The sequence below is a fragment of the Mytilus trossulus genome, chromosome 4, assembly GCF_036588685.1.
Source record: "Mytilus trossulus isolate FHL-02 chromosome 4, PNRI_Mtr1.1.1.hap1, whole genome shotgun sequence".
Taxonomy (NCBI): Eukaryota; Metazoa; Mollusca; class Bivalvia; order Mytilida; family Mytilidae; genus Mytilus; species Mytilus trossulus.
This window is the reverse complement of record NC_086376.1, coordinates 27,337,936-27,441,984: the sequence shown is the minus strand read 5'-3', so window position 1 is coordinate 27,441,984 and position 104,049 is coordinate 27,337,936. Positions and strand designations below refer to the sequence as shown.

Below are 104,049 nucleotides of genomic sequence, written 5' to 3'. Positions count from 1 at the left end.
CACAAAACCAGGTTCAACAAACCGTTTATTCTTAAAATGTCAAGACTTTGGCATTTATTTCTAATATCTAAAAGTTTGTTTCTATGTGTGTTGCATGGTCGTTTGTTTTGTTGTATTTCAGTGTTTTTGTTGTTTCGTTGTTTTCCTCTGATAGTTGAGGTGTTTCCCTCCGTTTTAGTTTGTAACCCAGATTTGGTTTCTCTCAATTATTTTATGACTTTTGAACAGTGGTATACTTGTACTTCTGTTGCCTTTGTTTGAATTGATGTTTTCTCTTATGCTATATATTTGTATTACATAACATACTTACACCGAACAATGAGTTTGAATAACATACAAACTAATATCAAATAAATATCAAATAGTACCGATATATTCAATCCAAGAATCAATGAACCATGGAAAAGGCAGTCGAAAGATCCCGAAGAGATATTTAAACTTATCGCAAACAAACTGACATTGCCATGGTAAAAAACGATGACTGTCGAAAAGACAAACAACAGTTAACATAACATAGAAAATTAAATACGGAGCAACAAAAAAAAAACACAAAAAAGCCGGGTGTGTGTGATAACATGTTTAACTGAATGGTCAGCAGATCCAACTCCACAGGTTGTACCCAGATACTTCAGTAGGTCACATTCGAGGAAAAGATTACCGAATTACGATTGCGACAATAGGAACACATGTGCTGTGTTACATACAACCAACTTAAAACGGCGTTAGTGAATGATGCTTTCAACTTCACTTGTTGCAACTCTTGGTTCAATATCTTTCTTGTATGTAGCAACCCTTTATCAAGGGGCCAGCTCTGGAATATCGTATCAACTGGCAGATAATACTCCAGATGCAGGCGCTAATGGAATATAGCTACATCGAAAGGGAAACCTCACAAATGGAAAGCTGAAATCATCTCATGTGTCGTAAAGTTTTGCTCTTAACCGACTCTCATTGTCAATTTCAAAGTCAAGATATAAGGGAGACTTAACTGTACCTTTTGTATCCGTTATTTCAAGTTCGATGGGATATACGTGTTCAACAAACTTTGAATTATTTAGTGAGAGGCCAACATCAGTATAGCAAATCGTGGAGTTAAAACACAATGATAGCTTCTTTTCATTCTACTGAAGTTGGAACAACTTACAATTTCAGGATCATACCTGATGTTATTGGATGTGTGAATAATTAGTGCAAGTGTGTACAATTCTTTGATTATATTTCTGTACAAGTGTTTGAACGTGTGTGCAATTCTTAGATGCACATCTATGCAAGTGGATTAAACTGTGTAAATTTTTTTGATTATGATTCTATAATATATTCTGTACTTTGTACATGTTTCGCTTTATAAATATTTTGATATGAGCGTCACTGATGAGTCTTATGTAGACGAAACGCGCGTCTGGCGTACTAAATTATAATCCTGGTACCTTTGATAACTATACAACTAGATTAACGTTTGTACAATTCATTGATGAAATTTCTATATAAGTGGTTGAACATGTGTACAATTTTTTATTCACTTTTATACCAGCGGTTTAACGTTTGTGCAATTCTTAGATTCACATCTGTATAAGTGGTTTAAGTGTGTACACTTCGTTGATATCATTTCTATACAAGTGGTTGAACGTGTGTACAATTCTTTGATACAAGTGGTTTAATGTGTGTGCAATTCTTGGATTCCACTTTTATACAAGTGGATTAACGTTTGTACAATTCTTTGATAAAAAATCTATACAAGCGGTTTAATGTTTGTACAATTCTTTGTGACATTTTATACAAGTGGATTAACGTTTGTACAATTCTTGGTTTTTCACTTCTATACTAGTGGTATTACTTTGTACAATTCTTTGATTATATTTCTTTACAAGTGGTTTACATTTGTACAATTAAGGAGATAACTGTATTGCATTTTAAGCTTCGACGGCATCAATTGGTGATTTGATGGTTGCCAATTAAGTTAACTGGCGACCCGAAAACGAATGGATAACAACTGTCATATTGTCATATTACTGACTTGGTACAGGACAAACAATTGTCATATACCTGAATTGGTACAGGACAAACTATTGTCATATTCCTGACTTGGTACAGGATAAACACTTGTCATATTCCTTTGAATAATTTTCAAACCATTCCATACACTAAATATAGTTGACCTATGCTTATGGTATCTGCAATACGGACTTGACCACAAAAACTCAACATTCATTACTGATCCATGAAATGAGGTCAAGGTCAGGTGAGCCGTGTCTGACAGACCTGTAGAAGTTTCTAGGATCCCCATATACCAAATATACTTTAACTTATCAATGAGTGTTCCACATAATAAAATAAATATAAAATTTTCAAGCAGTCGCTCAACAATAAAAAAAAAAGCATGGACAATGGACATATGGTCACGACTGCCGTATTGGTTGGTCAGCAGAGATGGAAGTTTTATCATGAACTACCTACACATCATTAACATCTGTTTTGTTTGAGTTTGATTAAGCAGTTTCAGAGAATATCTTCGGAAAAGTTTACTACAACAAACGGATGTTAACAAATGCCAACTCAAGTAATGGCAAAAGGTCACATGTCCCGTAGTTCAAGTGAACTAAAATACTTAAGAATTGAATGCTTCTTTTTGTAAATTCATAGGGTTGTAAAAGCATTAACCAAAGTGCATTTTGTATGAAGGGTCGAAGTGATAAAAATATATGCACGGTTAACACTTTTACAACCCTATGAAATTAATAAATGAAGCATTCAATACTTAAAATTACATTTTTTGCGATTGACAGAAGATTATCACAAATTCAAGTAACACATTTTTTTTTAATTGTTTATTGTTTTATATCTTAGGCACTCAACAGTTTCAGTAACATGTGTATTAACATCAGAATATTCTGTCTTATTCGTTTGTACAACCTAAACAGTTAACACAGCAATATCATTTAACTTTGCAAACAACATAAATGCAAAAACTTCTGACTATGGCAAGTAAAATCTGGTTGGAAATTGCAAATATGTCAGATCCACAGATGATAAAAACTAATTATGGCTTCATTTCAAAGTTTTAAAATCGATACTGTCTCATAGCCTAGGGGCTAACATTTCTAATAAATGATCAAATATGTGTGTTTTTATTTTTGATCTACATTTTGTATTTATAAATATTTGATTTGATGATGCCATTCTTTTAAGTAAAAGGATTAAAAAAAATCATAAATGTCAGAAGGGCAAGTTTTGAGCAATTCTTTCTTTTAAAAAAATCAACTGTCACCAACAATTCCAGTTGACAATTTAATGATGGGGTATAAAAACCATTGAATGATGTTAGAACTATGAAAACTATTCTAAAATAGAGTACTTCTTCAAAAAGTAAAATAACAAAAATAACAATCTCCAAGGAAAATTCAACACAGAAAGTACATATAAATCAAATGGTAAAATCAAAAGCTCAAATACTTCAAACGAATGGATAATAACTGTCATATTCCTGGCTTGAAGTAACAAGTTTTCATATAATTGCAGATAACAAAATGTAAGGTTTAACAACAACTTCAGAAATGAACCTTGTACAGCAATCTATTCTAATGATATCATAACTGGAAAGTAGTATATAACCAGAGCGCAAACATATTTAGTATTTTTACCATTATTTTCAGTTTGTTGCTCTTTAATATTTAATGATCAAATTTCCTAGATGATAGTCATATATTGCTAACTTAATTGACAAGAAACTAAATTTTCCAAATGCACATTTTTATGAATCATTTATCTGTGCATCAACTTAGTTTCATTTTTTTTAAATTGTGTAATAGTCTTTTCGTATAAAAAGTTTCAAATTAAAATCTAAAACATTTCGCTTTTAGTAAAATTACATCATAATAATGTTTAGTTGGAGACATCATAAATGTCTCTTTTTGTTATATAAAAAGAGGGTAGCAATTATTAGCAGTTTGAAGCAATAATATCAAGACTACTGTGTGTACAAATATTTATGTAATAAAAGTATTCAATTAACAGGAAGTTGATGAGTGGTGAATACGAAAATGAATCACCCTGTTTACCATGCTTTCATGAAGCTTTCTTCACAATTTCAGGAAGCTCTTCTGACACTTTTTGAGGGGAAAAAAAGAAATTCATGGTACTTCAGATAAACTCAACATTGAAGCCAGGGGTTACAGCAATACAGATAGACAGCCGAAAACCAGTATATGCCCCACTTCATGGCAGGCCAGAATGATCTATAAGACAATAACATGTTTAACTAAGAAATTGATTTACAATTATGTTTCAACTCAATATTTTAACAACTGGTCAACCTTTCAATAACTTCAAACTTAACAATACTTAATTTAACATCTGTTTCTAATTGTGTTCTTATAAAAACAAAATATTCACCAAATGTCTAAAAATAGCAGCAGCCACATTTTCTATACTAAAGGTTGTTACTAAAAACAGATTCAAACTAAACAAATATATAATTCATCTTATGCAGATAGGTAATCTTAAAACAAGTTTATGATAAACTGGTATCTGTAAACAGACTGAGGTCTACCTATAAAACAGATCTCTGTATCCGTTGTGTTGTCCAATCATAGAAAACAGTACTCTTCAGTCTTAGAAGACTCTAACTAATTGACAACAATAGAATTAAAATGTCATGATAAAATACAAATTAAAATATATATACATGTGTTCAAATCTATCACAGAATTGTACTTTGTAGAACTTTATATTTGGGTAGGAAGGCAATTTTTTTTTTATTTGAATAATTTAGACACTCAATGTTATTGCAATATTTCTCATTTTGAATAAAATATTGATACTTCTTGTTAAGAAACTTGTGAAACAGTTAATTGCTTTTTATTGAGAAATTCACGAAAAATTAACTGAATTCAAAATATTGTGTATTTAGATATTGAGCAATATTTATAGACATTAGTAATCAACAGTTTTACACCTTTTCCATATATTCAGAAGGCGCCCAACCTTCCATTCTACCATTCCTAACTAACCACCACCCAGTGTCCGTTTCTTCTAAAACGTCCAAAATGTCACCATAATTCAAATCTATTTCACCATCAGCATCAGCAAAAAATTCTACAACTGCTCGATACTGTTGATGAAAGACCTCATCAAATTTTGTTGTTTCACAGTTTTCTATATATGATGCTGGAGCCCAACCCTCTTCTTCATGTACCTTTATAAACCACCATTCGTCTGTTTGTTGCAATACTTCAACATTCTCTCCCGACTTGAATCCAAATTCTCCTTCACTTTCCCCAATGTAATCAAATAATGTTTTATATTGAGAAGATGTACACTTAGATAGAACTTCATAATCTTTTTGTGGTGGCGTTGGTGGCTCACTTTCTTCCTGGCTTGTAGTAGACTGTTTTCCATTTGCTATTATCTTTGACACTTCAGTTATTCCCCTTTGTTTATCTCCCATTTCATTATGATTTTTATCCACATTAGATGGTTTTTGGGGTATGGCTAATTTAGGTCTTACTTTTTCTGTATTACTACTTGATGATTTTGCTGGTAAAGGTGGAGGGATTGATGTTTTGGGTTTTAATGGTTTATGAGGGATAACTGGCATAGGTTTAGATTGATCCACTTTTGATTTTGACCACAATGGAAGTTGGTTTGAAGAAAAATTGTTTGATCTTTGCACAGGTGGCTTTAATAATGGTTTATCACTTTCAAACTTTGAACTTCTGGCAGCAATTCCTGATGCTTTACTGCTACCAGAACTTGTCTTAGCAACAAGTTTCTGCTTAGAAACTGGCTCTGAATTAGAATGTTCAAACATTGCTTTTAACGCACTAGTTTTAACACTTGGTTTGTCATCAACTGTCGAAGATGAACTTTCAGAACTAATACTAGAGTTACTTTTATGCGTATTTGTCACAGTTTTTGGTTTTAATGGTCGTTTCTTGGATACCTCTGGTTGTTGTTTTTCAAATCTCGCTTTCAATTCACCCATAGATTTATTGACACTAGTTTCTTCCTCATGTTGTCTTGTTAAATCTTTTCCTGGAGTATGATTCAGTCTTTTTGGTGACATTGGAGACACATTTTTAGGGGGTGTTGCTGGTTTATGAAATGTCTTTTGGGGTAAAACAAAGGCCTTTGTTCCAGTGTCAGATTTAGGACTTGTTACAGGCGATATACTGTCATCAGAAGAGTCATGCCTTTTTCCAAATTTAGATTTTAATACTCCAACAAGAGATTCTTGTTGAGAAGCAGATTGTCTTTGATCCTTGGGAACAACATCCGTATATTTGTAACGTTGCTGTCCTGGAGATAATAAGTTATCTGCCTTTCTTTCATCTCTCGGTTTTGTAAGTTTACTCTTCAGTTCAGCAAGAGGACTTTTATTCTGATCAGAAACATCTGAAGAATTATTTTTAAAACCTGAGCCCAGAGAAGCCGGTTTACTGTTCTTTGGAGGTGGTTGTGGTGGTTTGTCAGATGTATTTTTCGCTTTCAATACAGATTGAAAATTAGCACTTCCTGTATTATCTTTTTTCGGTGGCAAACTCGGTTTGTCTTTACCCTTTTTAGGAGGTGGTAAAGGTGGTTCATTTGAAATCGGAGATTTTAAAGTTTTTTGAGACGATATTTGATCATCCACATCAATTTCAACAGGTTTCATGGCCATTGGTGGAGGCGGGGGTTTAGAATTTGGTCTTTTTACAGCCCCTTTATCTGATGTTCCATGTTTTGTATTACTAAGATCCGATGGTTTAATCCTCATCTGTAATGCTGTGTTTATATCATTAAGTTTATTATTTACAGATTCCTCATGTTTAATGTCATCTTTCACAGGGTCAGGGATTTCATAATCATCACTATCAGTATCATCATCATTAAAACTATTATCAGCATCGTCTGCTACTTCTCCTATGTCATGATACACATTTTCTTCCTGAAATAAATAAAGTAATCTTTAAATAGATTCAACCTTTATATGAAGGACAAAATTAGAAGAGTACTCTGTTACAAGGGGACAATATAGTGTGGGTTTTGATCATTGCTGAAAAGCCTTGTGTTGACCTGTAGTTTTTATTCTTTTTGTCTATTTTTTTATGATTTTTTCTAGACAACTAGTAGAAAGCTTTCAAATAAGCAATCATACAACTTCTTCTTTTTTTATATATGCAAAACAAATTATTAGACTAAATGAGAAATTTAACATCTATTCTCTTAAATTAGGGTTTCAAATCCTTTCAAATGACATCTTTTCATATTAAGATAATAAGAATTAACAAAATAGAATTAAAATCCAAAGACGTATCATTGTTTTGGAATTGGTCCATTCAAATTAAATCAAGAGTATAAATTTGGAATTATTTATACCTATTTTTTATACCTATTCTGCAATCACTCTTTTCTTATATATCACAATAGCAAGGATTCTGTTTGAACATATAAGGTAAAAAAATAATTATGTAATAATAAGACAGATCTTTTTTTTTAACATGTATGAAAAAAGTAAAATCACAAAAATACTGAACTCAGAGGAAAATCAAATGGGAGAGTCCCTAATCATGGCAAAATTCAAATGACAAAACACATAAAAAATGAATGGACAACAACTGTAATACTTCTGACTTGGTACAGGTATTTTCCAATGTAGATAATGGTGGTTTAAACCTGGTTTTATAGCACTAAACCTCTCACTTTGTATGACAGTCTCATCAAATTCAGTTATATTTACAGTGAATTTATTACTGGAGAGATTCTGTCACTGTCATTTAGATTATTTATATTCTGGCTTTGAGCATACCTTATAGTTTGTCAAATTTTGGCTTTGAGTGTACCTTATTATTTAAAATTTTGCTTTTAGCAGATCTAAAGGTTTACTATAGAAACATAACCTTTAAACAGATCATAATTATTACCTCCTCAATTCCATTCATATGTGTCTTTCCTATGTAAGAAGCAGGAGCCCATCCTTCTTTACCATCTATTTTAACAAACCACCAGCCACTGTCTGACTTCTCCAAGACCTAAAACAGAACAAGCTATAGATGTACTTCAATCTACTGTGGATTCATTATTATTCATTGGATAGTAATTTTCTTGGATGTTGTGTGTATAGGTGAACCACAAATTTAAATAATCAACGAATGACATATTTTCTACGGGATTGTACACAGAGCTTGGCAAAATCATGAAATTGGAAGTTTTCCTTAATCCATGAAAATTAGTACCCACTAAAATAAATGAATCCACAGTACTAGGAAATATGTAAAGCTACTTCTAATTTCAATTTTATCTAGTTCTGACAAATTTCAATAACAGATCAAAAGCATTCTCTTTGAAGGACCTCAATATACTTTGTTGTGTCAGTAACAGATCAAAAACATTCTCTTTGAAGGACCTCAATATACTTTGTTGTGTCAGTAACAGATCAAAAGCATTCTCTTTGAAGGACCTCAATATACTTTGTTGTGTCAGTAACAGATCAAAAGCATTCTCTTTGAAGGACCTCAATATACTTTGTTGTGTCAGTAACAGATCAAAAGCATTCTCTTTGAAGGACCTCAATATACTTTGTTGTGTCAGTAACAGATCAAAAGCATTCTCTTTGATGGACCTCAATATACTTTGTTGTGTCAGTAACAGTTGGCGTTTGCTTTTGTTTCACTTCAGTGTTGTGTTGCTCCCTTGTTATCCTTTCATAGTTGATTTGTTTCCTTTGGTTTTAGTTTGTAACCTAAATTTGTTTTCTCTCAACTATTTATGACTTTTGAAGAGTTGTAAACTTCTGTTGCCTTTATGTGTCTCAGTATTAACTGGACAAAAGTATTCTTGTAACAGAACCTCAATTTCTACTTTAACTGACATACTGGACAATATCTAGAAGTCAAAGTATTTTTGTATGTTTTTGTTGGTTTGCTGGTTTGGGATTAATATTTTTCTAATACACTTTATCATATTATGTCATATCTTAAGAAAAAATACTGCTGCCAAATTCCAAATTTAAAGGATTTTTTTTTCTTAATATATTACAACAAACCTGGACAATTTCTCCTGTGCAAAATGATATTCCATCTCCCACATTGTCTTTAAACTCTGTGATTGTAACATAGTGATCATCTGTCCTTTTCAGTGCTCTCATCACCTCGTCTGATGCCTAAATAGAAGTACTTTTATAGTTTGTTATTGTTTTTACACTCAAGCATAAAATTATACCAATATTTACAAATGGTTAACTATATCATGTATATGTTTAACTGTCTTTCTGATGACTGATTTACATTTTGTTCAAATTAAAAATGTGAAAGTTTTCAGGCATTTAAATATGCAAAATTTAACCGTAGAGTGAAACAAATATGAAATTTCACAGGATATGGTGGGAAAATCTATTTTTTAATGACTTTAACGACTATATGTAGGCAGCCGTTTTTTTTTTTTTATATTTTCTGCAAAGAGAAAGTGTTTCTTTCTATGTGACGTCATTAGACATGATCTCCTTTTTTTTGATAAGAAACCCCAAATATTCAAGACTTTGAATTAAACCACATTGAAATTCATCAAGAAATGAACAAATGTGAAAACAGTATTATAAAAGTAATGTTTTTGGGCTCTTTTTCTTAAGCAGTTAGAGCCATAACCCCCAAAATCAATCACAACCTTCCTTTCGTTGCATGGAACATTGGAACCTTGTGGTATATTTTATAGAGACCATAAAGACTTAAAATCAAGTTAATGTTTAACAAGAATGTGTCCCCAGTACACGAATGCCCCACTCGCACTATCATTTTCTATGTTCAATGGACCGTTAAATTGGGTTAAACACTCTAATTTGGCATTAAAATTTGAAAGATCATATCATAGGGAACATGTGTACAAAGTTTGAAGTCGATTGGACTTCAACTTCATCAAAAACTACCTTGACCAAAAACTTTAACCTGAAGCGGGACAGACGGACGAACTAACAGACGGACGAACCAACAGATGGACGAATGAACGGACGCACAGACCAGAAAACATAATGCCCCTCTACTATTGTAGGTGGGGCATAAAAAAAGAAAAATCCTATCCCCCCCAACTCACCCCCCTCCTTTTTGGTCCATAATTCCTTAACATTTTGGCAATAACCCTCGAACCTATTGTTTAATGTATGGAACCTTGTCGCACAATTTCCTAACATTATACAACTGCAAAAATTTTGCTGTCATAAAACAATATCCTTTTAGTCATTTTTAAAGTACCTTTGTTCTAAATATGGAGTAGTTTGAATCTCACAAATGAGAAATATACTTTATCTTAAACCTTACTTTAGAAATAGATTTGAGCCATAAGTATAGATTATCGGGTTTTCTACACATTGATATCGTAAAATATCAGCAGCGAGCCACAATGTGAACCATTTTGGCGAGTGAGCGTAATGAACGAGCTAAAAAGTTTCACATTGTGTCAAGCGGCTGATATTTTACGATATCTCTACTTAGAAAACCTGATTATCTATTTACTGTTTCATTAATGGTCTTTTTTCCTCTCCCTAAGACAGTTTTACGCTTGACGAAAGCAAGCTTGATAATGTCTCCTCTCGCATTGTGACATCGCTGATAACTTCTCCCCTCACATTGTGACGTCTCTGATAATGTCTGGTCTCGTTTTGAAGTCTTGATACAAGAATTACTGAGCGACAAAGCAGGGTGATATAGGCGTAGGGAAGGACGATAACAGAGGTTACTAACATATTTCCAGAACTAACCTTATTTACAGAGTTTAGTCTAGGTGGAGGTCGTAATGATCCCCCTCTTTCTAAAGATCTCTGTTTCTTTAGGATATGTTGGACACTGCCTCTTTTGTCAGTCACAGATTCTGAATGGGCAGAGTGTTGAAGCAGATCACTGACATCACTCATACGACCAATGATTTGTACTCCAGAAGCACGGGCTACACGTTCTATATGAGCTTTCTCAGTTTTCATTAGGTAAGTACTTGGAGCTATACCTTCATTACCATTGGATCTGTAAGACAATAAATATGATGTATATTCACTTATTTTCATCTGGAATGTGCATGAAATACAGACAGCTTAATGAACAGATGAAGTCAATGATCCTTGTGCATCAGTAGTTTCATTTAAAATGGATAGCATACAGGGGCATATCCAGCCATGAAAAAAGGGGGGTCCCAACCAAGGACAAAGGGAGGGGGGGCTTCCAACTATATGTCCTTATTCAAATGCATTGATCATCCAAAAAAAAAGGGGGGTTCCAATTCCCAGAACGCATTATTATTGAACCCTCCCCCTGGATCCGCCAATGGCATACAATTTTTTATGGAATGATGATTTGATCACGAATACCATCTGATTGTTATATTACTTTTTTAAATTTTCTATTGAGTTTTCTTTAATTTTCTCTTTCAAATTTGGTAAAAAGAAATTTTGCAAGTACAAATCTAAGTTGAGGTTATCCATTTGGGGAAATATAATAATGGGCTTTATTAAACAATCATTTATCAACTTTGGCTTTGATGTCTATATCAAACAAGGGACTGGTATTACTAATGACTCTAGAGAATGTTGTAAAACAAGCACTGATGGCCATGGTACATACTCCCATTGAACTAATTACCATAAAAAAGTTAGAATCTATAAGACCATAAGGTACATTTCTTTTTTATCATAGAAGTGGATTTTTTTTCAATTAAAATACTCACTTTTATGATTATATTACACTTAAAACACATATTATGTCACAACTATTAAAAAATGTTAAAAGTTCATAAGCCTTTGGCAATGCACATATTTAAAAGTATGTAAGAACGTTTGCTTGTTTTTTTCCTTTCAGGGAACATGACTTAATGTTTAACCACACAAACAATGATCATCAAACTGCCACATTGTTGACATATTTATAACATGTGGTATAAAAAATTACACTATTATGTTATGCTATCTGTCTAACACATTGTCTACTGCACTTAAAAACATTGGCCAAGTGGTTACTATCTCGGTTTCACTTGTAAACACTGGAAAATAATTCCAAAATATCTAAAATATTTGGTAAAAAATTGGACCAATGTGTACTCCTAAAAAATAGTGTTAAGGTCAAGCTTTCACTGCCATTGGTGTCAGATCATTAGAATTTGGGATATAATGGGATATAAAACAATCAGGTTTTTTGTAAAAATTAACATTTGAATTTATCGTTTTAAAAATTATCATCCTTGGTTCTTTAAAATAAATTTTTACAATTTCTGTGAGTTCAAAAACATAACAATATTTGAATTTCCAGAAAAACTGAAGTGTATTTATCATTTGCTAATAAATTCATCATCATTTATCTAAATCATAACCTTTGAAACAAAAGTTTTTTCGCAAAAAATTTTCAAACAGCAAATTAAAATTTAATTTCACTGTTTAAATGTTAAAACTAATATTTCAATTTCACATAGATACAAAAATTGCAGCTTTTTAAAGAAATAAGTGATCTCTCCTACCTGACAAACCACCATCCATCCAAGTTTTTCTCCAAAACCTCTACAACAGCTCCTTTCTCTAGAGCTATCTCATCACAGTTCTGGGGGGTGTAGTTTTCTGTACTTATGTAACGTTCATCTGGAATAATGAAATTTACCATAAACAACATATAGAAGTAATTTGTAAACTAATATTTAGAACCAAAACAGAATGACACTAATGGTCCAATTCTCAAAAATCAAAATTTGAAGCCTTTTTTAGGAGTGGAAATTGTCAAAGTCCAAAGCCTGTAATTTTTGCAAAAATCAGCGGAGGTATTTTCAACGTAAACTTGATCTGTCACTCATCATTGTAGACACACTTACTAAAACTCAGCTCAATTTATTTATTTATGTAAAAAAGTCTGTTAGAACTGTTTATTGTGTATTGGCAGAACAATAAAATGACGGATAAGGGTAACACTGTATAGCCCCATCCTAAGTTGTCAGGGACAAGTTGTTGAAATGTTCTTTTTAATGTCAAGTACATCAAATTTCTCAGACATGTTTAAAGTAACAATTTCTTTTCTTCATTTTTTTTCTTCTGAAAGACATTTACTTTCACCAATATGTGTACAATTAAACTTATTTCCTTAAAAAAAATGTATGTGTATAATAATTAGACACTTGATAAATCCCACTTTCTTAAAAATTGCCCGTCTTTTTAAATTCAATTCAGAAACTTATTAATGGTACAACATTTCAGCCAAATCTGAACATCTCTGTACCTTCTCCTAAATTAGTCCTAATTGCTGTATTTTCCTTGAGTCCATCTTTCCTTTCCACATAAGAACTTGGTACCCATCCTTGTTTGTCATCAACATTAACAAACCACCAACCTGTAAAAAAAATCAAATCTTTCACTTCTCTGATATCATATTTTTTTATTTGTATATATTATTTTTCACTGGCCATTGATGAAATACTAGTTTCTAACATCAAATCTTTTTTGTGCAGACTATATAATTCATTGAGGAGTATGGTCTTGAGAAACAATGATAGTCCATCCGAAGTGGTCGATAAATGGCTGACTCCTGTTAAGAGAGAGCCATATCTCTTGCACATAAAAGACACCCTTGTACATTTCTAAAAGAGCAGACTAATGTTGCTACAAGGCAGCACTCACATCCACAATGTGGAAAGGGATTAATATAAGTTGCAATAACTTGTTTCCAAATCCACTAAATATAAATATGTTTAAACTAATTGCTTTAAACATAAAGCTGAGACATATCATTTTATATCAATTATCATAATACACCACTGATGAAATGACTTCCTTGCTTTACTTATTATAACTGAAGTTATGTTGAAAGTCTGCTATATGAAAGTTTAGTTCAAAAATATCACATAAAATAAGCATTATCAATGATCCATGCAAATGAGGTCAAGGACAGAGGAACCCAGTGTCAGACAGACATGTACACCTTACTATCATTGTAATTATAAAACATAGATATAGGAAGATGTGGTATGAGTTCTAATGAGACAACTCTCCATCCAATTCACAATTTATAAGAGTAAACCATTATAGGTCAAGGAACAGTTTTCAAGACGGAGCCTAGGCTCACACCAAATAGCAAGCTATGAAGGGCCCCAAAAATTACTAGTGTAAAACCATTCAAATGGGAAACTTTTACTAACAGTCTAATTGATATAAAAAACGAGAAACCCTTATGAACCACATAAAGAGACGACAACCACTATATATCAGATTTCTGACTTGGGATAGGTGCAAACAATTGCAGTCCCTGAGATTAAATGTTTTAATGTATGTAATTATTCACTAATGCTAAGTGTGGCTCATGACATGTAATCATCAAATGATTTGTCACATTAGTGGCGAGTCATGAACAAGATTGTGTCTATGGTCATCTGGTCATCTGTCACACAAATATTCTTCAATGGCAAACCAGATCATGATGAACAAAATATTTCAATGGTGTTAGTTCAAAATAAATAAACATCTTGAAGTTAGCCACCTAAAAAATAAGGTTGGTATAGGAAGATGAAACACATGTATTTATTAAGGCCTAAATAAAATGCCCCTGGTAGAATATCTTATGCAATCACAATTTTTGACAACTTGATAATCTGCTAGGTAGAATATTCACCAATAACAATTCCATAAGCTGTGTCCAAATAATTTACAATGCAAAATATTAGTTCTCTGATCAGGCAAATATAAAAGCATGGGATTGAAAACTTCTAAATACAATGTACACAAAAACTACATTCAAAAAGTATTTAAAAGGTATCTAAATTTGATTAATGCAGTATTTTGTCCTAAATTCTTTGAAAGATAAACTAAATATTTCCTTAATATCAAATATTTACTTGCCATCTGATTCGTATTCCATAATCCCACTACTGACCCAGTCAGCCATATACAAACAGCTCAAACATAATAAGGAAGCAAGGAAATTAACGATGGTTTGTATTTTAAGAATACAAAATTTCGCATCTCATGATATTTGTTCCTCGTGTTTTACATGATGACAAATAAATTTGACAATATCAAGTATCGTACTTGACAAAAATAGATAAAAATTGTTATCATCTTTATCTTGTAAATATGGTGCGACATTATATTAGTATGTATACTATTATAAATACATTTCTCTTTAAAAGGATATGAAATTGTAAAAAGTTAGTGCATATCTGTAAGTGTTCCTGTTTCATATTTCACTGTATATTGGAAATTCTAATTTTAATGTCATAGAATCACTCCTACTGCAGTATAAGGAGTATAAAATATATCTACTTGGTGAACTTATTTAGTCGTCCAAGCAATATTAAATTAAATCCACTAAAATTAATTATATTTAATGAGGTACAGAACACCTAAGGGAGTTAACTCTTTAAAATCAGCTAAAAGTTTTAATAAAAATTATAGAGAAAGCGTAATCAAGCTTCTAATGACCAAAACTGTTTGTCATTGCTATACTTTATAATCAAATGAAAGTATTCCTGTAAATGGTTGGTTCAAATTTCGAGATTTTTTAATATTTTGTCAACAGGTCAAAGTAAATATTTTGTCAAAAATTTATAAAAACTTAATAAATGAAATCTATTTTAGGGAAATTGTTAATTACCCCTAAAGTACAAATTTCTAAAAGAAAAAAATCTGACAAGATACAAAAATCAGGCAAAGATAATTTTACCCCCCATCCCTCCATCCGTACAAATCAATACAAGGATTTAAAAATCTATCTACTTGAACAACTAGTTTAGTCAAATCAGGAGCGTCAAATTACTTACTTTATCACTAGACACTAGTACCTTAAAAGAAAGAGCCCATACAGATAATAACATCTCCTTTAATTTTCCAATTCATATAACCCTCCCTCTTGACTTGTGATATATTAGTCTTATACAACTCACCACTGTCACTTTTCTCTATAACTTCTAACACCATTCCAGCCTTTAGATTTAAGTCCCATTTATCTGCTTTCTTGTAGTCTGCTATCACGATATATTGTTCGGCCAAAGTTGGACCAGAAATAGTCTCTGCTTTCTGCTTCTGTTTTCTGAAAGAAAGGCAAAAGTTATTAAGCAATATTACTCTGTATGGAAATGGAAATATTCTAAAATAATGCTTAACATCCAGTGGCAAATATTTCATCTTTATTCAAGAAAAAGATTGAAAGTATATACCAAAGATCAAAGATGTAGCATAATAACTTCTTCAAAAATCATATAAATAAGACAATTTAGGTTTAGCCTGGGTTTGACCCTAACAAGTTGGCTAATCGGTGCAAGGCAAACAGAAAACTGACATGTTTGAATGATAATTGAACGAATAGGGAAAAGTAAAATTTATGTGTTTTGGGATTTCTGTGCCATTTTACAAGGCTGTCGAATTCATAGATAAAATGTTTTTATAATATGTTCTCCATTGATTGTTAACTTATATTTAATTAAATCTAAATCATGTAGTGAAATAAATTTAAAGATGCATCAAACTTATTTATAGATTTTGGAATCTGAAATACAAATATGCTAAATGATATGTTGAGTGCTCATTAAATCATTTCCATATTTTGTGAAAACATTTCTCATCAGAAATTAAGGGAGACTGGACTGTTCTCTACTATGATGTATTTCTTAAATCAACATGAAAGTTGTTATCATTTTTTTACTAAATTATACATGAAAATGATTTTTTTTAATTTCCAAACCTATCATTCATTATCATTTTAAGAAATACTTGTTTTTGTTGGTTATTATCATTGCATAATTGAGCCAGTCAACACTGAGGTTGAAAAATTGAACTCTGCTGGTGTGGGTGCACTTGACTTTTATATTAACCGACTAGGATTGTCAGTTTTCCTATCGAAGGTTGTGATTTTCTTTGGGCACTCAGGCTTCCTCCACAATTAAAAGCTGGCTGCCAGAAAAGATCCCCAAAAACGTTGTTTAAAAGTGGCCATTAAACACCAAAAATCAAAATAAAATCATTGCATTATCTGTAAGCCAATGTTGGAGTTCTTCAACATTTTGGTTCGTCCATGGTGAACAGAGGAATTGTAATATACACAACCAGATTAACATTGGTTTACTGTTGATGTTATATAGATAAATTACTTTGTTTTAGTCTTCTTAGGACCTTTTGTGATACATTCTTGAATTACGTATCACAGATTCAAGAGAAATCCAAAACTAAACATTCTAAATACTGTATTTATCAAACATTTATCTGACAAATAATGATTAAATTCTTACCGTGAACATAAAGAGCTACACAGAACAAATGATAACATTTGAAAAATAGAAGAATCCTCACTCATTTTCATACTTCATCTCTGAAATGTGTATCTCTTCACTCTTACTATCCCTTTATTTAATAATGATTTCTTATTTTAAATTCAATTATTGGGTGGTTGTGATGTATTCCCTTTATCCACAGGGCACGAGTATCCTACACAACATTTTTAGTGGTAAAAATGCACTTAATGATAACAAACTTCTGTAAAAGCTGTTTTCCCAGCGGTTTCAACCTGATCCAGGTATAGAGAAGGGTATATGTTCCTGGTGTTAATAAGTTATCCATCAGTCTGTCACAATACCACCCTCCAGACATCTCAAGTGACATAAACCATCATGTATTTAATAAATAAACCAGTTGATTACAGATAATCTGCAGATTATTAACACTGCTAATTTTGTAATTTTCATTATTTGAAATCTATGTGTTTTATGATAAAATAAGTTTAGTTGTTTTTTTTAGAGATTTTTAATATTTTTGGATGTTTAGCAAGATCAATCGATCAACAGTTCTGTCATTACAAGGAATGGTATATACTTTGGTCAACATTTTAATATTTGGGTGACAGATACTAATGAAGGAGTTTTTAAAACAATTTTAAAATACTGTTAGTTTATCTTCTTATTTTAATAATTTTCCTAATCCTAATTAAACATTATCTTTGCTATTTATATTATTGTTGTTGTATTTATTATAACCCTTTGATCATCTTTGACATTGATATAGATTTGTAGATAAATTTATTTAGATAATTTCACATCAATATAAAGTTATTTAAAGACCACAGAAATTTAGATGTTCTTTAAGACAATTTAACCTGAATTTTAATTATTCTTAAAATGTTTTACTTAAAATAAGTCAGTAAGAAAAGATTAATTAATAATTCATATATCATCTCAGATTTGTAGGAGTGAATCAAGGCAAAACAAGAACACACAAATCTGTATTTGATCTTTTTTTGTTTCATTGTACAAGTACATGATGATGTTAAACAAATGCCAGTTAGAAATCAAGTTATGAAAAAAGAGACAAAAATTAACATTTGTACTCATTTACAACTATTCAACATGCACCCAAAGCACTATTTTTCTTAAAATTCATGTTGTATTCAAAAAGAAACTTTGATACATTTCACCTGCACATGAAAACAAATCAAAGTCAAATTTGGTCTTTTTATCAACTAAACTTTCAAAAGGCTTCAAAGAGGAAAGGATAATAAGCGCATTGTCTGGTTTGTGTAAAAATAAAAATAAAAAAACAGATTGACAAATTGTATACATATTGTCATTTCTAACAAACTATAAAATCTCCATTACACACTAAATCTTATGTAAATAAATATCTATTTATCTGTTCTACCTTGTCACAGGTAAAAATCACTTCCTTATGTAGATGACAAATTAAGATAAAAATATACTGCAATTTCTGTGTATCCTTAACTTGGCCTAAAAATGATTTTACAAGGAGTAGATTATAATATTATAATCCTAAATAGCCTAGACAAGCCTTATAATATTAGCTAACCAATGACAAATACATTGGACATGTATACATGTAATGCTGAATCATTCTAGTTTCTTCTCAATACATAATTAAAACATCAATGACCATGTTTTTGATCAATGATGATATTAATCTGTTTCAAAATGGCCTCAAGACAACATTTGTTTTTTCTGTCTCACACATTTAGTCTAATATAAGAGGAAAATAATGAATGCATACTGATAATCATGTGGAAATATTAAAATTAAAAAATTCGTGAGAAATATATTAAATAGAAATGATAAGGATAACCTAATATGGTATTGAGGAATGAATATTTTCATTATTGTTGAAATATCCTTAGGCCTAAATGAATTATATGTCAAATCAGAGTTCTAAAAGAAAGAAATCTCATCATATTCTAATATAAAGCCAAGATTAATTTTATATATACCCTTTACAAACTCACAAACCATTTTTCCAGTTCAGAATAAGCCCGTCCTTATATATGCTGTATGCTGAATGCCTAGTTGGCAAATAAGATAAACATCTATATATTTTATCTAGTCATGCCAAGGACGCAGACATCACTTAAAACTAGTAGTCAGATAATGAAACACATTTGTCACTTTCTAATTCCACTGTGTTGTTAGATTGCTGTATCATTGAAGTATGTCTACATTTAGTCTTGCCATGTTACCCGACAACTTATATTTGTACATATATAAGAAAAATAAAAGTTCACAGTCTTCATAAATAATTATTAATAACTTACATATCATTTTGATGAAGGAGACCATTTCCTCCCTCTTGAGGATGTTTGCCAGAAATTTTACACATAAATGCTTTTACTCCCTTCATACTTTCATCATGTTTACCTATACTTCCTCACACATTTGTTTTTTTCATATTTACGATATATGAAGGCATGAAATATTGTAAAAACCACAATGTACAATGTATAATACACTGTTTACAAAGGAGATTTCATAAACACTTCCTATTTACGCTACTTATCAGACTAAGACAGTATAATACTATACTGTAAGTGTTTCCTGACTGTTCCAACATTTTTTCATGTACAATCTTCCCATTTTTATATATATATTTTGGGGTAATATCTTTTAAACCTTTCAAGTTAATTGATTTATGTAACTTTTCCTACTCAGAAGGAGGATATAAATTACACTTTTATTACATCACTGTACGTTAACTTATCTGTCGTTACATCACGAAAAACATTGTTTTTAAAAGCATGACCGTATCAGATGTTTATTTTCAAGATTAATAATCCCCTATCAGTGATAACAATGTTCACCTTTTAAAAACTATCCCATTGCCTCAATTGACCGAATTTAGGGAAATCATTTTTATTTATTAAATATTTTTTTGTTTACAGCCAAAAGATTGAGACTTTTAATGTTGCAACTAAAAATATATATATATATATATCTTCATTGTGATCATTTCATTTCATATCAACTTGAAACCCCCTTCATTCATTTGTGTCATTTATAGAAATCCTTCACATACGCAATATTATTTACATCAAAATAATTGACCTCTTGCTTATAATTTTAGTCATGCAAACTTATACAGTAAACATAACTAAAATATCAAAGCATGTATTGTTAGTAACAGAAAATTTTATTTAAGTTTACTTTATACCCTTAATATGTATTTGGTGTTTTATTCCCATAACTCATATTCATACTGTGGTTTAGGCAATACAAACATTTACAGGCTATAGACTAATACGTGATCAATATTCACAAAAATATATCTTTTACCATTTGTATGTATGTTTAAAATCATCAAAGATAACACATGCAGTATAATGCAGGCCTATGGAACGCCATGACTGTCTTCTGATGTTGATTGTTTAATATGTTCGGTGCTTTATCCATTATATTCAGTAGTATGTATATTATGTTCAGTAGTATGTATATTATGTTCAGTAGATATCCCATAATGTTCAGTAGTTATTACATTATGTTCAGTAGTTATTACATTATGTTCAGTAGTTTTGACATTATATTCGGTGCTTTGGTTATTATGTTCAGTAGTTTCATTATTATATGCAGTGGTATCTAAATTATGTTCGGTACTTCTGACGTTATATTCAGTACATTTTTCATTATGTTCAGTACTTTCGACATTATGTTCAGTAGATTCAATATTATTTGCAGTACATTAAGTAATACCTTCAGTAGTCCCGGTTTCTTTATATTCAGTAGATTATTCATTATGTTCAGTAAAAGCATCAGTATTATGTTCGGTTCGTTCAACTTTATGTTCAGTGGTTGTATCATTATGATGATGTAGTAAAAGTCGGGAAGTCAATTACGGAAATTGTCAGAAAAAAACGAACGCGGATATTTTTGACGGACGTTTTATTCATGCATAAATACCTTTACGTGATTGAATGAAAATGGAAGAAATGGAAGCAGTTTTAAATCGGTGTGGTTAACGTTCCCAAGTTGGCATTTTCCACCAGGAAAAAATAACTCCTGACTTAATTTGTAAGTTGTCGCTACAATATTTCGCATATTTAAGTATGAACGACAGGAGAAAAATAATGGAATGAAGAAAAGCTTGTGTACATTTCAGCAGCATTATTAGGACTAAGAATTATAACAAGTTTTTCATTCCCTAAAGAAGCACTCGTATTAAGCTTTTCCATTCCAACTAAAATTTAAAAAAAATGCTTTTTAACCGATCTATTTATGTACCGGATCGGTAACTTTATCATTTATTTAATCAGAAAATCTACAATGCCATTATAAACATGTTGTTTGCTAGGAGTCTCTCCCCCCCCCCCCCCCCCCCCCAACCCCAAAAAGAAGGAAATAGCCTTGCTCCAAGATACTATTTTCCTGTATCACATGGAGCTTGAATTAGGATAAATACGTAGTATGGAAAAAGTAACTACAATTCGAAACACAAAGTCCGAAGGCACATATCAGAAAAAAAGAAGGTTTGTTTTGGCAAAGCTGCCGAGGTAAGGCTCTCTATGTTTAAAATATACATGAAATATTTGACACTTTCCTTGTCTGTTCTATGAATTAACACCCTATCTCTAACATGCCAAGAAAATTCCGGTAAACCACCTACACTACCAATAATTTACCTACACTTTTTTGGTACATTTCTACCCTCGTGCATATCAGTACTGTAAGGAAAGACTGAAAACTTATAATGTTATATTTTCAATGAAATCAGTACTGATTTTGTTAGTACTGTTTTAGTAATGATTTTGACAGTACTGTTTCAGTACTGATTTTGACAGTACTGTTTTAGTACTGATTTTGACAGTACTGTTTCAGTACTGATTTTGTCAGTACTGATTTTGACAGTACTGTTTTAGTACTGATTTTGACAGTACTGTTTTAGTACTGATTTTGACAGTACTGTTTCAGTACTGATTTTGTCAGTAATGATTCGGTACTGATTTCGTAAGTAGTGTTTCGTTACTAATTTCTTCAGTACTGTTTCATTATAACACTGTATCTGTATAGTGATGCCTAGTTGTTTTGTATATTTGGGGTGGGTTAATTGTTCTCTTTGACACTTACCCCATTTCCATTCATTTTCTATATCGTGACATGTTAATGATTTCGTTATTTTTTTTTTTTATTTCTCTGATTTTTGTTGTCCTGCAGTGGTTCAGCTTTAGATCCAGTTCTTCGACAGTTACTTTATCTTTTTTTTTTTTTTAAATATTCTGGCTTTATGTCATATTTATTGTCAGAATTGCATCTTGTGTGGTCTACAAGGTTTATGTTTTTAATACTTTTATTTGACAATACCATATTACATGTATTTATATATTGCTTGAGTCAAATCAGAACATATTGAACATTGGAACTCGATATATTACTTTTGAGAAGATGGGTGGATGGATTGATGTTATGTGATCCAGTGGCAAGTTAAGTACAGGAAGAGGACATGATACTCAGATATAAATACAATGTAATTAACATATTTTGTACAGAACTAGACCAATAATGCACTGAGCTCCTTTTTAACATCCTAGTTCACCACAAGGAGAAAATCTGCTATAAGACATGTCCCCCTACATGACAGGTACCTTCAGACTGAACAGTGTATGTTTTTCTCCTTTTACTGTGAGCTGAGGGAATATTCAGAATACGACCACTTTTTTTAGTCTAACTTCTCATAAATAAATTTCCAATCATATGCTCATTGTAAGATTTTTAATGGTTAAATACATTTATTGACAGATTTCTTTTTTTTTGTATACCTTAATCATGCTGCAATTTCATTCACTTGTAATGAGTTTATTGTGAATAGTAACTTAGATACTTGTATGCATAACTCTTGTACTCTTTCTTATAAAACTGCAGAGCGTATTTTACGAAAAGAATATATGAAGTTTGGTGTTACAATATTCAGGCATCCCGTTAACGGGGAGTTGAAAGGGTAAGAACTACATTACTCAGTAGAGCATGTTCACATGCGGACTGATGACTTTCAGAAACTCTTGGTTCGTAGTTCCTCAGAAATCTCTGATTGATTTGAATTACAGACATACAAACAAAGGTACATTTTGTAAAATAAGCATAAAAATTTAAAGAAACTTAAGATTTCCAACAGACTGATTAATGTCTGACGGAGGTCATTTGGTACATAATTAACCTTTTTGATTTTTGAACATATATGGTTTGCTTTTCAAAATTAATGTTTATTGACAGAATAAAACAAGCTGAAGAACTCAAATTTTTGTTCTATCTTCTTATCAACTGCAATAACTTCCATCGAAATACAATAAACAGTAATCTTAAGAATGAACAGCATTAAAAAGTAAAAAAATGTGTTTTTCTCTCCCTCAATTTAATGTTTTTTTAAAATAACTGTTTCATAATTCTGCTTCAATGTTATTTTCCATTGCTCTTCCTATGCATGTGATATATATCTTTGCCAACTTGTTTCTGGAAAGGAAAAAGTGGATTACAACATTTATCATTTTGTTAAAGTCCAATAATAAGATTAAACATAGGTCAACCATGACATAATGTGAATCAGTGTACATGCATTGCTAAAGGTGGTATAACGTTAATTATAGAAGGTTTATATTATACAGGGAGAAAAATGAAAGAAAAAAAATGGAACAATGTTTGATTTACCTACTTGAAAACTGGCCTTGAAGTCATTAAACGTTCGAGTCAGTTATTTATTCAAACTCCAAAATCAACAAATCAACCAATCAAAATGCTGGATTTCAATTTTCGACCACGATTTTTTTTCTCCGGGCACTGGGAAAATTTTGTAAGACTTCAGGGCCTGATCTTATACGATTTGGAGAAGAATTTTAGTGTCCCAAGTCTGGGTTCATGACAAATGTCCATGTTTTCAATACGGGCTGCACTTTTAACATTTTTAATTCGTTTTGTTATAAATTAGGTCGTTAATTTTTCTGAATTAAATTGTTTCATATATTGTTTATTTCATGGTCTTTTGTAGCCGACAATACGGTATGGGTTTTCTCATTGTTGAAGTCTGCACAGTTGTATATTATTGTTCACATTTACATCGTCTCAAATTTGGTGGATAGTTGTCTCAGTTACAATCCTACATATGCAATAGTTTAAAAATTAAATAAAAGTATTCTTTTTGTGAAGTTTTTCATTATTAGTACCAGTGGAAATTCTCATTATGATAAATTACTATCTTTTAAATCTGTTATTCGGTTACAGAGAAGGAGATCTTTGTTTATATTTCCTTTAGGTTCCTAAGTTCAACTATGTCCTGCTGTAACACTCTGACATCTTTGGATCGGCAACAAATAAAATTATAGGAATAACTGCAAATACTTTCTTTAAAAAAATCATAATTGAGTGTAAAACTATATATATATACCTACCTTTCAAATTATTTCAATGTTCTACTGTCACCTTTCATACCAGTTCTATCTCTATCTCATATTTTATCTGTTCATGACAATTTTAAGTCGTTGATCTAAAACTTTATTTTCCTCATAGACTTAGTCTTTATGTTCTGGTGGGATCCATTTTTAGATACCTATAACAATATATCATACTGCATCAAATACTTTGCATGCATTTATAAAAAGTTGTTTTTCCCAACATGCATGTTATGGTATTAATTATGGACGTAACATTTTGTAAATTGTCCTTTGCAAAAATACACCATGAGATAAAGATTGCATCGATGATTTACAAAATTCTGTAAAGTGGTTCAGGAGTTATTAATGACACTTACGTGGGACATAAGGACAAGATATGTTCCATATGTGAACACATTCTCACTAAGAAAGTGTCACCAGAAGTGCAAGTCAGTCATCACAACGGATAATGTTTATGTGATACAGTAAAAACAGTAAAACCATTGGTAGTAAAATTGTGCGGGATGTTTAATTTTCAACAAATGTAAGATTGGTCACCTTTAATCGGATGCCTCATATAGCATGTATAGAAAGAGAGTGCCATGATCTCTGCAGGTTAATAACTATTGCAACAACTCTTCGAGAGGCCGTCGGTGGCCTTTTGTCTGAATATGCAGCAGGGCAAATTCCTGTCCACCTTCAATATGCTTTCGTTGTCCAGTGGCAGTCCAAGTTTTATTGACCTTCTTTCACCCCAGATGACAATTTTTTACAGGACTTACCTATTGTACTTATTTAACAATTGTTTTGAACATGCATGTAATATTTGCTACTGGACATTAAGCAAATTTTTAATACTTGTACTCTAATATGTTATTATTTTGAGGAATCTCAGTAGGATCATTTTAAACTACTAGAACACACCCGTGAACAAACAAAAGGTCCTGAAATGGAGTATTTTGTTTAATCAACTGCATTGTCCTTTATTAGTTTTAAATAAAGTTGAATTCTTTGATTCGCTGTTTTTCGTCATGCCCGCTAACAAATTGAAAACTGTACCTATACGCCTTATTTTTAGTCCAGATTTTTAGTATTCGTATTGTTATCTTAGAAAGTCTTACTGATTAAAATACTACAATAGGTAACAATATGACAATTTAGTAGTGTCAACAATGGGAATAATATGAAAGCCAGCCAAATAGGACATTGGAAAATTGTCTGTTTTCTGTTTCTTGGTTTATTCTTGCTTGTCGTTTGAGGCAAACTTTGTCGTTCTGTCTCTTTAGTTTGTGTGTATTATTATAAATTAAACGAATGTAACACCAATTTTCCATCTTTAAACAAATTTGTTGAACATTGCGTCTGTTATTTAATCTCTTTTTAACAGAAGGAAAACACTAAGATTAAATATAATCAACAGAAGTATAAAAAACTATGAACTAAGTCTTTGAAGTTAGATGCATGATTTTTGTTATTAGTTGTTAGTGGCTTTGAACTAGCTGTCAGTATCTGCAAGTACTCTCAGATCTGTATTTAGTGTCTTTTTGTTGAGTAACGGTAACGTCCATTATGTTTTTGTTACTGAGATGTATTTCTATTTGCATTCATCTGTTATTTAAAGTTAAATAAGCCTTTTTCAACTGAATTTTATAGTTTGTTGTTATGTAGTACTGTTACAACTCTGTTCCAGGTTTAGGGGGGAAGACCCTAGCATGTTTAACCTCACCACATTCTGTATATATGTTCCTGTCCGAAGTCAGGAGCCTGTAATTCAGTGGTTGTTGTTTGTTGGTGTGTTACATATTCATTGTTCGTTCATTTTTGTACATGAAGAAGAACCGCGTTAGTTTTTTTGTTTGAATTCGTTGACATTTGTCATTTGGTGCCTTTTTTAGCTGACTATGCGATATGGCTTTGCTCATTATTGATGGCCGAATGGTGACCTATATTTGTTAATTTCTGGTCATCTGATCTGTTGTGGAGAGTTGTGATTATTCCGCTCATTTTGGGTGCCACGATTGGCAAATAAAATATATGTTGTTGCTGTTGTTGTTGTGTCGTTGGCAATAATACGGCATTTTTTTTATAAACAAATATATATATATATGTAAATCGAATGTTCTGTTCCCTTATGAACAACATAAATTTGAACTAAATTCTTGAAGGGAAAGACATTGTTTTTGTATAAATGTCAACAGAATACAGAATGTTGTGTCAACAGAATACAGAATCAACATTGTGTATTCTGTTGACACAGTATACAGAATGTTGATTCCGGCAAAATATATGATCTGACAGGATGCTCACGGAATAAAACATGTGATGGAGTAAGACATACATTTGACTTGTAAAACATACATGAACAATAGCAATCCGTAGATGATTCGAAAAGGATCCGCCATCTCTGACTTGTCGTAACAATCGTCTCTTTCTGTAAATTTAAGAATTTCTACAAGTGGCTGGTAAACCGATATTTTCTCTGCTGTATTTCTGTATCCTATCCTTCCCGGCTGATCAACTGTTGTCTCAAATTTTGCCGTTGATGTTATTATCGTAATCACAAAAGCGCGTCAATATGGAACATACAATTGCCTATTGTAAAACGTTGATGTGATTGGATTTACACATGACGTCATTCATTGTTTACAAACGTTATTTTTGCACTCGCACTGACATTTCAACGGTGATCAACAGTTCAACAGTTCAAACTTCTTCTGGATTGAATACCACAATGGGATTGAAGGTAGATCAAGGTATAGTAGTACATTGAATATATTAAAACTGAGAAAAGTGTAGCATAGCTAATTCAAAACATATTACGTTAGTTAAAAAAGCAGAATACGCGTTACACAGTGGCGGACCCCTGCCCCTGGGGTTCCGGGGGTGGGAACACCAAAATATTTTGGACGTTCAAGCATTATTCTATATATAATACTACTTAAAATATTTTATTTCCCCCATTTTTTCGCTATAATTTATTAATTATGAAATCTTTAGGCGACTGAGTTGGAACCCCCCTTTTTCCTTTTATCCCGAGTGTTTGGAACCACAGGCACTTGTTGACCTTCGTATGGATAGAAACAAGTGCCTGTGTTTGGAACCCTCTTTTAAAACAATGGGTGGATCCGCCTCTGGTTACAGAACTTTCTGTAAATGTCAAAATAGGTATAAAATCGCGGGTTGTTTTGGATATACATATTATTACTTCTTTGCCAAACCTTATTAAATAGATTATAGTATTAATATTTGTCAAATTGATGTTTGTTAAATGATCAGCCTAAACATATGATTGGATAAAGGGAGGTGCGGTACACCCCTCGGCGTAAGAAGGGAGAGGGATCCGAAGGTTGGACCCCTTTTTAACGATAAATGCATAAATTTGAAAAGGGAAATCTATTTGGAAACCCTATCTCCAGATTTGGAACCCCCTTTTAAAAATGTGTTTCCTATTTTGACAGGATTTTTTTTATAGGGCCCAATGCTTCATTTAATTTCGGAAACATTTTAATATATAAGTCCTAGGTGCCTACAAAATTATTTCATCTCGCCACATTGACTGCTGTGTTTGTTGCTGTTCAGTTGTTGCTGCATATATGTATATTTTTATATATAAGTGATCTCGTTTGAAATGATTTAACAACAACATTTCTGTTACTTCTGTTTTTTTTAAATATTTTTTTAGCATACAATGTGATCTGGGAAATGCGATATATGGGTTTGCTCATTGTGCATTTGATGTGGTAAAAATCAGGGGCGGATCTCGGATTTTTGAAAGGGGGGCGAAGATATTAAATTTTGCCGAGCGGAGCGAGTCGGAATTTTTTTGGGACCTTTTTTGGGCTAAAAAAAATAAAATAAGTGTTATATGCAGCATTTAAACGGTTCCTGCCATGGCTTGGGGCATGCATATCTTATAGTTGCTGTAAAGTGTAAGGGTTGGACATTTTTTATGCTGTATTCTCCCTATTAATTGTCTATCATAAAATGATAGTATTGATCCACAGCTATGTACTGATATATTTGATGTAGGACTTGTCAGTAAAAAATAGACATGGAAATTAGATGAAATTTACAATACGACCGACACGAGTTAAAAAAGACAAACAAGCAGTTTTTATCAAAATGTTTGATTGATATGTTTCACCCAACATAACTTAGGGAACCGAAGTCAGGGGTTCCAAATCCACCAAAGACTACGAACGTGTCTGAAATGACAACGAAGTTATGAATGACGGTCAACAAATGGAGACATAAAAGTCACATCCAGTAGGCAGGTTGCATGCAGTCTGGTCTTGAAAAAAGTATTCAATATATATAAGTCCGGCAAAACAGACATTCCAGTCAGACATGCAAACCCCGGCCACAAAAAATACGCCCGTTTTTATTCATCATGTTCATTTCATGCTAAATATTTTTGTTGGAAATTTTAGTTTTTAATAGCAAAAAAGTGGACAAGACTATTGTTTTCAATCCAGATACGGCCAACATTTTTGTTTAAGGTGGTATGGGAGTCTAAAATAAAAATGATAGAATTTGTTCATACTTTGCCAAAATGTAGTATCTATTGATATATGTTGAAATAGATAATGAAAATGATAGGTCACCGCGCATTTTCTCAAGCTACAGGACACGACAAATTGGATTATACAGGAAAAAACACCATTTTGTGGTTAGAAACTAAACAAAATGATAGAATTGTTAAATACTTAAGGAGAAGATAGCTTTCAGACAATGCTTTGAGAATTTCTAAAGAAAAGATAAGGTCACCGTGAGTTTTTTCTAGCTAAAATACAAAATATGAAAATTCCATGTAGAATCCAACAGAAAATGCACTATTTAAGAGTTACCTCCCCTTAAAATGGCAATTTAAAATAAAATAAAAAACAAACAAAAATTATCCTCATTTGCAAAAATATTTAAATGTATAAGTTATATTCTTATAAATTGGTTCTTTTAAAAGAAAATTCATATTGAATATCTGCATTCCTGCATCAAATTTTGCTAACATGATAGAAAATCTGGACCTTTGGTTCACTGTTTTTTACAATCCAAGATGGAGGAAGACACCCATACCACCTTAAGGCAAGAATCAGAGTCATTTTTTTTTCTCTCAAATATCTCAGACTGCCTCCTCAAATCAAATGGTTCGTACCTGAGACTTGAAATCTTTCTAGAGCTTTTACTGACTGGGGATCATTCAATTTGTTAAACATGTTTTCGTACATGTAGGTAAATAATATTGTGGAACTTTTTTTTTCATGACAGTGTAATAGTCTATAGAGTTTTTACCATTATTTTCTGTTTAGTGGAAAAGTGAAATAGAAGTCAATACGTTCTTGTTCAATCCTGTGTCGCTTTGAAGGTTTCCTGATTGTCATGACAACCTCAGCCTAAGCAATGTGTATTACTGTAATTTGAATTTCAAAATGACCGAGTGCCGTTTTTTCAACGCACTGGTCAACTCCACCATAGCAAATCACATGACTTTGACAATCAGTAAATACCGGCCAGCGAAAAATGTCTTTATAAGTAAAGAATTGTCGTATAAAAATTAAATACTCGGGAAATGGAAAAGTTCACGAAGTCTAGTCTGATTAATCATTTTACAAAAAACAAAAAAACAGAAAAGTCCGAGCAAAGGGGGGGGGGGGGGGGGGGGGGTCGGGGCGTACGCCCTCTTCGCCCCTCTCTGAATCTGCCACTGAAAATCATTCAACAGTCTTCCTATTTTTATATTGTAAATAAAGATGTCTGTGAAATATTTAAATTTCTATTTTATTTTGGTACCGGCTATGGTTACATTCAATTTGAAATGTAACAGTCGTAAAAAAGTTATTGTTACAATGAAGTTTAGGCTATATCGCCGGAATGCAGACCTAGGGTTGACTAAGGAACTACATAGAATACTTACGAGTGTAACAATGATATTTATGTCTACGGTTACATTGTGTTATTGTTACGTAAATGCACTCAAATGAAAAATTATTTTTTACAATATTTTATGCATTTTTTTAATTTTAATTTGATTGTCAGTGTACACACAACCAGTATGTTGTTTCAGTCCGATGCATTTTTGGCCCGGTGTAACCACTCTCAGTGGCGGATCCAGAAATTTACATAAGTGGGGGCCCACTGACTGACCTATATGACCCCCCCCCCCCTAAATCCACCTCTGACTCTAAGCAACCCTCACAAACGAGTAATTGGGTGGATGGGTTGGGTGGCTCAGTGTTGTATTAATATATAAGAAGATGTGGTATAACTGCCAATGAGAAAAGTCTCCTGTTCATATAAGTCGTAATATGTAGAAGTAAACCATTATAGGTCAAAGTACGGTCTTCAACACCGTGTCTGCATGAGCTCTCACCGAACAGCAAGGTGTAAAGGGCCCCAAAAGTGACTAATGTAAAACCATTCAAACTTGAAAACCAACTTCTGAATACCAAACTCATGACTTAAGACAATAACCTTTTTTGTATTGTTACAATCTCAAAAACGTGTCCGATAATTTAAGAATGTGTCCGGTTAAAAACGCCAGAATATTTCAAAACTCATATACCCCCAATGATACTCTGTAAAGTAAAAACGCAATTCAATATTAATGGTGTGGGATACGATAGAACCCGTATTGTTCGGTTGGATTGTAAATGATTAGAAAAAAAAGTCAAAGCAGGTGCCAAAAAAAAATCTGGAGGAAAGGTTTAGTAATCCGTACAGACAAATGTCCAAGGTATGCTACACTGTGCACGATTTCTTCTGCTTGCAGACACAGACTATAGGTCTGGTTAAAAAAAAATGCACAATAAAAAGTTATTTTTATTTGAAGCGCTTTAATTTATGATTTTCTTTATCAATATGATTATCATTATTATAAAGTTCAGACAGAGGTACTTCACAATTTAGAAAACTAATACATCATGTACATTTTATATTGTATTTTCTTCCCGGTGCTTGACCACTCAACTGTATGTCATTGATAAATATTAGTTTGTTCAGCATAGGTAATTCATAACAAGCATAACTGCAGGCTAAGTTTACAACACATAATTAACTATTGATTACTTAATGTCCAGTGGCAAATATGTCATGCGTATTTAGAAAAAAAACCATTAACATTGCATTTAATAAGTTTTGTAAAGTTTAAATCATCGTTTATAAATAGTAAGTAAATTCTATTGTTTTAATATTATCCGATGATGCCTATAAATGTCTTTTTACAAAATGTATGTCTATGAGGGTACTGCTCGACCGGCGTCCCGCAGAAGTGGTTTCCCCAGTGCAATTTGACATGTTTATCAAATCATTGACGTCACATTGACGCGTTTTTGAGGAATCGGACACGTTTCTGTGTGCTACCATAGATAGATGTATAACATCTCTGGCTAGGTGCTACATATATGACTATGTACGATAAATTTTCAATTAAATTAAATTTCCACTTCAATCTATTAAACATTAATGTACTTTTGTATAAAGTAGTTAGTATATATTTTTAAAATGTCTTTCGTCGTTGTTTCACTCTTATTATAAAGAGCACATAACTAGACCGATGGTTAAAGCTACACGTGTATGAAATACTTGCCACTGGCAAACACCAATACTTTGATGATGATGAATTAAATTATCATATTTTCCTCTTTTTTTATTTAGAAACAAATTTCAACTTTGATTGATTATAATATTATATATACATGTAGTATCAGAAGTCCAGTTCATTAGTGATTACTGGACTTATGGTAGTATATAAAGTAATAAGTACATTTTGATGTCATACCATTCCCTTCCATAATTGTGCATTCTTTTTATTTTTACTTATTAATAACACAGAAATGAGGAAAGTTTTAACATAAGATAATTTATTGTAGCCTTGACCTGTTGGTGACCTTCTGCTGTTGTTTTTTATTTGGTCGGGTTGTTGTCTCTTTGACACATTCCCCATATCCATTCTCAATTTTATTATTTATAAATTCATTACATTTTCTTTCCTCAGAATGATTAACAGCAATGGAGACAGGAGCAGACATGGGAATGTTCGATGTGAAAATTGAAGACCTATAAACAAAATGATGTATCTAGACAACATGGCACTCATCAGAAAAAAACCCACCAACATTTAATCATGAACCATTGAATCCTGAGTTTCGTACAAGTACCAAAACATTAAAGGTGGATGCTCATAATGAGCTCATTTTAGAACTAAAGTGTCCTCTTGAATTACCACTGTACATGTAAAAAGACACATCATATCCGGGACTGAATTGAGGAAAAAAGCCAGGAAACTGACATTCAACAAAGCATTCCAAAGAAAAGATGGCATAGGGGGAGAGCAATGAAACATGAAACATGCAAAATTAATTGTTTCTTTGATTGTTTTATTTATGGGCTTTAAAGGGTCATAAAATAACCAAGGGGCATGAAAATGACAGAGATTTTTGCCACAAACTTTACATGTTGGTATGACATTGAATGTTTTATTATATATTAAAAAATGGTTATGATAAATAAAAGAAATTCCAGTTATGATTAAAAATAAGGTAATCGAGACATTGTTTTGTGTTGATTATAATGCATTGTCTAACATAGTATTACATATAACTGCATTAATTACAACATATTTTAAGCAATAGCAAAATACCAAAAAATGAACAGTATTGAAGATTCTAATCTAAGACTTGTTTGATATATATATAAATTATGCGCTATTATACAATTGATACTGTAAAATATCAGCCTCGAACCACAGTGTGAATCTTCCTGATGTCGAGTGCGTATTATTTTTATAAACACTGAAAGACAGTCACAATCAAAATCAAGAAGTAAGCAAAGAATCACAAAACGAAAGGGCATTTACAACAACACATTGAAAAATACATATATAAAAACAACACGAACTCCATTAAAAACCGGGAGTGAATTCAGGTGCTCCTAATGCGTAATATTTTTATAAACACTGAAAGACAGTCACAACCAAAGTCAAGAAGTAAGCAAAGAATCACAAAACAAAAGGGCATTTACAACAACACTTTGAAAAATACATAAAAGACAACACGAACTCCATTAAAAACCAGGGGCCGTGTCAATGAAAGTATCCTAGGATATGTCCTAAGATAGGTCTTAGGACATTATTTAGGATGGTCTTAGGACGTGTCTGAGACATGTCTTAGGATGTAAAACAAAGCTGTCTTAGGACTGTCCTAACTACGATGGTCCTAGGACCATCCTAACACATTTATTTAATTGAAAATATATGTAGAGATTTGTATGACATAGATTAAATTGTATTTTAGAACCTATATGTAAAGAGAGGGAGGATGACTCTTATATAGAAAACAATTAACCCAAAATAAAAGTTAAAAAAAATTTCGGGTAACTAATGAATACGTTATTAAATATGATAAAAGATATAAATGAATTTAATACGAAAACAAAAGTAAATGGTCACAAAACTTTGTGATATTCGTGCTGCAATTTTAGGACATAAACTAGTTTTGTCCTTAGGTCCACTCGATTTCATTACATGTATCGAATCAGGATTAGGTAAAAAAAGAAGTAAACTTTTTCCCATATTTGAATTATTTAAAATATGTTGCTTATGATGATAGTATTGTTGTAGGCTTCAAAAAAGGCAGCACGAAATAATTTAATATAATACAATTAAATCTTTAACAAACATTAAACAATATTTTTTTTTAATTAATTTTATTTATGATAGTTTAATATTGTATTAGTATTTTTAGTATTGAGTTTATGCATATTTGTTGTTTTTTATTACGTTTTAGGACGATGTAACCTTTAGGACTATCCTAAGACACCTAATTGTATATCCTAACTTTAGGACCAAGTTTAGGACATATCTTATTTTAGGAGACTTTCGTTAACCCGACTTAGGACTAAGACGTGTCCTAAGACCATCCTAAGACATGTCTTAGTCCTAGGACAGCTTCGTTGACACGGCCCCGGGAGTGAATTCAGGTGCTCCTAATGGGTAAAATCCGATAAACTGCTTATCTTGCTTCATTTCTGTTGTTTTCTCCTTCGCTTCAATAGTATTTCGATAGACGAGAGTAAGCTTAATAATTTTCCTTGGTCATGTTCACGTCGCTAAAAAAAATCTGCGCAGCAGGGTGATATAGTCTAAGAGAAAAACGTAACCCGCTAAAAAAAGGATAATAATAATATTGTCACAAAATTATCAAACCTATATTTGGATACCAATTGTACTGAAATGCACATTGTAAAAACTTCTCTAATGATAAACACTTAATCAGAGATATCTACAAAAGATACAAAATATGCCACAAATTATTATATAGCATACTATACTTACCGAGTTTAAAAGTTTTCAGTTCCAAATATTTTTTGAAACAATACACATTCAAGTTAAAAAGATTAACAACACCAATTCTACTGAAACAGTACTGAAAATAACAGTACCGAAATAGTACTGTCAACATCAGTACTGAAACAGTACTGACAAAATCAGAACTGAAACAGTACTGTAAAATCAGTACTGAAACAGTACTGACAAAATCAGCACTGAAACAGTACTGTCAAAATCAGTACTGAAAAAGTACTGATAAAATCAGTACTGAAACAGTACTGTCAAAATCAGTACTAAAACAGTACTGTCAAAATCAGTACTGAAACAGTACTGTCAAAATCAGTACTAAAACAGTACTGTCAAAATCAGTACTGAAACAGTACTGACAAAATCAGTACTTATTTCATTGAAAGTATAACATTATAAGTTTTCAGTCTTTCCTAACAGTACTGATATGCACGAGGGTAGAAATGTACCAAAAAAGTATGGGTAAATTATTGGTAGTGTACGGCACCCATTAGTAGTTAACGATTTGATTTCTTTCAAATAGTTAATGTATGCATGACCTGTATGTACGTGTCGCCTAAAACACGGCCATATACCAAATGGTCAATGTAAAAACAAAGATTTCGTATGATTGCCAATGAGACAACTCTCCACACTGAGTGATCAAAATGACACAGAAATTAACAACTATAGGTCACCTTACGGCCTTCAACAATGAGCACAGCCCATACTGCAATTCAGCTATAAAACAATTAAAACTAATTAACTTATGCCGTATTAGTAATGAAAAACAAATATGTAACACACCAACAAACGACACATTATCATATATACAGAATATACGACGCGGATAGACATGTTAGCGGGATCTCAACCCTCCCCTAACATGAGATTGTGATGTAAAAGTACAACACAAGTAAGAACGTAATAACGAACTTTAATCACATTACTGAAGTACTGAACATCGGCGGGATGGGTGACCCCATCGTCAAGCCATGAAATGGATCAGGAACATACTAGTGTTTAAAAATATTCAATTTAGGACTGGGGTTTTGGAACAAACCTTAATGTTTTGTTGGGCTAATATCTGCTTTAGAAGAATCACTCCACAGCAAGGAAATTCCACTACCTGTTTTGCAATACCAGCATCTAAATCCTCGTCAGAAATGTTAGAAAATTCAAGTTTACTCAAATTATACATTTTCATATTCCGATAAATTGTACTCTCCGATACACTAAACATCTCACTAATTTCCATAACAGTAAAATGATCTTAAAGCGATTTCAAGCAAGGATTCCAGTGCTTCTTTGGGAATGAAAAACTTGTTATAATTCTTAGTCAAAATATTGCTGCTGAAATGTACACAAGCTATTCTTCATTCCATTATTTTTCTCCTGTCGTTCATACCTAAATATGCGAAATATTGTAGCGACAACTTACAAATTAAGTCAGGAGTTATTTTTTCCTGGTGGAAAATGCCAACTTGGGAACGTAAACCACACCGATTTAAAACTGCTTTTATTTCTTCCATTTTCATTCAATCACGTAAAGGTATTCATGAATAAAACGTCCGCCAAAAATATCCGCGTTCGTTGTTTTCCGACAATTTCCGTTATTGACTTCCCGACTTTTACTACATCATCATAATGATACAACCACTGAACATAAAGTTGAACGAACCGAATATAATACCGATGCTTTTACTGAACATAATGAATAATCTACTGAATATAAAGAAACCGGGACTACTGAAGGTATTACATAATGTACTGCAAATAATATTGAATCTACTGAACATAATGTCAAAAGTACTGAACATAATGAAAAATGTACTGAATATAAAGTCAGAAGTACCGAACATAATTTAGATACCACTGCATATAATAATGAAACTACTGAACATAATAACCAAAGCACCGAATATAATATCAAAACTACTGAACATAATGTAATAACTACTGAACATAATGTAATAACTACTGAACATAATGGGATATCTACTGAACATAATATACATACTACTGAATATAATGGATAAAGCACCGAACATATTAAACAATCAACATCAGAAGACAGTCATGGCGTTCCATACAGGCCTATCATATCTTTCATGTCAGAACCTTTTATAGGAGATTATACAGCATGGTGTTTTTTTCATTCTTGAAGGGTATAGAATTGCCTATAATGGCTAACATCCACTTCAATTGAACTTTGGTAGATAGTTGTCTCATTGGCAATTAAAGAACCTTAGTGAGAGCGCTCACATACCCCACGTCCCCACATTGTCATTGGAGATATGAAATAAGTGTAGGAAAAGAAAATTGTGTAAGAAAAAAACAAGAGGCTCTCAAGAGCCTGAATAGCTCACCTTAAGTTTTTTGGTTAAATCTCTCATCAATGATTATATTGGCTTTTCAATTTACTTAAATGTTCTTTGAATCGTCCTATTTTCTTCAAAAGCAAAAAAAAAATCATTTTCTCCTATGTTCTATTTTAGCCATAGGAGCTATGTTTCTTGACATACAAGGAAATAAAATATAAAATTTATACTAAATACTCTGAAACTCATTTAGCCTAAGTTTGGCTGAAATTGATACAGCAGTTTCAAAGGAGAAGATTTTTTAAAGTAAGTCAACATGATGAACAAATTGTGAAAAAAGGGCAATAACTCCTTAAGGGGTCAATTGACAATTTTGGTCAAATGACTTATTTGTAGATCTTACTTTGCTTAACATTTTTGCTATTAACAGTTTATCTGTTTCTATAATAATATTCAAGATAATAACCAAAAACTGCAAAATTCCTTTAAAATCATCAACTCAGGGGCATTATACCTGAAAAACCAGTTACCCAATTTGGCTGAAAATTTCAGGACAGGTAGACTTGACCTTATAAATACTCTAACTTCTTGTCTTATTTGCTCTAAATGCTGGAGTTTTTTTTTTTTTTTTTTTTTTTTTTTAGATATATAAGCCAAAAACTGCTTTTTAACCTGTGTTCTATTTTTAGCCATGACGTCCATGTTTTTTTGACGAAATAGAAAATAAAACACAAACTTTTTTTTATACACCCTACTGATCATTCAGTTGAAGTTTGGTTGAATTTGGATGAGTAGTTTTAGAGGAGAAGATTTTTTAAAGTAAGCAAATATGATGAACAAATTGTGAAAAATTGTCATTAAAGGACAATAACCCCTTAAAGGGTCAATTGACAATTTTGGTCATATTGTCTTATTTGTAGATCTTACTTTGCTGATCATTTTTGCTGTTTACAGTTTATCTTTATCTATAATAATATTCAAGATAATGACCAAAAACTGCAAAATTTCCTTAAAATTACCAATTAAGTGGCAGCAACCCAACAATGGGTTGTTTTATTCATCTGAAAATTACAGGGCTGATAGATCTTACCCTAATGAACATTTTTACCCCCATGTCAGATTAGCTCTAAATGCTTTCCTTTTTGAGATATAAGCCAACCAGATGCTCCGCAGGGCGTAGCTTTATACGACCGCAGAGGTTGAACCCTGAACGGTTGGGGCAAGTAAGGACACAACATTCAAGCTGGATTCAGCTCTAAATTTGGATTATGATTAAATAGTTGACACAGCATAGGTTTCTGACACAGAATGAATGTGTTCTAATGAACTTAATTTTTTTGTTTTCTCTTAGAGCAATTCACTATGCTGTTGAATAGTAATCCTCTCAAAAAAATGTTTGAAGAAATTTTCTTTTTATTTAAGAAATTTCAAATGAGAAAAATTGAACCCAATTTTTTTAATCACATCCCCCTTTCCATTATTCCAAAACTAATCTCAATTAAAATATTCTAATGGAGTTTGCAACAATAACTACTCATTTAAATACATCATAAAATATTGAGATGTAAAAAAACTGCTTGTTTTCACTGAATGGTAAAGATTATTTTAATTTATCAGTTGGTAGTAAAAAGTGAATATACATTGTATATTGTATATAACAAAGATTTAAGTTGATTCTGGACAAAGAAAGATAACTCCAATTATATAAAAAAAAATCTTGCTATTGAACAATATTTTGCACTAAGATATTTCTTGCTTACTATTCTGGACAAAGAAAGATAACTCTAATTAAAAAAAAAATTGCTATTTCACAATATTGTGCAATTAGATATTTCTTGCCATTGCGCAATACTGTGCAATTGAAAAGACTTGCTATTGCACAATACTTAATATAATAATTTTAGATCCTGATTTGGACCAACTTGAAAACTGGGCCCATAATCAAAAATCTAAGTACATGTTTAGATTCAGCATATCAAAGAGGCCCAAGAATTCAATTTTTGTTAAAATCAAACTTAGTTTAATATTGGACCCTTTGGACTTAAATGTAGACCAATTTGAAAACAGGACCAAAAATGAAGAATCTACATACACAGTTAGATTTGGCATATCAAAGAACCCCATTTATTCAATTTTTGATGAAATCAAACAAAGTTTAATTTTGGACCCCGATTTGGACCAACTTGAAAACTGGGCCAATAATCAAGAATCTAAGTACATTTTTAGATTCAACATATTAAAGAACCCAACCGATTCTTTTTTTGTCAAAATCAAACTAAGTTTAATTTTGGACCCTTTGGACCTTAATGTAGACCAATTTGAAAACGGGACCAAAAGTTAAGAATCTACATACACAGTTAGATTCAGCATATCAAAGAACCCCAATTATTCAATTTTGATGAAATCAAACAAAGTTTAATTTTGGACCCTTTGGGCCCCTTATTCCTAAACTGTCGGGACCAAAACTCCCAAAAACAATACCAACCTTCCTTTCATGGTCATAAACCTTGAGTTTAAATTTCATAGATTTCTATTTACTTATACTAACGTTATGGTGCAAAAACCAAGATAAATGCTTATTTGGGTCCCTTTTTGGCCCCTAATTCCTAAACTGTTGAAACCAAAACTCCCATAATCAATCCCAACCTTTCTTTTGTGGTCAAAAACCTTGTGTCAAAATTTCATAGATTTCTATTAACTTAAACTAAAGTTATAGTGCGAAAACAAAGAAAATGCTTATTTGGGCCCTTTTTGGCCCCTAATTCCTAAAATGTTGGGACCAAAACTCCCATAATCAATACCAACCTTCCTTTTATGGTCATAAACCTTGTGTTAAAATTTCATAGATTTCTATTCACTTTTGCTTAAGTTAGAGTGCGAAAATAAAAAGTATTCGGACGACGACGACGACGACGACAACGACGACGCCAACGTGATAGCAATATACGACGAAAATTTTTTCAAAATTTGCGGTCGTATAAAAACTGCATTTGACCCCTATGTTCTATTTTTAGCAATGGCGACCATGTTTGTTAATAGATCAAAACTTCGGATACAATTTATAAACTAGATACCCTAAGGAACATTCAATTAAAGTTTGGAAGTATTTTACCTAGTAGTTTCAGAGGAGAAGATTCTTGAAATAGTTTACGACGACAGACAACAACAGGTGACAGACGACGGACAAAGACGGACGCCAAGTGATTGCATAAGCTCACTTGGCCCTTCGGGTCAGGTGAGCTAAAAATGAATAATAATCTCCTGTCGATATAATGCACATCTACACAGTATGTTCTTATTATCTACAAAGTTTCTGGTTTCAGAGAAGTTGCGATGACGAACTGTTGCAGTAGTACATTAAGACAAGTAAGTTCAAAGGGGCATAACTCCAAGAAAAAAAATTGAATTGTAATTTCCTGTGAATATGCACATTTTCATATTATGTCCTTATTATCTAAAAAGGTTTCTTAAAATTCTGTTGTGTAGTTTGAGAGGAGTTGCTATGACAAGAAACAGGACTGACGGACGGACAGACAGACTGACGGCCTGACAGATGGACTGACAGATGGGTCAAAAACATTATACCCTCTGCAACTTGGTTGTGTGGGATATAATTATTCCACATTTCTATATCATAATTCAATTATATCAGAAGCCCACTTCATTTTAATGAAAATCAACAGGTGGCACGTGAATCAAAATAGTTGGTATGACAAATCAGTTTAGAAGCTGAAGAGCATTAGTAAAGCTGGATTTCAAAAATGTGCCAAATCTGGCTAAGGAAATTTATGCAAGAATATATAGAACAAGAGTGCACACGCTGAAATGTCTCCCCTTTTTTACTAATCATTGATATCATGTCGATAGTCATAAATATAAAGTAAAATTGAGAAAGGAAACGGTGAATATGTCAAAGCGACAACCACCCGACCATAGAGCAAACAACAGCCAAAGGCAACCAATGGGTCTTCAATGTAGCGAGAATTCCCGCACCCGTAGGAGTCCTTCAGCTGGCCCCTAAAATATGCATAATAGTACAGTGATAATGGACTTCATACTAAACTCCGAATTATACACAAGAAATTAAAATTTAAAAATCATACAAGACTAACAAAGGCCAGAGGCTCCTGACTTGGGACAGGCGCAAAATTGCGGCGGGGTTAAACATGTTTATGAGATCTCAACCCTCCCCCTATACCTCTAGCCAATGTAGAAAAGTAAAAGAATAACAATACGCACATTAAAATTCAGTTCAAGAGAAGTCAAAAGATGTAACAAAAGAAAATAAATAAAATGACAATAATACATAAATAACAACAGACTACTAGCAGTTAACTGACATGCCAGCTCCAGACCTCAATTAAACTGATTGAAAGATTATGTCTTCATCATATGAATATCAGATACAATCCCTCCCGTTAGGGGTTTAGTATCATACTATCATAAAATATATGAGAAGAACATAACCCGTGTCATGCCAACAACTGTTTTTTTAGAAATAAATGTGTTTAGTTCCGATGCAAAGACCCTATCAGTGAATCAATGTTAAAGCCAAAATATGCAATCTTTTATGACCTGACAACAGTATCGTAATTTAATATCCCCTTTTAATAAGTCTATTTAAAGGTTTTGTTAGTTTTTGAGGAGAATACTGACATTTTTGTGCTTTATAAAGAATATTTCCATAAATTTTGGATGTGAAATACCTGAACGTATAAGATGTCTGCATGTTGAGTTATATTTACGAATTATTTCCTTATACCGGTGATAAAATTTAGTAAATGTTTTGACCAGTTTGTGATATCGAAAACCCTGGTGTAATAATTTTTCAGTAATACATAAATTTCTCTCGCTAAAATCTAATACGTTGTTACATACACGAGCGAATCGTTCAAGTTGAGATATATAAACACCATAAGATGGTGACAAGGGAACGTCACCATCTAAAAATGGATAATTAACAATAGGAAATGAAAAATCATCTCTTTTATCATAATTTTTTGTATTAAGCTTCCCGTTTATGATATAGATATCAAGATCGAGGAAAGGGCAGTGGTCATTGTTATCATACTGTTATCATACTTGTATACCTACTGAAGTCGTCATTATTGAGAGCCAATATATCATCCAAATATCTAAAAGTATTGTTAAATTTTTGTATCAAATGTTGTTTTGATGGGTCATTTCTTATATTAGTCATAAATTGTAACTCATAAAAATACAAAAACAGGTCCGCAATAAGTGGTGCACAGTTATTTCAACTGTCACATAAACTCAACATTAACCAAGAAAACTAAACATTAATCAATGAACCATGAAAATGAGGTCACGGTCATATGAACCATGCCAGGCACACATGTACAGTTAACTATTATTATTTAATACAATAAATATATTGACCTATGGCTTATAAATTAAGAAAAACAGACCAAAACACAAATACTTAACACTAAGCAATGAAGGGTGAAAATGAGGTCAAGGTCAAATAAAACCTGCGCGACTGACATAGATCATAAAATATTTCCATTCACCAAATATAGTTGACCTATTGCATATAGTATAAGAAAAAATAGACTAAAACTCAAATATTTAACTTTGACCACTGAACCATGAAAATGATGCCAAGGTCAGATGACACCTGTCAGCTAGACATGTACAACTTACATACCTTCAATACACCAAATATTCAAGACCTATTGCTTATAGTATCTGAGATATGGAATTGACCACCAAAATTTAACCTTGTTCACTAATCCATGAAATGAGATCAAGGTCAAGGTCAAGTGAAAACTGTCTGACAGGCATGAGGACCTTGCAAGGTACGCTCATACCAAATATATTTATCCTATTACTTATAATAAGAGATAATTTAACATTTCAAAAAGTGTGAACTTTTTTTCAAGTAGTCACTGAACCATGAAAATGAGGTCAAGGACATTGGACATGTGACTGACGGAAAGTTTGTAACATTAGGCATCTATATACAAAGTATGAAGCATCCAGGTCTTCCACCTTCTAAAATATGAATCTTTGAAGAAGTTAGGTAACACCGCCGTCGTAGCCGCCACCAGATCACTATCCCTATGTCGAGCCTTCTGAAACAAAAGTTGCAGGCTCGACAAAAACCTGAGAGTGTTAGAAAGATTGTAACATTTTATTAACAGTAAATTTTCAAAAATTGAATATCAAAGAGTTTTTAAAAGAGTATTTATAGATCCTTTAAATATTTCATATGCCCAGTAAAGGTATATTCATAAATATGTTTTGCCTTGAACTTTGCATAAGAACAACTAGATTTTTATCTAAGGTAAGGTTATCAGACTTGAGGTAAAACTAAATTCTTAAGTGATTTATAGACAACTTAAGACCACATCCATTTAAATGTAAAATTAAGCTACTGAAACTATACAGAAATTTTAAACTTACTGCTCAAGTTCATTTGGGTTGAGGTCATCAGGTTCAAGGTCAAAGAAATCTATCAACTCTTCATCCTCTGATATGAGTGGAGGAAGACTTATTAATGCCTGTAAAGAAAGCATTATATAAAATCATGACACATTTGTCTAGAATTGTCATTAGATGGATTTAGGATTGTTAAATGTTCAGTTGCGAATTAAATGCATCTTCTGGAGGTAATTTTCAAAAGGAATTAGACAATGCAATATATAGATTACATTCAATGTGTATGATGGTTTTGATATCTGAATTTTTTATTATTGTTAGAGAGTAAAATCATTATCAGGACATCAATTATTAGCAGAATTAGTTCCTCAAATAAATTTAAACAAGAAAACATTTGCAACCTATTCTTAAACCTCAAGATTCCTGAAAGGAATATATCCGTTTTACTTAAATTAGTAAATTGAAATATGTGATTTTTTATTTGTTTTAGATTCATAATAAATGTAAACAAACAAGCACACAAAGGACTTTATATGTAGTAAATATGCATGAATTGGTTCAATAATTTCATGATCGCTAAAATCATCAAATCATGACTTTAATTTTGTGGTTTTGCCAAAGTCATGATTTAAACCTTTAAAAATTATGTGCTTCATTGATCATTCAAATAAGTGGTTTACCAGTACCTATATTGTGAAATCTACAAAAATTAGTATCACACAATTTATAATGAATCCCCAGTATGTTCATAAGGCAATCAAAATTCTGTCAAATCAACAGACAGAAAATACAAAACAAACCATGGTAATCCCTGCCACTCAAACTAGCTACAAGTTGGAGTGAAATAGAAAATTAAAGCTAAAACTGAGAACATAATGGTATTACCAGGTTTGTCATCTGAAACAATGGATAATTTTCAGGAGGGTCTAAATACAATTTGACACCAATATTTAAAGGAGGAGGTGACCTCAGGCTTACAAGGGACTTTTATCACTTTGTTCATACCTAATTATGTTTGTGATCTCACTGTTTCATTCAAACTGGGATTATATCCCTCCAAGCACATCCTTATGCAGTGGTTTACATCTGTCAAAAGCTTATCAATTTCCAATTTCCATTGGCGTTACAATGGAGTAATAATGCACAATCAAGTTATGACCACCTAACTAATGATAATCCCCCCTTGCTAAAAATATAAGGTAATCAAGAAGTTGTTGAGTGAAAATCTATCACACAGTATAGCTGACTTATATAAACCCTGAAACCTACTTTCAGAAGTCCTTGTAATGTAGTTCCTGAGAAAAATGTGACGAAAAACATTTACTGGAATGGACAGACAGACTGATGAATAGACTGACAGATGGACGGATGGGTGGGATGATGGATGAACAAGCTGACAGACAGAGGTAAAACAGTATATCCCAACTTTGTCAGAGCTTTAAAGGAAGGGTATAGTTATTATTATTATTATTATGCTGAGTTCACATATAATTCAAATTCAATTCGCATTAACTAATTCGAATTATTTTAATTCGCATTTGAAACGTTTTACGCCCTAACGTGAATTCTAATTCGAATTACAATGCGGGTCAAATTTGCTTTACTGTCCAAACGACGTTAACTTTTAATTCATATTAACAAAAACGTATTTCTAATTCCAATTGGGTAATTTGAATTAACCAATTCGAATCAATTCAAATTAAAAAAAGAAGAGTGTTTGAACGTAGTTAGTGAATTCGATTCACATTCAATTCGAATTAAATGTCTGTGTGAACGAGGCATTATATTATCATACACCAAAATTGGAAGAGATAACAATTCACAGATACAAAAATTATAAATTATGGGAAATGATCTGATGGCCTTGACAAAAGTTATAAAAAAGGATGTTTAAAAAAAGGCTATCAAGATAAATTCACAGGATATAATAAATTGTACATATTGCATCATGTCATTTTTTCTCTATCAAACTCCACCCTTTTAGGAAATCAAACACTTTTAAAAATATTTAGTGAAAAACAATAACTTTTCAATTAAAACTCTTTATTTCTGGTCTTCTCCTTTTTTGAAATCATGAAAATTAAATTTGAATCTAGAAACTGACATTCAACACTTTTATATTATTTCCAATCGAATGGTTAAAATTTCAACTCAACTTTTGTCAAGAACCTTATTTTTTTATGCCCCATGGATGGGCATTATGTTTTCTGGTCTGTGCATACATTTTGCTTCAGGTTAAAGTTTTTGGTCAAGGTAGTTTTTGATGAAGTTGAAGTCCAATCAACTCGAAACTAAGTATTTTCCCGTTTGAATGGTTTTACACTAGTAATTTTGGGGTCCTCTATAGTTTGTTGTTCGGTGTGAGCCAAGGCTCCGTGTTGAAGGCCGTACTTTAACCTATAATGGTTTACTTTTTAAATTGGTATTTGGATGGAGAGTTGTCTCATTGGCACTCACACCACATCTTTCTATATCTATATATGGTCCTTATGATATGATTTTTCTAATTTTAATGCCAAATTAGAGTTTAACCCCATTTCCACAGTCCACTGAAAATTTAAAAAAATGATAATGCGGATGCGGCATCTGTGAACTTGGGACACATTCTTGTTCACAATGTTTTAGTGTTGCAACATTTTTTTTATCAAATTAATACTCATCAATAACAAAGCATATGTAAAACAAACAGACAAATAAAATGTGAGTTTCTGGACTATTTATACTATCAGACATATATTGGGTTTAATGAGGATGCTGGTTTGTTGTTCATCATTTTTAAATGCTTCCCTTTTCATTGTGTATGCATATATATATTGACTACAACTTTAACGACAATAAAATCTAGTCCAAAATTATAACTCAATTACAAATAAAGATACTAGCAATTTATAAAAACAAGTCATAATCTAAATAAATATATATGCAAGGAGCACAAAAAATTTCTGTCTGTCTATATATAAGGGAAAGTATAAATTTATTTAAGATTGAATATTTGTAGCTTAAGGAACATAACAGTGTTTGTTAAGGATTTATGAGAAGAAAAATATTTGAGTTATTTGGAGACATCTGAAATACTGCCTAAGTTATTTAGATATTAAATCTCACAACTCTGGAATGCCTAATCTAAAAATGATCTAAAATTAGAGAGGACAATATGTTTTGGAACTATTCATCCAAACGACATGTACATGTTATATCATAAGGTTTAACAAATTTTAACTTGGTGTGAAAAATTATTTTTTCTACTAAACAAATTAAAAGATTCGTTGAGTGCTACCTGATACGACAACAGAGGTCGAATCCTAAACAGATTGGGAGTATTTGGATTTTGGACACAATATTCAAGCTTGATACTGTCTAAATTTGGATTTTGATAAAAAATTTGACATAATATAGGTTTCTGACACAAAATAAACATGGTCAACATGGTCAAAGGTCTAAATCAATTTTTTTTTATTCAATATAGGATTTCACTATATTTTTCCTTAAATGAACTTTATCTTATACTTAAAGTCATAAGAAACCTCAAATTAAAAAAAATAATGCTTATGTCTTTTTATAACTCAATGGATAGTTTTCATTATAAAAATTATGTACATATACTTTTATTCTGAAGAAAATTCTTTAATTTGTTCATATTTAGAAGAAGATTACTTTATTTTAATTGCTTCCTTCAAGGGAACTACAAAAGTGCTTGTTTTTGGCCTCTAATTCCAAAACTGTTGGTACCATAACCCCTAAAATCAATTCTAATCTTCCTTTTGTGGTATTTAACCTTCTTGTAAAATTTCACAAAGATCAATACCAAGTTTTTTCAACTCAATCTTCATTATGGTTATACTGCCTTCTATATCTAACTATACAACAGTAGGGATATGGTTCACTATTGACTTAATTATCTTCTCTAAACATATGAGCTTACTTGGCTTTTAATTTAACGTTTTGCTTTCGAAACCCCTATTAAGGTATGAATGTCCTGGCTTTATAACTCATACAAAAAGACAATGGTCTATGCTATAGGTCAATAAAAAAGATGCTTTGTGTTCAAGGTCAATAATATAGATGCTTTGCTGCCAACAGTCAATAGAACCTTGGGTCAATGTTTTTAAGATATTCACCTTTCCCTTACCTATTGAATTTTGAAGTAAATTTTTTTACAAAAAAAAATAGTGTTTAGTCATGACTTATACCATTTTCTATTCTTTTATTCATATTGTGTAAAAACATAATTGTTATAAAGACCATTGAGTTGTAACATGTGTTCGGAAAACAATATAATTGAATGTCAAAATAATGAAAATCTACATCTGTCAAGGCCTTTTAACACTGACTATACAGTATGGGTTTTTGAATGGTGACCTGTAATTGCTTAATATCCTATTATTTGAACTCTCAAGGGAATTGAGTTGACTCATTCCCAATCATACCACATCTTCTGATGTTTATACTGAGGAACTGAACTGAACATGTACTTTTATTGTCCATTGCACCATGCACTTATATGAATCCAAATATATTGATCAGCTGTTTTGTATGGATCAAGCAGCTGATCTATTCTACATTTCCATTCTCAATCTCAATCATTTGAAATATCTATGAAACTACACACTGAAATATTAATTGTAATTGCATTGTAAGTGGTGTGAGTCATGAGCCATTCTGAGCCTGAGGTAAAAAGAATAAAAATGTAACTTGTATTCTGGTTATTAGAATATATCCTATCTTTCCTAACCTCAAAATGTCTACCATTAAGTTTTCATTTTTTAGTACATGTAGTGACTTTTTTTAAATTGGAGTTCTTCCCTGCTAGATGTAACAATATTTAGCAAAATATTATAAGTTAAGCTGTGAGCATCTGCTGACTTTAGTTATCCCCCGCTTATAATTTACGATAAATATGAACTTGAAGAGCAATGGATGTAAAAAAACAAGAATGTGTCCTCAGTACACGAATGCCCCACTCACATAATTATTTTCTATGCATTAAAATTACAAAGATCATATCATAGGCAACATGTGTACTAAGTTTGAAGTCGATTGGACTTCAACTTCATCAAAAACTACCTTGACCAAAAACTTTTACCTGAGGCGGGACAGACAGACGGACGAACGGACGCACACATGCACAGACCAGAAAACATAATGCCCCTCTACTATCCTAGGTGGGGCATAAAAGCATCATATCATGTTTTCATGATGCTCTGAAGAGTAGCTCTGGTGAAAAATATGATGAAAATGTCAAAAATCATCTAAATGTTTAAGAATATATCATTTACATGTATATAATTATAACGTAAACAGGAAGTTCATAAGCAATTAATGAGGAAATACATAAGTATTTAGTTATCAGGATATTTAAAATGGGAAAACTGTATTTACAGTATTACAGAACATTGTATGATTATCAATCAACATAAATACAATGTTCAATGATATTTACTTGTTACACAAATATCCACATTGTAATTACAGTATTCAATGTTACACAAATATCCACATTGTAATTACAGTATTCAATGTTACACAAATATCCACATTGTAATTGCAGTATTCAATGTTACACAAATATCCACATTGTAATTGCAGTATCCAATGATACATATATGTACATATTGAATTTATATTATAGAGTAGTTATTAATGATAGTTATATGTACTTTGCTGAACATAAATTAGAGTGTGTACTTACAGAACAGTATTCACTAATCTGTACTTGTCTTTTCAGGGCTACTTCTCTTATATGACTTCTACCAAAAAATATTTTCCCTGCAAAATAATTGGAAATTCTTAAATAAATGGGGGACCTGTTGATGGGACAAAGACTTGAATATAAAGTATTAAAGGGACATAAGTCAAGAATGGTAATTCTGAGTTTTGTGATTGTTGCATTGTATATAAGTGTCATAACATTTGGTTGAGGCAATGTTAGATTAGAGAATGAAAATGAAAAATGTGTATACCCTCAAGTTCCTAAGAACAACACACAACAATGAAATGATAATAAAATTTGACTAACAATTATTTTTAAATATAATATGACAATATGAGTATTAAAGATAACTATTATGATTTCAACTCCAGGCTAGGGAGGAAGATGGCTTCAAGTAAGTATTACTCTAAGGATGAAAGGTTTGTTTGCAAAAAAACAACCCAAAAAATGATGAATTTGCCCTAGTCAACAACAAAAAAATAGTTACATGTAAAATAGACTTACAATTATAAGGCATTCTACTTCTACATAATAGACAAAACAAATGAAACTAAATAATAGACAGTTGTGTTTTATATGACTTAGCTAATACAAGAGATAGAGCCAATGGTAAAACACCAATGTACGTCAATACCAGATTTAATGTTGATCTGACCACAGACAATAGGTGTAAAATATAGCAATAAAATGGACAGTAAAATGTCTTGTTATCGATGACCAAAACCTGACGGGTTAATAACACCAAATAAACCTCTCATTAGCTGACTGCTTACAATGTGTTATTTGTTTTGTCATTGCTATTATACAAGAAATGATAATTGGTAAATAGACAGTGAAAAGGGTATCACCTTTTGATAATCTACTTTTGATAAATGGTTATGATGTGAATAGTATTAGTCATCACTTAAAAGCACTTGATGATAAAGCTAAACATATGTCCATATAGGTTGAAGTCTTGTAATTGACTGCTCCATAGGCTTACATGCAAAACAGCTGATCTTTGAAAATAAAAAAATAAAAAATGCTACATATAAAAAATTCGTGTTCATATCATGTATGTACTAATGTAAAATTATGATTTAATCGAAGAAAAAAAAGTAAGAATAAAAATTTACGCAATCCTGAAGTCAAAACATTTTTTTTTCTACTTTCTGTTAGCTATTTATACTAGGCCGCACCACTCCCAGTAAACATGATATCCTTCCACTTTCCTAGATTGATATCCCCAAAAGATGCAAGATTTTTTTTAAAGTCTATATATATGTTTCAATTCAGCATAAACCTATAATCAAACAGAAAGAATTGAGTTCAGAAAAAAAATCAGAAAAAAATGCACTATTTTGTTTCCCTCCATGTTTTGACATGCACTGGAAACTGGAGTTGTAATACAAGACTGGTACCTATAGAGATGCCTCTTCTTATGCAGGTGGCATAAAAGAAAAAATGTATTCATTGAGGATGTAAATGTAATTACAGTTTAGCATTTTAAAAATAAATGTAATTTCTTATTTCTTTTTTTAAAAGAATACAATTTCTGAATGTGTCTTATAACTCACCTGTTGGTGACCTTCTGCTGTTGTTTTTTTATTTGGTCGGGTTGTTGTCTCTTTGACACATTCCCCATTTCCATTCTCAATTTTATAGAACATTATATAATACTAATGAGATTTGGTATGATTTCCTTTGAGACAACAAACAACCAAAGTATAAAATGACTTAGGACACCATGCCCTGTTTGCACTATCATATTTCAATGTTCAGTGAGGAGTTAAATGGGGTAAAAGTGTCATTTCCCAAATAATTATAAAAGATCAACTCAAGATGAACATGTATACCAAGAATCAAATTTATGCTACAAAACCTCATAACAAACTACCTCAACCAAAACCTTCAACCTGATGGACAGACAACAAACTACCTCAACCAAAACCTTCAACCTGATGGAGACACAACAATCTACCTCAACCAAAACCTTATACCTGATGGACAGACAACAAACTACCTCAACCAAAACCTTCAACCTGATGGACAGACAACAAACTACCTCAACCAAAACCTTCAACCTGATGGACAGGTAACAAACTACCTCAACCAAAACTTTCAACCTGATGGACAGACAACAAACTACCTCAACCAAAACCTTCAACCTGATGAACAGACAATCGACTACCTCAACAAAACCTTCAACCTGATGGACAGACAACAAACTACCTCAACCAAAACCTTCAACCTGATGGACAGACAATCAACTACCTCAACCAAAACCTTCAACCTGATGGACAGACAACAAACTACCTCAACCAAAACCTTCAACCTGATGGACAGACAACAAACTACCTCAATCAAAACCTCCAACCTGATGGACAGACAACAAACTACCTCAACCAAAACCTTTAACCTGATGGACAGGTAACAAACTACCTCAACCAAAACCTTCAACCTGATGGACAGACAACAAACTACCTCAACCAAAACCTTCAACCTGATAGACAGACAATACACTACCTCAACCAAAACCTTCAACCTGATGGACAGACAACAAACTACCTCAACCAAAACCTTCAACCTGATGGACAGACGATAAACTACCTCAACTAAAACCTTCAACCTGATGGACAGACAACAAACTACCTCAACCAAAACCTTCAACCTGGTGGACAGGTAACAAACTACCTCAACCAAAACTTTCAACCTGATGGACAGACAACAAACTACCTCAACCAAAACCTTCAACCTGATGGACAGGTAACAAATCCTACCTCAACCAAAACCTTCAACCTGATGGACAAACAACAAACTACCTCAACCAAAGCCTTCAACCTGATGGACAGACAACAAACTACCTCAACCAAAACCTTCAACCTGATGGACAGACAACAAACTACCTCAACCAAAACTTTCAACCTGATGGACAGGTAACAAACTACCTCAACCAAAACCTTCAACCTGATGGACAGACAATAAACTACCTCAACCAAAACCTTCAACCTGATGGACAGACAATAAACTACCTCAACCAAAACCTTCAACCTGATGGACAGACAACAAACTACCTCAATCAAAACCTTCAACCTGATGGACAGGTAACAAATCCTACCTCAACCAAAACCTTCAACCTGATGGACAAACAACAAACTACCTCAACCAAAGCCTTCAACCTGATGGACAGACAACAAACTACCTCAACCAAAACCTTCAACCTGATGGACAGACAACAAACTACCTCAACCAAAACCTTCAACCTGATGGACAGACAACAAACTACCTCAACCAAAACCTTCAACCTGATGGACAGACAACAAGCTACCTCAACCAAAACCTTCAACCTGATGGACAGACAACAAACTACCTCAACCAAAACCTTCAACCTGATGGACAGGTAACAAACTACCTCAACCAAAACCTTCAACCTGATGGACAGACAACAAACTACCTCAACCAAAACCTTCAACCTGATGGACAGACAACAAACTACCTCAACCAAAACCTTCAACCTGATGGACAGACAACAAACCAGAAAATAAATCCCCTCTTCTGTGGTAGATGGAGTGTTAAAATTCTTAAACACAATTTGTTAAAAAGGAAGTGTAAAAAAATAACATTCAAAATTAGTGTCTAATTCGTAACTGATTGACTTGACTTTTCTGATTATTCATCCCTAACCTCTTCAGGGAAACTTGTATATATAGTTTAACCTGTGTTATCTGACACACTAGGGAACCCGAAAAAAAAATCAGATTTAGCAGGATATCGGAATATTCAGGTTTTTTCTACAAGGATTGGCATGGTTTGAGACCATGAAAATGTGTTGGTTAAAGCAGGATATTGGAATACTCAAGTTTCAAATTAGACAGGTTGTACTGTACATCATAATACCCTTCCTTAATAAAAAATCATATCACTTCTAAGAAGTACATTGTTATTCACGTGTGTACAGTACAAGTAAGAAGTACATTGATATGAAAGTTGTTTTATGATAAGTATAAGGATTTCCTATCTTCGTTCTTCATAAAGTTTTTATTTCCTTCTCCAGGAAAAGTAAACAATACTGTAGAAAGGCATGTATAGTACGCGTTTTTTTACCTTGGGAATGAAATTGTTTGGCCAAGTAAACAGAAACATCATGTGTTGTCAATGTTATATTGTATTCTTGACATCTCTTTGTATTATTTAGAAATAAAATAAGCAATCTAACTGTATTCTTGACTACTCTTTTTTTTTTTTTCAGTGTTGACTTAGTAATTTGCATAAAAATCAGCCTTTGATCGAATGTCCGCTTTGTTTGGGATTCGGTCAAATTTGTGTCATTGTATCTTAACAGTGTACCTGAATCCTGAATATCAATGAAAACCATAATATTCAAGTTGAAACCTAGTGAAATTTTCCCAAGATCTATTTTGTTTAATGTTATTCGCGTGTGTACAGCACAAGTAAGAAGTACATTGATATGAGAGTTGTTGTATGATAAGTATAAGGATTTCCTATCTTCCTTCTTCATAAAGTTTTATTTTCTTCTCCAGGAAAAATAAACAATATACCCTACCGTTTAGAATGTTAACTAAATAAAATGCAAAATCATCATCTATATGACTGTGTTTTTGTACTTTTAATTAACAAACAATAGACACGTTTATGTAGATGTAGTTTCCTTTTACAAGTTTTCTTGATAGATTCCTGTTTATAATAGTTAACAAATCTTTTCATAAAATATATCATATTATCGCTATTTTGTGCATTTTTCTTTTGTTCTTTTTTTGTGATAATTTTCATATCATGCTTCTTGCTTGAGATGGGAAAAATATCACTAGAAACTAAGGAGGCCATGTGGCGTTGCTAACGAAATTAACATGAAATTGACAACGTCGTCATAGGTAAAATAGCGATAAATAGATTATCATTGGTCATCTCAACTCGATTGCTTTTCTCACTTTCGCTGTACCAGCTTAAGCGAGAAAATGAATCTACTTGAGATGATCAATGATAATCTACAATGCTTAATCAGTATGTATACATGTATATGTTTAGGGGTCCAGGATTTTTTTCTCTGTGTTGAAGACCCATTGGTGGCTTTGTGATGTTTATTGTTCTTAGTTCGCTTTGTTGTATCTTTGACACATTCCCAGTTTCCATTCTCAATTTTATGACCTTAAAGATAACCAACTCATGTGTACACATTAGTCTAAACAATCATTACATGTGTTTAGATTATTTTCTAATTTGGTTGACATCATGATGCTTAACCAGAAAAATCAGATGCCTTTATGCTCTGAGCAAACAATCAAATATCAGAAGCCTTCATGCTCATACCCAACATTCAAATATGTCTAGAAGGAAACATTATTATTGGAATAAAGTACACATGCACTTAAAGACATTTCACCATTTTGTACACATGTTTGTTATAAAAGATTTTGAATCTTTATGTGCACATAAACTCTATAATATTGTATCATTATTAAGAAATTGAACCTTCATGTTAAGATGTACTTGAAGATAATATTAGATCTTTAGTTAATGTATATAGTGTACTTTATTATATTTGACCTTTAGTTAATGTATATATTGTACTTTAATATATTTGATCTTCAGTTAATGTATATATTGTACTTTAATATATTTGATCTTCAGTTAATGTATATATTGTACTTTGATATATTTGATCTTCAGTTAATGTATATATTGTACTTTAATATATTTGACCTTCAGTTAATGTATATATTGTACTTTAATATATTTGACCTTCAGTTAATGTATATATTGTACTTTAATATATTTGACCTTCAGTTAATGTATATATTGTACTTTAATATATTTGACCTTCAGTTAATGTATATATTGTACTTTAATATATTTGACCTTCAGTTAATGTATATATTGTACTTTAATATATTTGACCTTCAGTTAATGTATATATTGTACTTTAATATATTTGATCTTCAGTTAATGTATATATTGTACTTTAATATATTTGACCTTTAGTTAATGTATATATTGTACTTTAATATATTTGATCTTCAGTTAATGTATACTAGTACTAAGTATATTGTACTTTAATATATTTGATCTTTATCATGTTTATGTGCACACATACATTAAGATATTCCAACTTTAGATTCACATGTTCTATAAGATATTGAAGTTTTCAATGTGTCTGCAATTTCTTTATAATTCCAATAGTTCAAATAGTATCTTACTTAAACAAGAATGTGTCCCTAGTACAGGGATGCACCACTCACACTATTATTTTCTATATTCAGTGGACTGTGAAATTGGGGTCAAAACTCTGATTTTGGCATTAAATTCAGAAAGATCATATCATAGAGAACATGTGTACTAAGTTTCTAATCGATTGGACTTCAACTTCATCTAAAACTACTGTGACCAAAAAATTTAAATTAAATACAGACAAACAGACCCACAGACTAGAAAACAAAATGCCCCACTACTATTGTAGGTGGGGCATAAAAATATGCCAAAATCTAACATGTTCACTGGGCATTTTAACTAGCAAATAAAGCTTAACCTTTCTTTCACTTTTTTTCATTTGTTAATTTCATTCTTACCTGGAAGAAACGGTATAATTCTTCTCTGTGGATCAATAGATCCAGCTTCTATAGGAAACTTCTCCAACAGAGAAAGCTTAAAAAGAAAACATTTAAACTTGTGTGAGTTAATTTTTCATCATTGCTCTTTACTAATTTTTAAATATAAAATACATTTGTAAAATACAGGGCTAAATTTATTATAGCAGCTTTCTAGATTTTCCCAGTGTCATAACCTGAAAGAAAGCATTTTGTTTGATTGCTTGTTTTCATTGTTGGCAAAAGATTGACAGTTTCCTTTAACTTAATAATGTATAAACATAATTGATGATAAATGTATATGTCCAAAACTGCAACCGACTTATACATGTTATAAGTGTAACCTTTATCTTTTGAACATAGACAAAATAATTATTAAGTAAACTTGAATTTTTTTTACCTGAAAGTCGAAAAATCTACTGTAACGTCTGTAAATAACATGTCTTGAGCCATCTGACCAGATAACTTTGATGACATAAACCTATTTTAACAGAAAAAAAATAGTCTGTTAATACAGAGCATTAATTACTTTATATCTGCATTGTAGTGATATGTAAATAATAAATAAATCATCAATAGATATTCACATATCCTAAATAACATCAGTGGCTGATCCAGAATATTCTGTCAAGTGGGGGAGGGGGGGCACTGACTAACTGAACTAACTTAAGGAGGGGGTCCAGTGATTCCCTATACAATCAAATGTTTTCAACAAAATGCACACCCCCCCCCCCCCACCCCCCACCCTAGATCCACATATGACCACTTCCACATTTGGTTGATTATAAAAGGAATCACTAAAGCATGACTGTAGCAGACCACCTCAGGCTCTTATTGGCAGTCAGTGCCCCCACCCCCTTTTAAAAGTACTGGACCTGGCGCTGCTCAACTACATAATTGATTAAGTTCAAGCAAGTATTGTTTAATTAAATATACATGTATAGTATAATCCGAAGATACTATAACTGTGTTGTAGTAATTTTTTGACAGGTGTATTCCATGATATCGTTTGTCTTATACCACATCAGTATATAAATACTTGTCTAAAAAATAAAATATGACTTGATTTAACACTATTTGTAAGTGTATAACCATTAAAGCAATTGCATTTACTTGACATATTTTCTCTATTGATTGTTTGTTTTTGATTTATCTGAAAATATAAGACATTTACACAATTATGTACTACGCCAACTTACATAGTGTTTACTTGGATGTCGTCTCTTCTGAATATCCTCTACTTGTATTTCTGTTATTTTTCTGTTTTGGGAGGCCATCATACTCCATTAAATGTGTTTTTAGTAAATGACATGATCAAATGTTGTTACAAATTTAAATAAATATACGATGATTCAGAAATAGAATTTACAGGTGTAAACCGGAAATGTACAATAACAAGGAAGGGAAATAATACTTCAGTGTGGACACACAAAGATGTATTATTTTCAGGCAATATGTAAAACCTGGGTTTTTAAAAGTTAGGAAAATTTAGGATCTATCAGAACAATTCAAATATTGACAACAACAACAAAAAAGGCAATGGCTATTAGACCGGCACCGGCAAAATAGCTTTGCTATTTAGCCGGCACTGAATAAAACTCACGGTTCATTGATGTGACTCGTACAGAGAATAAAAAAGCAGTTTAAAGCTTAATAATAGTTTAAAACCATTTTATCACAATAGCAAGCATTAAAAGTACAGTGCAATCATTTTTTTTAAATATTAGACAAATAGTCTGAGAATGCCACCCTACTTAAAATAAATCAATGTAGATAGGAATGGACAAACTGATGAAATAGTTGCTGTGTTTTTGCTTACACAGGAGGAGGAATTTATACTTTCACTAGTTATCGAACAATTCAAATTGAAGAACAAAAACTGGGAAAATATACGAGTTATATTAACTGACAAAGACATGACCGAAAGAAATGTTTTGGGGAAAGCTATACCACAGACTACTGAGCTGCAGTTGTGTAACTGTTTGTCTCATGTTTTAGTGAATTTTAGACTAGAAGTTTCAATCGAAATATTAGGGATAACAGTTGGTGAGAAAATTAAAGCACTAGAAATCTCGGGGGGGCCACTTCAAACTTTTTTTGGTAGGGGTGAGCAGCTGAGACATCAAGTACCCCACCCTTTTCATATATTTTGTTTATCAAAAATATATACCTTATCATATTTTAATGAACAAAAAACAGACCTATACACATATTTGGATATATTTTTCATCTTCTTGTACATTAGTATATGCATAAATTTTTAGGTCCCGCTCATTTTACGTTCTTGTTTAGAAGCAACGCAGTCACAATAATCACACCTTGCTTTTCCAATGAATTCGTTACATCTTAAACACTTTGCTCTATTTGCCCCTTTTTTATCTTTTATTAAGAAGAATTTTCAATTTCAAAAGACAATAAAATATGTTTTGTCAGATAAACGTAGTAGCACTTCACATAGTATCACTTTTACTGAGATTAACATTACTTAAAAACTGATAAAAAGTCACATTTGCCGTTCCCTCTTGAAGGACGCTGACACTATATTATGGAATTTCTTTAAATGTTTCATGTATACAAACTTTTCAATGTTAATTAGGTGGAAATGTCAAAATGATTGGATTTATTGCATCTATAACTGACCTCAGTGGAAATACCACATTGTATAAATAGAGTTTAATTGGGTTGACAAATAGCTGATGCATTTACGACTGTGGTTTAACCGCATCAAAAATAAATACGAACATTTGATTAGTTTCAGATACTTATGATATAATCCAGCAAGTGATAATATCAACCTATTGATATATTTAATCTGATTTTCTCACCCTTTTCATATATCATGAAGCATAAAATAGTGACCTATTCCAGCGGCTCATCCCTACCAGTCATTACATAGGAAGTGGCCCCCCCGAGCTAGAAATCATGCAGAAGATAGTCTACTCAAAATCAGAGGATGAATATCAATCTTTTTACAAAGAACTTTGTGAAGAATCATCAAACTCAGTAATATCATACTTCTACAGAAATTGGCAGAGCATATACATGTAACTGGATTCCAGTTGTTGTGGATCGCGTGTTTCTCATATATTTCTTCCACCAAATATGAAGACACGTGCAGGAAGGCCAAAAGGTTTGACACAAACTGTCATCGGTCTTCCAAAAAAGCGTACCCGAAAAAGCAATTGTGTACCTTTTCATAAGACAATTTCCAAAGAAATCAGATTTCTTTTATTAGACTGGTTTGTTGGAAGCGATTTTGCAAAAAAAAAAAAAATGCTGTTTATAACAACATTTTAATAACCGAGGAACAAGTTGAAGCAAGACCTGAACTTTTAACTGCCCCTTGTTTGGACTCAATTGAAAAATGATATTGATTTAATCAAAAAGTATTGTCACAAAGATGCATGGGAAGAGTCTGGGAAGCTCTTAAGAGCGTATATAAAGGGAAGAAAAATAACCATATCTATACATATGCAACATATAGATATAGGAAGATGTGGTGTGAGTGCCATGATGCATATTCAAAGGAAGCCAGTGTTATGTGTAGTTCCTGTTTAGAGTGGCAACATTTATCTTGTGCTGCATTAAAAAAAAATTCTAAAGGCAAAAAATTGGTTTTGTAACAGTTGTAAATGTTTAATCATGTGTCCTTTTGAAACTCGTAGCAAACAACTTTTAATATTGTCTTTTTTATGATGTACGTATTTTACATAACACTATATTTATCGCATGGCAGGGTATTTTAACCATAGTTTTACACAGATTTGGACATCAACTTTTTTTATGAATATTTTAGAAAAAAATATATTTAGTAATTGTATACACAAATGTCTTTTCATGCTTTTAATTAATATATTATAAAGTTATAAATTATTTATTAATGAACATCTTCAAAATTTAATTTTTGATTATATTGTATTTTTATTGCTTGATATTGTGATAAAATGATTTTAAATTATTATAAAGCTTTTTTATTCTCTACTAATCGCATCAATGACCCGATTTAGTCAGTGCCGGTCAAATAGCCACTGCAAAAAGTAACCAACAAATGGACATTAAACTGTTTAGTTCTGTATAAATCATCTATATAACCTTACGTTTAAGACAAAGGGACTCGGCTAAACAATGGAAGTATTATATTGACAATAATTCTTCCATGGCTAAACTAAGACTACTATAATGTGTTATAGTAGTCTCAGGGCAAAAGCAGATTATTTTTTTTATCAATGTTTTTCAAATCTGTTTTCATATTTACTGTCTCTTTGCATTACATCATTAACGTTTTTAACATAGATGTTTCTTTGTTTTCTAGCAGATAGTTTCCTTTCTATATATGTATGTATACTCGGCCGGAAAATCCTAGCTAACCGACGATACACATTCTGGCTTTTATCCAACATGTATCAAACACTATTGTTACGAATTATTAGTAAAATCCATAAAGAATGAATAACTCACAATATTTTAAACTTTGAAAAACATTTTATATAATAAATATTGTTTAAACATTTTGCTAGCTAGGGAAATCAAGGAGTAAAAGTAACTTAGAATCAATTTTTACATCTCTTCAATTCATGTGACAAGCTCCTTTCGTGATATATTTGCCGCCGGACGTTAAGCAGTCAAAAATAAACCAGGCAATCAATCATGATTCAGTTGTCATATTTGAATTTGGAAAAAGCGAGAACTATTTGATAAATCAAATTCATATGCGAGGATGGTCAGTGGTCGAAGAAGTTATCTACAGTGATTACTAGTCTGTCGACACTGAAGTTATGAGTTATAACCTAAGAAAAATACTGGCAGGTGCGTTTGACTCCGATATAAATTGACTAGAATATTATTGTTAGTTTTCCTGGTGAAATCTCTGTGGCTCATACCTGGTACACTCGCTTTCTCGATCACCAAACTTAACCGCCATGATATAGTAAGCAGCACGGTCATACAAGTGGTTGTAAACAACCTCAATCGACCGAATTTAAGGGGTCCAATTAATTTCGCCATTTCATAATCTAATGCATTGTGAGTGAAACGTACACTAACATATTTTGATTGGTTTAGGAACAAAATAACGCAATATTATTGGCCAACATTCAATTGGTTGTACACCAAAATTTCAAGAAATAATCATTTTATACCCATAGGTCTTTAGTTTCTGAAACGAAGGCCTTATCAATTCTCTGATTTATACTAATAAAGAAATGTATCATTCAGTGTGTATAAAATAAAAAGTATCATCTGAAATCAATAAGCCAAGTTATTTATGACCTTTTTGTATTCTTGCGAATGCCTTGATTTATTCATAAGCATGATATGAAATTCATTACACGATATGCTTAGATATCCTGAATTATTAACACAACTACCTCTGCAGCAGTTAAACATGACACCTTACCTAATTCTGTGTTATATTGGATGCTCCCTAGGAAAGTTTATGCATGATTCTGGATCAGGTAACTTGTATATTATCTACCGTAATACGCAGAAAACTGTATTTATGAATTCAGTTTTATTATTCAACCTTAGTCTAAAATTACACGAAACTGTTGGAATTTTCCTAATCACACACACTGTATATTACTTCTTCATAATCAGGCCCCAAAATGCTTTCAAACTTTTTCGAGTTTGCACAGATTCGTATACATGTATGGATGATATATTTTGTCACGTTTTAATAAGGCTATATTTGAAGGACTATCAATTTACGGGGATATCATCAGCTTAGTAGTCAGTACATCGGTATTGACATAATTTATAAACTTCTCTAAAATTGAATATTTTATAGATTTAGAACTCACAAAAGAAACAATGATGTCAGCTCCCTCTGTCAAAGTTTACTTAAAATTGATTTGATTATCAATATTATTAGAACCTTTTTGTTTCTTTTATTTTTTTTATTTTTTTTTTACTGTTTTTGGTTTTTATATACAGTACTACCCTTGGCTTCCATTATTCGGTTTTGAGCGTTCTTGATTAAGGCGGATTCCCGAAAAGCACCATAGACGCATAAAATTGATACTTGAAAAGCGTTTTGTTTTTTTGCAAATGCTAGTAATTCTTATTTTGTACATTAAAGTTTCTAGGAAATAAGGAATATTCCTCATTTTATTTGTATACTCACATGCAGCCATATATTTTTTAGACTATGCTTTCGTAGACTTATCTAATGTCTTAGAACATAAAACCAGACACAAAAGACAAACTGATGAAGCTCCGTGCGATTTGAAGGAAGAGCTGTTTCTTCCTGTTTCTTATAAAAATCACAAGAAAACATTACAACTAAAAAAGAATGACCAGTTTTCTCCAGAAACTATACCACTGCTGATACAGGATGAAGTCGGGTATCTAGTAAAGAAGAAAAAAGTAAAAAAGAATGAGGTAGGGGAAAAGTTTTAATGTACTTTTTGAGCAAATTCCTGTGGCAGGTCTGTGATTGTGAAAAGAATGGATACAGATACCAGAGAAACATTACTAAGGCTTTTTCTACCTCAGGAATAGATGACATTAGCTGTAGTTGGCATAACTTTTAGGAAGTTTGGGCCTCAGTGCTCTTCACCTTTGTACTTTATTTGGCCTTCTTAACTTTTTTTGGATTCGAGTGTCACTGATGAGTCTTTTGTAGACGAAACGCTCGTCTGGTGTAAATACAAATTTAATCCTGTGTCTATGACGAGTTTATTTTAAACTCATAGAATAGAAAATATAACAGCGCCATGGGTAAATAAAGAAAAAGATAAACAGACAAACAAACGAACACAAGACACACCATAGAAAACTTACTGGGGGAGATTTCAGGTACTCTGAAAGGTAAGCAGATCCTGCTCTACATGTGACACCCGTCGTGTTGCTCATGTTATTACAAACCCGGTAAATAGTCTAATTCGGTAGATTAACACACCTTCAACTTTCAAAATTTTGGCTATTTGCGTTTTTAAAAGAAGTTAAAATTATGACAGTCCGTAACCATTGTACAAATACATACAGCTATTAAATAAAAGAATTTTCACCCTTGGCATATTTTAACTACCATTCTTGTTTGTGCATATTTCGCTAAAAAACGACGTTTTCCCCGAGGGAAACTTTATTATACTCATGATTTTTTTTAAATGCATACAATCGAAGAGACTGTTCGTAGGCTATTTTGGAAATTTTAATTGTATATATTCCTAGTGAAATGTCACATTTCGGACATCTATGGCAAAAGTGCGCACTTTCTGCAATAAATTTTTGTACTAGTTAGTATTATGAGGATAATATCTAAAAGTGAAATTATAATTTTCAATTCTAAGTGTATATTTTAAAACGAAATTTAATCTCAATGTCAGGTTTGTAATGCTCAATTTAAGAATTCTTGCTCCCTTTTTTGTTATTTTTCAACAACAGCAAGTTTGCAACGTATTTTTTTAACGATCTCATAGATGTATACAGAATATAATAAATGAATACTTTTATTTCAAGTATAAATGAAAATAATTATATATATAGGACATTCAGCCGCGGTTGACAATGTTCTTTCGGTGTAATAATCTGCCTTATCACCGTATCAGCTATGTGTAATGTATATAATGTCCAATGTTTAATGTCTATACTCTTGGTACTGGGATGTTCTACCTATAAATGTAAAGTTCCCTACCCCAGTCATGTGATCTACTCACGTATATTTACAAGAGAATACCAAAGAATCGTATTCAATACCGATTGCCATTTTGGACTAAAACTTTATGGCGGGCCTGAAAACAGATTACATCCTCAAAAAGAATATTGTGCTTAAACAGTTAGTGTAAAATAAAACCTTAACTGAAACATTCAAAGTTATTTCAAATGTTTATTTCAAATAGAACATGAAAAACGTTTACGGAATAAACCTAACAATAACAATTAGTTAACACGGAAAAAACGAACTACCGTTACAGTTAACTTAATAATATCATCACTAATGCTTTAGTCTTCTGAGCAAGACCATATTCTGTAGACACCCAATAAAAATTTAGGATTGCCATTTAGTAGTAGACCATTTAGCACTAACCTTTGTTGTGTTTCATATATATTTTTGTTATTGCTAGGTGACAACACTTTATTATTACGAGGAGGATGGACTCAGATTTCCAATCATGGTAAAATGTCGGTTTAAAAAGGACTGTTCATCGTCTAGATGTGAAATCGTAAGTCTTTAAATCGGTAGTAATTTTTACTTTCATATAAACCAATTTTTAATATTTTTGCAGTATGCTTTTAATAGACAGTTTTAAATAATATTATTAGTTATCACCAAAGATACCAGGATTAAAATTTAATTATTAGCCAGACGTTACCATTGCTCCTTCATCATATATACAGACAAAAATAACTCTCACTTGCAAATATTTTTTTTTTATAAACCATCCTTTGACTTAATTAAACACATCTTAATTCACCGAACAATGCATTAATACGTAAATTTAAGTCTTTCAGTCAATTTGCAGTCTTTCAGTCAATTTGCAGTCTTTCAGTCAATTTTTAGCCTTTCAGTCAATTTCAGACTTATCTACTGCGGTATATTCAGTACTGTTAAGACTAATTGTAAAAGATCTTAACAGACATTTTCAGACGGTAGTGAATAAATCTGGAAATTGATCGATGACCTGAACATGACTGAATAATTCATGGATCAGACTTCAGATGATGTGAAAAACACAATGTCAATTTAAGAATAACATTCTTCTACTAGTGTCTTTTACTTCTAGGTTATATCTTTTTTATTATATCGATATTACAATTGTTCAAGCATATGTAAAGATCTTATGTAATTTAACTTATTCATTACGACTGTCACTTATATACCTTTGAATATGCATCGAAAAGTTTCTTGGTATGAACTTATTCCCCTAATATATCATCGAATCTGCTTCTTCTTATCTTACAAATGAGTAAGGCCTTTTTTTATGCAGACCGGAGACTTATTAACAAATGATAAGCTAATACAAATACTTGGATCTGCTGCTGACAAGAAAGCTGAATATGATAAAGCACTAGATGAAGTTCCCCATAATGTTGACTATCTCGGTGGAGAGGAAGATAATCTTCCTACTGGAACAGACGAACCGCGAGTACCAGGTTTGTAAAATACATATAGATGGTGGTATCTTTTTTTTTTAAAAAGCCAGAAATGCGTCGACTTCTTCAACATACGAGCGAAATTATTCAATATAAATAGGCTTTTAACACAATTGTACAGAAAAAAATGTTTTATTTTGTAGATTTGATAGTATGAAAAGTGTTGAAAAAAAAGACTGATATCTTTCGGTTTTTATAGTTGTTCATGTTGCTGTCTTTGTGAACATTTATATGTTGTGTTTTGTTTATTTTAGCGTTTCCTTTGAGCCTTTTTTCGTTGTTTGTGCCCTGTTTGTTTTTGACTCTGAGTTTTATCATCCATTTGTTATCTTTCGCCGATGTTTAATAAACACCAGACGCAAAACACATAAGCTGTATAAAAAGTTCATACAAAGGGAGAGAACTTTGAAATGTTAAAGAAACTTGACGCTTTACTTATATAAATATCTTCCAGTTACATTTGAGACAACAATAGTTTACTGATTCTCAAATCTTATCAATAAAAAAACAATGACGGAAAAAACACCTTGCACTACCTGCCATGCAAAAACTGTCGCAATCCGGAAAGGGTAAACAGTCGTCTAATTCGTCCATCTAAGTCGTCCATCATGTTCTATGCAAATATGAATTGCTTTACTAGTAACCGGGATACATAATTGAATTAGGAAAATAAACGAAAGAGTAAAGATTGTTTAGTTGTATATATCGTGAAAGAAAACTACTACTAAAAAGTGGTACTAGTCATATGCATAGGTAGTTTATATCTATGTTTCCTGTTTTATGTACACAAATGTATCAATTATCCTTTATCAAGCAAAGGCATTGACATATCATTCATTTAATAATAGGTTTAGATGCAGAAGGCCATCCCGATGCCAAGCTACCACCTGTGTTAAAAGCAAATAAGAAATTAAAAATGGACGACATATTATCTGAGGAGGCAATACATAAAATAGCAAATGAAAAACAGAAAAATAATGGAAAGAGAAAGAAAAGACAAACAGAAGGACATCTATTTAATGAAGAAGAAAACGTTATAGATTTGTTGTTGACAAACGATTTTCAATTTTATCAACAGTAAGCTATGATTTCATTCATTATTTTCTCATAGAAAGGTGGTTGAACCGTCTGATATAGAAACATTCATATAAATGGTTAAATCGCACCTGGATAAGCATTCCCTTTTTTTGGCATTGTGAGACTCCAGTTGCAGAATAGAAAATAAACGAGAAATAAACATGGCAAAATATCAAACGATATACATTACATTACATACTCATGACTTGGGATAAGCAAACAAAGAGCACACGGAGTTCAATATGTTTGTGAGTAGAAATGTTAATCTTTGAAAATATTATTGTTTTGGTGAGAGAATAGTTTCATATATTTTGAAAACAATGCTTAATCAAATCCCTTACAATTTTACTGAAAATTTTACCTATAAATTTATATTTTATTAATTTGTTTGTTTTAAAAAAAGATACCAAATAGCCAACAAAAAGGTACACATCAGTCGTTTGTGGTTGCTTATTTTTAGAAGCACTTCAATCTGGTTTTGACACACACACATACGAGTAGAGCAATATTTCATTTTATTTTGACGCCAAACGTTTTCCTACTGCAGTATAACATTCTTCGAATTTCAAAAATATTTTTTTCAGGTCTATACTGGGATCATTATAAAAGTAAATAAACTGACTGGTCACTTTTTATTTAAGATTTAGAAATCTGGATGGCATTGAGAAGACGGAAGAGGAAGCTGTAGCATTGATGGTGGAACAAGTAGCATTTTACGCCAGTTCGGTAAACATTAGAATTTGTAAAATCTTTGAAATCATGTATTTTATAGTACTATTAAGCAAAACCATAATAGTAATCAAAGGTACCAGGACTATTATTAAATATGCCAGACGCGCGTTTCGTCTACATAAGACTCATCAGTGACGCTCAGATCAAAATAGTTATAAAGCTAAACAATTACAAAGTTGAAGAGCATTGAGGACCCAAAATTCTTAAATGTTGTGCCAAATACGGCTAAGGTAATGAATTCCTGGGATAAGAAAATTCTCAGTTTTTCGAAAAATTCAAAGTTTTGTAACAGGAAGTTTATAAAAATTACCATATATTAAATTGATATTCATGTCAACACCGAAGTTCTGACTACTGGGCTGGTGATACCATCGAGGACGAAACGTATACAAGCAGTGGCATCGACCCAGTGGTCTAAATAGTAATCAAAGGTAACAGGATTATAATTTAATACACCAGACGCGTGTTTCGTCTACATAACACTCATCAGTATCGCTCAGATCAGAGTAGTTTATATAACGCCAAACAATTACAAAGTTGAAGAGCATTTAGGACCCAAAATTCCAAAATGTTGTGCCAAATACGGCTAAGGTAATATATTCATGGGATAAGGAAATCCTTAGTTTTTCGAAAAATTCAAAGTTCTGTAACAGGAAATTTATGAAAAATGACCATATATAATTGATATTCATGTCAACACCGAAGTTCTGACTACTGGGCTGGTGATACCCCCCCCTTTGAGGACGAAACGTCCACCAGTAGTGGCATCGACCCAGTGTTGTAATTAGCAATCAAAGCTACATAAGTGTCAAAGTAATTAATGTTTGTTTACTAAAAATAGTAAATGAGGTATGGTTACAGATGACACAACATTCCATTACCAAAGTACCGTAATTTAACAATAAGGACTTTCTCTATTTTATTTTTTTAAATTTTTTTTTACATTTTTCACATTTCTTGAGCGATGTGAGAAAGATGTTCCTCGTCTCTAGTAAAATATCTGTTCTCAACAAAGATTTGGTCGACATTTGATTATAATGTTTAATTTTCTTGATTTCTGCGAGATTCCTATTGTAACGTCACGAAAAAAGTGACCATGTCTGATGACGTCACATATGAAGAACACATATTTCTGTAAATCTTTAAAAAGTTAGGATAAAAAGCATAAGACACACATATTCCACCACACTAACACGTGTATTACAATATTTCTTCACCCTCAACAGTAAAATTTTAATTATTCAAAAGCTCGGCAAGACTCGCTCTTTACATATCTAAATGTAACTGTCTCGAGTAGAGAAATATCATAACACACTTGTTGCAGTGATGGAATCTACATGTACTAATTAGATTTGGAGGACGAATAGACATTACCAAACACCGAACTTACATTTGCTGATAGGTATCTCAAATCCAGTTACATCTAATGAATTAATGAAGTTTCCCAACCGTTACATATCAATCAGTTAACATTCAATTGATTTGGTGTAAAGACGTAACTAAATATCTGAGAACAGTTTTACCTTGTGCAATGCCAAAATATAGGTACTGATATGATGTAGAAACATATAAACTAGACCAAGTAACACAACACCATGTGTTCAAAAAGGATGAAACATCCTGCTTCAAATTTGCTCTCCATTCAAATAAACAATAGTTTTAGATTGCTCATATAACTACAAGTTAAATATGTTTGTGATTTTACTTTTTAAATGCGATTTTACTTTTTGAAGCGTTGATAAGGGATGTAAACATTGTTTTCAGAAGTAAACGTGATAATTTAGCTATCAACTCTGAAATGTAGAACAGACAAACAGACAGACAGACAAACTAACTAATGATACACAGTTACAGTTATTTTCTGTTAACATTCGGCAATTTACCCGGTATACTATAAATTAATAGCAGTGGCTCTTCAATTTAATTATGAACAAAGTGTTTTACAGATGGATAATATATTTTTCAACATTAGAAAATATGCACCAGATGTTAAACTGCGGTGTAATCTTAACGCAATCATCCCTGTAATGGTGAGTATTGTCTATAAAACGTTAAACGCTTACGTGAAATTTAATTTTCACGACATCAAACTGTAACATATTTGGAAAAGATGCATTTTTTCGACTGTTTGTTTATTATTATTATTATTATTATTATTATTATTATTATTATTATTATTCAAACTGATTTAACTTGAAGTCGAGTGAGTACATTGGCCCATCTTTTTCACAATGACATTATGTTTATTAACGTATGAAGATTATTTGTACCAATTTTAATGAAAAATTCAATGATTCAACATTTGATGAATACTAGTATACCGCCAAAAAAAGATTTGTTATCAAAGAATTGTTGTACATATACAAAGCATAATTATGTTAAGAAGATTTTCATAATGATTTTACAGAAATCCGCCTGTGTTTATGTATTGAAATTAAAAAGTGTGACATGTTTATCCAAAGGATAGACATGATAAAAAAAATTAGGGTAAATGTCGAAACTTTCAACCACATTTACCATTTTTATTACATATTTGAATTTCTTAGGTGAATAATAACTTGTTGCAAATTTTCGTTAAAAATTCACCGAGAGATCGAAACTTTACCGATTGCCTTTAAAAGACCGTCTTGTATTATCCGTTAAAAATTTGAAATTCAAAAATCATCTTTCTATAGACCTAATAAGCCATATATTTTATAAAAAATATTTCCAGAAGAAAGAAAAAGAAAAAGAAAAAATGGTCTTAATGACATTTTTTTCCCAAATTCCTTTTCAATATGATAGTCAGTCAAAGCTTCTATGTTTATCACTTTGAAGACGGAAACATAAAAGTTTTTCACTTGGCTAGTTTTAGAGGTCAAATTCGACCTCTAAACATAATTGTTATGGTCCAGTGTTATAATCTCCTGTTTGATAATATAAGAATTTATTCGAGTTTTTGCTCGAATCAAAATGTAGCTATTTAGCATTTATTGATCACAGAAACAAAAATGTTTGCAATATTTGGCTAGGCCATCTAGACACCTTATTCTTTTTAAGGGGATAGACCAACTTTGGTGTTTCTAAAACCCATAAAAAATAGATTACCGGTATCTTTTAATCATTTTTTTAAGAAATTGGCATATGTTTACATATAGCCCTATATATATTGAAATAAACATTTCAACTTTATATTTGGTAAGGTTTCCTAATCCCATGTCAATATCTAGGTTAAAATCGTCCAATATTCGAAACATATTGTGAGGTTTATACTTGAAAAAAATGGACTGAATTTGATAAACATGTAAGTTTAAAATTTAAAAAGTAGACATATTCAGTTTATTTGAGTTCTTCATCGTTAAATCTTTAACATTTAAAAAGACATCTTGACCAGCAAGCTACATGCCGGATTATTCGAAGAGCATACCATGTCTGGGAAAAGTTGTCTAAATAATGTTCATAAAACATAAAACTGGAAACATATAAAAAGCTACAGTTGATACAATCGATGATAATCCTTACAGCTAACTTTTCTTCCTCTGACGCATGAAACATATGATAATCCTTACAGCTAACTTTTCTTCCTCTGACGCATGAAACATATGATAATCCTTACAGCTAACTTTTCTTCCTCTGACGCATGAAACATATGTGTATGCATTATATCTTATAATAGGCACACGAGGCCGCTGCAGCATGGTCAGATAATCCAATTAAATTAACAGAAACAGAAATACACTTGGATGCTGATAAGGCCCTGGATGCTCTTGTGAAATATGTATACAATAACAGTTACCTAATGTTAGATGTTGATCATGTGATGGCATTTACTGGGTAAATAAGCTTAAAATTATCCTTCAAAAACATATTAATATTTTAGATATCTTTTTTCTTTCTATAAAATTCTGAAATTTGATAATAGCTCCTTGAATAGTTCTAGGTTGTACAGAAATTGCATGCCTTATACCTATTGCATAGGTAAAATCAAATTTAAGGTCGATATTTGCTCAATGCTGACAGTTAGAAGATCACAATCCATTAATTCTTTGCCTTAACAGAATGACATAGCAAATTCCAGTCATTAGAATGAGGCAAGATTTGATGTTTTGGAAATGACCAGCTGTAAATATTCAAACCGAAGTGTAGGGTACCCTTTTCATCTTCATATTTGTTTTCACTTAAATTGCAATTTGCTATATACGCCATTTTTACCGACAGCTTAGTAGCATAGGCTACCGATATGGACATGTCAAATATCTGTTGGAAATACTAAGCCCGTTACTTTAAGATAGGGAAGTAAGGAACGTCCATCAGGTCGATCGAACTGTAATGACGCATACATAGAACATGTTTTCTCTATACTTCATGAGAGGAATCATTTCTACATGTAAATGATGTCGTCAGTAAACTTACCCACACTTTATTACCTACACATCAGTGATGTTTGAAAAATAACCTACAACGAAAATCAGGATAGGGAATGCATCTTACCGTACTATATTGTTTGGTAAAAAGATGAGAAAAATTGCAAATCAATTCATTATAACAACAACTTACAAAAGATTTCCTGCAAGCATCGAAAAAAAGCAAATGCAAAGGGAGAATGAGTCAAAGAGACTTCCCCCACCAAAGAGCAGAACAAAACGTAAGATTGCCGATGGGTCTTCAACACACCAATAAAATACCGCACGCAGAGGCTGCATTCACCTGACCACTCACAAAATAAGAAATAGTTCAATAAAAATATTCGTCGCACCAAAATTTTATAAAATGAACACGTGGCGATTGAGAAGGTTGAACACAGTATGTATTACAAAATGCACATTTAGATTGATTTCGATTTGTTGGTACCTTTTTATGCACACAGATCCACTTATCCACTTATAGTACATTTGTACCTACCAAGCATATACTGGAGGCAACATTCTAACACATACTGACAAATTTGAACCTCAGAATTTTTCCTTATTTGATATGCATACTTTATATATGTTACAGTAAATAGGTGAAATTAGGAATTACATGTAATTACTAAAATTTAGGAATTACAGGTAATTCCCGGTGCACTTAGTTAATACAAGTAATTCCTGAAACGGCCCAGTTATTACCAGTAATTACTGATTTAAAAATGAGTTTTTACACCTTATTACTGACTGCTAAAACAATGTTGTATTATGGTCAGATGATCAAAAGTTATGGTAATACTAACTAGAAGATCAGTTAGTACTCTTATAATATTGAATGGTTGATTTGTATTAAAAATATCTTGAATAAATGTGGACTTTCAAATATTTAGTTAAATCAGATTAACTTTAGTTTAAATCCAAAATGGTTAAAGTTGAACATTATACAGATAATTTTTGACCAAATTCAGCAGACATGGAAATCAGAAATGGAAAATTCTCCCAAAGCATTATGTTTTAACTTTTTTCAACAAAAAATTCCGAGTTTGAAGAATATTTAGACTTATTACCTCATAAAGATCCGATAACGTTGTGAAGATGAAGAACTGGAATGAACTATTATGTGCATTAGCTTCGAGATATAAAAAAAAAATATACATTTTTTTTTTGCTAAATCATTAATAAAAATGATATAGTGAATTTTAATTCACTGTTAGTAGCCAATCTAGTTCTATTTTGGTAAATTAGCTGAGAAACAAGGTTAATGAGTTGTGCACTTGCGAGTGAATATTTGGACCTCATTGAATACGTATTCATGTGACCTTCAATTCAATCCCTAGCTGAAGATGGGTTATCGATGTATTAAGCTATTAAAATTTTAAGTGTTTTGCAGAACAAATAGTCTCGCCTACTTTTGCTGTTAATCGCAGGCTCAACAAAAATGAGGAAAAAATATTAAAATTTTTCCTCTAGATACTACCTTTTGACTAGCACTATAAGAGGATTCTGTCAAAATTGGGTAAAAATCCAGGATGGTTTATTAAATCTAATGTTTTAAAAACTTTAACTGCAGAGCGTATGTAATGTTAACTGGGGAAAAAACTAGTCCATTTATCATGTTTATAAGTAATATAGGAAAAAAAGGATTTTTTTTACAATCTTTGTTTTCGGATATTATCTTATGATAATAAACAATTAGCTTCTGTCCAAGTTTGATAGAAATCCAAGATATTTGGAGAAAGTTATTGTAAAGTTTTAAACCACAGTGCATGATTGAGATTTTAGTTTATCAAATTATGAAAATCAATTTTGGATTGATATCATTGTCTTGCATGCATATATTTACGGAGTTTCAAGACCTATAAAACAACCATTTTCCAGTTTCAATTCACAAACACTAAAGAGTCTGCACTTTTGATGTGCCTTATATTCATACATCCTCAAGTAAGCTCCCTTAAAATCCCTACCCCTTTATTTTTTTATTTGGTATCTTGAGTTATGTTTTTAATTTTAAAACGAAAACATCAAGTTAGTAAATAGCTGTAAAAATGACCAAAAAAATCAGTAATTACCAGTAATCACTGAAACAACTAGTAAATACTTGTAATTACTAAATTGGCTAGTATTTACAGGTATTTACTGAAATGTTTAGTAATTACGTGTAATTCCTAATTTCACCTATTTACTGTAACATATATATAATTTCTATAACGATGAATGTGTTCTAAATGTTTTATTCCATTTAGGCAAGATTTGGTGCGGAACAACACACAGCTAAAGATTCTTCAAAGAGCAGTTAAAGGTAGGATCGCTATTTTTGTAGAACATATTAGAAACTCAACATCAAAAACACAAAAAAAACAAAGATGTACTGTGATATAAACTAATATATTGTGCACGTGATGTGGTTGATGAGGCTGGGACAATAATAGAACAAACGTCATAATGCTGGCACACAGTATACTCAAAATGATATAATCTTGAAGCTTTTAAAACTCTCTCCGCATGTTGTAAAGTCTTAGTAAGAAAGAGTTTAAGCTATATTTAATCTACCAATAAATATCATGACTATAACTGATATACGTGTAAGTTTCCTCAATGCTGAATTGTCGTTTATTCTTCTATATATGAGTTCAAATTGACGTCTAATACTTATAGAATTTATAACTAATCGAAGAATTCAAATAGAGAAAAATATTCAACGAGTGACCGAACAACATATTAATTCACGAATGCGCGTAGCGTGCAAGAGCTAGTGTTGTTCGGTCACGAGTTGAATATTTTTCGATATTTGAATTATTTAATTAACAGAATTATTCAAAAAATCTTTTATGTATTCTGGACCATTATTTTGGAATAATTTACCAATACCATTAAGAAATATTACAAATATTAATCAACCTAGATGCATAAATAATATTTAAAAACTGATCATGTCATCATGTTTATTTTTTTTATCAAGTTCTATTGAACATTATTATCATACTTGACTTTTTATACTAATGTATGCACATTAGACCCTTGGTTTTCCCGTTTGAATGGTTTTACACTAGTAATTTTGGGGCCCTTTATAGCTTGTTGTTCGGTGTGAGCCAAGGCTCCGTGTTGAAGGCCGTACTTTAACCTATAATGGTTCACTTTTTAAATTGTTATTTGGATGGAGAGTTGTCTCATTGGCACTCACACAACATCTTCCTATATCAATGTATATGTTTGCATTTTGTTTGATTTTTCATGATGAGGGCCTTAGGGAAGATTAGTTATATATCTAACTGTGTACTCCTCTTAAACTAAAGTATTGTTGTTGTTGTTGTTGTTGTTTAATAAGTTATTCTTTTTATTACATTGGCAAATGTCTTTTTTTAAGAATTTAATATAAAACATGTAAGGAACTATATCTTTTTTCTACGTCATCATTCAGGCTTTTGGATCATTTTTTCTGCAAAATAATGTAAGGAATGCATACCATAATTTTATGGTAAATTCAAATCATCCCGACTTTTATTGAAGTGTTTTATTTCCCTTTTAGCCTTATTTGAAGCTATTTTGGTAGCTTACTGTAGAATTTGAAAGTAGAAATAGATTATTGTTATCAAAAGCACAATGAGGGATTGGAACATCTCCTATTGCTAGTATACATCTTCATAGGCACACACTAACAATATACTAAAATACAATTATTGCCTCTAATTAATTGTACAAGTATTGATTTTTAGGATATACTTTTTTTGATAAAGATGGCATCATATGTAAACAACCTTGGTACGCCGTCTCGATTGTTGAGTCACCAGCAATAGGATTTGTTTCAAGAACTGCTGCACACGAAATAGCTCACAAGTAAGTTAACACAACTATTACGTCTCTTAATTAAATGTAATTAACCATCGCTTGAAAGAGGAGTTTCACAAATAATGTGTTTTATTTTTTCCAAACTGAACTTGCGCATTGAGAAGAATGAACCCACCAAATTGCCAATGATACAACTCTCCACAAGAGACCAAAATTTCACAGAAATTAACAACTACAGGTCACCGTACGGCCTTCAACGATGATCAAAGGTCAAACCGCATAGTCAGCTATAAAAGGCACCGAAATGACAATGTGAAACAATTCAAACGAGAAAACTAACGGCCTTATTTATATTAAAAAATGAACGAAACACAAATATGTAACACATAAACAAACGGCAACCACTGAATTACAGGCTCCTGGATGTGCCCATATTATTACCGTATTTTTAATATCAGAATGAGTTTGAACCCTTTTTGACCATGTAAACTGACGAAACATTGAGTTGCAAGACTTTGAATGTAAGTATGTGGTGTGCCCATATCGGCATTGTACATTTTTTTTCAGTATGTATTTATTACTGAAAGCTGATGAACGTGGTTTGCTAATGTGGGTATTGCATTTTGAAATTCCGGGTCAGATGAATTCTGGATGTCCCTATTAACTGATGAAACATTGGGTTGATAGGATTTAAATTTAAATACGTATGTGCCCATATTATCATTGTATATTTAAATTTCAGTGTGAGTTGAACCCTAGATATCTATGTAAACTGACGTAACATTGAGTTTCTAGACTTTGTATTTAAGTACGTGATGTTCATATTGTCACTATATATTTAATTTTAGTATAAGATGAACCCTAGACATCCATGTTAACAAAAATAACACTGAACTGATTGACTTTAATTTCAGTTTGAGGTGTTCCCATGATATCACTCCTGGTTGCTCGACAGAGGAACAGTTCGTAATGTCGCCTAACTTTAACGCTGGAAAATCTACATATAAGAACAATCCATACAAATTTTCTCCATGCAGCATTGAAAGCATTCATGCGCACCTTAAAAAGTAAGTATATTGTTGGATATAGATTTTAGATTAGATTATTAAATGGCATAGATATATAATGTGGGTGTACTAAATCGTAAAGTTCACTAAGAAATTATATAAATCGATGGGTTGCTTTGTACATTTAATACATGCGTACCGTAATTAATTATCAAATATTTACCCGTGTTATAAACTTTACATTTTTGGAGTATGTGCATAATTCAATATACAAAAGTACTGAAATATATAAATCGATATTTGTAAAATTGTGTACTTTCAATGTAGAATTAAACAATCATCCTATTTTTTGTATGTTTCAGTACAAATTTTCCTTTTTTTTTTATGAAAATGTATTTTTTATGTAGGGATTTTACACTTGTCTGTCTAATTATTTAAATCAAAGACATGATGATAATAAACTCATTATAGATACCAGGAATAAAATTTTACACTAACGCCAGACACACGTTTTGACTACAAAAGACTCTGCAATTACGCCCGAATCAAAAAAATGTTTAAAAGGCTAAATAAAGTCTGAAGTTGAAGAGCATTGAGGACAAAAAATTTCTAAAAGTTTTGCCAAATACAACTAATGTATTCTATTCCTGAGATAGAAAAGCCTTAGTTTTTCAAAATATCAAAGTTTTGTTATGCAGACTTTTATCCCCCTAAAGAAATAGTACATTAAAACATATGTCATTACCGGCTTTCAAAAAAAACCCAAGAATACTATGAAGAGTTTTATGAAAGCTAAAAAATTGTAGATTTAACTTAGTTTTATAGCTAGCCTCACCTCTCACTTGTATGACAGCCGCATAAATTCCAATATATTGTCAACAATCTATGAACAAAACAAACAAACATATGAAATGAACATGACAAAATAGGAATGCAACATTGTGCTGTAATCTTAATCACTTTAAAATAAGGATACATGCCAACAAGTTAAAATAAAAATACTTATAGGCCAACTAAACTACTTTAGCAAAAACGAAAGACAAGAATACAAAATTTGAACATAACACAATAACAAAATTGAAGGTTTCATTTTCTTATATTTATATTTTGCATTTGAAAAATCATTCGAGCTATTCGTTTTTTTACCAGTAAAAACAAGTATAAAAAAAACATAGACAATAAACGTTACAGTTACCTTTTTAGACAGAGGTTTGGCTAGGTAGGAAAACAATTTAAACACACTATTTTCTTTAGAAAAAAATTAACGGTACCAGATGCGCATTTCGACAATACATGTCTCTTCAGTGATGCTCGTGGCCAAAATATTTGAAATCCAAAGCTTATATAAAAGATGAAGAGCTATAATCCAAAAGGTCCAAAAAGTATAGCCAAATCCGTGAAAATTTAGAAAATCCATGTACTTAGTGAGGGATTTAAAGAGTTTTGATTTAGAGATACGTTAAGTTTCATCAAGTTTTGTGTTAAAATGTTATTTGGTAGTCTACTATGTACCTATGTACCTATGACGATAAGAATAATATCCTTACCTTTATTTGTAATCCAATATTTGTTTGTCTATGTATAATTGTTAGATCCTTGTGAAAAATAGAGAATACCTAGATAATTTTGGATACTATGACATTTACATATAGAAAAAAAATGAGTTTTAAATTCTCAAATATTGATTCCCTTTCATACTATTCGCTATCAACATGTATATTTTTCATCACTTTCATTTAGCCTGAGTGGTTTGATATCGAACGAGACCACGTATGAACCTACATATGAATGTTTAAAACATCATTCAGTGAATAGCGATTTTACTTTTTTCGACAAATCTGTATTAGCCGGACAACGATATCAAATAGACGACCAGTGTAGATACATGATGAAGGACCCTCATTCTCGTTCATGTTTGGTGAGTATTTATTATCGTTATTGGGGAAAACCAAAGTACTTTTTTAATTTAACTTGACTCTAAATGCTTCTTTAAGTAACAATAAAAACAACCACATTCACAATTCGTAGAACATCATGGTCTGCAAATTGATATTGTTTAATATCAGAAGCGAGTCGCATTAGGGGGTAAACTATTTATATCCGAAGAAGTATGATATAATGTTTTAGAATCATCTTTGGGTAATGTGTAGAAAATCATATGATTAGAGGTAAACCATTCTAGGCTCACAGAAAGTAAAATGTAACGACCAGAGAAAAAAGAATACTTGGGATCAGTGTTAAATACATTCCGGACTCTGGTAGGAACATATTTCGACTCGGAGCCAGTGAAATGTGAGCATCAGAACTAATAAAATATTTGGGGTAAAAGGGATTCAAATATAAGGTATGGTGTAGAAACATGTTGTCACTGTGGAAAATTATTTGGGACAAGAGGTAATAAAATACAAGAATTAGTAATAGCTAAATTAAATATTAGAGTAATACGATATTAAGGTCAGAACTACTAAAAACATTAGGATTATCAATAATTTTGTAGTTTGGTCAATGATAATAAAATACTTTGAATAAAAAGAAGTAAATGTGTATGGTTCGAGGTAGGAAATTAATTTGGCAATAGGTTGTACAACATTTAAACGAAGGCAACATATGTATACCAGTATTCAAAGCCAGGGGGAAATAGTAGGTTCAGTCAGAGACAGTGAAGTATTATGATCTGTTGAAATAGAAGACGTAGTGAAATCTAAGGGACAGATGTAGTAAAGTATATGGGTAGGTGTATGTAAGATGTAACGGTAAGATTTAAAATTATTACCATCGATAGGTTACATTAAGATTTAATAAAGTCTTCGAGATAAGTGGAAGTAAAATATTTGAATCAGATGAAGTTAAATATAAGAGTCAAAGTAAAGAAATATTAGATACAGGATTAGTAAAACATATGTTCAGTGGGAGTAACATATGAGGACCTAAGATAGCAAAATATTCGGATCAAAGATGGTAAATTAAAATAATTAGTAGAACTTTTAGGATAGGAGGAAAACGTCAAATATTAGGGTCAGAGGTAGTGAAATATTAGATTCAGAGGTAGTAAATAATTAGAGCCAATGGTTGCAAAATATAAGTGTCAGAGGTAATAAATATTGGGGTCAGAGGTAATTAGATATTAGAGTCAGATAACGTAAAATATTTGAGTTGATTGGACCAGCTGAAGTATATATTTTTAAGTCAGACGTAGTAATTCATATCATTTAGGTCTATTCTAAGTTTGGTATTAAAATCATTAAAATATTTTGATATACATACATAAGTATACAGAATTGTTAATTTTATTACAGCTTCCCAGTCCTTCGTATTGTTGGGATTTTTTATACTGTTTAAATTCAAAAGATGGTTATTGTTATGGTGTGTATGCATATAATGGAAGCCCATGTAATGCAACTTCTGTAAGTATGAATGATATCTATGTATAAACACTTTTCTATTTTCGTCATATTTGCATGAAAATCTAACATACCAAATGCTGATGAACAACAAATCACAATTTCATTAACTTATAACACAAAATCTTTTGACTATTTTTTTTATTACAATGAAACTCTTCGACAAGTGATAAGTTTAGCTAGCATTTAAACCAGGTTTAATCAACAATTTACTACATAAAAACATACATGTACCAATACCTAGTCAGGAATATGACAGTTGTTATCCATTCGTTTGATATGATTTGGTTTAGATTTGGCCATTTTAATTTGGGACTTTCCTGTTCGAGTTCAGTATTTTTGTGATTTTACTTATTAGATATACTAATCACTGATTAAAGGATTTTGTATTTGTTTTGTACACGCACAAGAGTTTCGTCTACAAATAAACTCATATTAGATACCAGGAATAACATTTAATATTTACGCCAGACGTGCGTTTCGTCTTCACAAAACTCACCACTGACGCTTGAATCATAACTTTAAAAAAGGCAAAAATGTTACAAAGTTGAAGACCATTGCAGATCCAAATTTCGCAAAGGTTTTGTCAAATACAGCTAAGAAAAATATTTACGGGGTAGAAAATTCTTAGAATGTCGAAAAATTAAAGCCATATAAACAGTAAATTCATAGTTATGTCAATGATAATTAATGTTAACACATATGTGCTGAATACAGGAATCGTCAGAGAGGAACGTTTACCAGTAGTGGCATTCGGACAATAGACAAAGAGACAAACAGACATACAGACACACAATAGTACATAAACACGACATAGAAAAAGACTGAGAAACACGAGTCCACCAAAAAATGAAAGTGATCTCAGGTGTTAAGAACCCCAAAACCGTTGACGATAGACTTCATTTGGTTATTTTAAAACTGCATAACTTAAAAACTAAAAACAGAACACCATTGTTGTATCATGTATCATCTAGAGAAATTGGTCTTTAACCTTTTAAGTCTTCTCTTTCAAATATCGTTTTAAGTGTTACGTTAACTTTCTCAAATACCATTGACCATCAGTATTTAGTTTATTAACAAGATCAGCAATTATTTGATAATCAAGGATAGGATTGACAGGTTTTGGTCTAAATGTTTTACACATTTAATCAATCATCATCTAAATTGCCAGATGAAGTAACTTTTTTAGAGTCCCATTTGTCGAGGAAAATGCAATTAAAGAAAAAAACTCCCATTATAGATTTATATTTTGAAGTAATTTTCACATAAGGTGTTTTCCTTTCCTATAAGCTATTTTGTTTTTTTTAATTTCCCCAAATATCATCCTGTATTTACTCCTTCGCAAAATGTAAGTTCAAATTAGACTGACTATTTGGAGTTGAATTATTTTTATATTAGCATCGAAAATCTTTAAGATACATTTTTTTGGCATCAACAACAACTCCATTTTTCTACATTGACTAGAACTTAAACAATTTATAGGTCTAAAAGAATGACTTTACACGATAGTGACTAGTATCGGTTTTTAAAAGGTCAATTTGTTCAGGCTTTAATGAATCTTTTAGCTTTTTAAAAATTCGATAATGGTTTAAATGATTTATTATTTAGGTTCTTTATATCTTTTATCCATATTTTGACAATTTTACCTATAATGTCTGTTTTGTTCACGCATTGTAATAAACAAAATGGAACTTGATGCGGCTGTTAAAGGGGCTCGCGGGTCTAAATTTTGTATTTAAAATAGGATTTCCCTATATTTTTCTATAAACGAACTTTATCTTATCCTTAAAAGACAAATGAAATAAAAAAAATGGGTTCACCGTTCATTTACACTCACAATCTGCCTTCGAAAGAAGCAAGCATTTTTGTTAATGGCCTTTTTTTCTGTTGAACTAATTGGGAAAATAGCGGTAATATCGAAATAAAAAAAGAACTAAACTACAGAAATCGCTTAAATTTTACAATTATTTAGTTTATGTACAGCTTATTCGAAAACAACAATAAAAAATATAGGTCACCGATGAGTTAAAAAAGATATTTCAATTTTAATGCCAAAAAAATGGCATTTTTTGCACAAATTAATTTTTTGGGATGATTTTTTTACCATGTAATAAAGTAACAACTACTAAAGGTAATTAATAAAATTTGTAATGTAAAATAAAAAGGTTTTTTTCCTGAAAATCTTATACCCGCGAGCCTCCTTAAGCGCTTTAAACCCGGATTTAAACCACCATTTTTACACATTTGAGAATGCATGTACCAATAGTTATCAAAAGTACCAGGATTATAATTTTATACGCCAGACGCGCGTTTCGTCTACATAAGACTCATCAGTGACGCTCAGATCAAAATAGTTAAAAAGCCAAATAAATACAAAGTTGAAGAGCATTGAGGATCCAAAATTCCAAAAAGTTGTACCAAGTCAGGAATATGACAGTCGTCCATCCGATTGATGTGTTTTATCATTTTATTGAAAATTTGTAATGTAAAATAATTTAGAGCTTTAGATTTTTTTACCATGTGATAAAGAAACAACTACTAAAGGTAATTAATAAAATTTGTAATGTAAGATAATTTAGAGCTTTTCCATGATATCGACATTTTAAAAGTCAACTGGGGTCAACACAAATTGATTTTTTGGGATGATTTTTTTACCATATGATAAAGTAACAACTACTAAAGGTAATTACTAAAATTTGTAATGTAAAATAAAAAGGTTTTTTTCCTGAAAATCTTATACCCGCGAGCCTCCTTAAGCGCTTTAAAACCGGATTCAAACCACCATTTTTACACATTTGAGAATGCATGTACCAAGTCAGGAATATGACAGTCGTCCATTCGATTGATGTGTTTAATCATTTAATTTTTGTCATTTGATTGGGGACTTTCTGTTTTGAATTTTCAGTATTTTTGTTATATTACGTTTTGTTTACTTCACTGGCAAAATAATATAAAGCATGGCCCTTGAACATGGATTCGTAATTGCCAAATACATTTTTTTCTAAAAGGTCCTCTTTTATGAAGGATGTTTTAGTTTTCTGCATGTAAGCCAATAAAGTAATTTGTATACCACACCTACGATAGTAGAGGGGCATAATGTTTTCTGGTCTGCGTCCGTTCGTTCCTCCGTCTGTTCTTCCGTCCGTTCGTCTCGCTTCTGGTTAAAGTTTTTGGTCAAGGTAGTTTTTGATGAAGTTGTAAGTTTAATCAACTTGAAACTCAGTACACATGTGCCCTATGATAAGATCTTTCTACTTTTAATGCCAATTTAGTGTTATGACCCCAATTTCACGCTTTACTGAACACAGAAAATGAGTGCACATTTCATGTTTAAGTTTTTGGTCAAGGTAGAATCTGATGAAGTTGAAGTCCAATCAACTTGAAACTCAGTATACATGTTCCCTATGATATGATCTTTCTAATTTGAATGCCAAATTAGAGTTGTTACCCCAATTTCACAGTCCACTAAACACAGTTCGAGTGGGGCATCCGTGTACTATGGACACATTCTTGTTATTATATCATTTATACATTTTTATTCCATATTCATTAAAACCATTGAAGCGGTTTCAAACAGTTTTAAAGATTAAAATATTTCTTCGATAGACTACTTTTTTTATTAAAGAGTTATGTATTGTCAGCAAACATACTAACCATGTTTCAATATATTCCCCTGTTCTAGTTTGAAGTTGTATTACTTGTATATCCAGGTTGTTTCCAATTGATGTCACAAGGGATTCTCCTTTCAGAATATACAACATGGGATCGAGTGTGCATCCTTGAGAAATAGAACAATTATGCTTACAAATCTAGAAATAAACCCATTCATTCGGATACACTTCTTAGCAATCATGAGCTTTTCTGCCTTACTCCCTAACTTTTTCCCAAACCCAAATTTTAATTAACAATAATCTATCCATTACCACTACCACCCTATCAAATACATTTTGATATTCCAAGAACAAGATTACATCCTCCTCATTTATTTTTTCGAAAAAATCTAATATATCTTGCAGTAGTCTTTTGCCTAAAACATAAATCTGTATAATACCGTGAGAGAAAACAGATCCTAAAAAAAGGTAAACCATTATGTAAGGCCGATAAATGATGTTATATATCTTAGAACTACTTTCTATGATCATAATGCTAATGTAGCTATGTGATAAATAAGTTCTATGAAACACTCTTATATTCAGATATGCTACTTCGGCAATTGCATGCTCAAGACCTATATATTAAACATAACAACAACAGAATCACCGTCTACAACATTTGTAACAAAATTAACAACAATCACAGAGGGACAATCTACACCAGAAGTTACATCAGAGATAGAATCAACAACGGAGGAAGCTACAACAGGTGAAACGGACTTAACAACAACTTCAGAGGTTTCACCTCTACCGGAAGTTACAACAGAGAAAGAATCAACAGAGGAAGTTACAACAGGTGCAACTCAACTAACAACAACAGAAGATCCTAACTTACCACAATGGTCTCAATGGACATTATGTAGTAAAAAATGTGACAGATTAAGGACCCGGTTCTGTGGAAGTAATGAAGAATGCAATGGACGAATCAAACAATATGAAGCTTGTACGAATGATTTTTGTGAAGAAGAAGATACGGTAATTACTTCATCATTTATTATCTAAAACTACAGCTTTCGAAACTACAGCTTTCCACTAAAATTTCTGATGATTTCAAAACCTTTTACCATCTGTAAATCTCAACTTTTTAAATTTTCTTTTATAAAAAAGGAAAATTACTTTTGTATTGAGACACTAAGATTTCAGTTTTCAATATAACTTTTTCAACATATTTTATATTAAAAATTTTTTAAAAGGAATATTTTTTTTTCATCGAATTTTAAAATTTTATTTATTAAGGGGATGTGTATGTGTGTAACTGATAGCTATTAATACAATATTCCCAGGCTGGCTTTTCCTATTATGATTTTCCTGATTGAGCCTTGCTGCTCACAAGAAAGATATTAAACTAGGAGTTCCAAATGGTGAAGTTGAAATCCCCACTTCGTAAATTTTACGGACGCAATCACGAAATTATTGAGCGTTATTGATATGTTCCTTATGTTTTTACAACAATCCCATCCCTTATTACCGAATTTGAACTACCAAACTAGACTTATTACGGGGGTTTGTATTAACGTGATCAACTACACGGATGCCACACCTGTACGATATGTATCCAGAAAGTGATCGAAGATCTTATTATTCATTTTTGGTCAAATTTCCAAAGAAACATAGTACAAACGTATGGTTATCCAGGATTTCCTATTTAGTAATTGCAGTCAGGATATATGTTCAGTTTTTTTTGTAATGAATTGTCAATTCCTTATTCATTAAAGGGGCACTAGCTGTCAAATTCATGTTCAGCAAGTTTGATTAATTCTCATGTTTGATTTAATCCATACTATAAAAAGTCTAAAATAAATAATTAACAGGGCCTGGGCATGAAAATACGAATCTTCGTTTGTGTGCATTCTAGTCTGGACGCCATCTACTCATTTATCGAGTTGACCTCTAAAGTCATCCAATGACCATATAAGCGATGTAAACATTATTATAGAAATAAATAGATTAAACAAACTCCTGCTGTTGGATTATTCTAGGTCTATTTAATTTCATATCATAGATGAAAAATAAATGTTAATCATCGTTTTTACCTGTATAAAAATGATTTTTTTGTGGGTCGAATCAGTCAATCAAATGATTTACCTTTGTTTCACTTTCAATGTTGACATTTTTTCCCTTAGATAACTTAACACAAGCAGTTCACGTGTTATCCTCTCAAGCTAAGGAATAAAATTGAAGTTCACATGAATACGGATTCAATGCGGTCAAATTATTTACCTTCAAGTGAATAATTCTTAATCAATGTTTTTTTTTAGTTTATTTTGACAAAAATGCACCATACTTGCTGCTAAAAGCGAATTATTATTTCATTATTTGCATTTCATAAATGAAAAAATAATATATATAAGTTTTTTTATTTACTCGGAGCTAGTGTCCCTTTAATCAATCATTATAAATGTGATTTACATACAAACACGATGATGTTAGGAGCTTTATCTGCGGGGAAAACAACATATTATTAATGGAGGAAGGATTTTGCAGCATTTCAGCATAGACTGTAAAGATGTAACATTGGGATTTATAGATCCATTCAGTTTCACAACTTTGATTTGTAACGACCTTACAGACAGACTTAGTCCATGCATTATGTTGATAAGCCAATTGCCTGACATAGTCCTTGTTGTATGACAATCCCAATTACCTTAATGATATAGTGAAATGAAACACCCTTGCAAAAGTGTGTGACAATACAACTTTTCTTATAAATGATTTTAATAAAATTAAATTAATATGCCTCCTATAACTCTTAACTGCGTGGTTGTACATGTATATATACATGAGGATGTTAATGATTTTCTAAAACGTCGATAAAAATTGAAAAAATCGTTTAATTTGTAGTACTATTAAAAAGGAACAAATTTGATATCTAATTATACCCAGCAACTTTCAACCAATATAATTTCTTGATGTTAATCATCATAGTGTACCCTGCAAATTGGAGTATTATCATATCCTCTTCTTCGTTTAAACTCAGATTGAAAAATAAAGATAAGTTTTAACTAAGTGTGTGACAATCTTGATTAACCTGCAGACCTTATGTTCTATTCTTTTCTAGGCAAAAACAAACAAGACAAGCAACGGCAATGGACGAGGATGAAGTTTAACAAAGGATTATTTCTGTCATATATACTGCTCCCAGATAAAGCGTGCTATTAAATAGTAATTTATTCAAAATGTGTTAGAATTTAGTTCAGTTTTACCAAAAGTATCGTTCAATAGAGATGACCGAGAAAAGTAGCTCTTCAATTTAAAAAGGTGTAAAAATCAAGTGTTTTCTTCGGTAATCAAACAGATCTTTTTTTTATCATTGTTATTGTAAACAACAATCATACATTTTATAATAAAAAAATGTTTACCTGTTGTTTGAAATATACATACAAACGTCTATTTTTTCATTGTTATTATTTATAGAAAAATTTTGCAAACGAAGCTGTTAACGTTATAACTGAGGTGTTAATGGTGTCTGCATATTAATTATGCATCTATTGGTTTAATCTACCAATATATTACATACACTAGTTTTCCATCGCATGTTTCAGAGTCACAATGATCATAAATAAGAACATGTTGTATGAGTGCAAATGCGACAAATATTCATCAAAGTCAAATGCATAAACAATTAACAAGTATAGGTCAAAGTATGGCATTCAATACAGAGCCTTGCAATACACAGTACCGCAAACCTAAAAAGATTGCCTACTTATTTACCAGAAGAACATTAAAAAAAAAACAAAAACAAAAACAATAGTATACAAAACACAAAATGAAAAACTGAAGACTGAACAACACTATTCAAACCAAACTCAGGGTATTAGCAAGTACTCTAGAAAGTAGATCATGCTCCATATGTGGCACCTGTTGAGTTGCTCATGTTATTAAAAAATAAAAGCGAGAGTAGTATACCGTTGTTTAACGTCATAGATCGGTTGAGAGATCACAAATCCAGGTTACAAACTATAACCGACGGAAGCACATCAATAATAAGAGAAACCAAAGGAACAACAGGAACACGGAAGAACAACAAAAACAAACGCCATCAATGAAATGTTTGATAGCAACTGCCATATTCCTGACTTGGTACAGAACATTGTTTTAGAAAAAATGGTGAGTTGTTCTTGGTTTTTATTGGCTAGCTGAACCTCTCGCTTATATGTCATTGTTTATAATTATCGTTCAGCATTGAAAACTACACTTAATGAAACAGTCATATTCGAGATTAGGTTGCGTTCGGTACTTGGCAAACAGACGACAAAAATGTTAAAACCACAATATGAGACGTGGTTAACATGTCATTAGTTAGTTTAGACACAGGCAAATCGAATAAATCAATCAATTAGTGATGGTATCCTAAAACATTTCGGAGAATGTTTTTTAATTTTCTCTCTTCATAACTCTGTTTGGGCACTTTTCCATTAGGAGCACAATCCTTTATATGAAGATGGTCAATTGAGATTTTGAACAAGGTGTGACGGAGCGGAAGGTATGTTACTGTTGAGGAATTGGAAATTGATAATTTGAATTTGATATTATACCGTATGTCATAGACTGTAGTGTTAAAAAAAAAGTAAAAACACAAAAATACCGAACTCCGAGGAAAATTCAAAAAGGAAAATCAAAAATCAAAAGGCAAAATCAAAAGTCCAAACACATCAAACGAATGGGTAACAACTGTCATATTCCTGACTTGGTACAGGCATTTTCTAATGTAGAAAATGGTGGATTGAACCTGGTTTTATAGCTAGCTAAACCTCTCACTTATATGACAGTCGCATCAAATTCCATTAAATTGTCAACGATGCATGAACAAAACAAACATACTCAAAGAGTAAAAATGTCAAAAATAGGGGTACAACAGTCAATATTGTGTTATCATCTTAATATCTCTACATAAACAACAAATGTAACAAAGAAGAACAAAAAGGCATACATTAATTTAACATTCTCATTTTGCTTTTCTTATACGGCTGAATTTATCTATGTAAAGTCTACCCATAATGATAGAAGGTTTCATTACTGGTTTAAAAATGCGCGTTTGAAAATCGCACAGGTAGACATAAAAATAATTTTGTCGTATGACGGCATACATAAATGAAGACTTACGTAAAGTTGATATAACAAAAACAGACTTAACAGTAAAAGTAATAATAATAAATAAAATAATGGTGTGGTTCAAAGTATGACGGGATACATAAGAACAGTTTAACGTCAAATACGGCTGAATTTATCTATGTAAAGTCTACCCATAAATGATAGAAGGTTTTCATTACTGGTGTAAAATAGCGCGTTTGAAATTCGCACAGGTAGACATACAAAATAATTTTGTCGTATGTCGGCATACATAAATACAGACTCACGTAAAGTAGATATAACAAAAACCAGACTTAACAGTAAAAGTAATAATAATAAATAAAATAATGGTGTGGTTCAAAGTATGACGGGATACATAAGTACAGTTTCACGTCAAATGTATATCATGAAAAACAGACTAAACAGAAAAAGTAGTATTATTGAATAAAATAGTTTTGTCATTCATAGTATTCAAGATCCTTAAGTAAAAGTAATATCAATCAATGAAATAATTTTGCCGTTCAAAGTATGTGGTTTTACATAACCACTGAGTCACTTCAAATGATTATCTAAAAAAGACTTATAAAAGAATTCTATAATACGTTATTAAGATGATAACAAACGTCAGTACGCAAAATCTATCCTTCAAGACCATCTTGTATTATTTGTGAAGTTGATACGGAATATTTATCAACAAGTTCTGGGTATCTTCCGATGAACTTTTTTAGAAAAAGGACGAGACGTTCTTTGACATACCCCTGGTTCATCAACTTTCTGCTCAGACACTGGTGACGTTTTACAAAGTCTGAATAGGAGCTGCAAGCTCTTGAATACCGAATAAGTTGGGAAATGAATATTCCATATGCAGGTGAAGTTGGTATATTACTACTAAGGTGGGGGAAATTGATAATTTCAAAATTAAAATCGTCTCGTTTGTCATAGATTCTGGTACTGAGATGACTGTGTATGTCAAATTCGAGGTATAAGTCTAAAAATGAGGCGGAGGAAGCCGTGTCTGTGGTCTCTTTAATTTCTAGTTCTGGTGGGTATATTAATGGAATCCAATCAGAAAAGTTCGGATTGTTAATAGAAAGAACATCATCAATATATCTGAAAGTGAAATTAAATAACCTGGCTTCTTTGATCTTCTTGTTTTTGACAAGTGTCTGAAGGAACTCCGATTCATATGAAAATAAGAAGAGGTCAGCAAGGAGAGGCGCACAGTTCGTTCCCATAGGAATGCCGACAATTTGTTGAAAAAGTCTACCTCCAAATTCAACAAATATGTTGTCAATAAGAAACTCCAGCATACTGATCACTTGTTCCTCTGTGTAGTATGTTTTACCCTTTTGTTCCTTATTAACAAAATATGCCTTATGGTATCCCAAAGTGATAAATTTATAGCGTATGCTACCATTTTTATGATGAAAAGCATTTTGGATTATTTCTTTTAGACGGTTTTTCAATTTCACATGGGGAATGGTTGTATACAAGGTTGAAAAATCAAAAGTTTTAATAGAACTAATTTCAGAAAAAGACCGAGATTTAAAATTATCAGTTCTTTAGAATTTTTCAGAATCCACATATGGTTAATACCACTACGAGAGTAAACAGTTTCACAGTATATCTGAAGACCCTCTTTAACTGCGGACAGAATTTTAGTCAGTCTAATGGACAATTCTTTAGTAGAACAAGCAGATGAGCCGGCAATGTACCGTTGTTTGTACGGAATTTTGTGAAGTTTAGGTATCCAATACAAACAAGGTAAGTCCTCCGATTTGTCGTTCAGAAGCCATGAAGGACTTATGATTCGCCAAAATCTCATCCTTGTCAAATGATATGTTTTTGTATGTGGGATTACCTGAGTGTTCATTTATTCCTAATTCTTTTATAAGACACTCGTAGTAATACGATTTACATACAAAGACAATATTATTTGAAGCTTTGTCCGCAGGAACAACAACATACTTATCTTGAAGAGATGATAGACATTTCACAGCCTCTTTGTCACTGAAAATGGACTTAGGTCGATCATTCACACAGTTTTTCAACTTATGAATGCGACGTTTTATCAGAGACCTGATTGTTTTGACCCATTCTGACAAAGTGTTCAGTTGAACTTCTTCTCGCTTAGCCCATGCTCTGGCGTAGTTCTCAATGGAATCCATAATTATTTTGAAGTTATGGTTCCAATTGATGTGTTGGGGTTCTCTAAACTTAGGACCACGAGAAATCACCTTTCGGAGATTATCATGTTGAATTATGTTTAGATCCCCAGTAATAACATGGCCAGAGGGGCTGTAATTGTAAGGCGAGTTGGAACAATCACATGTCAGAGGTTTTTTTAGGTATTGTTCTAAATCAAGGTCATGTAATGCTTGTTTATAGTTAAATATTTTGGGTGCAATGGTTTTGGTGTAACTGTAGGATACAATAGGAACAGACTGATTTTGAAAATAAATAGGAATTTTAGATGTTACCTCCTTGTTATGTAGAACGTTGCTGATGTTGATTGCATCAATTCCTCTATTGTTAAAGTGAACAGGAAGGAATTTTCTCTTTTCCTCATGCAAAGGTTCCGATCTTACTGGTTTAAAGAGACGGAAAAGAGCTACATCACAAATTATACTGACAAGTCTGTATATTGGAGAAAATGTATAAGTACCTCCTTTGTCAAGTGCATAATCTCTCAAACATTTTAGAAAATTAACCGGCAGTGAAAAAAGAATAGTTCTAATGTAATGTAACCCTAACGGATGATGCAGATGAGAAAGAAGGTCATCAAAGCTTCCAGAGGCCGATCTAGATTTGGAAGACTTTTTTACATTAGGTCGATGGTAACGTTTTTGTCCATGACTACGTTGGTTTCGTAAGGTAGTATTAAATAAACTCATTACATTAACATCACTGCAGGCTGGACTTGACAAATTTCCTACTCCTTTGACATTATCATTGCAACCATATGGCATTGCAGTACCTAGTTCCCTTATCCAGAAATTTTCTCTATCTTTTCGGAAAGGAGTACTAAGTACTGGACTATTTGTGTGGTGATAAATTTTCTCGATGATCCGTACTTTGAGTGCCAGTCTTTGTAAGATTCAGGCAATTTAGTTTAAAATCAAAACATGATCAGAAAAAACCCATTGAGCTAATCATGCTATTAAATACTAACCATCACCCTGAGTTACAAATTATCAGTCTTTCGTTTGTGTGTGTCTGGTAATATAAAATAACTCGGTTAGAAAATTGGTTAGAATGATAGCAAATTACAGAGTTATCTCCCCTTATTTGTTAATTTCTAGTGCATTTCAACAAAATTGTATCTTCTATTACCAGAACAGAAAACGGAAACGGATGTTATTTTTTGTGCATAACTACATATTATGAACTGAAATCAATGTCAAATTGGGTGGGTTTTTTTTGTCATGTTTTCACCACTGCCTGATTCTTAGGCAGACTGGCACTTTAAAAGACCTCAATACTGAGGAAAAGAGCAAGGTATGAAGCAGTCCTTCTTGTATCAGTAATTTCCTTAATTTCAAATTCACTTGAATATCTGAGATGCAAGTACTAATTGAAATTTTGGTTGTTCAGTGAAAAAAACAGAGTCTCAATGAATGCTTCATACGAATATAAAAAAAACAAGTCGATCAGAAGGGGTGCACATATAGTATCCATTGGAATACCTGTCTGTTGAAATTTTAATCCTCCAAACTCTACAAATGCATTGTCGATTAAAAAGTCCAGTATTTTGATAATATCCCCTTTGCTGTATTTTCTGATAGAATCAGTGCGGTTCTTCGCAAAATATAAATTATCATAACTTGCCAAAAAAAAAGTTTTATATCTACGATTTCACATTTTTTTTTCAAAAAATCTCTGTTTAATTCTATGGTGAATTAAAATTTTAGTTGAGCATAGGAATGAGTAGTGAATAGCGTTAACAAATCAAATGTTTGAATTTTGCTGCACCATTCCAGAGACTGTGATTTAGCAGTAGGTCTTTAGAATTTTAGAGAATCCACATCTGATTGACATCACTGGTTGAATATTTCTCATCACAATATTTCGAAAGCCGTCTTTTACTGATAAAAGTTTAGAAGTCAACACTTAAGAAAGATGATTATTCGTCTCGATGATCCAGCTATGGATAGTTCTTTTTACGGAGTTTTGTGAAGTTTTGGTATCAAGTATAATGACTTGAATGATTTTCTTCGTGTTCTTTGATAACAAAAGAAGGACAGATTTGTGATTTTGTAATATATGCCTTTTTTGCTTTATTGATGGATATTTGTTTGTTTTTATTGTGATTAAGATTATAAAACAATGTTGACTGCTTTACCCTTATTTTAACATTTGTACGTAATGTTTATATAAACAAGAAGATGTGATATGATTGCCAATGAAACAACTCTTTACAAGAGACCAAATGACACCGAAATTAACTATAGGTCACCGTCCGGCCATCAACAATGAGCAAAGCCAATACCGTATAATCAGCTGTAAAAGACCCCTTAATGATAGTGTAACATAATTCAAATGAGAGAACTAACGGCCTACTTTATGTTATTGGTTCACGCATCGTTGTCAATATAATGAAATTTGATGCAACTGTCATACATGTGAGAGGTTAAGCTAGCTTTAAAACCAGATTCAATCCACCAATTCAACATTGACATTGCCTGTACCATGTCAGGAATATGACAGTTGTTATCCACTCGTTTGATGGGTTTAGGCTTTTGATTTTGCCATTGATTAGGGACTTTTCGTTTTAAATTTTCCTGGGAGTTCAGTATTTTTTTTATTTTACTTTGTAGGATTGTGCAGTTGTGATGTTTATTCCAAGCTCATATGTGAGCCATTGTAAATAATGGTTTTTACACACGAAGACAATATTACTGGAGACTTTATATTGCGTAAGAACGACGTATTTGTCAGACAAAGAGGATAACGCATTCACAACCTCCGGATTCCAAAAAGATCTAGAAACCCTTGTGATCATAGTTTCTGAATGCGCATCGGGATGCTTACTCGAATAGTCAATTCAAACAAATTGTCCGGTTCTGGTTCGTGTGGTTTGAGCTTTACCCATTTTTATGCATAGTACTCAACTGTACCCATCAGTATTCTGAAGTTTTTATACCAGTTGATAGGCTGGGAGAATTCTATGGTTTTTGTCCTTGACTACCATCTCTCTAATCTGTTCATTGGTAAAGTCGCAATGTCACCAGTAAAAACATGACCAGCTGTATTATAATTGTATTTTTACGATACACATGAACAGGCCTCTAAAACCCTCTTAAGGTTGAAAATATTGGATGAAATAGACTTTGTGCAAGTATATACAAACACAAAAATAAGTCTTTTTCAGTAGTTCACATTCGAGAAAAGGGTACGGGTTTGTAGTTACGACATTAGGAACATATCTGTTATCATTTGTGTAACAGTATTCCATAGTTATTTTCATTTTTGTCTACCTCAGGCATAGATAACTTTAGCTGTATTTGGCAAAACTTTTAAGAATTTTGGTCCTCAATTCTCTTCAACTTCGTACTTTATTTGGTCTTTTTAACTTTTGACTCGAGCGTCACTGATGAGTCTTTTGTAGACGAATCGCGCGTCTGGCGTTTATTCAAAATTTGGTCCTGGTATCTATGATGAGTTTATTTAATATAAAAAAAAATCCTTTCGTAAATATATGGGTTTTTTTTAAATTTCTGTTCATGTATAATCACTAAAGAATTTTCTTTCATACACATTAAGACATACTTGATTGTAAGCACATTTAACTCTTTCAAAAAAATATTTATTTGCATATTTTTCTATTGTCATAAAAATTAATAATATCTAATAAGATTGGTAGATTTAGATTACAAAGTCCTTATATACGGATAAAGTAACATTCAATTTTAATAGATATATTTTTTAACTTTAGTTAAGCTATAATTATAAAATGTTTGCAAGACCTCTCTGTGATTAATGTAAGTTACCTCGGGTTTGTTTCTCAATTATTCTTTCATCATGGGGAGATAATATAATTCGGTCTTCATTTATAGTCTTTTCCAATATAGATAAAACTGTTTTATGAAAGTTTCAATTATAATTTTTCAATTAAGCATGTGATATAAGTTTGAGGTTTCTGGAATAGAGTGGTGGCTTTGTTGTTCTGTTTTTTTGTTTGTGCGTACTATGTGTGTTTGTGTTAGGGGATGTTTCACTTCTTTGGTGTATTTGTCTTCAGGGATTGAGTAATGCAGATAAATGAAGACAGCATATCTGCTTCAATTAAAAGTTCTTATATAATTGTATACACCATATTCAAGTAACATGTGCTTTTACTAGTAGAATGACCAATGCTGTCGGAGATTATATAATTCAAACCACAAGTTGAAAAAGTGTATTCTTGACAACAGAATAAATAAAGGTAAGAGTAGTATAGCGCTGTTCAAAACTAATAAATCCCTGGACAAAAAGCAAAATCGGGATAAAAAACTAAAACGCATTAAATAAAAGAGGAATACCACGACACAACAATAAAATGTAACACAAACAGAAACGGAATAAGCATTAGACAAAATCCTATGAGAATAACAAATATAACATCAAAACCAAATACATGAATTTGGGATAGATAAGTACCGTGACACGTCTTATAGCAATGTGAATTCACACTCCAAAATAAGAGAAAACAAACGACACAACGGAAACACAACGTTAAAATGTAACACATACAGAAACGAACTATTATATAACAATGGCCATATTCCTGACTTGGTACAGGGCATTTTTAAAGGAAAAAATGGTGGGTTGAACCTGGTTTAGAGGCATGCCAAACCTCCCTCTTTTATGGCCATGTGAAATATAACATTAAAATGACACCACAACATTACAGGACTAAAATATAAATAAATAGGAGAACATAATTGACAAAGAAACACACGAATAATAGCTAATAAAAGGCAACAAGCTTAAAATTTTAATACGCCAGAAGTGCATTTTGTCCACACAAGACTTACTAGTGACGCCCAGATACAAACCTGTGAAAGCCGAAACAAGTACAAAGTTGAACAGCATGGAGGACCAAAAGTTCAAAAAAGTTGTGCCAAAAACGACCAGGGTTTTCTGTTAGGTACCAGAACATCCCTATTATTTAGAATAATTTATACTATTGCAAACAGTAAATTTTATAAAATGACTATACAAAAGATATATGATAAAACTGAAGTATTAACTTATTACAGGAAACAACCGAATTACATAACATAACCCGACGAAAAGCAACACATCCGAATGAGTTTAAACCTCAACGCCAAGTGTCCTCTTATTTGAAATTGTAAAAAAATGACAAACAAAATGACGACACATTTGAATTTGTAAAACAGATCATAAAAAAATTAAAAATGACGTCACACTAGAATGAATAAGATAGAATAAGGATTGATTTAAGATTATGTTTGAACTAAATACTGATATTACATTTAATAACAATGCACATTTCAATACTTATTAATAACAAACGAAGGTAGCAATTAACTATATTTATATAGCTATGTCCGGTTTGTTTTGAATCTAACTTCAAACGTAAAACATCGTACAGATTACGTTGAACACAATGAAATCTAATAAATGAAGGCGGTGATAAATTTTCTTACACATAACACATGAATATTATAGAAAAGACATAAACACATTTGACACAAAATCCGACGAGAATTACAAATATAACATTAAACATTTAAACTAAATACATGAATTTGGGATAGATAAGTAACGTAACACGTCTTATAGTAATGCGAATTTAAACTCAATAAAACAGTCACAACCGGGAATAGGTCACGTTTGGTAATTAAAAGATTAGACGGCGTTATGACAATCACAATCTACCATGTGGTAAAAATGTCCTTAGCTAATTTGGTCAAAGACATATCGTATGGATCCACCAATTCGTGATGGTGTCCATAAAATTTACGGAGTGTCAATTTTAATCTGTCCTCCTCATCATTTGTTAATCACCTGCATATTGTACCTCAAATTTAAGTAGATAGAAAACTTTTTTTTAATTATTACCAAAAACCGGCTTTAAAAGAAACTCAGAAGGATTATAGTCATTTCGTACCCTAACCATTTCGTATCACCCTTTTCGTACCCTGACCATTTCCTACCTTGAACATGCTCTAACTGTGATTTTAGAATCTAAAGAGCTTCAACAGAAACATTCAATTGCTACTTTTGTTAAACGCGGAGATGAATATCTACTTGAACATGTTAGTATCTAAATAACTAAGAGAAACATATAAAGAATGGCTAAAGACATCGAATGATAAGTTTGTCTAAATTATGTGTTACATTATGTCAGTACTCACTGGGGTAAAGCTTATGATCGTAACTTCGATTCATGGTCATCCTAAGATGGCGGATGAAAAATCAGGTCATTATATGTATTGTCTAATAAAGTGTTTCTATATTATTCTTCATACAAAGCATACATTGGTATGATGTAAATTTATAAAAGATTCACACGAAAATCACAATTTACCACCGAGAAATGCGTATGAAACATGAAATTCGATCTGAAAATATCGCTAAGAAGACCGTAAATTAAAATCGAGATGACCGTAACGAATCAGCGATTCAAAACAAGGATGCTCGTAATTGATTAAAAATTATCCTAATTTGCCCGTAATTTATAACATTTCATTCGACCTATATAAAAATGGGGAACAAATCTAAAAGCAAATACTTGAGGTCGTCGATATTGAGATAACACATATTCGTTATTAAAAAAATAATTGCTACTCTTTTTTGTATAGGTATAAGAAATGATAGGTACCCTCTGATCTTTACACTACAGAGGTATATTCAGGCAACCTTATTTATAATGAAGCTAATGATATTCCCAAGGTTAATGACATCGAGACCTTAATTTGTCGACAAAGGACAGTTAAAGAAAAGATCTTCCCTCTTTTAACATTTTTCCGATGCAAACTAGTTTGAAAACTCTTATATTTTCAATATCAAGGAATTTGTCAAAGAGACAACTAACTGACTGAAGAGCAGAAAACATCCCAAGGTATCCAATAGGTTTCAGCAAAGCCAGAATATCTTGCACCTAGAGTATTTTCTATACATTTTTTAAAGCTTTTAATTTGATAGTAAGTCTGTGGTCTTCACATCATACTATACTCAGATATTGTAATAAAGAGATAACACTTCATATACATAAACGTACGAGAAATTATCAGATAGCCTAGTATGCGCCGTTCACATAGTGACCACAGAGATCTTGTTTGAGATCAAACAGCGCTAGGACACGAAAAATATGAAAAAGGTCGGATCACTATTCTCAATGATCTGGAATGACCTATTATTTCAGTTATCTAACAAATATCTTCCGTCAGTGTTGATTCACTGTTGGATCACATTTGGTTTCATTTGGATGATTTCGGGACAGATTGGGTCGTTTTTAGCATACAAAAATACAAATCGGTGTGTGAAAGGGAATATTCGGGACAAAGTTGGCTTGAAACGGATAAATTAGGACGCTTCTTGGACAATATATGATTGTTGTCGTGATTTAATAATTGTTTTTACGAATTTTAATTAAAGCTTGAATTGAAACCACGATTCATATGATCTTTATCAAACGTTTAACAAATCAAATCTGGAATGATGTTGTAATCATCACGAACGTGTAAGCCTTGCTTTATCTTAGTAATTAAGATGGATGTATAATGTGTTTGTGCCGCAATATTTCTCATTAAATTAGTATTCATCAAAAGCAAAGAACTTGTAAAAAGTCAAATCACAAAAAATACTGAACTCCGAAGAAGATTCAATCGGAAAGTTCATAATCACATGGCAAAATGAAATGAAAAAAAACACATCAAATGAATGGACACCAACTGTCATATTCCTCACTTAGTACAGGCATTTTCAAATGTAGAAAGTGGTTGATTGAACAGACAAATCACATGTGAATTTCTGATTTCAATAGTATATTAACTCATCATAGATACCAGGATTAAAATGTTTTATAAGTAGATATAGGAAGATGTGGTGTGAGTGCCAATGAGACAACTCTCCATACAAATAGCAATTTATAAAAGTAAACCATTATGGGTCAATATACGGCCTTCAACACGGAGCCTTGGCTCACACCGAACAACAAGCTATAAAGGGTCCCAAATTACATTTGTAAAACCATTCAAACGGGGAAACCAACGGTCTAATCTATATAAAAAATGAGAAACATGTATACATTGCATAAACAAAAGACACCTACTGTACATCAGATTCCTAATTTAGGACAGATGCAAACATTTGCAGCGGGATTAAACGTTTTAATGGTACCAAACCTTCTCCTTTTTTTCTGAAACAATAGCATAACATTACAACATAGAAAAAAAACAAACGATAAAATATCAATTGGCAGGCTAAACTCAATTAACAATGTAAATATTATAAGACATATATTCGGTTAGATCAAGATATTTAATTGTTGCTATTTTTAACCTCACTCATCATTGTGTATGCATGTATTTTGCTACAACTTTAGCCACAATAATATCTAGTCCAGCACAATAACTCATTTCAACTAAAGGATCAAAGCAATTTGAAAAAAAATATAATCTCAATAAACAGCTGTGCAAGGGCACAAAAGATATCCCTCCACTGATCAGTTAGAGTAGACATTAAACTAAATATATGTTACTTGACGTATTTTAAAATGAGTTATGATTATCAATGAGACAACTCTCTATCCAAGTTACAATCTATAAAAGTTAACCGTGATAGATCAAGGTACGGTCAACAACGCGGAGCCTTGGTTCCCATCAAAAAGCAAGCTATAAAGGGACAAAAAAATACTATTGTGAAACCATTCAAACTGGAAAACCAACGGTCTAATCTATATAAAAAACGGGGAACGAAAAACACTTATGAACTTCACCAACAAACGACAACTACTGAACATCAAGATTCCTGACCAAGGATAGGTGCAAATAATTTCAGCGGGATTGAACGTTTTAATGATACGAAACTTTCTCCCTTATCTGAAACAAAAGTGTAACATCATGACATCGAAAGACACTCTATAAAATATCAAATTAACTCAATAAAAAAACATAGTAACACAAATGAACACACACTGAACGAATAAAATCCATCTATGGTACAATGTAAATACAAAGTTGATGAAGATAAAGTTAAAAGTATTATACCGCTTTGAAATGCAAAACAATTTCAGAAAATCATCTACTTTGTATAAAAATTACATCATATTACACACGGGTAAATAAAAATATTTTTGTTGTTAAGTATGCTTTTTCTTCTGTCTGTATAATGTTCCGTTTAGGTACACTTGGGTGAAGATAAATAATAAAACTATAAGATTGGTGCTCGATAAAACTTTGTGACCTTCATGTACATGTACAGGTCTGTAAGTATTAATTAAGGATTTGTGACAGAAAAAAATATTTGATTTATTGATAGATATGATTAAATCTTAGAACACTGTTTTTTTTTAACTAATTCTACAACATACGCATGATGCCTATTATATATCAAACTTTACAACAGTAGTGATATTGCCCATCTTTGCAGGGTATAGAATTAAAGTGTCCTGTTGTTATTTACATCCTTGTCCTTTTCGTTATTTTATAGGTATAGTTGTCTCAGTAAAATCATACCAAATCTCCAAAATTAACATCGTCGATTACGTTATACTGCTGTCGACTTATAACCAACGAGCAACACATATCTTCACCAAAGACATTATCGTACTGGACTTTCAATTTGTCGTTTTGTTTGCACAAACCGTATTTAGTATGACTGTCCTCGCTTTTATGATTTACACCAAAAATACTATATACTATGCTGAAGGTCGATTAAACAGATGCTAAATGGCCACCAGTCAATAGAAACGTTTTGCCAATGTTTTGTTATGACATTACGTTTCCCTTAACCATTGAAGTTACATCTTTTCTGTCAATCAAATATTTTTTGGCATGACTTTCATCATAATTAATTGTCAAGGATGAGAAAAAAATAATGTTTAGTCATGACTTATGCCATTTTCTATTCTTTTATGCATCTTGTGTAAAAAAAAAACACCATATTGTTATTAAGACCATTGTGTTGTGACATGTGTTCAGAAAACAAAACAAATGTACACGATGGTGATAAATATGCATAAATGAAATAAATAGGTCTCACTATTATAATATATTTTAATACTAGTTATCTTCGAACTAAGTCTTTTATAACTGACTGTATCATATGGCGACCTATAATTGCTTACTAGTTTATCCATTTATTTGAACCCATAGACAATCATACACCATCTCCTTATGTTTATACTGAGGAACTGAACAGAATATGTGTTTTTAGTGTTCATTGCACTATACAGTTTAATGAATCCAAATATACAATCAACTGTTATTATTGATGCAGCTGCTGATTTATTATAATTATGAATTTCGAACAGCGGTATACTACTGTTGCCTTTTTTCATTTTGAAATTGTCTTCTCCATCATCTGAAATATCTAAAAAAAAAAATAATAAACTACAAACTACACGCTATAATTTGAATTGACGCATTTTGAGTGCAGTGAGTCTGTCAGTCTGATGCCAAATAATTACTTGTATAAGGGCGTTTTTCAAAAAAAGCGTAACTTTCAGACCTAAAAAAAATGGAAATCAACTTGTGTAAAACTGAATTTCAAGAGTTATGTTGAACACCTCTATTATAGTATAAAATTCAGAATGTAAATGGGAAATGTGTCAAAGAGACAACAACCCGACCAAATAAAAAAAACCACAACAGCAGAAGGTCACCAACAGGTCTTCAATGTAGCGAGAAATTCCCGCACCCGGAGTCGTCCTCAGCTGGCCCCTAAACAAATATATACTAGTTCAGTGATAATGAACGCCATACTAATTTCCAAATTAAACACAAGAAACTAAAATTAAAATAATACAAGACTAACAAAGGACTGAGGCTCCTGACTTGGGACAGGCGCAAAAATGCGGCGGGGTTAAACATGTTTGTGAGATCTCAACCCTCCCCCTATTAAACAAAAAGTGCAATCTTGAATATTCTTTAAAATGATATTATTTTTATAATTTGTGTACTGTTTCGTAAAAGTCCTCTACGAAACTTCTTGTAAACATGCATATTTTTTGCAATTTTAAATGTTTCCTATAGACATTCCAATTTGTTTACTTTAAAAACTATAAAAAATCTCTTCTTTTCTGAATTGAAAAAACCATTTTTATCGATAAAGATTAGACAGTACTTCACATATGAAGGTACAACTCATGTTACGTAGTGGTCATTTTGATGCGTTTCGTTGTGGACAAAAAGTTTCGTAGTTGACATCAACCCTATTATTTGTTAATAAAAACATAATAGAAATTACATGAAACTAGCCCTTGTTATTTGTTTTGCACGAATATAATTGAAAAAAGATTAAAAAAGACTGCATGGTAGTGATAGTGTCCACTACGAAACGTTTTTCTCCCATACTTGTTTCGTAGTGGACATATTCGCATGTCGGAATTTTGGATCCTAAATGCTCTTCAACTTTGTACTTGTTTGGCTTTATAAATATTTTGATATGAGCGTCACTGATGAGTCTTATGTAGACGAAACGCGCGTCTGGCGTACTGAATCATAATCCTGGTACCTTTGATAATTATTTTTTTCTTCCACACAATCTCTATATTGCAATAGTAACAAGACTGATAATATTCATCAAATCATTTATTAAGCTGTACACTGATATTTTTTTCATAATTTTAAAATCAGATACTGAAGGAGATTTGACCCGTTTCGCAGTAGACATTAACAAAAATACGGTATCACTCTGGTCCATTTGATGTGCTTAATTGTTCTTACCAACAATTTAATTGCCGTTATAAAAACAACACTTCTTTTGAAAGACCCTTATGTTCATATTTCTTGCAAACAAAAAATACATTGATTTTATAAAACTGTTTATTGGCAAATTTTAATGACTTCGTTTCGTAGTGGACATTTTGTGAGGAACACACCTTCTGAAATTAAAAATCCTATATTGAAAGCTGTTTATTAAAATATGTTGGCTCTGAACATACTTTTGAATTATTAAAGAACTTATGTAAAGTAAATAGTACATTTTTGCTTTAATTTTTTACGATATTTTAAAGTATGAATGTTGAACAGGCGGTCTAGGACATGCCATTTTGGTTGTTTTGGACATTTAAGGAGTCAATATCTTATCAATCCCTCTAAAAGTAAACTGTTTCTTTACTTAAAAATGTTAAATCTAATTCAATGTACTGACTGCACAAAATTTACTTGCAAAGATCGAACACAGTTTTTATAAACGTGGCTGGGACAAGAAAAATACGTTTTTATTGAAAAACGTCCATAAAAGCTAATGAAATTTCATGGCACTCTGAAATGTGATGAAAATTTCAAAACTAGTCTGATTTTGTCATAATGCTTAAGCACATATAGTTATAAGGTAAACAGGGAGTTGATCAGCAATAAATGCTAAGCATGTAAACATAAAGTCTGATACCATGACAAATTACAAGAACCTCATCGAAATCGTAAGAAGACTTTAATTGATGATGTCAGGGTTTTACTACATCAAGCATGCGAAATTGAAAAGTGAAAGTAATGAATTTGTCCGGACTGTTACAATCTATTTGCAACATCTCTTTTACAAGCTCCTTTCGTGGTAAATTGGCACCGGACCTTAAGTAGTTATAAATTAATCGAGCATCAATCACGATCAGATTGTTTTTGATATATGAAGTTCGAAAAAAATAAACTTTTATGACAAATCAAAATCATATGTGAGGATGGTCGTAATTTCGTAGTAGTTCATCTTCAAATATTTCTAGTCCTTCGACGATAACTTCAATCAACCTGAGAGTCCAAATTGAAAAGAAATTATGATCAATTCCTCTGACTTATTTTGACGAAAAAATGTATCATTCAGTTTGTATAACCAAATGATATCATCTGAAATCAATAAGGACAATTAATAATGATCTGTTTTCATCCTGCGTTTTTTCTTGATTTATTCACAGGCATGATATGGAAATTATTACACGATATGCTTAAATATCCCGAATTATTAACACAACTAACTTTGCAACAGTTAAGCATGACTCCTTTCCTAATTCTTTGCTTTATTGGATGTACCTTGGGAAATGTAATGCATGATTCAGAATCAGGTAATTTATATACTGTCTACCCATAAATCTTTATTGATACATCCAGTCTTTTTTGCATTCGAAATTTAAAATTCAACGAAACTTTTTGAATTTCTGAATCACACACAATGCAAATTACTTCTATATAAATATGCTCAACCGTTTTCAATTTTTACAGCTTTTCATGTACTGATAATATATATTAAAGACGTCTCAACACGGCTATATTTTCTACAGTTTATGACAATTTTGAGTGTTATAGCAAGAATAAAACACTAATGACCGTCCTAGAAGGTGGAAATGCAGAATTGTCAAATTCTTCGGGTAGCCGTTGTTGTCCTACAAATGTGTTAAAAATTGTTTATTGAACCAAAGTCATGTGACTACAATATATAAAGTCAGTATCTCGCTGCTGGATTACTATCCTTCTCCGAGGTATTATTTTTTTAGTAGTCGATATTTTGATATTGACATGATTTATAATATAACTCTTCGAAATTGTCCATTTAATATAAAAAATCAGGAAAAGTATGTTGTCAATTATTGTGGATTATATTGGTGTTTGTAGGCGGCTTACTTATGTAGTAATTGCGCCTTAAATTAATATAACATAAATATTATGAAAATATACTTTCAGTCCTTAGTTATTTTTAGTATTTACGTTTTGGAAATCATTAAAGTATAGAAGTAGTCATCA

At 31.8% G+C, this 104,049-nt stretch overlaps 2 protein-coding genes and 1 long non-coding RNA gene across 8 annotated transcripts; 1 reads left to right on the top strand and 2 right to left on the bottom strand.

Annotated features, from left to right (window-relative positions):
- Window positions 1-3,271: 3,271 nt before the first annotated feature.
- Window positions 3,272-57,349, bottom strand: LOC134714996 (SH3 and PX domain-containing protein 2B-like). Of its 6 annotated transcripts, XM_063576802.1 has the most exons (12): window positions 57,140-57,349; window positions 56,341-56,421; window positions 55,923-55,998; window positions 49,339-49,415; window positions 43,674-43,771; window positions 15,868-16,013; window positions 13,212-13,322; window positions 12,466-12,583; window positions 10,727-10,985; window positions 9,023-9,139; window positions 7,902-8,009; window positions 3,272-6,925 (listed from the first exon to the last, which is right to left on the bottom strand). In XM_063576802.1, exons 1-12 carry the CDS (start codon window positions 57,218-57,220, stop codon window positions 4,946-4,948), a joined length of 3,252 nt encoding a protein of 1,083 aa, XP_063432872.1. In that variant the 5' UTR covers window positions 57,221-57,349; the 3' UTR covers window positions 3,272-4,945. The 6 variants fall into 6 exon arrangements, with proteins under 6 accessions (XP_063432872.1, XP_063432874.1, XP_063432875.1 ...); XM_063576804.1 differs by lacking the exons at window positions 55,923-55,998; window positions 56,341-56,421; window positions 57,140-57,349 and adding an exon at window positions 49,864-49,891; XM_063576805.1 differs by lacking the exons at window positions 43,674-43,771; window positions 49,339-49,415; window positions 55,923-55,998; window positions 56,341-56,421; window positions 57,140-57,349 and adding an exon at window positions 19,509-19,763.
- Window positions 23,455-27,096, bottom strand: LOC134715000 (uncharacterized). Its single transcript, XR_010106602.1, has 3 exons — window positions 26,958-27,096; window positions 24,618-24,775; window positions 23,455-23,685 (listed from the first exon to the last, which is right to left on the bottom strand). It is a non-coding gene; the product is annotated as an uncharacterized LOC134715000 (long non-coding RNA).
- Window positions 57,350-61,323: 3,974 nt separating the features above from the next.
- LOC134716535 (uncharacterized) lies at window positions 61,324-86,310 on the top strand. The gene is made up of 15 exons (XM_063579545.1): window positions 61,324-61,393; window positions 62,083-62,318; window positions 64,004-64,102; window positions 64,868-65,033; window positions 65,882-66,110; window positions 66,752-66,836; window positions 68,789-68,872; window positions 70,498-70,655; window positions 73,471-73,526; window positions 74,941-75,061; window positions 75,928-76,080; window positions 77,761-77,938; window positions 79,317-79,424; window positions 83,618-84,049; window positions 86,133-86,310. Exons 1-15 carry the CDS (start codon window positions 61,324-61,326, stop codon window positions 86,172-86,174), a joined length of 2,217 nt encoding a protein of 738 aa, XP_063435615.1. The 3' UTR covers window positions 86,175-86,310.
- The last annotated feature ends 17,739 nt before the right edge of the window (window positions 86,311-104,049 follow it).

Excerpts from the sequence above, each read along its gene's own strand:
- LOC134714996 (XM_063576802.1), bottom strand. The coding sequence starts at position 57,220 with ATGATGGCCTCCCAAAACAGAAAAATAACAGAAATACAAGTAGAGGAT. Across the intron at positions 49,416-55,922 it reads AATTATACCGTTTCTTCCAG|GGAAAATATTTTTTGGTAGA; the intron begins GTAAGAATGAAA and ends ATTATTTTGCAG. Across the intron at positions 13,323-15,867 it reads TATAGAGAAAAGTGACAGTG|GTTGGTGGTTTGTTAATGTT; the intron begins GTGAGTTGTATA and ends TTTTTTTTACAG.
- LOC134716535 (XM_063579545.1), top strand. The coding sequence starts at position 61,324 with ATGACACCTTACCTAATTCTGTGTTATATTGGATGCTCCCTAGGAAAG. Across the intron at positions 65,034-65,881 it reads AGACGAACCGCGAGTACCAG|GTTTAGATGCAGAAGGCCAT; the intron begins GTTTGTAAAATA and ends ATTTAATAATAG. Across the intron at positions 79,425-83,617 it reads GCCCATGTAATGCAACTTCT|ATATGCTACTTCGGCAATTG; the intron begins GTAAGTATGAAT and ends TCTTATATTCAG.